The 142,640-nt window shown below is 45.5% G+C and overlaps 1 protein-coding gene and 1 pseudogene across 1 annotated transcript; both read left to right on the plus strand.

Moving 5' to 3' along the window:
- Window positions 1-41,832: 41,832 nt before the first annotated feature.
- Window positions 41,833-121,605, plus strand: LOC146802284 (uncharacterized). Its single transcript, XM_085623743.1, has 2 exons — window positions 41,833-41,889; window positions 119,548-121,605. The coding sequence occupies exon 2, from the start codon at window positions 119,962-119,964 to the stop codon at window positions 121,603-121,605; it is 1,644 nt and encodes a 547-aa protein (XP_085479869.1). The 5' UTR covers window positions 41,833-41,889; window positions 119,548-119,961.
- Window positions 121,606-137,577: 15,972 nt separating this feature from the next.
- LOC146802285 (proteasome subunit beta type-11-like) lies at window positions 137,578-138,387 on the plus strand (annotated as a pseudogene).
- Window positions 138,388-142,640: the final 4,253 nt, after the last annotated feature.

Below are 142,640 nucleotides of genomic sequence, written 5' to 3' on the forward strand. Positions count from 1 at the left end.
TGGCAGGAACAAACTGCGAGATCAGTAGAGACCAGGAACCAAACGAGGGGGAAGAGAAACTAATCATTAACCTCTCAGCCAGGGTCCTCACTCCGGTTGAGGAAAGGGTCATCCAAAAAGGTTTAGGCTTTGTACCCACACCCAAGGTTGATAAATTCCGTGATATTTGCGAGGTCCAAGGCTTCTTTCGGAAGATAAGATTACAAACTTTCTTCCAGGACCGCTCACTACCTCTCATGGAAGACTCCGGTCTACACAAACTATCTACTTTTACTCCCAATAGTAGCATGGTACCCAATGAAGTCCTCACAGTCGAGCAGGCAGTGCTCAGGGATCTGAACCAATCTAGCACCGACCCCCCCCTACCACAACCTGTCAGCCATTGAATCAACCGCTATTAGGGATCTGGCTAATGACAAAGATATCACGATTAAACAAGCCGATAAGGGTGGGGCCACGGTGATCATGTCCTCTTCGGACTACAATACTAAATGTCGCAGACAGCTGAGCGACAGGAGGTACTACACCCCTATCAGGGAGGATCCTACCCCTAGGTTGAGTAGGGTCATCTCTACAATGATCTTCTCTGCTGAAATAGAGGGTTGGATCACCAAAAAGGAATCAGATGTCTTACTTGCAAAAGAACCGAAGACACCGTATTTCTATTGCCTTCCTAAAATACACAAAGGTGTTACCCCAGTTCCAGGTCGCCCCATTGTTTCTGGTATTGGGTCCATCCTGGAACCACTGTCCACATTTGTGGACCACTTCATCCAACCTTTGGTAAAGGCCACTCAGTCTTTTGTCAAGGACACGACTGACATCCTCCGCCTGTTGGAGGGGGCCCCACATCCAGAAGAAGTTGACCTCCTGGTCACCCTGGATGCGGAGGCCCTCTACACTAAAATTCCACAGAGGGTCACCCTGGAGGTGATTGAGGATGCCCTGAGTAACCAAGAATGGTCCTCACCGACACCAGTGCCTTTCGGGATGGAATGTGCCAGTTTGACGTTAACCGAGAACTTTTTTGAATACAACACCCAACTTTACCACCAAACGCAGGGCACATCTACGGGCAGCACGTTCGCACAGAGTCTGGCATGTATGTACATGTCAGCCTTTGAAGAAAGAGAGATTAACAACCCACACAATCCATACCGAGCGAACGTGCTGCTCTGGAGACGCTTCATAGACGGCATTCTAATCCTCTGGAAAGGAGATCGCACTAAGTGTGAAGAATTCTGCAAGTGGATCAATACACTAAATCCATTCTTGCGATTCACCCACACGGTTTCAGCAACTAAAATTCCCTTCCGTGACCTTCTGATCAAACTGGATGGAGGTCAGATTACTACCTCCTTATATCGGAAACCCACTGACAAGAATAGCCTGTTGCTCTTCAGCAGTCACCATCCTAGGGCTTTGCGACAAAACTTGCCCTTCGGGCAATTCTTGAGCATCAGAAGAAATTGCAGCACCTTGCAAGACTACCAGCGGGGGTCGGGTACTCTAATGAGATAGCTGATCAGGCGCGAATCCCCTAAACTAACAGTTGCCTTGGCACGCTATTGAGCAAAGCATAACAATCGTGAGAGCCTGCTTGAGGACGTCACAAGAGAGCCAGATAATGCCATCACATGTGTGACCACCTTTACTTCTGATTCCAATCGGATCAGGAACATAATCCGCATACATTGGGATATCTTGAACACAGGTACTCTGTCCTTACCTACTCCCAGGTTTGCATTCAAGCGCACTAGCAACCTTAAAGATCTGCTCATACACACTAGACCTAAACAGCCTAATACCAACTCACAAAAAACCCTGTGGAGTCTGCCGCCTGTAAAAGGCCACTACCCCTGTGGCTCATGCTCTGTATGCCCCCAAACCAAGATCACCAAAGATCTGACATTCCCCAATGGGGTCACCTGGTTGATCATGACACACAAACTGTAATTCATCCAACTGCATTTACATGCTGACCTGTCCTTGTGGTCTCCTGTATATAGGTATGACGAAGAGACAGGTTAAGGTACGTATGATGGAACATAAAAGCAACTTTAGGTGCCACAGAAGCAACACTAAGATGACTGCACACTACCTCGAGAAACACCATGCCCACGATTCGTTTGAATGGGTTGTACTTGAATCACACCCAGGCATGTCAAAGAAGGCACTGTTCCGGCTAGAACAAAGATGGGTCCTACGCCTGTCTACTGACAAGGATGGTCTCAACGAATATATACCTTGGAGCCTCTTGACGTAAACAGTTACAACCTAGGCTCTTCACCAACAACCAATACCAATTTAGCATGAGCTCGCCATAACTAGGGCACTAGTACATTGCACTATTATTATGGCCTCATTGTGACTGTCCTTACAAAGCAGACTACCTGAGAGTGTCGCTGTATTTGCACCCTATCTGCGCCCCTTTCTATCATGATTCCCCCATGCAAGGGTTCATGACATTATCCCCATTAACAACACTCAACCCATTTACCATCTGTGCTATACATACCATCTCACATAAACAACACGTAATACTGGTCCTAAGTAACACAAACAAAGATAGGTCACCGCCATCACCTGGGACCTTATCAGCGTTCATTCTTGGAAGACTTTGCTCATTCCTATCCTGCATAACGCTGTAAACACACTACCAGCGGGCGACTGATATCCATACTAGCCCGTGTCTGTAATCGCCTCCATCAGTCCCCGAGACACCGAACCCTCCAGTCTCACCTCATATTATGGAGACACTTTCATCTTTATGATGCCCTTACCAGAACCATAGAGACAGCCTTCATAACTGAACAGGGTGTCCTTCGAATCTCTGCCATGCTCTACTTCGGTGGTTGTTCGTCCTCTACACAGAACTATCCAACATGGGATGCAATATTAGCACTTGTGCTACTCTCACTAATGACATGCTTCAGTTCGATTCTTGTCATCACTGAATAATGGTATTCTGCTGCCCAGGTGCGCCTGGCAAGGGTGTGGTGCGGGGTCTTACTCTTATACTTATACTGCACTCTTCCACTGGGTCTCTGCTGATAGCCGAACCTTACACCTTTTAAGAAGAAAATGCTTCTTTTCTGTTAAATATACATTAGGTGAGGGAGTCACAACTGTAGCTCTGTTTTCTAGACCATGTACCATAAACAAACAGCCACCTTTTTTCTTTGGCCAGAGAAGACATGAGAGTAATTTGAAGTTACAGGACTGATGTTTGGTTCTTCATTTCAAGTTGCCTGTGCAGCCAGACAATCTTTGCTATTTGTCATAGATGGAGCTCATTTTTATGGGTACGCCCATCCATATTCCTCACATTTCAAGCGTGTCCGACCCCCATACGAGCTCATAAACATTCTTCATACATGAGATACACGCCTTCTAATTACTGAGGGCTCGACTAACAGCTGGGGTCAAATTTACCTTCGCGGAATGCAGGCATTGTTTGTGGTCTGGGAGTGTAGTCACAGAAGCAAGCTGCCTCAGTTCGGCTTCTCTAATTCTAATCTAGACATTAATTTTTAAAGCTGCGCACTTGAAACACCATGTTCAAATAACCGTCAGACATTTTAGGTACGACATTACACGTACATGTAGTGCGCTCTCTGGCCATCATTTGGCTACGTGAGTCCTCTAGATCTAACATCGATAAATTTCCAGATAACGTTCCAACCATGACAGTCACTTTTTTACCCCTGATCAGGGATAAAGTCTCATGTGTCCTCCGCCACCTGTGTGTAGGTGTACGGTTACATTTTGGCAGGTTTCTCGAAATATGCAGTTCTTTCCCCACTCCCCTCCCACATCAACCCCCCAATTAGGTTGTGATTCCCTCCCTACAAAACCCCATAACTGCAAACAAAAGCTCCATAGTAGAAGCCCTAAGGGAATCATCCCATGGGGAACGTGAGTCTGCCGGCGTAACACCCCTGCACTCTTGGCAGGGTTGCCGAGTATAGTGCTAACTGCCCCGAACCAAGAGCTCTGATTTGTCCACATTCATAACCAAAGGTGCTCCGAGTAGGGCGGGTGTCTGCACTTAAAATATAACATATCATCTTTACCCAAGCATACATTTTGAGGGCCCCCCCGCCATTCCCCGCCCATTCAAGTGGTACCAGTTAAAGATTGACTTATCTGCATTGTCCGCGTCTCCTACCGCTGCTCTCAGTCATTGTCACTCAGGTTGTTGGCCTCCGTAGGGCCTGCCAGACTTGCATTCTGTTTCTGCTCCTTGGCCAGGCGCTTCGCGTATGCCAGGGCCGCCTTCGCATCCGTGAAGAATGTGGGCTTGCCCGTACCCTGAATCCTCATCTTGGCGGGATATATCAACGAGTATCTTGTACCAATCTGTTGGAAAATCTGCTTGGCTGGCAGGAACTCTCTGCGGGCTGCCTGGACTTATAATGTGAAGTCTGGGTATAGCGCGATATTGTTCCCGTCGTATTGTATGTCTCCTTTTTCTCGCGCCATTCTAAGTATCATGTCACGGTCTCTATAATTGAGGACCCTCACCAGAATGGGTTGTGGCGGTGCTCCCGGCCGCGGCCTAGGGCCCAGTGTTCAGTGTGCCCGTTCTATTAGGAACATGGCAGATAGAGCGGGGCCAAAGAGGTCTTTCATCATTGTCTCTATATATTTTTCCATGTGTTGTATGTTTGTGGTTTCCGATATTCCTGTAATGCGTATGTTATTTCTTCTTGATCTGGCTTCCAAATCCTCGTTTTTCAATTTGATTGCATGTATCACCCCGTCCATTTCGGGCAATTTCTTGTCTAGTTCCGTGTGTCCTTCTTCTGTCTCTGTGACCCTGGTTTCCAACGCACCTATGCAGCCATCCTGTTTGTCCACTCGCTGCGTTATCCTGTCCATTCTTTCCGCCAGTGAGTCCATCTTAGAGTCAAGGCCCTGGAGGCTTGATTTCAAATCTTTAAACATTGAGCGGATATCTTCTTCTGGTGGCATCGAAGAGGCCCCCTCCTCCACCTGACCCTGCTGGCCAGTAGCTCCTTCAGTCACCTTGTTGGACTTTTTCTCGAAGGTGAGTCTGGGCTGTCTCTTGTCTGGTTTGCCCATCCTGCCTGGCACGTGAGGAAGCGCGACGAGTTTGACCGGGGACTAGCTCTCTTTTTGTTCGACTGACCACCCTCAGACACAGGATGTCCCGCGACAGCCGCCCACACCCTACTGTACAAAATTAGGTGCCAGCTAAAGGCATCATATTTAAACTGTGCTTTTCCTCTTGGGTGAGCGACCAACTCCGCGTCGACCTGCTTCGATGGTTTATATCTGCAGTTGTATCCCCCGGAGCCGTCCCAGGATTGCAGCACTTATCTCGTTCCTTCTACGCTGGGCTGTGGACTATCTCCGTTTACCACCCTCTACTTGCGGCCAGGCCGGCAGCATCCTTAGCTGAGACGCCTCAGGTTTCTTCCATATTCCGAGTTTTTTAAATAATTGTTCTAGAGGGCGCCACGCATGCCAACCCGTCTTCCTCCGTCCTCCACCGACTCACATCACGGCAGCCAGTACGTGCCCAATGTCATGTGATCATCTGTGTCGCTGTGGCGGCAGTTGGCCTCTCAGCAGCTTTGCCCCATCTTCCCTGCCTGGACTACAGGGCTGCTGTACTCTGTAATCATCCGCAGGTCCCACTACCAGGGCACTCACACGACCGCTAGTTTCAAATATTGGCTTGTTGGCGTCCACCACCGCGCATATACGGCGTATTATCGCCGCTGTATACTTTCTGGGCTCCCCACTGACCCCCCCCCCGCCAGGCCGTAGCTCACATTTTCCAGTCTGGGGGCCAGGCCACCACCGCGCCGACGAGCTCTCCCCCGTACCTGTTAGGTTCTACACACAGCAAGGAGGGGTGACTGTGTCGATGTAGGCAATGCAGGTTATGGCGACTCCTCCCAGGATCCGCCTTCCCGCCTCATGTCATTGCGGCTATGTCGGTCCCCCACTGCCAGGCTCAAGTACCAGGGATCACGCGATGCCGGACCTGCACCCAGGCAGCGCTCGACCGGGGTCACTCCGTGTCTTCCGGCACTGCCTCAGCCCTCGGAGCTCCCAGCGCCCCTCGGAGGCCGCCTCAGGTCTCCCGACACCACCCAGCGCCCGGGTCTCACCATTCGGATCTGGTCCGGGTCGTCACACTTCTACCGGTGGTTAGGCGCTGGCTCTCTGCATCTTCCAGGGAGCGTTCTCCGTTTTCACGCGCTCCGGATTCACTCTTGTCACCAATCCTCGCTCAGCGTCTCCTGTTGCTTCCGGGGCGGCAAATTACTCGAGGTCCTGGCGTTGCGCCCGCAGACGCGTGAGGGCCTCTCTATTGTCTTCTCCAGCGCACGCTTCATTCGGCAAAATTTCGGATTACCGGTGCTTCCTCCGCTTCCACAGGAACACTATACTTAGGCAGGCTCTCGAAGTAAGCAGTATTGACGGATGATATGTCGGATTAATTGAACACGGCCGGCGGAGCCGCTCTAGTGTGCGGCCATTTCGCAGCCCTGCGAAGCCACGCCCCCGGCAATGTCAGTAACTTTGTCATGTAATGCAGTGCAGGCAGCTATATCCAAAGGGTAGTATGCTGGCTCATCTATGGTTAAACATGATGTCAACAGAAGACTCATGGGCATTTTGACAAAATCTTGGTGTAGGGCAGTACCACAGCCTTCTAGCTATGTTCAGATATGTTAATTCTTCTACTTTCTGCCAGCAATGGTGCACAAATAGCAGATGTCCACCAAAGCAGGTACCCTTGCACCATAGTGCAAGAGTACCTACGTTGGTGCTAGCCATCCAATTGTGCACCAGCACAGAGGAAAGCACAGGGATGCGTTGTATTGTTGTTACCACAGTGCATCCCAGAACTTTCCTAATGATACAACTTGACGCAGCTAAATGGTTTGTGGTGATGTGTTGCACCACATGTTCATGAAATATGCTCCTCGGTCTCACCTGGGCCATGCACATTAGCCTAGCCTGCATATCCATAGCATGGAATTGTTTCTCAGAGGAGAAACAACACACCTGAGGGGTGGTGGGTATATGGGCCATGGGAAATATCTACACATAGGGACATTTCAAGAGCCCTGTCCATAGTAGCCTAGATTAAACTACATTTCACGCAGCTGTCCTTCCCATGCAGGGTCACAACACACAGGTTTCAGCTGCCATGGTATGGACCACCTGAACTCCTCTCATCTCGTAAGTATGACTGGGTGTGTGGGTTAATGTAAGTGATGTACACCAGAGGATGATTGGGCATATATACGGTGAAATGGGGCAGTGCGTCAATGCAAGCAAATCTGCTGTACTGAGTTGTGTCATTCAAAAAATGCAGGGAAGATCTGGATTTACAGGAATGCGTGCCAGTCCTGTGCTCATCACTGCGCTGGTGCAATAAAAAAACAGCCACTTGCAAACGCAGGTACCCTTGCCCACACACATAGAAGGAGCAAATCACCTTTAATGATTATTTATGTGCAGGAAGGTGTCCCTCCTTGCACATGAACAATCATCCCTGCAACACAGACACCCTTGCACCATGGTGCAAGAGTGTCTGAGTTGCAGGGAATCATTCCAGATGAATGCTGCTGCAAGCATGGGATCCACATTTTCTGCCCCTGATGTATGTGTGCCTCCCTCGACTGCTGCAGCTACAACAAACCCATCACAGGCGACAATGCACATTGGTTTCACATGACCAGTTTCTCTTTTACCTTGTGCTTACGAACATGTCAAGGAAAATGAATTGTACTGTGTTGTTTGGTAGTCCTACGCACTGTAATGAAAAACCTCCCTCAGGACCTATATTTCTTATCTATTTAGATACTTGTATATACAAGATGGGCTTGACAAAGGTGCACTCAAATGAGCAATACTTGCAACATTAGTTTATGCATTATTATTTATTTTCTTATTAATACATTTTTTCTGTAAGTATCAAATATAAATTCATTGCTTTTCTCTTTTTTTAAAAACTTTTTTCGAAACATTTCAAGATCACAATAAGTACAAAGGATATACACACCCATGATTATTGAACAAATAACCCCCAGGAAGGATGAATCTTTACATATATCAAAACCGTTGTTATAATCAGGGAAGGGGGAGCTAGAAGAAACTGTAATCCATTCGGCTTCCTGTCAATAATTCATAATCAATGGGTAATGGATCACTTGTACCTGCAACCAGGGTCCAATGTGTTCTATCCGTCAGTACTCAATCTTGGTACTTGGAGAACCCTCATTCATGTAGGCAGGTCGTATGGCGGTTTATCTTGATCCTCAGCCTTTCTTTAAATACGTGACAACATCATCATTGGGTCTCTTTTTTATGCTTCCTCCACCTGGAGGGAACCACTGGTTTTCACAGTAGTGATCAGAGATCAATGGTGGGTGAAAAGTGCTCAAGTGAGGTGTGATGTTAAAAGAGTCTTTCTCATACTACCTAAGAAGTAACATTTTTATTCTTTCTGGTGTACGGGAAAACTATTAAAAAGATGACGTTCGTGCAGAGATGGACTGGTTATGAGTCCGTTGCACTGTTAATGTCCAGATCTAAGGTCAGTCCACTACTGATCCTGGATCCAGCACTAGGGTACCGCCTGTAAGGAGTTGAGAAAATGTGTTTAGGTTATAAAGGCAATTTTTAGCGAATATTTGTAAGTTTGCAAAATCGACACTTAAAAACTTTTTCAGCAAAAACCAGGCAATGTTATCCTATGTTCTCGTTACTTTTGTAATCCAGTGCTGGGCTCCTAGGCTCAGTACTAGGACATCTCTCTAAAACAGTTGGTGCGATTTTTAAAGAATGTTTGTAGTTTGCAAAAATCGACACTTAGAAGAAATTTAACAGAAAAAACAGTCAATGTTTTCCTATGGGAGAAAATTGAGTTAGCGGTAAGTATGGTTGTAATTACTTTTCAGGGTCAGTGCTGGGCACCAAACTCCAGCACTGGGATGTCTCCTGATAGCAGGTGAGTATTTTTGATTTCGTTACTCGGTTGATTTTAGGTGAATATTTTAAAGTTTAGAAACTCCACACTTATAAGAATTTTCAAGTGAAACCAGTCAATGTTACAATATGGAAGAAAAGTGAGTTATCTGCGTTTGGGTAAGTACTCCACTGGCAGAGTTAAGGTTCTGGTCATAGACTCAGGGGTCTCCCAGGATCAGGTAAGTACAGTTGTTACACCCTCAGCGGCACAGGGGCAGCCGGGTGCAGAGTGAGGTAGGCCCAATGTTATCCTATGGGACGCAGGGGGCCCGTGGTTGGTGGCTGCTGGCTAGCAGGCCACGCAGCTGTGGGAGTTGGGCTCCTGGTCACTTGCTCAGGGCAAATGGGGAAGTAGGTTAGAGTAGAAGTTGCACTACCAGGGCCACTCGGGCGGCTGGGTGCAGGGTGCTTTTGAGCCGTCGGGCGCTCAATGGAGTGCAATGGAGAAGCTCAAGAACGAACAAAGGCTGCAAGCTCGGGGACGAAGATTCTTCAGGTGTGACCACCACTTCGAGAGGTAAGTTGGGTAGTTGGAGGCTAGGTAGGTACCCAGGAGTACCCACCAAAAGTAGTAAGTAGTAGGAATACCAAAAGTAGTAAGTTTAGGATTTTGTCTTAAGTTAGTTCTGTGAATCGGCCCCTCGGTGTCTTCCTCTTGTTAGCAGTTGCATGGCAGGTCTTCTTGCTTCTTGATCTTCTTTGCTGTTTCGGAATCTGGATCTAAGGAAGGAAGGTTCAGGGTGCCCCTAAATACTATGGGCCCGATTCACAGAACTAACTTAAGACAAAATCCTAAACTTACTACTTTTGGTATTCACAGAAGTTAGGATTTTGTCTTAAGTTTGTCTTAAGTCTGTCTTAAGTCTGTCTTAAGTTTGTCTTAAGTCTGTCTTAAGTCTGTCTTAAGTCTGTCTTAAGTCTGTCTTAAGTCTGTCTTAAGTCTGTCTTAAGTCTGTCTTAAGTCTGTCTTAAGTCTGTCTTAAGTTTGTCTTAAGTTTGTCTTAAGTCTGTCTTAAGTCTGTCTTAAGTCTGTCTTAAGTTTGTCTTAAGACAAACTTAAGACAAAATCCTAACTTCTGTGAATACCAAAAGCAGTAAGTTTAGGATTTTGTCTTAAGTTAGTTCTGTGAATCAGCCCCACTATTTAGGGGTGTTACAGGTAAGTGAAGGGCAGGGACCACTGGGTCCCTGCCCTGGGGTGGGTGCACCCCCTGTCTTGTCACTCTCCTGTTGGAGGGGGGCAGTGGCCTAGTCCTGATTGGGCAGGGCTCCCCATCTTCAAGGAGATGTGCTTCACCTCGCCTCCCCCACCTGAGGGGTGGGGTTGGCAGAGGCTGGCACACCCCCTGTCCTTCCTTGGGGTTTCTGGCCAAGTCTTCCCGTCAGAGTGGGGGTTTAGAACTGGTAAGGGCCAGTTGCTGAGTACAGCAAGTGGCCTGGAGAAGCTCACAAAGGCGGCATGCCTTTAAAGCTTCCCCTGCCCATCCAGGGGGAGGAGACCTAGCACCTCGCCCAGGATGTGCATTGTTGCAGGCCCAGGAGAGCGGATGGCTCTCTACCCAGGGGTCCAGCAACATGTCTGCTGTGTGGCAGCCTAGGCAGCCCCTCAGACAAGACGTTGATTGTAGGTTAGGTTCAGGGGGCATCTTTAAGATGCCCTCTGTCATGCATTGTACATTAAATCCTGCACTGGCATCAGTGCAGGTTTAATGTGCTGAGAAGTTTGTTACCAAACTTCTCAGTCTTCAGTGGAGCCATCATGGTGCTGTGGAGTTCTTGTTGACGATCTCCCAGCACCATATACTCTTAAATGTCAGCACTGTACTTACAGTGCCCAGGAATGGACCTGAGTACTGTAGGGGCACAGGGCCTCTAAGGGTGGCACAATAAGTGCTGCAGCCCTTAGGGGCCTTCCCTGGTCACAAGGCCCTGGGTACCTAGTGTACCATTTACCAGGGGCTGACATGTGGCTAGGGTTTGCCAATTTGGGTTTTAGGTTTCAGCACAGTTTTTAGGGAAGTAACATAGGCCCTGGGCACCTGATTGCCAGGAGCCCAGGGCACACTCAGTCAAAGTACATTCAGCAATTCAGCAAAAAGTGGGGGCATACCATGCAAGAAAGATGGCACTTTCTCAAACAAAGTACATGTATTGTCTCACAAAGTAGTGTAAGTGAAATAGCAAGGACCCATATCAGGGCACATCGCTAACTATACTGAACACTTGTCAGGTATCACATGTAACACTAGACGCTGGTTAAACAACTCACATCACACAGAGGGATATGAACCTCTCCTATTAAACTATTGTAAGTCCACGGTGGACCATGCCACTGCTCATTACATGCTCCCAATATCATATCACGTGCAGGTGACATGCATTCCGAATTCTTCACATCCATGGACATGTTCAGATGTGTATCCACTACTACATATTTTCACATATCGTGTCACTGTGATCTTGGCTCCCCTTTCAAGCCTCTATCATGTGGTCCATCCCAGATTGGCAATGCATTGTCCTTGACATTAGCCAGAGGCTGATACACATGCAACAATTAACACCTACATTTTCCTGACCTATTAATCATTATACAAACGTTTAAATATGATAGGAATGAACATTGAATCTGGCAATTCACACAGCATCTCACATCACACTGAATTCTTGCACTACACGATTAGCATTGACGAAGCTACTCACTGGTGAAGCGGAGATCCTTTAAACCATCCACTTCACCAACTGTGTATGCTGGGGGTTCACCTACAAGACATAACAATGAAAGCACATAAGTTAACTTGGAACACATATATTATATGCTACAAAAGCACAATACATATGCATAGTTATTGGCTATGCAACCCTTCAGGTTGTAAGTAATCAAATGGCACAATCGACATGCCTGAAAGATACACAGGCTGAAGTGTACATGCATGTAATGAGCCAAAACATGCACCTGTTGGCCAGTTTGCGGAATCAGTTCATCAACTTCATCCTCACTATAGTTCACTATGGTAGCTGACTTTTATGAGTCTCTGTGACTACATAACTCACATATCATCCTCAGCAAGGTATAGCAATACCCATGCTCTCTGTACCTGTGAGTGCTGCAGAGTACCAGATATTATTCAGTCATTTTTTATTGGACAATTGAACAATACCATGTATGGGATATGTTGGGATGTGTCCGAATCAGGCTGGCATACCCATGGATACTGTACCATGCGAGTGACCTCCCCTCTCACATACATTGGGCCTCTCATACAAGAGGCATGTACAGTGGGAGTCTCATATATAAGGACAGCTCCAGTGGCTCTGGCCTCAAAGACATCTCCATGAGGCCATACTAAGCCAGCATGCAGGATTTGGTATGCAATCTGAGGTATGGAGTCAGTCAAGTCAGTGCAAAGCACAGCATAGCCATAGTGGACATCAAGGAGCCATACCTTTTACATGAGAAATTCTGTTCAAGACCAGTGCTATGTGTTTTGTCATATTCACAGGTTAGCTAAGCTGTGTAAGGCATTGCAAGGCTCATTAATGTGCGACTGCCAGGGGAGTTATGACAAGGCAAATCATCAGCACATAACTATGGGGCTTATTTACAAGGCCCTCGCGCTTCCACTGCATCACATTTGATAATGGAATAATTGACTTCCCGACGACGCAAGTGGCTTGTAAATAAGGCCCTTTATGTGTAGCGTATGCTATGTAATGGCCCATCACAACTGTACCTGACAAATGCTTGTGAAATAAGTACCTGTAGAGGTAATCTGCACTACCTGGTCTGTTATCATATGAGTTGTCTGGATAGGCTATGAGTGGGCATGTGTCACATACAGGGAGACTAACACTTGTGTGACCCACTCAGTGTCACAGATAGCAGTGGTGCACAGATCGTGCCAGCACTATTGCAATGCCATTTCCCTCATTTGCATGGGAGCATGGCTATTTTGAGCAAAAAGTCATGTGAGCCATACTTAATGTCACCACTATTCATCAATGGGTACATGAGACACATAGGAAAGTACACAATTCATGTATACTTACCAACTGGCCCACCAACTTCGATGCCAACTGAGTAGATCAGACCCCCGGCCAACCACATCCCCCAGCAATGTTTGAATTGATGGATGTTCCTGTCGACTCCAAACAGCCTCAGCATCTATTGTTGCACCCTTGCCCAACGTTGCTTTCGCACCTTCACTGGGTAGCCCTGGTGCACATGTCCCTCACTGGCTACCATGTTGGGCAGGTAATGGGTAATCGCCCACAGGAAGATGCCAGACTCCTGTTCCCTCATGGGGTGAGCCCTAACCTTCCCAGGAAAGATCCCACCTAAAGATACAATTATCCCTATGACAACAATACCCCAGAGGAAAAAGCCTAGACAGCACACAGGATAATACACAACAATAGAGAGCAAAACAGCACACACAGTACTTGAGGGACATGAGAGGGATTGCAGATATGACAAACCAGCTACCAACATAACAAAACACTCTCCAGCACAGCCAAAACACAACCGCAGAAACTCAGAAAGTAAAACTATGACTTAATGTGAAAGCGAAAGTAACTTCACACTTACTGGTTTGCAGCATGAAGGGTCCATGCAGGATCCATGACTTCACTTCCCTTTATCCATAACATCACTTCCTGGGCAGATGCGTCACATTTTCAGCCGATGAGTAGTTTTTCTTTTTTAAGCTCTTGGTAATGCATCGATTTCACACAAGGCCTCACAAGCACCATGCAGTCATTCAGATGTGGTGGCAAAATCCACGTCTTAAGCTCACACATCATTTTTTTTTACGCAATGGGGCATATGTGTGTTGTGTGCATTGGGATGTGCAATGTAGGTGATCATTTATAGGAATTGCTGTGTTGGGTATAAATAGTAAAGTTGTCCTGCTTGCTGTCATTGCATGTGTTTCATATGTGTGTTGACAGTGTACACATGTGAGGATTAATACTTTTTGGGTATCATACTATGCTTAAGGCCCAATCCCTCTGGTAGCGCAAGGGCACACCGTACAAGAGGTGCCCTATGTGTTAAATTGGTATTAGCACCCAATGGCTTTGCTTTACCTTCCCCAGAGATTCCACAAACTAGCACTGCCATGCGTTCAGTGCACTCACATTTATGACAGTGCAGCCAACTGCCCATCTGTGCCAGGAACAACAGTGCGGGCAGTAGGCTGTTGGGGTATTTGGGAGGGTTACCTTTTCCCTTGCAGGTGAGTGTTGCGATTGGCAGCAAGCATATGGAAGGGGAGGTATGGATGCCACCAGATGATTGGTTGAGTTTAGGCAATTCTATTCAAGAGTCTTACCCCAGAGGAAAGTAAGAGTCATAATTTGTGGGCCACATGATTCTCACTCATGCTGATGGTGCTATGCTAGTTAAGTATGCATACCTTGGCATGACCTACTACATAATGCTGACAATAAGGCTGCGTACATCACACCATAACTTCACTCTGCATCAAGGCGGTGTTGCTTGTGCACAGCAGTGGGTGTTTACATGCAACACTCATGTAGTTTGACACTGAGAAAGGTGATGAGAGTCACAAGGACCTGGTACAGTCCAAAACGTGACAGATATCACCAGTGGATGCAGAACAAGGATGTATCAAATGATGTAACCTTGGCTCATCTGTCTCCATGTGTCCTGCATGCTGTTGCTCACATTGGCCATGTAGAATAGCATGAAGGGTTTATGTGCAGGAAAGTGTTGAGAGAACCCATCATATAATGCTGTGGTACACAAGCATCGACTGCGTGGCCTTGTGTCTGGAACAATATGTGTGGGCTATGCATATAGCAATTGCGCATAGTCTTTACCACAAAGCGTAGCCTATGATTTGTGGATCAGGAGGCCAGCTTGTCTAGCCACAATGAGCAGGTGTGATGTTACTGTTTTGATGTTTACGTGACTATGAAATCAAAATGCATACACACTGGTTGTACTCATATATTTATTTATATATATAGGTACACAGTTTCATGTAGACATCATTTTGTGACATCCTGTAAGTCACCGAAATTGGGAATGATATTGTCCCTCCGTCATGTTGCTGCTACTGATGGGACTGCCTGATGTGGCTCCTCATCTTCCTCATCTTCAACGCCTGTCAATTCCTGTTCCTCACTGCTATCAGCCCACGGTACATTTGTCCACACAGAAATATTGTGCAATATGCAGCAGATTAGTGCAATTTTGCATACCATTGGTGGTAAGTGGATAAATCAGCCCCCAGACATATTCAGACTTCTAACTTGGGCTTTGAGTATGCCAAATCTCTGCTCTAGATTTTTTTAGAGTCATAATCCATGGCTGCAGAGCATATCCTTGGTCAGCTACAAAGACAGCAGGGGTAAAATTAGGAGTCATGACAAGGGATGGCCCAACATTCATGTACATTCTGTTATGGGTCCTGAATGACTCATGCACTTTTTCTACTGTAAGAAGTGCTATGACATTGTGTGGTATGCATATACACGCAAGTAGGAATTGGAAATGACTGACACTGAATTACACACATAGGTGTGCTGTCCTCTGTGATTGAATGTTTGTCACACTTGGGAATGGCAATGCCATGATGGTGATGTTTTTTCAGCAGTAAGGACAGTCAATTAGCCATTGAGTAGACATATTTCTGACACTCATCTATTGTATCTGTTATTGACTACTATTGTTAGTTCTAAACTGATACATGTCTGAAATTGCAAACTGTGGATGGAGCAAGTGATGTTACGTACTTCAGTCACACATATTTGGCAATGAATGTTGGAGTCAATGTTGTTCAATGTGTACTGCCAATGGGAGGGAATTGAGTAGATATCAATGTGTGACATGATAGTGTACACGTAGCAGTGCACTGTGTCCACTATGTTGACAGAACACAAGGGGTTTGAGTTATGTGAGAGTCTTGCACTGTAAGGTGCAACTGGAAGAGTACCCACACTACAGTGCCATGCTGCTTATGGACAGTGTAGGACATATATTCCACATGATTCAGTGTCCAGGGTTTAGTGCCTGTGCAGACAGGAAATGTGCAGAATTTCTCCAAGACAGGCACATTATTCCCAAGATGACTGTGATGTTGGCTGCCATGGGAGATGCAGTTTGTGTATGAGCCTGTACCTTGTTGCACAGTCTGGAGCCTTGGAGGAATGATAAAGTTGGATGTGTGTCCCAAAATGGTGTGCACATATGACGAGTAATGTAATGTAGCAAGGTAAAAATATGACTAGATTTGTCAGTCTCACAGGTTCTATACGTCTGGGATAATTCACATGTCTCATGACCATAGGATTTACCTGAATACACACAGACGTAGGGTAAATCAATGCTGCACTTTACTCTGGCTTGCCTTCCTGCATATCTTTGAGGGCTTGCAAGGGCATGCAGACAGACTTTGCCTTGCCTCAATGATATGAGTTGGAGACCTGATCCACCAGAACATCATGAGCAGTGACCAGTGATTCCACAACAGCACAGTTCGCTTGTACATGTGGCCCACAATGGTGTACGTGGCCTCAACATGTGTGACATGTAGGATTGTGTTGCGCATATGCCAATTAGTATGGCACAAGTATGTAGGCCCACAGCAACAATGTATGCACTGTATCATTCACCCAAGACTAGTAGGTCAACATGGTCCAACATATTTGACAGTCATGTGGTCTTTCATGTGCATGAGAAGTACTTACCAAACAGTAGTCCATTCCCATATGTCCCAATCTGAAAGCGCTTATTGATGATGGAATGCATGAAGATGAAGGAATCATGAGCGCTGCCCTGATACTTTGCGAGGACATTGATGAAGAGGCCCAGATTGTCCACAATTGCCTGCATGTTCATGGAAAGCATGTGTTTCCTATTGCGGTACAGGTATGATATAGCCACTGAAGACACAGGCTGCACATGGATGAAGCCCTTTGCCCCAACACACGTGTAAATCCTGCAACAGCATAAAAGCCTTGCTTGTTTCCCTGCTGATTCTACATTGTTTTGGGGAAGAAGAGGTACTGGGGTGTGAGGATTATGATGGCATCCAGGACAGAGGGGTGGGATTTAGAGAAGGATGCCTGGGATACTCCTGCCACTGTGCTGTGGTGGATTGGAAAGTTGCAGACGCCAACATGTGTAGGACAGCCAGTAGTTTGGCCTGCAGAGGGATATTGGTGGACAGCTGCGATGTTGGCTACATCCTTGGTGCAATCTGGTGCAGGAGGTGGACAATGGACTGAGTCTGTAATGAGCAATGACCTCCTCCTCCCTGGGGTCAATAAGGACAATGCTCGAGTGGTATGTCAGCTCCCTTCTCCTGCTCTTCCACCATGATGATGTGGGTGGTGATGGTGGTGGTGGTGGTCATCTTGATGCTCCCATCTGCAGTAGGAGTAGGTCCATGGTGCCATTGAGATTGCCATAGTGATTTGGGTATGTCCTTCTTTTATACCAGTGGACATGCATCATTTTACACCTACTTTTCTGTAGCAGTAAAAATCTGCTGCCATTGGGACTCTGCTCTTCTTTTGCCAAAGTAGTGCTGTTTTCCAAAATCATTGTAAATATGGCTGTGTCAGTTTTGCAAGGCTATTTCGGGAGAACACCTACCTATAATTTCATTAGCGTTAACTGCCGCAGCCGGATCTGGTGCTAAAATAAAATAGGTACAGGAGTTGAAAAAGACGGATTAGAAGTGGATGATGACATGGATATAGACATTTTAAAGCTTTTGGCGAAGGATCTAGCTGATCTAAATGTTAGGGAGGTTTGGGTTGATTCGTTTGTAACACTCCGAGCAATGGTAAAACCCGCTCTCCTTAAGCGTAATCACCTTTTCACTTTGTACAGAGTATATTGGTCTCCAGCAAAACTATCAAATTCACAGGAATGCAGTACGCATGCCCAAGATGTATGTATCCTCTGGCAGATGATATGCATATGTTCATGACATGCCCCAAGATTGCTTATTATTGGACAGAGCTATGTAAGTTCTTGACTGAGGTAACAGTTCTGCACCTCAAGGTAAGCCCCATGCTAATATTTATTAGACTTCGTCGACCTAACACTGTTATCTCCAGATTTGTTTTCTCTATGATCCTATTGGGGGGACAACAGATTTGCAAGTTTTGGAAATCTGGAGTACCCCATTGTTCTTCTGATTGTATTAAAAATATAATCTCTACAAGTCCTTCTGATATGGCCTGTGATCCTAGCAGTCAGGAGAAAGTGTGGATAATGCTGGTCAATTGGATTCAAAGCTCCAGGAGGTCCAATGATTAAGCCAAATAATTGCTGTTGGTCCTGTTCCCTTCTTTGCTACGAGCACATCGGTGAAGGGTTGGAAGAGGAAACAGATTCCTTCTTGGATGGAAGGGCTCTACCCCATGCTTTGGTATTTGGCAAGTGGGAATAGGGTGCTACCAACAAGAAAATTGGCAGGATGAGGACACCATTTTTTTTTTTTTAAAGGAGCTGAAAAAGAAACGCTAAAGCCTTCTAGCATCACTTTGTAAATATGGTGCCAAAAAAAAAAAGCTGTTGCAGCATCAATAAATTGATGCTGCAGTGGCGATAGCTCTTTGTAAATATGTCCCCTTGTATTTTTAGAATTAAATCGTTTTTTTATTGGCAGAGCGCATGACAAAAAAAATACAGTGCATCATTGCCTACAATCCTGTGGGCCGGCGATAAACAAGAAATAGAAAGCATGGTTAATGGTCCACAGAGCAACTAAACCGTAAAGTAACACAGCATGTCGCCTACAACCCATCTCGGGCCGGCTGCGTACCACTTCTTGAAATGAGTGATAAATGTAACATCATGAGAATAGAACCAATGCCATGTTGAAGACACCACACATGGCTATATGACAGTGCTACCAGGGTACACCGTAGCACATAGAGAGCAAGTACGGCTGCCTTTAAGTTATCAAAAAAGAAAAATTAGAACTAACCAAAATTCTAAACATATGAACCTGGTACGCTCCCCCGCCGTACCCATCCTCCCTCTTGGTGAGCCACCCGCGTACTTGGACGTACACATGCGTACCTACAATGATGCTATCAGTCCCCTTGGAGTAAAGGTGATTACTTTAGGGGCGATTGCTCTGATCCACTACCGGGCTCTCAGGGATCAACTTCAGGAGCCGCAAGTCGGTAGGACAAGTTAGTTCCCGGAATTCTGAGGATAAGATTGTAATAAAGGGCGCCCACACCTTAGAGTATTCAGATTTGTCTCCCAGGGTGGCCATGGACAACTGCTCCATACCTAGAAGGGACCAAAACTGGAGCAGCCAATGGGAGTGAACTGGGATCCTGTCAGTCTTCCAGCCCGCAAGATAACCCGGTGAGCAGTGTTCAAGGCTAGGGCAATCTGTTTGCCTTTGAGTGAGCGCAAAGTGAAGGTCAATGCATTGGGGAGTCCTAGGATAGTGTAGGCGGGAAATCTCGGAATAGCAGTATCAAAGGCCCTGTCAATCTCGTCAAGGATTGTGCCCCAGTATCGTGTTAATTTGGGGCAATTCCATAACAAATGCAGAAGGGTTCCTGGACTCCCACAGCCACGCCAGCAGAGTCCATCGTTCTGGGAGTTCCATTTAGCCAATCGGGCCGGGGTATAGTACGAGTAGGATGTAATTTTAAATGCGGTTTCTCTATGCCCCATGGAGTGTGCTAAATGATTTGATCTATAAAAGATGTTCTCCCACTCTTTGTCAGTCAGGGTGTAACATATCTCCACCTCCCACCGCTTCTGTCCGCCAGAGCGAGTCCCTTTCTTTCCAGGGGTTAGGAAGCGTATAATTCAGAGATAAGCCTGCAGTCGTCTTTTTTCAGGAAAAGCCACTTCTCGAATGGAAGCATCGGTCTGCTGACCAGTGGACGCACTAGAGGGCTAGAAGTCCAGTGCTGCATTTGTATGTGGAGAAAGAGGTCCTGGCTCGCTAGATTATAGTCCTCTCGGAGATCTTTAAAAGAAATATGGCCCTTTAGGTCAAACAACTGTCCCAGTCTTTTACACCCACCCTCCACCCAGCGGACGCCCGCACCCTTGTCCATCCCAGGAAGAAAATCAGGGTTCGAAAAGATGGGAGACATGGGGGAGGGATAGGTGGTAAGATTTGCTCGTTTAGACACCTTGTCCCACGCTATCATGGTGGGGCGGTTGACTGGTGATGAGTAGAGGCCCAATGCACGCGCTGGTCTGGGCAGCCAACATTCCCTCCAGATATGCCGACCAGTTACTGTCTGGTCCATGAATACCCAGTGTTTCTCAGTCATGGGACGGTTCCATTCCACAAGATAATGCAAAAGTGAGGCCTGGTAATAACGAGTGAGATTAGGTAAGGCCAACCCACCATCTTTCTTAGGGCGTTGTGAAATTAAATGAAAAGGCATTTATAAAGCGCATGGCTACCCGGGAGCGTCCCAGCGCTAGAGACCAAACATGGTGGAAGCAGAAAAAATAAGGCAACAGCAAAGTCTTCAATTGTTTATGGAAAACAAGGTGGTTGGAAATAGTGCGCAGATGAAGTGGCAGGGAATTCCAGAGTTTAGAGGCATTATAGGAGAAGAACCGGCCACCGCTTCTGGCCTTCTTGATCCTGGGGACCTTGGCCAGATGAAGTTCATCTGACCGCAGTTGTCTCTTAGCTTTGTAAGGACGGATCATAGCTGAATTGATAGGGGGCCCTAAAAGAGTTTTCTGCAGTCTGGGCGAAATCGGACCCCAAATGAAGCGTTCAATCTCTGTTTGGATTTGCGAGAGCACATTTGACGGGGGCAGTAGGGGAAGAGACTGGAATATATATAGAGCCCGGGGTAGGACATTCATTTTTATTGCAGCCAGTCTGCAGAGCCAGGACAGGGGTACACGCCTCCAATGGGCAAGGTCTTTCCTGATGCGAGAGAGTAAAGAGAAGTAGTTTGCTTCCGCTGTTTTACCCAAGCTATATGCAGAACCAATCCCAGATATGTAATGCTCCCTGTCACCCAGTCAAAATCAAAGTGTGCCTGTAGGGCTTCCACAGTAGTGGATTTCGCAGTAAGATTCAGCACCTGCAATTTTTGCAAATTTATTTTAAATCCAGAGACGTGGCTGAAGGTCTGCAGGTCTGCCACGATGGCTGGCATGGATGTTTTTAGGGTGGGATATCGAGAAAATGACATCGTCAGCGTAGAGGCTGATGAGGTGGCGATCGCCACCAAATGGGATCCCCTGCCCTTGCGGATTATCCCGAAGCCTTTGGGCAAAGGGCTCCATATACAAGGCAAAGAGCAGCGGGGAGAGAGGACAGCCTTGTCTAGTGCCTCTCTCCACCGTAAAGTTATCCGAAAGTACACCATTGACCCTGATGTGTGCAGTTGGAGTGTTATAGATACTTGCCACCCATCTGTGGAATTTTGGTCCTATGCCGAAGCGCTCCAACGTGGCAAACAGGTATGGCCAGTGCACACGATCGAAGGCTTTATCGGCGTCCACCGCCAGCAGTAGCGCCTCTTCCCCCGACCTGTGCACCGTATCAATTAAATGGCAAATCCTCTTCGTGTTGTCCCCGCACTGCCTCCCGGGGGATGAAACCCGAATGATCCGGGTCAATCAATCCGGGCATAAGAGGGTTTAGCCTGTGGGCCAGAATACTTTTTTTTTTAAAGCTTTATTTAGTTTTGAAAAGCATAACAATATAAAATTATCGGCTGTGTAGTCAGTTAATAGCCAGTACGGAGATACAACATGACCCTCTCCTCCCGCATACAAAAAAAACAGCACATTATCAAGGCATCGGACCATAGAAAGACCCCAACCAAGAGCCCTCCACCCCCATCCGCCTGAACCCGTAAATGAAAAGGACGTGGGCCAGAATACTTGAGAACAACTTCGCGTCGATATTAAGCAGGGAAATGGGGCGGTAGGAACTACAGAGCGCCGGGTCTTTCCCTGGTTTGGGAATGACAGAAATAGTGGCCTGGTGCATAGAGGTTGTGAGGGTGCCTGTGTCTAGGAAGGAGTTAAAAAGTCAGGTGAGCACAGGCGCCAGTTCTATGCAGAATATCTTATAAAAAAAGGGCGCTGAACCCATCTGGACCGGGAGCTTTCAGAGATTTCAGCCGAGCAACGGCAGAGATCACCTCTTCAATTCGAATGGGGGCCTCCTACCCTTCCGCCTCCAGTACTGGGAGGGGGGTTACTTCCGCGCTGCGTAATTACTCAAGAGGGTCTATAAGGCTTGAGGACTCAGAGGAATATAGTCCCGCATAGAAAGCCCGAAAGGCCGCCGCTATAGCAAGGTCGTCAGTCACCTCTGACCCCTGGGTTTCCCAGATCACCTTCACCACTTGGGCCTGCTGCTGGCAGCGGAGACAATGCGCCAACATGCGGCCGCCCCTATTAGAGCCTACGTAATACTTATGCTTTAGTTGGAGCACCACGTATTCAGCACTGTCCAGGTCCAGATGTTTCAATTGTAGTCATTCCTTCTCCAACTGGCGCCAGATACGGGGCGCACCCGTGCGATTGTGAATGGCCTCTAGTTCCCTCACTCGGCCCTCAACATTTTGGCGCTTCTCGCGCCTAATTTTATTATCGTAGGCCGCCCTAGAGATAAGAGCCCCTCGCGCGACTAGCTTAAGCTCCTTCCAAACGGGGCCAGAGGTGTGATGCCACCATCGTTGAGCACTAGGTAGTCAGTCAGGGTACTTTGGAGATCCTCCACCACTGTCGGGGAACACAGGAGTGAGTCTCGTAAGCGCCATCGGGGGGAGGATAGCTGCATGTGCGGGAAGCGCAGCGTTAGAGTGATATGAGCATGGTCTGAGAGGGAGCAGGCCTCTATAGAGGAGGCCTGAGTACAGGCCCATGCCACTGGGTTACAAGGAAATGGTCCAGCCGGGCGTATGTCTTGTGAGCCACGGAGTAAAAGGTGTAGTCCCTTTCGTCAGGGTGTAAGCAGCACCATACATCTCTAACCCCATAATCGTCAAACCATGCCCTCCCAATCCCTGAAATGGCACCCGCGCCACCTGTTCTCGGGCAAGAGCGATCTACCCCTGCGTCCATAACCAAATTCAGGTCCCCCCACCACCACTAGGGAATCAGGCGTACGCAGTACCTCGGCTAGAACATGCAGCAGGAACTCCTCTTGATGGTCATTAGGGGAGTAGAGGGAAGCTAGTGTGATAGTGGTAGACCCTATACGAAGTCGCAGTGCAAGTAGGCGCCCCGTAATCTCTGCTACCGGTCCCACGACCGAGCCTCTAAAGTGTGTGGAAAGTAAAATGGCAACCCCTTCAGTTTTCCGTTTCCCCAAGGACCAGAATTGCACAGGAAACACTCTTTGTTGCATGCGGTGGGTGTCGCTATGGAGGAGGTCTGTTTCTTGGAGTAGGCACACATCCCCCTGTGTGTTTTGTAGCAAAGATAGCACAGCCTTCCTTTTAGTGGGATTATTAAGGCCTTTGACATTATAACTTACAACCCAGACTGCCATTAGTAGAAGAGAGGACGCTATGTGCCATAGCTAAGGCCCAGGGGCCCAAGTAAAGAGTGAAGGACATTAGGGACTGAGGGCCATATGTATCACAATGTTCTTTTGGGATTCTCAAATAGCGATTTTTTGCGAATCGCTATTTGAGAATCGCAAAAAGCTATGTATGTAGGATTTGCAAATAATTTTGTGAATCCTACATATTCCTTAATTGTGAATTGCAAATTGCGATTCACAATTAAGGAATACCTCCCCATTCAATCCGAAAGGGAAGACATTCTCAATTTGCGATTCTCAATTAGAGAATCGCAAATTGAGAATGCAATTTCAAGGATGCAAGGGTGTCAAAAGGGCACTGTGTTGCACCCCTGAAATGTGCATGTGTGTACATGTGGCACACATACATGCCCTAAGGGCATGTATGTGTGCCACATGGCACTTTGAAAAATTAAAAAAAGTGACTTTTTCAGAGAAATCGCAAACTACCACCAACTTGAAGTTGGTGGTAATTTGCGATTCCTTATGGCCAAATTGCACTTTTTCTATGCTTCTTACATCGCATTTAAGGAATAGCAATTTGCGATAACTTAAATGCAATCGCAAAATAGGGAATCGCAAATTTTGCGATTCCTTATTTTGCAAGGCAGTTTTTCTTTAATACATACCACTGAGCCCAATTGCGATCGCAAACCCCGAAATTCTACGAATTTCGGCGTTTGCGATCGCAATTTGGAATGATGCATATGGCCCTGAGTGTGTACGTGCTGGAAGGTAAGACTTATCACAGAGATCATGACTAAAAAGTTCACCAGAGGAAGGACCCACCCAACAAACCCCAGAACTACAAAGCAACACATAGTCCAACGTGAAGGTTGGGCAGTACTCAAAGGGGACTGCCAGGAGAGTGAGGGTCATCTCCAGCGGGAAACAAGGCACCACCTGGCACATGCATCAACAATGCCATTTGCGATTCCTTATTAGCGAAAAATAAGGATTCGCTAATAAGGAATAGCAAAAGGCTATGCATGTAGAAATCGCTTACAAAATAGCGATTCCTAAACATTCCTTAATTGCTACTTGCAAATTGCGAGTTACAATTAAGGAATTACCTCCCCATTCATTCCTATAGGCCTAGAGGTCCATAGGACTGAATGGGAAGACTTTCTTAATTTGCCATTCTCAATTAGAGAATCGCAAATTGCTCATGCAATTTCAAGGGTGCCAGGGTATCAAAAGGACACCCTGTTGCACCACTGAAATCTGCATATGAGTACATCTTGCACACACACATGCCCCAAGGGCATGTGTGTGTGTAAAATGGAACTTTGAAAAAAGCACTTAAGTGCATTTTTCAATGTTTTTGCAAATTACCGTGAAGTTCAACTTCATGGTAATTTGCTCCCCCTATTAGCGAAATCGCTAATATTTTTACTTTCATGCATTGCATTTAAGGAATCTCAATTTGAGATTCCTTAAATGCAATTGCAATTTAAGGAATCGCAATTTAGAGATTCCTTATTTTGCTATTTTTGCATTTGGGATGATGCATCCCAAATGCAAAAATACCGGGAGCAAAGGGTCAGATTCTGAGAATCTGCCCGTTTGCGACCGGTTTTTGTTTTGATGCATGTGGGCCCACGTCCGACCCCCCCAGGCCCACAAAAAATGGTGCAAACCCAAAGGCACATTACCCTCAGTCATTAGTGTCCAATGAACCCCCTTCTGCACCTGCCAGGGTTCGGAGAACAGCAGATCGTTCCTTGAGAATGGTGGCCGAATCAGGGTGAAGGCGATCCAGGGCCCGGGCGTTTCGGCGGCTGCGACCCAGAGATCCCTGCGAACCAGGTTCCGCAGCACTTAGAGGTAAGGGCAGGTCGTCAAGGGACAGCTTCAGCACTCTGCAGGTGTTAGATAAGAAAGGGACCTGATGCAGCTTCCCGTTGAGACGAAACATGAGGTGAAAGGGGTGGCCTCAAACATAGGAAATGTTCTGTGACAGAGATGGTTTGTTATGGGGAGGAAGTCTCTTCTCTTCTGGAGCGTACTAGCCGCTAAGTCCTGGAAAAGCTGTGGGGTGTGGTCCCTGAAGTGGAGAGGTTGACTGGCATGAGCTGCCCTGAGAATCTCCTCCTTCACTGTGTAATTATGAACACATATCAGGATGTCCGCAGGAGGACGATTCGACTGGCGAGGGGGGCCAACTCGATGACAACTGTCTATCTTGACGGAGGATTCCGATGAGGAGCCCAAGATCAAGCGGAAGAGGTCCTGCACATAGCCCAGGAGGCCCTCTCCCTCGGCCCCCGGGGGAACCGCCCAGATGCAAATATTGTTCCTCCGAGACCTACTCTCCAAGTCCTCGGAGTATGCCTGGAGATCCAACTGTTGATGCCGCAGTCTCAGGCCTTCCCTTTGGAGCGCTACGATCTCTTCATCTCATGCCATCGTGGAGTCCTCCAGGGCAGCAACCCGCTCTCCCACTGCATCCGCATCTCTCCTGACCTCACGGAGATCTGCTTGCAGGTCTGTCTTGATGGCCAAGATATCTTCCCTTTGTGAGGCAAATAGGGACTTCAGGAATTCCCTGGTGACTGCTCTGTCTGGACTGTCTCCCACTGATGCTGCCCCAGAACCAGAGGCGTCCCCTACCGCTTTCAGCAGGAGATCTCGCACAGATCTGTCTTTTCTTTGGTGGTAGCCATCCCAAAGCCGGCGGGCAATGGGTGAGATAGGCAGGCACCCCTGACCCCAAGGCGAAAGTGCTAAGTAGTAGCCGTGGGTAGGCCGCTCCGTGCTCCAGCAACAGCAAGCTCCGGTCAACCGCTCACACTGCAAGCGGCTCCGCACAGCACCCAGGGACAGCTTGCACACAGTCCAGGTTTCGCTGTTCTGCTATACTGTGGGCATGTAGTACCCCTAAGGTGACCACAGCACCCACATACATGGACCGTACATCTCAGGCACTCACCGGATCAATCCACAATGAACAGGGAGGGGGTCAGTCAAGGACGGCAGTGACCAGTGGCTCCTCTGTACAGCAGGCCTCCTACCAAATCCCGCGTGGCTCCCCCACAAGCAGCACTTTGGTCCAGCACCTTCACTGTTTTAGGGTCCAGGGGCCCCCAAGTCGGCCCCGGAAGGTAGTAACCCCCACAGAATGCGGCAGCGCCCCCCGATGGGAACAATTCACCAGCAGCTCCTCTCCACGCCGTAGGCCTCAACTAGGCGGCAATCAGGCCACAAACAGGGGGTCGATAAGGCAACGCCCCAAGAGGGCTGTGGACAGGGTCAGATATTGTGGGGGCCTCCACGGGGCACTTGCCTGGCTCCTTGGGTTCCCAAATGAGTGCCCTATGCCGTCGTAAGCCCGAATCTGCACTTGCAGCATGCCACGGGCTCGCGTAGATTTCTGGCCGGCGCGGCCTCGCCCGGGTCGGGGGCTGGGTGCCTGCTGCCACCTGCACTGGAGACAGAGCGCGGGTGCGGGAGTAGTCCGTGGGCCCCCTGTCAGTTCTCACGTTGAGGCGGTTCCCGCAGCGCGGTCGCACCACAGCTACGATGTGCCCAGAGAGCTGCACAGCAGAGGCAGCCGCCCTGTCCTCTTACATCGGAGCCTGGGGCTGTGCAGGAGTCGCGCAGGGAGGGCCGCCATGGGCAGGCAGTGTAGCTCGCCGCTCTCCGTGATGTGTGCTGGGTAGTGACAGGGCTACCAACCGGGGGTTTGAAGCTTTGGTGTGCCGTAGTAGATGCTGTAGGCCGGCGGGAGCAGGGCTCAGGGAATGCACGTCTGCTCACTCCGCCATCGTGGCCATGCCCCCCTTGTATTTTTAAGGTAACTTTGGGGCATGTTTACAAGGGAATTGTGCCATCGGAGTGTCACTTTTATGATGCTCCGGTGGCACAACGCCCTGCTACATAGTTACAATGCACCATTAAGCCACTTTGCGTGGCTTGACATCGCTTTGTAAATGGCGTGGCTTGCCACGAAGCAAGATGGACACAGAATAGAGTACCTCCACTGTGCCATCCTCGTAAATCCCCCAGTCCATCCGTCACTGATCTGAAAAAACAAAAAACAAAAATGGCAAAAGAATGAAGCAACACGACCCGGAGATAGCGATGCCTTGCAGGGTCATGCCTGACCCATAATCCCTAAGCACCAGTCGCAAAGTAAGCATGCCTCGGAGCGACGTCCTGGTGTAGCCCGCATTGGAACATTGGGCTGAGGGGTGGGACTTGACGAATAGAACTATCGGAGGCATGGCAGAAGAGCCAGATGGCTGGACCGGGCCCCAAAACACAGGCGGGTATTCCTCGAGCGAAGCAGTGCCACTGAGCCAGCGGCTGATGGTGCCTGGGGCCGAGCACCTGAAGGAGCATGAGAGCGAGCATAGGGGCGGTACAGTCCGACTCCACAGAAACATGGAGAGGAGCGGACTGGGGAAGGTGTACTTTCACTTGGCTCTAAACAGCTCAATATATGACTGAGACCTCCCAAGCAAGCGGCAACCACAGATATTGGAGATACCTACATGAGAGATGAGGGGGAGTGGAAATCCCAATAAACTAGTATGTGGGTGCTGCTGGTGGTTCCGGGATACTGTTGTATGTCATTGGGAGGGTCTCCAATACAAGCTCATCACGGGCCACAACAACTGGGTGGTGAGCACAATCAAAGAGTGCATGAGGCGATAGCCCCCTTAGGCCATCAAACACATACCGGGGCAGACGAGCGGGAATGCCAATTGGTGTCCGCTTGGGCTTCCCTCCCCATCCTCTCATCCTTTTCTTTTGTGAGAGTGTCCCTGACCAGAGGTACGGAGGAAGAGAACCATGACAGACGGCAAGAGATCAAGGGGTGACCAACAGACAAAACTAGACAAGGTTACGCTCCCTAGGGAATCGGCGGTGAGGCACATAGTGGAGACTGAACCAGAATCGGAGCCACAACCCGCGTCGGTGCCTTCGGAGCCCACACTACAAGATCTTATGGTGGCCCTACAGGGAGTACGAACAAACCTTGCCAAGCGAATAGACACTGTATCATCTAAAGTCTCACTGCTGAGAGCCGACTTCAGATATCTGGGCAACCACATAAAGGAAGTCGAGGAAGTCACGAATACTCTGGTATCAAACATCAAAAATATTGCAAAAGAAAGTACAAGAGCTCACCACCACAACCAAAGTGCTAGAGGCCAAGTTGGAAGTTCCTGGAGGTTCGTTCACATTGTAATAATATGCACATTATTGGAGTTCCGGAAGGGTGGAGGTCCAAGCTGGGGACCTGTATGTGGAAGATCTAATATTAAAATCGCTTCAACCCAGAGGCCTGTCAAAATATTTCTCAGTAGAAATAGCCCACAGAGTCTCTGGCTTGCAGCCACAACCGGAGGCCCCACTGAGACCAATTACTGCCCGTATCTTCAACTTCCGTGACAGGGATGTAATCCATGGCTCAAAGTAGACAACAAAATAATCTCCCTTTTCCCTGACTTCACTCTGAAGGTGCAACAAGTGAGACAGACTTTCCTGGAAGTCAAAAAAGCCCTACTGGCTAAGGAAATTAAATACTCCATGCTCTTTCCATCGACACTTTGGGTGACTGCCGAGGGAAAGGTGTGGAAATTTGGTACCCTAGAGGAGGCCTGGGTCTGGTTGGACGTGTGGCGAACAGTGGGGATGGGCGCTGGGTCTGAAGCGGAGATGGACACAAATCGCAATCCGGCTCAGCATAGTGGCTCTCCAGTTAATAGAGAAAATGGAGGTGAGGCAATGGAACAGTGCAGGGCCGGTGTATGACACAGAGAAGACTCATGAATGAACATGGAGCTAAAGCTAGATCCCAACCGCCGGTGAGGGAAAGCCGGCAAAAAATAAACGCTCAGATGAGATTGTGGTCTAAAACTTTCCTATATCTTTCAATTACTGTTAACTTCCCGCAATATACAGAACACTCACATTGGTTAATAAATTGATAAGGTGGAACAGGTAGAAACAGGGAGGGGGGCCAGCAAGCTCATGTTTGGCTTAAGCCAACCTTGATGTTTGGTGTGCCAGTTTTGGGGTGACAGGCGCTCTATAATAAAACTTCTTCCTACCAAGGGGAGGGTAGTTAGGACTTACAGTCCTTTATCCGCTATCTATATACGATGACATCCCCCTTTAAATCTATGTGATTGCAACAATGCTAACTGTTGTATGTTTATGCGTTTTGCTACTGTTAGTGGCTCGTACACTGCATTATAGAGCGCTATAGTTAAAATAAACATTTTGAACTATAACAGTGACTCTGTCAATTGTTTTTGTGGACAGGTACGAGTGAGTAAGCGAAAGGGTAAGTCTTGCTACCATGATTTCTGAGGGAGTCTGTAGTATTGTGTTCCGGGTTGTCCAATCATTTGCAGCTTTGTGATTATAGAGGAGAGCGAATGAGACACCATAGCTAGTTGGTTTGGGGATTTGGGGTACTGAGTTGGTAGGAAGGCTCAGCCCCTATACATCGAGGTCCTGTTGTTTTGCACATAGTTCTGTGTATGTACACAATCCCTGCAACACTCTTGCCTCTTTTTGCACCTCTCTTGCCTCATTCTGCACCTCTGTTGCTTCTCTCTGCACTTCTCTTTCCTCTATCTGTACCACTCTTCCCTCTTTCTGCACCTCTTTTGCTTCTTTCTGAACTTCTATTGCTTCTTGATGCACCTCTCTTGCTTTTTTCTTTACCCCTCTTGCCTCTTTCTGCACCTGTCTTGCCTCTTTCTGCACCTGTCTTGCCTCATTCTGCAGTTCTCTTGCCTCTTTCTGCACGTCTATTGCTTCTTTCTGCACTTCTCTTGCCTCTTTCTGCATCCCTCTTGCCTCTTTCGGCACATGTGTTGCCTCTTTCTGCACTTTCTTGCCTCATTCTGCAGTTCTCTTGCCTCTTTCTGCACCTCTGTTGCTTCTTTATGCATTTCTCTTGCCTCTGTCTGCACCTGTCTTGCCTCTTTCTGTACCTCGTATGCCTCATCCTGAAGTTCTCTTGCCTCTTTCTGTACTTCTATTGCTTCTTTCTGCAGTTTTTCTGCCTCTTCCTGCACCCCTCTTGCCTCTTTCAGCACCTCTGTTGGTTCTCTCTGCACACACCTACCTCTTTCTGCACCCCTTTTCCCTATTTATGCACCTGTCCTGTCTCTTTATGCACCTCTCTTCCCTCTGTCTTGAGTTCTCTTCCCTCTTTCTGCACCTCTTTTGCTTCTTTGTGCACTTCTCCTGCCTCTTTCTGCACCCCTCTTGCTTTGTTGTGCATCCCTTTTGCCTCTTTCTGCATCCTCTACCCTCTTTCTGCACCTGTCCTGCCTCTTTCAGCACCTCTCTTGCCTCGTTCTGAAGTTTTTGTGTCTCTTTCTGCATCTCTGTTGCTTCTTTCTACACTGTTCCTGGCTCCTTCTGCACCTCTCTTCCCTCTCTCTGCACCTGTTTTACCTCTTTCTGCACCTCTATTGCCTTATTCTGCAGTTCTCCTGCATCTTTCTGCACCTCTGTTGCTTCTTTCTGTACTTCTCTTGCCTCTGTTAGTACCTCTCTTCCCTGTTTCTGTACCTCTGTTACTTCTTTCTGCATTTCTCTTGCTTCTTTCTGCACCTCTCTTGCTCCTTACTGTACCCCTCTTGCCTCTTTTTGCACCCCTCTTCCCCCTTCTTGCACCTGTCCTGCCTCTTTTTGCAACTCGCTTGCCTCTCACTGCACCTCTGTTGCTTCTTTCTGCACTTCTCTTGCCTCTTTCTATACCCATCTTCCCTCTTTCTGTACCTCTCTTACCTCTTTCAGCACCTCTCATGCCTCTTTCTGCACTTCTCCTGCCTCTTTCTGCACCTCACTCTCTTCTTTCTGTACCTCTCTTGCATCATCTGCACCTCACTTGCTTCTTTCTGCACCTCTCTTACCTCTTTCCGCTCCAATCTTGCTTCTTTCTGCACCCCTCTTGCCTCTTTCTATATCCCTCTTCCCTCTTTCTGTAGCTGTCTTGCCTCTTCTGCCACTCTCTTGCCTCATTCTGCAGTTCACTTGCCTCTTTCTGCACCTCTATTGCTTCTTTCTACACTTCTCTTGCCTCTTTCTGCACCCCTCATGACTCTTTATGCACCTCTGTTGGTTCTCTCTGTACTTCTCTTGCTTCTTTCTGCTTCTCTTTTGCTTCTCTCTGCACCCCTCTTGCCTCTTTCTGCACCCCTTCCCTCTTTCTGCACCTGTTCTGCCTATTTCTGCACATATCTTGCCTCTTTCTGCAGTTCTATTGCCTCTTTCTGCACCTTTGGTGCTTCTTTCTGCATTTCTCTTGCCTCTTTCTGTACCCCTCTTCCCTCTTTCTGCACTTCTGTTGTTTTCTTTTGCACCTCTCTTGCTTCTTTGTGCACTTCTCTTGCTTCTTTCTGCACCTTTCTTCTTCTTTCTGCACCTCTCTTGCCTGTTTCTGCACTTTTCTTGCTTCTTTCTGCTCCTTTCTTCCTCTTTGTGCACGTCTTACCTATGTATGTATAGTTAGAAATTAGCATTTAAAAAGCCTTAGAAAGTCACTGAAAAAAACACAGGTGTCTTGGACTTTATAGTTAGAAATTAGCATTTACACCACCTTGGAAATTCACTGAAAAATCAGAGGTTGCTGGGCCGTTAAAGTTAGGAATTTTAATTTTAAAAACCTTAGAAATTCACTGAAAAAACCACATGTTTCAGGGACGTTATAGTTAGGCTGACATATCACTCGTCCAAAACCAGAGAAATTCAGCCCCCGCAATGTGCTGCTGATGACGTCACATATTATATCACTCATGACATGGTCAGTGTCATCACTGATGACATCACTCATGACATCTCAAATTACATCAATCATTACATCACTGGTGACATCATCCACATAACCTCTGATGCACCTACTCACATCCCAATACAACCTATCATAAACCCACTCCAAATTTCAGACTACCATTCTTGAAACCATTGACACACCAATACCAGTATGTATATATCCACTCATTCACCCATACAGGCACTCATGCACCCAGTCACTCACTAACACAGGCACTGAGATATGCACCCATGCACCCATACAGCCATTCATATAATGTCAGTCACCCATAGAACTACTCACACACCCACTCCCTCACCCAAACACTCAATCACACAGTCACTTACTCACTCATACAGAAACACACATACACTCACTACTCATACAGATACAAATAAATACGTACTCTCCATACAGTCACTGACACAACCACACACTCACCCATAAATCACTCTCATAATCACTCAATCACACATATAGTCACTTATATACTCCAACACTCACATATACTGCCTTTAACGTATGTAGTTACTCATCCATATACCACTGAGACAGCCATTTACTCACGACACAAACATACGCACTCGCCTATACAGTCCCTAACAGATGCCCTCATGAACCCATACACCTAGGGATTCACCCACTCATACATCCATGCAGGGAGTCACACACCCCCTCACCCACCCACACAGACACTCAGACAACCATACAGGTACTCAGATAACTAATCAATAACCCATATAGACACTCATGTAGCTACTCACCAACCCATGAAGCCACTTACGCACCAACTGACAGACTGATACAGACATTTACACAGATTAGTCACTCACCCATACATTCACTAAGACACGTTTAATCACGCACTTATACAGCTGTTCACGCACCCACTAAATCATCCATTCAGACACTCATACACCCACTCATTCTTCAATACACTTTGGCGTATTTATATATATAACATATTCTCAAACCTTTTAGAAACACTCAGTCACTGGATGGTGTCATCAGTGATGTCATTTGAGATGTCATCAGTGATGTCATCAGTGATGTCTCTGAACTTGTCAAGAGTGATGTAATATGTGACGTCATCAGCAGTGCATTGCGGGGGCACGAGTTATAGTTAGCTTGGCTAACTATAACAGCTGAATTTCTCTGGATTTTTGTGAGTGAAATGTCAGCCTAACTATAACGTCTCTGAAACCTGTGTTTTTTTCGGGGAATATATATTCATCACAAGATTATTGAAAATTACTGAAAGTACAATGAATACTCCCATCTGCCATTTTGGTAGTGGGGTCCAGAGCTATCTGATTGTCTGGCTGCAACTATGAACACAATGTTGCTCCTGCCCAGGTCCCATGTTCTAAGCTACTTTGAGGGTGTTAATCGTCCTGCCGAGTCCCATCCAATCTCAGGAATAGAGGGTAGAGCCTCCGGCATGCTGTGGAACCCTGCCGACTCCTGAGTTCGACCCCTTTTGGAGTTGGGTGACGTAGATCCTGTTCCAACGCGGCACCTCACAAAAAGGCGACCGGTCGCCGGTGGCGCCCTTGGAGCTTTCAAAGCCGCTCCTCTGCCGCTGCTGAAGATCTGATCCCTGGCCGGTCAATCAGCACGGCGGAGTGCCATCGAGAGCCCCCCCAAAGAGGAGCAGCTATCCAAAGGGAGCGGACCCCGGAAGGGGGACACCTCAACAGCACGGATCGGGTGAGTGGAGGTGCAGGCGGAGATGACAACAGTCAGCCGACAACCCCATCACTGCTCTGAAAATGCGGCTGACCTCCCCGGTAATACTCCAGGTGACGGGAGGCCCCATATTGTGAAGCACGTCAGTGTCGGGGATGGTGACTGCCTGATCCCAACATGGCGGCGGCCGCACGTTGGGAGCCGCTATTTCACAGTGGGAGGACTCGAGTCAGCGCCATGAACCAACATGAAACCTAGCAACTGCCCACCTACTCCCCATGCCAGGGCTCCCGTTTGAGTTTCCCCAGTGCTGGTCCCGACCGGCCTACAGCAACGCAGTCTGGACTTAGTTCCAAGCGCCCCAACTCTCTTAAACTGTGGCATTAGTGGTCATGCGGAGGTAAAGCAGCACCAAGTCGCCAGGTCAAGCACAGAGCCTACGAGTGCAGTTCCCCGGGTAGAGTGGCCTGAGAGACTGGATGGATGGCTTGCAGAGGATACCTTTCCCACGAGTAGGGCAGATTACCTTGGCGCCACAAGTCCTGTAATCAGGGTTCCCAGTTAGGCCGCCGGGCCCTGGAATTGGGGTAGCCTAACTTTGTCGGCAAGGCATCGCCCAGTACCGAGTGGCCATCCAGCCACAGGGGGCCACCAGCTGGAAAGCTGCACCTTGTCAGCAAGCTAATAGCAGGCAGCCTGTACACCGAGTCAAATGTACAGACTGCGTAGACCCTCCTATTAAGAACGCTACCTGTTCACACTTCCAGGATGTGGCCCAGGCCACCCTGATACATCGCCAGCAATTCCGCCCGGTTACAGAAGCGCTGAGAGAATGACATGTCAGGTACAGATGGACCTATCTCTTCGGCATTGCCTCCTACATGGATAATAAGCAGGTTCACTACATAGAACTTGAAGAAGCGATGAAGCTCCTGGGTCTCAGTTCTCCCACCTCTCCAAATGAATCCAGGTCTCGTAACAACGAAGGATGCAGGAGGGAGGAGCGGAGTGGCACCGGTGCATGGAAGATAGCAGGTCGGGCAAATAAGAAGACCCCAAGTTAATGCCGGACTGATGCAGGTACGCTGGGTACAAAATTCCACCTAAGGGGGAGTGACACTGAACGATGGGAAGAAGTCCCTGGGGGACCACAGCTGCCAGAACACAGGGCATCCCCTGAACTTTGTCTGCTGCCTACAGATTGAACTAGGCATCTGGTTTAATATTATGGGAAATGCTGATGCTAACATCTGCGATGGAGTTGAAATTTGCACCCTGACTATAAAATAGCTGGTGTATCTGGAAGCGGAAATGGGCTCGCTCCCGGAGTTGACCGACTGGAGTCCCTCCTCTGTTTTAGTTATGTGTTGTTATATTTGTTGTGTATCATGATCATTTCTTATTTTGCATCGCTGGGTGGAGACGGGTGGGTTTGGGAGAAGGAGGCCGGATGAGAGGCCTTGGAGGTACTTACAGCAGGGTGGGACAGATGTACCCCGGAATATGGCAGCTAACTGTCTTTCCTGGAATGTAAGGGGGCTTAATTCCCCCAATAAAACACAATCCCTATGGAAATATCTAATGGACCATCAGATCCTCCTGGCAGCACTGCAAGAAACACACCTCAAGAAAAGTGAAGAGGGTAGGTTGAAACACAAGAGGTACCCCCGGATATTCCGCTCCTCTGCTGCCTCGAAGCAGAATGGAGTAGCCCTCCTCTTTCACTCAACGGTCCCCTTTCAGCACCACGCTACTAAATCCGATACGTCTGGGTGCTTTGAAATGGTGCGTGGGGAGCTTAGAGGCAGGGAGTGCACTGTAGCCACAATATATGCACATAAACACGGGGCAACTGGATTTCTTGACATCCTTCCTGGCCGCACTGGAGGGGTTTGCCACAGGAGATATTCTGCTTCTGGGGGACTTTAACCTCATCTGGGACCCCACATTGGATACGACCCATCCCCAGCGAGCTACGGGGGGGACATTTAGTACATCTCTTAAGGCGGCGATTCAGCAACTGGGCTTGGTAGACGCATGGAGGGATACCCACCCCACTGAAAGAGACTATTCTTTTTTTTCCCATTCCCATAGAACCCACTCTAGAATAGACCATGCCTTTCTCAGTCAGTCCCTCCTGGGAGGGGTATCAGATTCCCGCTATCACCCGATCTGCCTCTCCGATCATGCCCCACTAGAGACTACATTAGATTCGCTGGCACCACGGTCAAACATGGGAGATGGTTTTTCCCCAATGTTCTTAGTCGGGAAAGACTTTTTAGAGATGACTTGCGGGTGACTATCACAGAATTTTTTAACAATAATGACCCAGCCCTGACCTCCTTCACCAACAATTGGGACACGTTCAAGGCGGTGATTCGGGGCAAGTGTATAGAATTAGTCACGGCCCTCCAAAACCAACAAAAGGAGGAGAGGCTTCTACTGGAAAAAGACTTAGAGGCAGAGGAAAAGAACCATCAAGAGTACCCATCAAGCCATTTGCTCTGAAACGTCACATCCCTTAAATGGAAATTTAAAGCCATATACACTAACAGGGCTGAGCGTACACTGTTGAGGCTGCAGGTAAGAGAGTATGAAAGTGGCAACAAGATAGCCATGCTCTTAGCGCGTCAACTAAGGGCAAAACAAGAAAAAGCCTACATTAAACAGATAGTGGATGACACGGGTGTCTCCCATTCCACAGAAGAGGACAAAGCGAATGCCTTTGGCCGATTCTACAAAGCTTTATATTCCGTGGATCCAGTAGACAGCCAAGCCCAGGAGCAATACTTGCAAACCCTCTCCCCACCCCAGGTCTCGGCTCACACCAACGAGGAATTGAGTAGGCCCTTCACCAAGGAGTAGGTCAAAAAGGCAATAGATGCTCTGAAACTAGAGAAGGCACCGGGCCCGGACGGGCTGAATGCCCACTTCTATCGTACGTTTACCCCCGAATTGACCCCCCACCTAGTGACCCTATTTAATGAGATAGCAAAGGCATGCAGTGTCACGGACACCATGGGGGAGGCCCTGGTTACAGTCATCCATAAACCAGGTAAAAATCCAACAGTGTGTGCCCCTTATAGGTTGATCGCTCTTCTAAACCTGGATGCTAAACTGTACACTAAAATTATAGCTACGCGCCTAGAAAACTTCCTCCTGGCATTGATTGATGCCGACCAATCGGGGTTTGTCAAGGGACTCCAGACCCATAACAACCTCCGCAGAATGGCACATATTATTGAAAAGGTACAGAGAAACAGTATCCCCGCGGCCATCCTTTAGCTGAACGTGGAGAAGGCCTTTGATCGAGTAGATTGGGCCTTCCTAACTAGAACCATGAAACAATTCGGCTTTTGCGAGGCGTTCATAGGTATGGTGCAGGCCAATTATCACTCTCCCACTTCAAGAGTTCTTGTGAATGGAACGGTGTCTGACGCTTTCGCGCTCATGAGAGGGGTGCGACAGGTTTGTCCTCTGTCCCTACATGTTGTTTGCTCTCAGTATTGAGCCACTGGTGGAGAGGATAAAGGCCAACCAGGACATCAAGGGAGTGCCCTTCGGCCTGGATACTCACAAGATTTCCCTCTTTGCCGACAACGTGCTCCTACCCATTACCGATCCACAGACCTCGCTCCCGGCAATTCTAGCGGAGCTTGAGGGCTTCGAGAGAGTGGCGGGATTTTGGGTGAACAGCTCCAAATCGTTCCTCTTAAACCTGACCCTACCAGCGGATGATTTGGAGAGTATAAAGGAGACCATGCCTTTCTGTTGCACTAACAAAGACCTTACTTACCTAGGGATAAAACTTACTCCAAAACTCTCAGGCCTCTAAAAGGCCTTTCTCCGCCGCTACTGCAGCAATTTAAGGCTGACCTCAAAGGGTGGAGAGTGGCCTACACTTCCTGGATTGGTCGAATAAACGCGGTAAAAATGAATATCCTCCCTAGACTACTCTACCTATTTCAAGGCCTCCCGATTTCTGTAGACAGTGAATTTTTTGTTGACCTCAAAAAAGCAGTCACCAAATTTATCTGGCAAGATCAAAGAGTCCGACTCTCGCACCGGATTCTGGCTAAGCCCAGATCAGAAGGGGGCCTGTCCCTCCCGGATTTTAGAAGTTATTATCGAGCTGCCCAGCTCCAGGTCATCACTGAATGGTGGTTTAGGGAGTCTGAAAAGCATTGGCTGCATATGGATCGCCAGATAACGGGAAGGACCATTTGGGACCTTTTGTGGTTAAAAAACATATTACCAAATGCGTACATCAGTACAGCCACTACCCTGTGAGTTTGGGATCTGCTTACTAAAATGCTCTCCCTATCTACTTTTCCCTGGCCCTTCACCCCCATTCCTTTTAATCCCGAATTCCCTCCGGCTAAGCAGGAGGGGCCATTTACGCAGTGGAAACAGGGGGGCTGTCTAGAGATCTCCCACCTATATAAGAAGGGGAAACTAATGACTTTCATGGAATGCGCCAAAGAGTTCCAGTTAGAGGTAACTAAGGGCTTCCACTACACGCAACTCAAACACTGGGTGCAGCAACCACAGCAGCGGATGGCCGCCATCAGGAACCTACTCCCAATAGAGAAATTTGTACAGTCAGGACCCTCCACCAAGGGCAATATCTCTATTTTGTATGCCCTTATCCGGTCGTTGGAAGCTCATTACAAAATAATGTATGATTGGTACATGCACTCGCAGAAGCTACATAAAATATTCCCTAACACTTCTGATAGATGTTGGAGAGTCTGTGGTTTGTTGGGAGATTTTAGACACATTTGGTAGGACTGTCCTTCCATTAAGCCCTTTTGGAAGGAAATTCTGTGTCAAATAAAACCAGAGACCATTGAACACACTCTCCTGAGCATTAGAGATCCACTACTGAAGAGACAAACAAACAGTGACCGAGCCATCATGTGGCTATGTCTCAGAGCGTCTAAGATGGCGGCCACAGCGGCCTGAAATAAGACAGAGGCCCCATCCATCACACAGTGGCATGAGAGATTGTGGCGAGCGCTGGTGCTCGAAAGACTGATGGATATCATGGAGGACACTAGGAAAGGCTTTGACTACATCTTGTCCCCATTGGAGACATACCTATCGGAGGGTCTACCCTTATTTGCATGTAGCCCCAGACTAAAGGCTCTTCACCTTTTTCCCAACTAACCAAGTAGGGAGTCCCCCTAGGAGGAATTCTTCCCAATTTGAGATGCATCTGGACTCTGTCCACCGCCTGCCCCACTCGGCATATCACTCGACACCACTTACACCATGATACCCTGTTCACATAGTTTTTCTTCTTTTTTGTTCATGTTTTTTCAATGGAGAGTGTAGTATTGATAGTGTACATTCACATTCTCACTCGGTGCCCCTACAACTGGGTGGGTACCCAGAAGAACTGCTAATGAAAGCGAGGGGATTATGAAGGGGCGTAGAAGCATAGAATTGTTCTGGGTCGAGTCCTCGTCCACAAGCTGTGTTAACTTGGAAGATATCTATAGCACTTGACCTGATTACTGTATGTATGTACCTTCCATGTTTTGTATTACTGTGATGCTCTGAATAACTTCAATAAAAAGATTTTGAAACAAAGGTAAATCAAAGGGAAGGTCCTTCAGTTGTTAGGCAATATGCACCACCAATTCTGCAGCTTGGTGTAGTCCTTTGGAAACTTAGGTATCCAGTTCTAAAATGAGACAGGATTCCATAATATAGAGTGATCTCTCTCTGTTCACTACCCAGGTCATCCTCTCAATCGGAGAAGTGTCTTGTTACTGGATATGCTACATCACATTTTTTATGACACACAAATGCTCAAGAATTCTTTACCTCAATGAAAAAGCAGCACTATCCAACTATCTAAAACTCCCTAGGCATGCCAAATCATAGACACAAGAGTCAGAGGTACATGTTATAAACATAGAAATCGTTTTGATTTTACCTGTGGGCAATGGCTAAGTCATTTGATTTGTGCTAGTTCTGCAAGCTTAGTAATTGTCACACTTGCTGAAAATGTGAGATGTTTCTAGACATGTTCTAATTGCACAGATGTAAGATACTGGGGAGAAAAAGATTGTGGCAAGCTTATTGTGCTGTAAAGTGCACTTCTACCTGCCCCAATCTCTTCTGCCTGTACTCCTCGTATATATTGGGCTAACCTGGGAATTCATCACCAATGCTCTAAGACATATGCAGCTGTCTAACTCTAAGACACTGTACTCCACCAAAGCTCTTCCTCTGCAGATTGCATGCACCTGGACTACCTGCGGGGCCCTGATTGCTCCTCCCCATGCTGTGGCATGGCAACCACAGAACGTGTGCATTTCCAGCTCCCAGACAAGGTGGTGGCAGCACTTCCTCTGGATTGCATAGCAGCAGCAGGTCTTTTTCCCAGATCTGCTGCCCTCTGTTGAAGTTTTCCCCAGCCAAGAAACCACATTGGTAGAGGCTCCGGTGCGATTTAGTGTTGCAATCTTGTAATTAGCAATGTACTCTATGAGGAAGGTGCCTGCTTCACTTTCAGGAGTTGCTATACAGGTAATGGATGCCGTTGTGGGACAGGCGCTCCCTCAGTGCCTCACTCAACTCAGATCTGCTCTACGGATCCCAGAGAATTACCAGTGGCAGACATCCCACAAATAGCACAACTCTTGAACACACAATTTTAAAATGTTGCAGCATTGGATGGGGGGCTGCTTAAGACATTTGTTCTAACTCAGAGGTGTAGATAGAGAATATGATTTATGGAAATGCTGGGACATTACATACCTAAACAACATGGATAGTTATCAAACTGAAATGGCAGCAGCTAGTGACGGGATTTCAGGCATTCTGGCCCAGGCAGTCAATCCTCTTATTGGTAAATTAAGGATTAAAACACCTGAGGCCAAACCTCAATGCTTCAAGTGGTAGCCCCCATAGTGCAATGGAATGGGACCAAATGGGCCAAGTCGGACTAGCTGTGCAAGCTGAAGGAGCTCTGACTCTGGCACCAAGATCCCTGATCCCTGCGACACCTGGTAGCTACAATGAAGTGAAACCACAAGGGGAAGTAGGAAACATGTAAACTGTGGCAGATTCAAATCCCAAAAAAGAAAAAAGTGGATAATATCATGGAGAGATCATGCTACATCTAAGATATTGGGAGCTATGACTAGGGGCACTAGTGATACAAAGGAAGTAACCAACACATCTTCCTCATCTGGTGCAACGGGTCTGATAAAGGAAACATATTCCTGGTAATTCAGCCAAGGGCAAGGAGACTGTGGCTAAGATGACTGCATAGGGCATATTTGTCCCACTGAGTTCAAATCAGCTGATACAGGATATGAGGAGAATTAGTACCAGTCTGTCAAACACCAGAATAAGAGCCTCTGAACCATCTCTCGCACCTATTTTTGAGATGATTCCAATTCATCACTCTGTGGCTACTATACACTATTATTCGGTCGGAGAGGACAATTCTTGGAAGCAGCAGACCCTGAAGGAGATGGAAGGGAAATCGACCGCTTTTACTTCTCAGATGCAGGATCTTCAGCAAAGAGTTACTGAAGCAGAGAAGGCTACAGCATCTGTAGTATGCACAGTCACACAGCATGAGACTTTGATCTTGTCTACTCAATCAAAGCTCTTGCAAATCGCCAGCGCTGAAATAACTTGAGGATTTTAGGGCTACCGGAAGTCAAAGAGGGCAGCAATACTCAATTATATATTGTTGTTTTATTTCAAAAGGCCTTCCATCACCTGGCGTACTGGGACTGGGACTGGGATTGCCAGATGGTAAAAAGAGAGAATATCGAAGTAGAAATATCGAGTGTAATGGATATCGAGTGAGGAATATTGAGGAAGCAGAATATCAAGGTAAGTTATATCATTTTAAAAAATATCGAAATTTGTCTAAGAAATATCAAATTTGAAAATGTAGATGTAAAAAATACAGTTGTTAATAATATCAACTATTTAGTTAATTTTTTTGTATGATGTTTAAAATATTTTTTTTATGTTAATACTAGTTATTTTAGATATATAAATATTATATGTAGGGGCCGATTCCGATCCGGGTCGGAAGGGCACCGAACGCGATCCGGCCGGAAAAACTATGAACCGTACGCGTGTTTTTTCGGCCGACTCGTACAGCTGTACGAGTGAGCAAGTACAATGCGAGCTACATGAAATTCACCGACCGAGTTGTTTCCGAGTATGAACTGCTCCGTACGTCTCGGTCGTAAGCTAACCGTGGCGTGCAATGTATGCGATTCACGACCGAGCCAGTATGATGCACGCGTCGGAAGGCCTCTGCGAGCCGGAGTGTCCGGCTCGCAAATTGTCCGGGTGGTTGCCTTTGGGGGTCCACATCAGACCCCCTGTCACCCGCAGCCGTATGACTCGGACACAGGGGGAGACCAATGGGTCTCCCCAACACAGGCATTTACGGTGCGGATGGCACCGACGCGTACCCACTGTAGGGGGCGCACTTGTCCGCGACGTACCCATTCAGTCAATGGGAGCCCATGTACGCGTCGTACAACCGGCTCCCATTGACTTCTATGGGAGTCCGACCGAATTGAGTCCGGCAGCATACAGCCGCATCGTACTCGCTTGGTTGGACTGCAGGACTCCGGCTCGGTCGGAAAACACTCCGGATCCGGTTCGGTTGGAGTGCTTTCTGACCCGGATCGGGATCGGCCCCTCAATGTTAAAATATATTTTTTATTCATTTTTTCTTATATTTAGGAGTGGGTTGTTGGGTTTATAGGGGATAAGGGTGGGGAGTAATTTAAAATATATTTGTTTAAAGTAATATATATTTTTAAATGTACATTTATTTTATTGAGGAGCAGGGTGTTGGGTTTATAAGGTGTAAGGGTGGGGAGTTATTTAAAATATATTTGTTAAAAGTAATATATTTTTTTACATTTCCATTTATTTTTTTAAGAGCAGGATGTTGGGTTAATAGGGGATAAGGGTGGTGAGTAATTTAAAATATATTTCTTAGGAATAATATATTAAAAAGAAGGTTTAAATTGTTCATTTCAGTTCTTAATAAATTTTATAAAAAAAGTTTTAAAATAAATTTATTTGTATTGGGTTTTGTTTTGAGGTGTTACTTGAGGATACTTTTTTTTTTAAAAATCAGAATTTATCCCCAAAAAAATTTACATTTTTTTTTTTAGTTCATTGACATTTTTTTCATTTGTATGTATAAACTATGATTACTTGTATTTGTTTAAAAAAAGGTATTTTTTAAATTAAATATTAAAAAATAAAAACAATTAGAAAATATTATTTTCGGGTAAAACAAATAAAAAATTTAAAGTATTAAATACATTTTTGAAATTTAGAAACAATTTTACTTTTGAATAAAAATGTGTAATTTATTTTTGAAATTTTTAAAAACTCTCAAAAAAGAATTAAAATTTTAAAAAAATGCTATTAATGATATATAGAATTTTAGCAAAATTGTAAATATTATTTAGTTAGTTTGGTGTGGGAATAGTAATTTTTTATGGCTTATTATCCAGCACTTTCCCTGAGTTTAATTAGTTTGGAGTTGGAATAGTAATTTTTTACATTTTTATTATCATGCACTTTCCCTGCGTTCAGTTAGTTTGGAGTTGGAATCATAATTATTAATGGTTATTATCCAGAACTTTCCCTGAGTTTAGTTAGTTTGGAGTCGGAATAGTAATTTTTTCAGTTTCATTGGCTTGGTAAAATGGACTTTCGATCAGTAAATTGTAGTGGTTTGCTACTTGCTGGTACATAGGCCAGGGCTATTAGGTTTTTATTTGGTAAGCAAAGTTGCTGTTTGTTGCATATTCTATGCTTAGTGTCAATTTTTGGAGATGTTTCAAAATATTTTGGTTGAAATGATAAAAGCATCCTTGTATTGCTGAATGTGGATTTATTTTTAAAATTGCCTGGATCATTGCTTGCTCGAAATCTATTATTATTTGTTGTGGGAAGTTTTTCTCTGTTTGTTGTTTAATTATTGTTCATAGTTCTATGTAGGTTGTATTTTGTTTGTTGGGAAGTAGGGCTTAAATGAAAGGGATGTTAGTTTCTTGATATTCGCCATGGATAGTATAAAGTCGATAAAATGGTTTAGGACAGACTTTAATGTCCCATCCATCATCCATGTTTCAAATTGTTTTAATTTTTGGATGTTGGTGTTTGTAGCAAAGATGATAATACTTTTTTCATGGCTATTGTTGTCATAAAGAATACATTTTTCATCTTTGTGTGTTACTGTGTATTCTGGTAGAATTTATATTTCTGAGAAAGTTTTGGGGGATGGTGGTGTTTGAGCAGTTGATCTTTTGGTTCTGAGTAAGAGGCATTTTAGGGTAGAGATGGAAGGTAATTGCCCTGGTATATGTTCAGGAACATAACTTAGCACCGTTGTTAAGATTTCTGTGCTAGTTTGTTGTGAGCTGGAGCTTGCTTCTTTGATGTTTTCTAGAACATCTCTAACCTCTATTTCTGTGGCATTGGGGGGGTCGTTGTGTTCTCTAACATTAATTACAGTTGTTTCTATTGTTGTTGCTCTCCCATAGCAAGAATAGGAATAGTATTTAGAAAATTTCCAATGTGATTTATTTTCTGTTATTTTTTCTTGTGTGTACCTGTAGCTCATGTAGCATAGTCGCAGGCATGGGCGTAGTTCGTGTAGTTTTGCTATGCGGAACTCCACAAAGTTACAAAAAACTCTGTGAAGTTCCGCGAGTGGCGGAGTGCAGTGCGAACTGCAGTTTGTGCTGGTATTCCAGCCACTCGGGTAGAAATTCTACCCGAGCGGCAGCTCGTGCTCGCGAACTTACCATCTGCGATTGCAACCTTAACGTTTGCGATCGCAAGCGGGTAAAAAACTCTGCTGCACATCGCAAAGCGGAGTTTCTGCACTCTGCAAGCTCTGCAAACTCCACGAACAGAGTGAAGTTCACCGCCCAGGCCTACATAGCAGTAGTTTTCCTTTTTGTGAGGAAATGAACGTTTCCCCGTCTGTCATTTTCTTTGTGTATCTGTGAATGTGTATATATATATATATATTCACTGAAAAAACCATAGGTTTCACACACGTTATAGTTAGGAATTAGCATTTAAAAAACCTTGCAAATTCACTGAAAAAACCATAGGTTTCACACATGTTATAGTTAGCGGAAATTTTACTGATAAAAAACCAGTGAAATTGCCCCGTTATAGTTAGTGCTGGCAACTATAACTCACGCGACCGCAATCCTCTGCTGATGCTAATACTGTATTTAGACACTTATTTGCCCATGTCTTCTTCCATACATTTTTAGCTATACATATATTACAAATATTTTTTTTTCATAAAGACACATATGTCATCAGCAGAAGATTGCGGTCGCGTGAGTTATAGTTGCCAGCACTAACTATAACGGGGCAATTTCACTGGTTTTTTATCAGTAAAATTTCCGCTAACTATAACATGTGTGAAACCTATGGTTTTTTCAGTGAATTTGCAAGGTTTTTTAAATGCTAATTCCTAACTATAACGTGTGTGAAACCTATGGTTTTTTCAGTGAATTTGTACGGTTTTTTAAATGCTAAGTTACTTTACGCCATTCGAGGCGTGCGCGCCCACTTAACGCAGTTCGTTCCGTGCACGGTTTTTATCAACTTTAATAAGCCCTGTACATTTGGTGGTCTTCGGCCACCAAAAGCACAGGGGGTGGGGTCAATGTGGATAGTGTTTTTTTTATTTCGATTTTATTATTTCATGTTGCCAAAATTTAGTTTTTTTTACCTACGGTACGGTAAGCGTACGGTAAGCGTACCGTAAGCGGGCTCAGATATATATATTGATTTAAAGGCTATTTTCTCAGAATCTACTGAACAGATTTACACCAAACCTACAAAAGGCACTTCCTTGACCTAGGGACTACCTCTCTGCCAAATTTCTAGTAATTCTGTTCAGCCGTTCGGGCTGTAGCTCGTTCTAAAGGTCCTATGGAAAAATGCATGGGAAAAACGCGTTTTGGGACCCCCCTTTTATCTCAGCCCCCGCTTGACGAATCCCCCCGAGACTTTCAGGGTAGGAGCGGAGCGTAGCGCCCCACCTATTTTGAGAAATTCGCGAGGATTCATCGACCGGCGCCAAAGTTATTCAAAATAGAATGTTGAGGTTTTCCTATGGAAAAGGGGTCCTAACTATAACTACCTACTGGCGACCGCCAGTAGGTAATATATATATATATATATATATATATATATATATATATACACACACACATCTACATTTTACCTACTGGCGGTCGTCAGTAGGCATTATAGTTAGGACCGAGTTTCCATAGAAAACACGTTTTTTGTTTTCCCAATAACTTTGGCGCCGGATGACGAATCTTCGCGAAACTTTCAAAACTCGTGGGGTGCTCCGGTCAGCTACTATCCTGAAAGTTTGAGGGTGATTCAGTAAGCGGGGGCTGAGAAAAAAGGGGGGTCCAAAAACGTGTATTCTCCATGTTATTTTCCATAGGAAACTTTAGACATGGCTACAGCCCGAACTGCTGAATGGAATTACGCCAAATTTGGCAAAAAAGGTAGCCCTTGTTTCAGAAAGAACTCTTTTTGTTAAATGGTGTAAATCCGTTCAGTAGTTCCTGAGAAATTAAAAAAAAAAGAGGTCGAAAAATGAATTTCCCATAGGAACTTTAGACACGGCTACAGCTTGAAATGCTGAACGGAATTACACCGTGTTAGACTTGGCACCTTGGCGCGGGTTTCCCTTCCACTTTTTTGTCGTTGTGCCTCATATGTTTTATTGGTGTTGGCCGCTCAGAGCACTGTGCCACTGCCAACCAGTGCCACAGTGCAAGTGCTCCCTATGTCAATTGTATATGTTGGTTGGATCCCATGATTGGCTTATTTGGTTTACTGTCAGCCCCTAGTACAGTGCACCAGGAGTGCCCAGGGCTTGTAAATTCAAATGCTGCTGGTGGGCTTGCAGCATTGGTTGTGCCACCCACAGACGCAGCCTGGTAAAACGTGTCTAAGGTCTGCCACTGCAGAACCTGCGTGCAGTCTGGTACTGTTATGCTGACTGTGCAATTGCACCCACTTGCCAGTCCCTAAACCTTCCCTTAACTTCATGTTAGTCACCCCTATGGTAGGCCCAAGGGCAGGGTGCATTGTAAGCATAAGGTAGGACATGCCCTGATGTGTGTGGCATGTCCTAATAGTGAATTACAGCCATTTTCGTTTTTCACTATTGTAAGGCTACCTGTCCCCATAGGCCAGAATGGGCTGTTAGAGTTATTACATCCTTTGATCCTAACAGGCCCAGGGAACATGGTAGAAAATCGAGTTTAGTATGCCTGAACTCAGGATAATAAAATACATCTTTTAGTAAAGTTTATTTTAATATTCTGCGTTTGCAAATACCACTTTTAGAAAGATGGTCTTTGCTTGTCTAACCATTTCAGCCCGCCTCTGCTAGAATGTGTATCTGCTGTCTGGTTTCTGTGAGTGACAGGGCTGGGGAATTCCAGGAGACAGGCTGGGGCAGCCCGGTGGTGAATAGGAAGATTTACAGTAGATGGGTGGGAGGAGTACATCTGGACTCTGAATAGGGCTGTGCTCTGCCACCACAATGCTGGCTCCACCTCCTGTGGAGCGTCTGATGTCTCTGCCCTTCACTCTGAAAGAAGAAGCCTGCATCACGTAAAAAAAGTGCTCAGAAACCGGACTGGACTAGGCAAGGGCCCCCCTGGCCTGAAAGAACAAAAGAATTGTGGTGTAAATGTAGGAGCCCTGCTCCCAAGAAATTAGATCCTGTCCTGCCAAGAAGAAACCTCTGTCCGACGAGAAGCAACTGTGAAAGCTGCATGGAGGAGTACTGTCCCTGACCTGGGGGATTGGCCTGCAATGGTTGCCTTGCTACTGAAGAAGAGGAACAAAGACTAAAGAGACTTTTTATTTTGCTTGTGCCTGAAGATCTCCCATGGCTTGTGAGTGAGCTTGCCCCCTGAACGAAGTCCCAGGACCAGTGGACTTCACCGCCATGAGATCGCACCGGAAAACGGACCGTTTTCCCCGCATCTTGGACTCGAACTGCTGTGTACGTCTCGCTGATTGCAGCGTCCCCCCTACAAGCTTGTATCCCGCTGTCCGGCCCGAACAAAGCGTCTGAGGCCCCTCTACGAGCCGTGGCTCGCATCGCAAAGGATGGTACCACCCGGCCTGAGCAACGCGACTTACAGGCCCCTACGAGCCGTAGCTCGCACCATAACGGAAGGACATCGACTCGAACCCGCTTGCATCTCCTACGGACCGTACTGCCAGCGTACGCACCTATCCCCTGTTTTGGGAAAGGCTGCAGTGCGTATGGTGGTCACGTACGTCTCCTCTGTGCGGAGCGTACTGTTTGCCTGTTACCAGCAAGCCAAGTCAAGATCAGCGATCCCGGTACGACGCGTACGCCGCGTCTGACAGTGAGAGCCGTAGCTTCTCACCGTCCCCTGAAGCCGCACACACCCAAGGTCTCACGTACCGTAGTACACGCAGCCCCAGGAGGACATCGCACCGTACAGCGCGCTTGTTGCCAGTGAAGTGTCCGTGACGAACTAAAGAATCAAGGTACTGTGCCCGTTCGCACCGTAGGGTGTAAGCTTCCTCCGAAGCACCCGCAGTGCGTGTACGACTTGTTCCCCAGCCTGGTTCCACCGCGTACGACGCGTATGAAGAGGAACAATGCGCACAGACTGTGAAATTACGCTTAATTCAAGAACTCTTTGCAAATAAGTATTGTGGACTATTTTAAATGTTATTTTGGTCTTGTGCTAAGCCTAATAAATATATAAAGAATTATTTTTTATATATACCCAGTGTGGAGTCCATTTGTGGAGGGTCACTGGATTATTGTGTGTGTGTTCACAAATGCTTAACCTAAACGCTCTGGGATAGGCCTTGTCTGCTTACGCCAAGCTACCTAGAGGGTGAGCAGGGGTTATTGTTAGAGTGTACCTCCTTGTCCTGACTGGAAGAAGGGATTCCCTGCTTGTCCCAGGTACCTACCTGTGCCAACCAGAGAACCCGGATTCTAACATTGGTGGTCAGCGGTGAGGATTACGAATTTGCATTTGTGATACATACACAGTGATTGGTGAACGCCACGTAGTGAAGGCAGACCAATAGCGCAACCACTTACTTTTAATTTTCGTTTTGCTGGAAATCGCCATTTTTTAAAGAAAACATGCCTGGTTCAGTCGTTGTGGAGAGGGCAGCATCTATCATCTCTGAAATTGAAGACGTTGAATGGGAAGAGGAGAGATTAGAGAGCTACACCAAGGCCCAGCTGAAGGGCTTCTGCAAAAAGTTCAAAGTTCCCATTGTTGGATGTAAGCTCAAAGTAGATCTTTACAAGGCGCTGAGGGCCTGGATTGAGTCAAGAAAACACTCTGATGATGTGGAAGAAATTGAGCAGGCAGAGAGCATCGCAAGCTTGGGCAGAGGCCAGAGGAGTTGGCAGACAGGAAAGAAACCAAGAAGCATGACATGGAGATGGCAAAACTCAAATTGAATGGGCAACTAGAGCTGGAAAGCAAAAAGCTGGCTCTAGAAGAAAGAAGAATACAAATGGAGCATGATTTAAAATTGAGGGAGCTGGAGTTGAAAGCCCAGGGCTTGGGAAGCACTCCCTCTGGTAACAGCACACCCCCAGTGCAGGTAGAGTCCAGAGTGTACATACCCAAAGATGTAGTGAAGGAATTTTTAAAAAATGATGACATAGGGCAGTGGTTCAAAGCCTACGAGGTAGCCATGTCCTCCCACCGGGTCCCTGAGAAGGATTGGGGAGCGGGGTTGTGGGGATGGTTCCTGAGTGAGGGGCGGGACACACTGCTAAACCTGCCTGCAGATGTTTATAACTCTTACCCCCATATGAAGGATGATTTAGTGGCCAGGTATGGGTTAACTCCTGAGATGTATAGGCAGAGGTTCAGGGGTTGCACTAAGATTCCCAATAGTACATATGTGGAGTATGTGACTTTTTTTGCAGAGCACTGGATAGTTGGGTAAAGGGTAGCAAGGTTGATGATTTTCAAGGGCTTCTTGATTTAATGGCATGGGAGCACTTGTCCAGTAATTGTTTTCCTGAGCTGCGCCAGCACCTGATTGATAGTAGGCTGACTAATCCTAGAAAGCTTGCTGAGGAGGCGGATCACTGGGTCAGTACCAGGGTCCACAAGGGTCACGTGGGAGACTCCGCCAAGGGTGGGCAGGGTCCCCAGCAGAAGAGTGGGGGGGACAAGGGTAAACAGAGGGAGTTCCAGAAGAAGCCCCAAAGTAATCCCCAAGGGAACCAAGGGAAAGGTTCTCAGCCTCCCCCACCCCAGAAACCGACCGGGGCCCCGACAGGTACCCCTGTTCAAAGAGGGCCCCCAAACTGTTACAGATGTGGTGAGCTGGGTCATTTAGCCAATGATCCCAAGTGTCGCTACTTTGGTAAGCCAGCACCCACTGGTGCACCCCCCCGGCAGACGGCTAGTGTAGCCCTGGGTGGAGAGATGGGTGTCCAAGGTGGGTGGGGTCTATAGAAATGTCCCTGGTCTCATTAGGAGACCGTGAAGTGGTCCCCAAAACCCAGCTGCCTGATAACACTAAGAAATACAGGCAGTGGGTGACCATAAATGGCCATAGGGTTGAAGCTCTGAGAGATACAGGAGCCAGTGTGACAGCTGTCAAGTGTCACCTGGTGTCTCAAGAGCAGGTTGTCCCAGGAGCATTCTATCCGGTTGTTGCCGCTGACAACACGGAGAGTCACTGCAAGGTGGCTCAGGTTCCCTTTGAGTGGGTGGGGGGGTCTCTGGTACTCTTCAGGTAGCTGTGAGGTCCGCCATGCCTGTAGACTGTCTGTTAGGGAACGATCTGGAGAGCTCACCTTGGGCTAAGGTGGAGCGGAGTGCTCACCTGGAGATGTTGGGTATGCCTGATTGGGCGTGTGTCACCACACGGTCCATGGCAGCCAGTAGAGGTGCTCAAGAGGACCTGGAGTCTGAGAGGGAGGCCCAGGAACCGGCCTTAGGGAGAAGAGGCAGGGGGCACGGGAAACCAGCCCCCGAAGTTCCCACGGTCCAGGAGGAAGCAGACCTTGAGGGGGATGCCCTGGAACCTACAGGGGAACCGATAGCTGAACTGGGGGACCTGCCTGAGCTGACCCATTGGCAGCAAGAAGGAGGACCCTCCAGGGAAGAATTCTGCAGGGAGCAGAAAGAATGCCCTTCTCTCGTAGGTATGTGGCAGCAGGCTGCAGACCAGGCCAACGGTGATCAGTCTGGAACACATTTCATTTACTGGAGAACGACCTCCTGTATTCTGAACCTAAGGTTGCTGAGCCTGGGTCAGCCCGTGTGCTGGTGGTACCCCAGCGCTTCAGAGCCTTCCTACTGGGGCTGGCTCACGATGTGCCATTGGCAGGACATTTGGGGCAGGACAAGACCTTTGAGAGGCTTGTCACCCACTTCTTTTAGCCCCAAATGTGCAGGAGTTCAGACACTCACTGCAGGACCTGCCAGACTTGCCAGGCACGTGGAAAGAGTGGGAGGAAGCAGAAGTCTCCTCTCCAACCATTCCCTGTGGTCAGTACCCCCTTTGTGCGAGTGGGGATTGACATTGTGAGGCCACTGGACCCCAGGACAGCCATGGGCAACAGGATTATCCTGGTCCTGGTGGACCATGCCACCCGCTACCCGGAAGCCATCCCTCTGAGGACAGTGACGGCCCCCGTGATGGGACGGGCACTGATGGGAATTTTCCCCCGAGTGGGATTCCCTCTAGAGGTGGTGTCTGACCGGGGTACCAATTTCATATCCACATATATGAAATCCCTTTGGCAAGAGTGTGGTGTAACCTACAAATTCACCACACCTTACCACCCCGAAGGAAACGGGTTGGTTGAGAGATTCAACCGAACCCTGAAGGGTATGATAATGGGTCATGAGGAACCCATGAGGCGTAAGTGGGACGTCCTCTTACCATGCCTTCTCTTTGCTTACAGAGAGGTGCCACAGAAGTCTCTAGGGCTCAGCCCCTCTAAGCTACTGTATTGCCACCCAGTGAGAGGACCTCTTAATCTGGTCAAAGAAGGCTGGGAGCAATCTCCCAGGAAACCTCCCCAGGATGTATTTAGATACATGCTGGCCTTTAGGAACCAGACTAGGCGTTTCAGGGAACTTGCTGAGGCAAACCTGGAAGCCAGCCAGGAGGAGATGAAGCGGTGGTACAACCAGAATGCCACTCTGGTAGAGCTTCAGCTTGGACAGAAGGTATGGGTCTTGGCCCCAGTGGAGCCCTGTGCGCTCCAAGATAAGTTGCCGGGTCCCTTTGAGGTTGTGGAGCGCAAGAGTTCAGTCACCTACTTGGTGGACGTGCAGTCTCCCAGGAACCCCTTAAGGGTCCTGCACGTCAACCAGCTGAAGCCCCAGATGGAGAGGTCCCAAGAGGGTATGCTCTTGGCAACAGATGCTGGGATGGAGGAGGAGACTGAGCCTCTTCCTGACCTCCTGTCAGCCAAGGAGCAAGAAGGGTCAGTGGATGGTGTCATCCTCTCTTCCACCCTGACCCCTGAACAACAGAATGATTGTCGCCAGTTACTGGGACAATTTTCTGAACTGTTTTCCCTGATTCCCGGTGTCACTGATTGGTGTGTCTATGATGTGGACACTGGGGATAGTACACCCGTGCGGCACAAGGCCTACAGGGTGACTGACAGGGTAAGAGTATGCATCAAGGAGTAGGTCTCCAAGATGTTTGCCCTTGGGGTAATTGAATCCTCAAGCAGTCCTTGGGCCAGCCCAGTGGTCTTGGTCCCAAAGGCTGCAGCGCCGGGAGCCACCCCCGAACTCTGGTTCTGTGTGGACTACAGAGGACTCAATTTGGTCACCAGGACTGACGCACACCCCATCCCCAGAGCTGATGAGCTCATAGATCGGCTAGGGGCTGCCAACTTCCTCAGCACGTTTGATTTAACGTCTGGGTATTGGCAGATCGCCTTGACCGATGGGGCCAAAGAGAGGTCAGCATTTTCCACCCCAGATGGGCACTACCAGTTCCGGGTTATGCCCTTTGGGATGAAGAATGCCCCTGTCACCTTCCAGAGGTTGGTCAACCAGGTGTTGGTGGGACTGGACTCGATCAGTGCTGCCTACCTGGATGACATCGCAGTGTTCAGCTCCACGTGGGAGGAACACCTCCGCCACCTCTGGGAAGTGTTGATGGTACTGCGGAGAGCAGGCCTCACGATCAAGGCGAGCAAATGCCAGATCGGGCAGGGTTCAGTGGTGTACTTGGGGCACCAAGTTGGGAGTGGCCAGGTGGCACCCCTTCAACCCAAGATAGAAACCATCCTGAATTGGGAGTCGCCCAAAACCCAAACAGAGGTGAGAGCCTTCCTAGGTCTCACCGGGTACTACAGGAGGTTTGTCAAGGGGTATGGCAACATTGTTGCCCCCTTGACAGCGCTGACTTCCAGGAAGCAGCCCAGGAATGTGATTTGGACTGACACCTGTCAGAAAGCTTTTGAGGCCCTGAAAGCTGCTATGTGCACGGCGTCCGTGCTTTTGGCTCCCAACTTCTCCAAAGAGTTTATCGTTCAGACAGATGCTTCAGAGCATGGTGTGGGGGCTGTTCTTTCACAGATTAATGAAGAGGGCCTAGATCAACCTGTAGCCTTTCATAGCAGGAAGTTACTACCAAGGGAACAAAGATGGAGTGCTATTGAGCGTGAGGCATTTGCTGTGGTCTGGGCACTGAAGAAGCTAAGACCCTACCTGTTGGGGTCTCACTTCCGGGTTCAGACAGACCACAGGCCCCTCAGATGGTTGATGCATATGAGGGGTGAGAATCCTAAGCTGTTGAGGTGGTCCATTTCCCTACAGGGTATGGATTTCACAGTGGAACATCGCCCTGGTACAGATCACGCCAATGCTGACGGTTTGTCCAGATTTTTCCGCCTTAGTGATGAGGAACTCCCTGGGGTAGGGTAGTTCTCCCCACATTTCAGCTGGAGGGGACACGTGTTAGACCTGGCACCTTGGCGTGGGTCTCCCTTCCACTTTTTTGTCGTTGTGCCTCATGTGTTTTATTGGTGTTGGCCGCTCAGAGCACTGTGCCACTGCCAACCAGTGCCACAGTGCAAGTGCTCCCTATGTAAATTGTATATGTTGGTTGGATCCCATGATTGGCTTATTTGGTTTACTGTCAGCCCCTAGTACAGTGCACCAGGAGTGCCCAGGGCTTGTAAATTTAAATGCTGCTGGTGGGCTTGCAGCACTGGTTGTGCCACCCACAGACGCAGCCTGGTAAAACGTTTCTAAGGTCTGCCACTGCAGAACCTGCATGCAGTCTGGTACTGTCATGCTGACTGTGCAAGTGCACTCACTTGCCAGTCCCTAAACCTTCCCTTAACTTCATGTTCGTCACCCCTATGGTAGGCCCAAGGGCAGGGTGCATTGTAAGCATAAGGTAGGACATGCCCTGATGTGTGTGGCATGTCCTAATAGTGAATTACAGCCATTTTCGTTTTTCACTATTGTAAGGCTACCTGTCCCCATAGGCCAGAATGGGCTGTTAGATTTATTACATCCTATGATCCTAACAGGCCCAGGGAACATGGTAGAAAATCGAGTTTAGTATGCCTGAACTCAGGATAATAAAATACATCTTTTAGTAAAGTTTATTTTAATATTCTGCGTTTGCAAATACCACTTTTAGAAAGATGGTCTTTGCTTGTCTAACCATTTCAGCCCGCCTCCGCTAGAATGTGTATCTGCTGTCTGGTTTCTGTGAGTGACAGGGCTGGGGAATTCCAGGAGACAGGCTGGGGCAGCCCGGTGGTGAATAGGAAGGATTACAGTAGATGGGTGGGAGGAGTACACCTGGACTCTGAATAGGGCTGTGCTCTGCCACCACAATGCTGGCTCCACCTCCTGTGGAGCGTCTGATGTCTCTGCCCTGCACTCTGAAAGAAGAAGCCTGCATCACATAAACAAAGTGCTCAGAAACCGGACTGGACTAGGCAAGGGCCCCCCTGGCCTGAAAGAACAAAATAATTCTGGTATAAATGTAGGAGCCCTGCTCCCAAGAAATTAGATCCTGTCCTGCCAAGAAGAAACCTCTGTCTGACGAGAAGGAACTGGGAAAGCTGCATGGAGAAGTACTGTCCCCGACCTTGGGTATTGGCCTGCAATGGTTTCCTTGCTACTGAAGAAGAGGAACAAAGACTAAAGAGACTTTTTATTTTGCTTGTGCCTGAAGATCTCCAAGGGCTTGTGAGTGAGCTTGCCCCCTGAACGAAGTCCCAGGACCAGTGGACTTCACCGCCGTGAGATCGCACCGGAAAACGGACCGTTTTCCCCGCATCTTGGACTCGAACTGCTGTGTACGTCTCGCGGATCGCAGCGTACCCCCTACAAGCTTGTATCCCGCTGTCTGGCACGAACAAAGCATCTGAGGCCCCTCTACGAGCCGTAGCTCGCATCGCAAAGGAAGGTACCACCCGGCCTGAGCAACGCAACGTACAGGCCCCTACGAGCCGCAGCTCGCACCGTAACGGAAGAACATCGATTCGTACCCGCTTGCATCCCCTACGGACCGTACTGCCAGCGTACGCACCTATCCCCTGCTTTGGGAAAGGCTGCGGAGCGTACGGTGGTCGCGTACGTCTCCTCTGTGCGGAGCGTACTGTTTGCCTGGTACCAGCAATCCAAGTCAAGATCAGCGATCCCGGTACAACGCGTACGCCGCATCTGACAGTGAGAGCCGTACCTTTGCACCGTCCCCTGAAGCTGCGCACGCCCAAGGTCTCACGTACCGTAGTACACGCCGCCCTAGGAGGACATCGCACCGTATAGCGCGCTTGTTGCCAGTGAAGTGTCCATGACGAACTAAAGAATCAAGGTACTGTGCCCGTTCGCACCGTAGGGTGTACGCTTTCTCCGAAGCACCCGCAGTGCGTGTTCGACCCGTTCCCCAGCCTGGTTCCACCGCATACGACGCGTACGAAGAGGAACGACGCGCACAGACTGTGAAATTACGCTTAATTCAAGAACTCTTTGCAAATAAGTATTGTGGGCCATTTTAAACGTTATTTTGGTCTTGTGCTAAGCCTGATAAATATATAAAGAATTATTTTTGATATATACCCAGTGTGGAGTCCATTTGTGGAGGGTCACTGGATTACTGTGTGTGTGTTCACAAATGCTCAACCTAAACGCTCTGGGATAGGCCTTGTCTGCTCGCGCCAAGCTACCTAGAGGGTGAGCAGGAGTTATTGCTAGAGTGTACCCCCTTGTCCTGACTGGAAGAAGGGATTCCCTGCTTGTCCCAGGTACCTACCTGTGCCAACCAGAGAACCTGGATTCTAACACACGAAATTTGGCAAAAAGGTAGTGCTTGGTTCAGAAAGTGCCCTTTTTTAAAATGGTGTAAATCCGTTCAGTAGTTGCTGAGAAAATAAAAATATAAAAGTTTCGATATATAGAGGCGCGGTGGATCAGCTTTATTCTAATTGGCTGTCAACACTCCAAACCAGGAAGTGTTGGCAGCCACCTTGTGCCTCGGTAACCGAGGCACAAGAAAACAGGGAAACAAATGTGAAAAACAAGAAAAGGGGGCAGGGTAGAAACACCCTGACCCCCTAGGCCTGCTCAGGGGGTCCCACAAGGACCCCCAGGGCCAAAAAGCATTTTTTTTTTTTAAATCGGCGAGATTCGCACACCCAGTGTGAATTTAAGCCGAAAAAAAAATATATATATTATTTAGCCCCCGGGTGGGCCAAGCCCTGGGGGCATGTGATAATGTAATTGTGGGGGCCCAGGGAGGACCCCGCAGCCCCGGGGCTTTCCATAAATATTTGCGGGGGCACATGGCCCCACCGCAGCCCCTGGGACTGCCACCCCCCAGGGCTTCTTATTTTTAATGTGTGGGGGGCCCCCCAAGCCCTGAGGGTCACCACCCCTGGGGCTTTTAATAATTATTTTGCGGGGGCACACGGCTCCCCCGCTGCACCGGGGACCGCCACCCCCGGGGCTTTTATTTTTTTTTTAAATACACCTGTGTGGGGAGGCTCGAGTCCCCACACGCTCCGGATCCTCTCTGGGGCTGTGCAATAGGTGGGAGGGGGGCCATGCAGCCCACCTCCTGAAGCACTTCATGGCCCCGGGGACCACCACCCCCAGGGCGGGCTCCTGCAGTGTCCCGGGGTCCCCCACCCCGGGACACTGCTGTTTACAATGACAGGGCGGGAGTAGCGCGGCTCCCGCCCTGTCATTGCAAACTGCTTTGCTTCATTGAAGCGAGAGCAGGTAAACCATCCCCAAAAACAAAAAATAAAAAGTTAAAAAAAATAAAGGCTGGCCCCGGGGAATAGGGTCCATGGGGCCAGAATTGGCCACGGGAGGGGGGCCCACGCGGCCCTCTTCCCTTTCATATATATATATCTTTTTTAAATGGGTGTCAGGCTCTGGGGGATGGGGTCCCCAGGGCCCAAAAAAAGTAAAAAAAGGGGGGCCACACAGCCCCCTTCCCCAAAAAATTAATTAAAAAACACGCGATCGTGCTGGAGGCCCCGTCCCCTTACAGCAACACTCTGCAAATGCGCCCTGTGGCGCGATTTAAGTTGGAGAATTAATTCCCCTTAAATACTAGCCCACCAGGTACCTCCAGTAAGCGCCACAGGGCTGCGTTGCAGAGAGGTGGTCCAGACCACGCCCCTTTTTACACCTCTCTGCAACAAAGCTCTGTGGCGCTTACTGGAGGTATCTGGTGGGCTAGTTGGACCCCAGGGACCTTCAGGATTCAAGGGGACTTTATTCCCCAACTTAAAACGCACCACGGAGCGAGTTTGCACAGTGGTGAAGGAAGGGAGCGGGGCCTGAGGTGATATGTGTGCAAACACGCTCTGTGGCGCATTTTAAGTTGGGGAATTAATTCCCTTTCAATCCTGAGGGCCCCTGGGGGCCAACTAGCCCACTAGGTACCTCCAGTAAGTGCCACAGGCCTGCATTGCAGAGAGGTGGTCCAGGCCATGCCCCTTTTCACACCTCTCTAAAACACAGCTCTGTGGCGCTTACTGGAGGTACCTCGTGGGCTAGTTAGACCCCAGGGATCCTCAAGATTCAATTGGACTTTCTCCCCCAACTTAAAACACGCCACGGGGCGCGTTTGCACAGTGGCGAAGGGAGGGGGCGGGACCTGACGTGACATGTGTGCAAACACGCCCTGTGGCGTATTTTAAGTTGGGGAATTAACTCCCCTTCAATCCTGAGGGTCCCTGGGGGCCAACTAGCCCAGTACATATCTGAAAGGCAGTATATATGTGTGTTGGAGTATATAAATGGCTATAAGTGAGAGTGTGTGATTGTGAGAGTGGCTGTATGGATGAACGTGTGCTTGTATCAGTGATTGAGCGTAATAATGTGCTAGTATTTGTATGAGTAAGTGAACTGGTGTGTGTATAACTGTATAGGTGAGTAAATGGCAGTGTGATTAATTATTTGCATGACTGACTAGGTGTGTGAGTATCACTATGGATGAGTGGCGATGTGTGAGTGTCTATATAGGTGTACGAGTGCATATGATAGTCCTATACTGAGTGACCATAAGTATGAGTGACTGTACGAATGAGTGAGTAGATGTGTATGTAAACCTAAGAATCAGTGAGTGGGTATGTAGTTATTGATTTTGGAGTGTCTATGGTTTTGAGAATGGCAGTCTGCAATTTAGAGTGGGTGTATCAAAGGTTATAATAGGGTGTGAGAAGATGCATCAAATTATCACATGGATGATGTCATCAGTTATGTCATCAGTGATGTCATTTGAGATGTCATCAGTGATGTCATCAGTGATGTCACTGACCAGGCCATGAATGATGTAATATGTGACGTCATGAGCAGTGCATTGCGGGGGCGCGAGTTATAGTTAGCTGAACTAACTATAACGGTGGAATTTTCATGGTTTTGTACGAGTGAAATGTCCAGCTAACTATAACACCCCTGAAACCTATGGTTTTTATCAGTGAATTTCTAAGGTTTTTTAAATGCAAATTTCTAACTATAACTTCTGTAAAACCTATGGTTTTTTCAGTGAATTTCAAAGGTTTTTTAAATGCTAATTTCTAACTACAATGTCCCTATAACCTATAATGTTTTTTTTAAGTAAATTTTAAAAAGACGTGTATACTTTTTATAGTGAAAACTAACTTAACAGTAGTCTTTTATAACTTATAATTATGGCTCATGGTTTTATGGTATTTATCTTTTGGGTAATTCTGTCTGTATTCATCCATATTTTTTTTAAATAATTGTATCCGTATTTACCCATATATATTTTGGGCTTTGTGTAAAAATGAATCTGAAATGAGTATATTTCCACATTTATTTGTCTGATAAATATGCACTCATGCCTGAAGGACTAACCGTTTTCAGTCATATAAACACTCTCAGATGATAAAATGTACACACCTTGATATTAAAATGTGCATGTTTTCTTTTACGAGCATATATATTGCTGTTTATGGCTCTGTACTAAAATCCTTTTATTGTTTTAACCCTTTTACTTTTAGAATGACAGACCTATTGGCCTGGTAGTAATGATTGACAGCATTTAGAATTGCTAAAAAAATAACCCACTTTCCGTTTTTATCCACATTTTAAAATAAATACAGAGAGGAAAATAAATAGTTTTCTGTCTGTATTTATCTATAAAAAGCAGTAAAAACGGAAAACAGGAAGCCCTACTTATAATTTAACAATGTTTACAACTTAATTAGCAGTAATTAACATATAAGTGTAGTAAAAGTGTGACGCAGGACCTATAATACCTGACTTCGAACAACAGAGTTCGATTCCCGGCTCGAGCAGCATGTTAGCCCACCACAATCTCACTGTGGGCAACACCTTGCTTAATCTTCCCAATGCCCCGAGCGCCGGCACACCTTTCCGGGGGTAGCTGTATGCTTTACAAATGCTGGCATTTTTTTAATTTAACAGCTATGGGGCCGATTCCGATCCGGGTCAGAAGGGCACCGAATGCGATCCGGCCGGAAAAACTCCGAGCCGTACTTGTGTTTTCCGCCCGACTCGTACAGCTGTACGAGCGAGCAAGTACGATGCGAGCTATGTGAAATTCACCGACCGAGTCGTTTCCAGGTCCGAACCGCTCCGTACGTCTCGGTCGGAAGCTAACCGTGGCGTGCAATGGATGCGATTTATGACCGAGCCAGTACGATGCACGCCTCGGACAGCCTGTGCGAGCCGGAGTGTCCGGCTCGCAAAACGTCCAGGTGGTTAAGTTTGGGGATCCGCGTCAGACCCCCTGTCACCCACAGACCTACGACTCAGAGACAGAGGGAGAACCAAGGGTCCCCCAACACAGGCATGTATGGTGCGGATGGCACCGACACGTACCCACTGTAGGGGGCGCCCTTGCGCGAGACGTACCCATTCAGTCAATGGGAGCCCATGTACGTGTCGTGCGACCGGCTCCCATTGACTTCTATGGGAGTCTGACCGAACCGAGTCTGGCAGCATACGGCCGCATCGTACTCGCTCAGTCGGACTGCAGGACTCCGGCTCAGTCGGAAAACACTCCGGATCCGGCTCGGTCAGAGTGCTTTCCGACCCGGAATCGGCACCATGGTGATAACAAATTTTAGCATGTATTTTTTTTTCTTCTATTGTGAACGATATTTTTTTTATGTCTTCCATTTAGATGTTTTTAATCATAAGAATGCAAATGACACGGTTTGCCGGTTAACAGTTTTTAAACTCTCCAACGTATGTAAATATTAAGGACCTTATACGTGTTACGATCGAAATCGAAACCTTTCCAGCTTCACATTTTGTAACTTTTCCCAACACGTGCACAAGTTAAACAGTTAAAACGTGAGCACGTGTAAACTATAAAACGTGACATCTAAATAGGCGGAGCTGCATCTTCCTTCTATAGACTACTCACTAACCAAAAAGTATATAAACCACACCCGTTGTTCGATTAGTTTCGTTTTCGCGAGTTATTTATCTGTGTCCAATCTGTGATGCAGGTTCCCTTTTCTAGCGTCGGATTCTTGTTTTGCGGCAGCAAAAAATATTCCGGAGTTGTAAGTTGTTTGATTATGGCATAGTAAATATTTATAATACATAGCTATTTGTCAATATTTAAACATTTATATCTAGAAAAAAGTGTTATTGCATGTTTTTGCCTTTTTTTCTGTAATGTCAGCAGCTTGTTTTCAGAAACAGACAGATTACAGCAAACATTGCTCCTTTTCTAGCTCCTTTCAGCTTATATATTGTGACTTTCTACATTATAATATTGACACTGTACTTCACTTCAGAGGTGTTGTTGATCCGTCGGCGCAAACCCTAAAGATTTATAATTAACATCACCAGCTTCCAGTTGTTAGTCTGTTTTCCCCTGGGGATTATATGCTGTCAATATGTATATTATAATATGAACAGTAATGGTGATCTCAGAGGAGTTCATGACCCATCGTCGCAAAGAGTAAAGATATATAAGCAACGTCACCAGCTTCCGGTTTTTAGTCTGTTCCCCCCTTTTGATCATATACTGTGAATATGTATATTATAAATTTCACAGTCATATTGATCTCAGAGGAGTTTATGACCCGTCGCCATGAACATCAAACATTTCGAAGTCCCGGAGAAAAGAATCTCCGAAAAAATTCACAGCTCGAAAGTATTTCATTATTGATCTTCTGTTGTATTCATAACTTTATTTTCCTTTTCTTTTTACTGTAACAATGCTGTCACTTGTTATATTGCAATAGACTGTCCTATTGTTACAGAAGGGGAATTGGAGATTTGTCGGCGCCATCTGAAATACAGTTTGCTAAGCTTTATAACATACTTGATCAGATATTTTTTCAGTTTGCATATTTTACGAAATTGCAGTCTAAAATATTTTACCTTTTATACATACTTTCTTACTTTAAACGTTTGATAAACCCTACATTTCTGAATGTTGTTTTCTAATTTCTATTTTTCTCAGTTGCGGTTCCTATCCACCTTCTCCCTATAGAATGTATAAGACCAGTACTGTATATTGTAATAGTACTATCCTATATATCAATCAATCAATCAAAAGCTTTATTTCGATAAAAATTGTATTATAAAAGCATACAAACAAACATAAAAGCTACAATGGTGTTGTGGGGGAAATCAATGAGGTTGACAGAATAATACATATAACATTGAATGGAGTGCTGGATAAAAATACATTGCTACATCCATTTTTCCACTCCCCCCACAACCTAACACATAGCATCTAAAACCATTCGGAATAAATAAAAAAAAAACAACAAAAAAAAAACAAGATTAAAAAGGTATTAACAAAAGAAGAGGCATTGTTGTCATATTATAAAAAGACAAGGAAGGTGTGTTACGGCAAAGGACCCAGAAACTTTAGTCTAATTAGCCAGGACCAGGCAAGGAATTTGGCCACCCCACATACCAGCAATGCACTAGTGTCCGATTGTAAGATTCTAAGCGCTACACGATAGTTCACAGTGCCCAATTGTCTGCAGACGGGACTCAGCCATTTTGCCCTAGGAATTTTATAGGCGGGGCACTCGAACAAAAGGTGCGCTACAGTTTCCACCTCCACTTTGCAACATGGAAAACTTGCGATCGTTTGATGGGGGGGTTTCCATTTACTTGTACACTCCCGAATGGGCAACGTACCAAATCTGAACTGAATATACAGTCTCCTGTCTCTAGGCTTCTGGATAAGGTCAAAGTAATACTCCAGCCTTGTCACTGATTTGTGTAAATAAAAAGCCTCGGTCAATCTACCAACATTCACAGCAGTGTTCTCTTGGATGTCAATCCAATGCCAATAAGCCTTCTTTAGATCGGCCTTGCTTAAGTGCATTCCGGACTCCCAGACTTCTCTTAAGCCCATTGCAAAAAGGGACTTTTTAATATTACACAACCAAGTAATCCTATGAGCACCCGACGAGCTCATCACTTCTCTAAGACCGTCAACATATTTGGAGAGCTCAGGGGTACGCCATAGGCGGGTCCAAAAGAGCAAGGGACGTAGTCTGGCATGATCCCTAAATGAGCGCCTGCCCATATCACTCATAAGAGGCTTTAGTGGGGTGCCCGTCGGGAGCGAGACCAAATCCCTAAGGAATTTGTTTTCCGACATTGAAATTTCATTGACATTATCGAAGCCCCAGAGTTCGGCCCCATAAAGTGCCGAGCTTACAGCTTTTGCAGCAAAATCACCAGTGCGGGAGCAACGGGTCTGCTCTGTGATGAGCGATGTTCCTTCCCAATTGCCCCCGCAGCTCACTTGTGGTTCAGGAGCATTTTGTCAATGTGGGGTCTCCAACTAAGTTTATCTGAAATCCTAATTCCAAGGTAGTCAAAAAAATTTACAAGCTTCAGGGGGGCTCCCTCTAGTGTAAGATTTGTTTTAGAGGATCTTGAGGGGTTAAACGAGAGAAACTTAGTTTTTGAGGTGTTTATAGATAAGCCTCTCAAATTACAAAAAAGATTAAACCTATCAAGGAGCTTTTGCAACCCTGCCGGTGTTTTAGACATTAGCAAGGTGTCATCGGCAAGGAGTAGGGCTGGAATTTTATCGCCCGCCAGGGCCGGGGCGTCAGCAGGAATCTCCCGTAAAAAGCTAACCACTCCATTCACGAATAAAGAGAATAGGGTGGGAGCCATAACGCAGCCCTGACGGACTCTCCTAATGACCTGGATTTTGGCCGTTTTTTGCTCCTGACAACCCCATCTCACCTGGGCAAAATTGCCCTCGTGGAGACGAATCAAAAGATCTAAAATAGGTAACGGGATTCCCAATTCCTTCAACACTGACCAGAGGCGGTCGCGAGGAACTAAATCAAAGGCAGTCTTCAGATCTATCAATGCCAAATGAAGACTGCCCTTGCCAATTGAGACCACCTTCCAGTACAGGAAAAGGAGCCGAAATACCTGATCAATTGTGCCCACATTTGCCCTGAAGCCTGCCTGGTAGTCTGACAGGATGTCGTTTTCATAGGCCCACAACAAGATTCTCTCTAACAAGACCCTGCCGACCACCTTCTGACCAGCATCAATGAGACTAATTGGGCAGTAATTGGCAGGGTCTTCCCTGGAGCCCTTTGTAAAAATTGGGATCACCTCTGCCCCTTTCCATGATTCAGTGACAGGGGATCCTCTAAGAAGGGCATTGAGCAAAAGAGTAAAATACCTAGCCCAATTTTGGGGGTCTGCTCGATACAGATCACCTGGCAAACCATCCGGTCCAGGTGCCTTACCTGGGACTATTTTGTTGATAGGAAGCAAAACTTCAGATTCCTCAAAAGGGGAATATGGTTCTAAGGCAGAAAATGTTAATAAAGAACCAGCGTGGTCGCCAATACTGTGAGAGACTGCCCCAGAGTAAAGTTTATTAAAATGTTCGAACCCCACATGGTCCGTAATATGATTAAGAATTATATCAGGATCCTGGTCTTTAGATTTCCTAAGTAGCTTCCAAAGGCATTCCCATCTTTAGCCAAGCTAGCGGCCTTTAGGTCTAACCAAAAGGCTTCTTCCCAATCACGTTTGGCTCCTAGGACTACGTTTTTATACTCCTTCCTAGCATTTTTCACCTTAAGGCAGCTATCAGAGTGCTCTTTTTACTCCTACACTCAGAGTTGTACCACGTCCCTGGCGCCTTAGGGGGCTTATGTTTGGGGGGACGAGATGATAACAAGAAAAAAGAACCCATCGTCTCTACTGTTTCTACATAAATGCTGTCAATAATGGGAAACCCTTCCGTGACACTACATGCTGCCTGTAATTCTGATATTTTAGCCAGCAAGGACACTTTAATGGCATTCAGTTTTTGGTCATTGCAGACAATTTTCGGCCATTTCAAGTACCTCTTGCACTTGGAGGGAACAACTTCCTTGGAGAACATGATTCGGCCAATACCATGATTAAAGGGAATAGGAGACCAGGGATTCATCATAGACAGACACAGGGAATTGTGATCCCTTTTGATGGTTGGGACTATAACCAAATCGACAGTATATTTCCATAATCTACGGTCGACTAAAATATAATCAATACGAGTGGGGCAAGTTGCTCAGTTAAAAGTATTCTCGCCAAAAGAGTCAGACGGCAATCTACCGTTTGCGGCTCTTAGACCAAATTCAAATGACAGAGCATTCAGTTGGATAGCCAACTGGGTCCACTTCTTGACTGGCAACATGGACAATGACGGTATGCCCCACCTAGCGTCCTCAGCCTCTGTATCAAACAAGTCCTCTTTAGCTAAAGGTTCAAATGTGCAGTTCATATCTCCTGCCACCAGAATTAAGGATTCAGGAGGACAGGAGGTGATTTCCTCACTCAAGGCTGTGACAATTGTCGACTTTGCACCACCCTTCGTACCTCTTACATAAACATTAAAAAACTCAACAGTAGGCCCGCCTTTGACCCCTTTAAATGTTAGACGCATTAGATCTAATGATGTACACATATGATGTTTTACCCTACAGTTAAACAAAGGGGGGTCCCTAATGCTTGGATGGGTAGACAGGGGAGATAGGGAACAAGGAAATCTTCGAAGAAAGAACAGAACCCACTGTCTACACTAAGTCTGATGTCGTTAGGCCCAGGATTGGGTCACATTAATAAAAGAAAAAGACCAAGGGCAGAAATTGACTCAGAATAATAAGGAAATCAGAAAAATAAAATAAAAATAGAACAATTTTATTTCAATAACAATATTCACAAATGATAATTTTTTTGTAAAGGTTAAGCCATATGGCATACAAAATGTGTTGTCTGTACATAAAGGTCCCACACGTAAAGACAAACAAACATACACTCATTCAAACAACATATTCATATATAGATCAAATGCAATACAATACAAATACACACAATATACATTTAAATTTGCCAATAAAGTTTAAAAATCGCCTCAGCGATACAGGACTTGAACAAAAAAAGGGGGTTACGCTTCAGGTAGGCTCGTGCATTACCAATTGGTAGGGATAAATGAATTGCTCAGAGGGCACGAGGGAGCAGAGGCCAACGCACGTTTCGGTGTGAACTACACCTTCATCAGGGCAACGAAGATGTAAGGCGTGTGGGACAACACAGAAGGAGCCTATTGCCAGATCATAGGAAAAACAAAAGACAACAAATCAACAAATAAGTATTAATGCCTTTTAGACAAAAACATTTAGGTCAATATACAGTTGCATGAAGGTATCTACTTCATAGTTTGCTAAACAGTATTAGCATATTGGGTGGATAAACAAAGAGGTAAAGGGGTAATTATTTCAATGAAGAGTCAAAAAACATTCCCAAGGTCAAAACGATATATAAGAGGATAACATATGAGGCCAGGACTGGTGGAGAGCTTAGAGATGGATGAAGTCGAAGTGCACCCAAGAGAATGAAATCAAGACTTAGATAATCAAGATTTAAGTGAAAAGGTAAATACACACCCGTGAGGTAGAGGATATAAAGTCCAAAGGAGTACAGCTGTGGTTCGCCAATCACCAACAAATAAAATAGAAGTAAATAATTAAAATAGGAAGGATGAATATGAAGAAAGACGAGGATAAAGAGTAGAGGCGATGGAGGAAGCATCGTACCTTTATATCAAGGATGCCACTAACATCTGGGGTCTTCTGAGGGATATACAGGAGTGGAAGGATGTAAATCAGAGCACAAATCAGATCTATGGATGAAGAAACAAAGGGAATACCCAGGAATAAGCTAATCTTAAAATCCATAAGAACTAATAAATAACCTAGGTATAGAGATGAAATAAGGGTATGCGGAGTGGGCGTAGCTTACCCGGAATAGAGTCCAATCAAAAGAGGTTTGGAGTACATAAACTGGTACTGGACAGAGGTTAAGGGGGTCGTCACGAGTGAAAACCCCCCAGGTATTACAGATATGGATATCCCAAGCTATCAAAAAAAGAGACACAAAAGATTTTACAGTGAAAAGATAGTCAGGGGTACACGGACGTGTCCACTAAGATATGTATCAGGTAATGTAAAGCTTAGGACACTGACTGGATAACAGCGAACTTACGCAGCTGATGGCAGGCCTTCAGACGAGGCCGGAAGTGGAGAGAAAAACTCCGCTAGACAGTTTCTTACAGATACGACCATAGAGACACGGATAAGGATAGTCACTAGTCCGCCCGTTAGATGAGGGGTCTAAGGGAAAAAAGGAAACATAAAGGTCTGATACAAGAGGTGTTGATTACTAATAAGCGCGGGGGTCAGAAAAGCAATATCTCAGGCCGCATCGAAGCGCTAGATGGGAACCCAGATGATATGGAGTGAGGGTACAAAGATCCTGGGGGTAGCGATACAATACGGACATATGCTTAGCATAAGAGGTGGAACAGACGGGGGCTAAATACTACAGGATAGTGCAACGCGAGACAGCAGGTCCCATCCGCGAGCAATAGGTAAAAGGGCAAGTAGATTCCTACCGTTGATCAGCTTGTCAATCCAGCGTGGAAGTGGCAGCAAAGGTCGAATCAGATAACGGAGGGAATCAAAGTTCGGGTTTACGGAATATAAATACGGCCCGACTGGTTCAAAAAAACTAAAGTGGGGAGTTCTCGCGTGAATGGGAAGGCTATGAACACAAAGAAGGGACCAATTTTAGAGAGGCCGATCAATTTAGTTGGCCATGTTGGAACGGGATAAATGGGGAAGGGTAAGAAATAACCAGGACGACCAGGACCGGGGCTAAAATGCTAGGGTAACTGTAGGCGAATAAACAAAGAAAATGAATAGGGCAACGAAGATGAATACAAAAACATGCTAGGGCGTGATACAGCACCAAAAATAGAAAGTGGCTGAAAATGAGTCATCAGTCTAATGCTCAAAAAATAGAGTAGAAGAAGACTATATGAAGTAACAGTATTAAGGAATAATCTAGCTAGATCCTTCCATTGATATTAACCTTTCCCATTCTAGTGTCCTATTCTTTATCTTCCTCCCTACAGGAACTCTTAGAAAGTATTCCTTAATACTGTTACTTCATATAGTCTTCTTCTACTCTATTTTTTGAGCATTAGACTGATGACTCATTTTCAGCCACTTTCTATTTTTGGTGCTGTATCACGCCCTAGCATGTTTTTGTATTCATCTTCGTTGCCCTATTCATTTTCTTTGTTTATTCGCCTACAGTTACCCTAGCATTTTAGCCCCGGTCCTGGTCGTCCTGGTTATTTCTTACCCTTCCCCATTTATCCCGTTCCAACATGGCCGCCTAAATTGATCGGCCTCTCTAAAATTGGTCCCTTCTTTGTGTTCATAGCCTTCCCATTCACGCGAGAACTCCCCACTTTAGTTTTTTTGAACCAGTCGGGCCGTATTTATATTCCGTAAGCCCGAACTTTGATTCCCTCCGTTATCTGATTCGACCTTTGCTGCCACTTCCACGCTGGATTGACAAGCTGATCAACGGTAGGAATCTACTTGCCCTTTTACCTATTGCTCGCGGATGGGACCTGCTGTCTCGCGTTGCACTATCCTGTAGTATTTAGCCCCCGTCTGTTCCACCTCTTATGCTAAGCATATGTCCGTATTGTATCGCTACCCCCAGGATCTTTGTACCCTCACTCCATATCATCTGGGTTCCCATCTAGCGCTTCGATGCGGCCTGAGATATTGCTTTTCTGACCCCCGCGCTTATTAGTAATCAACACCTCTTGTATCAGACCTTTATGTTTCCGTTTTTCCCTTAGACCCCTCATCTAACGGGCGGACTAGTGACTATCCTTATCCGTGTCTCTATGGTCGTATCTGTAAGAAACTGTCTAGCGGAGTTTTTCTCTCCACTTCCGGCCTCGTCTGAAGGCCTGCCATCAGCTGGGTAAGTTCGCTGTTATCCAGTCAGTGTCCTAAGCTTTACATTACCTGATACATATCTTAGTGGACACGTCCGTGTACCCCTGACTATCTTTTCACTGTAAAATCTTTTGTGTCTCTTTTTTTGATAGCTTGGGATATCCATATCTGTAATACCTGGGGGGTTTTCACTCGTGACGACCCCCTTAACCTCTGTCCAGTACCAGTTTATGTACTCCAAACCTCTTTTGATTGGACTCTATTCCGGGTAAGCTACGCCCACTCCGCATACCCTTATTTCATCTCTATACCTAGGTTATTTATTAGTTCTTATGGATTTTAAGATTAGCTTTTTCCTGGGTATTCCCTTTGTTTCTTCATCCATAGATCTGATTTGTGCTCTGATTTACATCCTTCCACTCCTGTATATCCCTCAGAAGACCCCAGATGTTAGTGGCATCCTTGATATAAAGGTACGATGCTTCCTCCATCGCCTCTACTCTTTATCCTCGTCTTTCTTCATATTCATCCTTCCTATTTTAATTATTTACTTCTATTTTATTTGTTGGTGATTGGCGAACCACAGCTGTACTCCTTTGGACTTTATATCCTCTACCTCACGGGTGTGTATTTACCTTTTCACTTAAATCTTGATTATCTAAGTCTTGATTTCATTCTCTTGGGTGCACTTCGACTTCATCCATCTCTAAGCTCTCCACCAGTCCTGGCCTCATATGTTATCCTCTTATATATCGTTTTGACCTTGGGAATGTTTTTTGACTCTTCATTGAAATAATTACCCCTTTACCTCTTTGTTTATCCACCCAATATGCTAATACTGTTTAGCAAACTATGAAGTAGATACCTTCATGCAACTGTATATTGACCTAAATGTTTTTGTCTAAAAGGCATTAATACTTATTTGTTGATTTGTTGTCTTTTGTTTTTCCTATGATCTGGCAATAGGCTCCTTCTGTGTTGTCCCACACGCCTTACATCTTCGTTGCCCTGATGAAGGTGTAGTTCACACCGAAACGTGCGTTGGCCTCTGCTCCCTCGTGCCCTCTGAGCAATTCATTTATCCCTACCAATTGGTAATGCACGAGCCTACCTGAAGCGTAACCCCCTTTTTTTGTTCAAGTCCTGTATCGCTGAGGCGATTTTTAAACTTTATTGGCAAATTTAAATGTATATTGTGTGTATTTGTATTGTATTGCATTTGATCTATATATGAATATGTCGTTTGAATGAGTGTATGTTTGTTTGTCTTTACGTGTGGGACCTTTATGTACAGACAAAACATTTTGTATGCCATATGGCTTAACCTTTACAAAAAAATTATCATTTGTGAATATTGTTATTGAAATAAAATTGTTCTATTTTTATTTTATTTTTCTGATTTCCTTATTATTCTGAGTCAATTTCTGCCCTTGGTCTTTTTCTTTTATTAATGTGACCCAATCCTGGGCCTAACGACATCAGACTTAGTGTAGACAGTGGGTTCTGTTCTTTCTTCGAAGGTTACCCTACAGTTAAGACTAATACTTATCCAGATTATAAGGCCCCCTGATGGTCGCCCACGGCCATTGGAAGTTGCTGGTAGAAAAAAACAGGTAAAACCTGATTTGTGCAATGGTTCTAAGCTCCAGGTTTCCTGGAAAATGCATATGTCTTGATTATCAATAAAGATATTCCAGTCTGGTAACGATAACTTATTGCGTAGACCCGCAATATTCCACGAAATTATCTTAAGACTGGAAATGGAAAGCGAAGAAGTAACATCAGCGTGAGTAGACATTTCACATGATATAGAATCACTTAATTCACCAAGATTATTACCAATGGAGCTGTGGGGAAATGTAATTTTTTTTTTTATTGAACGGATAAGTCAACAATGTTAGGATCGTTCTTATTAACAAGAAGTGGTTGAGGTTCGATAAGGATAGACGACCCGGAAGTTTGTCAATCATTAGAATCAAGATTAGATTGGCCCTCTCTCAGCATGTCTGATGTATAACCTCTCAATGCTAGGGGTTCTGCACAGGGGTAGCGCCTAAATTGTATAGAAGAGGTTCCTGGAGAAGAAGTTCTAAACTCTAATGCCAAGAGACCCTCAGCCACAAAGTGGCTGGCCAGGGTGAGTTCAATAAAATCAGTTAGATTATCTTCAGATCTATGCCTTTGTGCCCTAACAATATCGTTCCTAATTAGGGATCGGCACCCCCTAACATGGCGGACCCAATGTGTAACCTTGTTTATCAAAGAGCCCTCATCTTCTCTCCCCACTAGGACAGGAACACAAACCATAAAAACAGTGGGCTGCCTGTCAACACTAGGGGGGGGATACTTTTCAGAAGGATGAAAGGGAGTATCGGTCAGAAGTTTTGGGCGGCCTAGAAGTATTCACTAAACTGGGGATTGAACATGGTTTCTCAATTGTAGTAAGAGAACGAGGTCAGCATTGGCAATCTGCCTTGTGTCTTTCTTATCATAGATAGATGCAACATTCTTAAATGAGTGCTTGATTTGTTAGCGTAACAGTGTTCGACCTCTAAGCACTACGACAGAACGTTCCCGAATTCTACAAAATACAAACTTTAAAAATGATAATGCATACATTTTTATGTAATATGAAGTCAATTGTGATAAACAGTTTTCTACTTATTCTTCTGACCTCAGATGATGTAGTGCGGGAGTGTTTGTTGTAACACTTCTTTTCTTCTTTATCTAAAAGTAACTGATGCCCTCTTATATTATCAAGAATATTGGGCAACACTTTTACAAACTAGGAAGGTGTGGCCATGCTCAAGTGATATTTTATGAAATTCCATTTTTGTCACCCCTTTAAAATATACAGTGTCAGTACCCGAAGAAAGTTCATTTGTAATTGCTAAATAAAAACAGTTTGAAACCTAAACTGAAATTTTTGCTGCGCAACCACACCTCCCCCTCAGAAAAGTAAACACCACATTATAAGTAAATAGTGCTCCTGGGAAGTATCCCACCCGCAAACTTAATAAAAAGAAGACCGCAACACACTCTGTTATTTTTCCGCCATGATTTGCACACCCCACGGCAATTATATAAATCGTCCTTAAAATATATAAAAAACTATTTTTACCTTCAATATCCCTCTCCACCACCTTGTGACCACTATACAGAATTAATAGTGTTCCTCCCCTCCCCTCTACTACTTTGTTTTCCCGTTCGCCTTTGGAAGTGCGTCATAAAATGGCTGACAAAGTGAACCGTTCCCACCAAATAAGGAGCAAACTTGTACTCGAAACACTTTAGCCAATAAAATGTCCATGTTGTTCCGCAGAGGAGGAGGGAATGGCTGCAAACACTTCTACTTTTAATGTTTCACAGCCAATGAACATTAAGCTTGGGAAGGTCTCGCTTGGAACACGTTACCCAATGAGAGGTCCCTAATACTCGGCGGAGGTGGAAGGAATCGCTAACAACACTTCTACTTTCAATGGTTTACAGCCAATCAACATTAAGCTTGGGAAAGTCCTCCTTGGAACACGTCAGCCAATCAGATATCCCTCCTACTCCGCGGAGGGAAAGTGAATGGCTGCCAACACTTCTACTTTCAATAGTTCGCAACCAATCAACATGAAGCTCTGGAAGCTCCTCCTTAGAATACATCAGCCAATCAGATGTCCCTCCTACTCCGCGGAGGAGAAGGGAATACCTAGCAGCACTTCTACTTTCCATAGTTAGCGTTCGCAACCAATCAACATGAAGCTCTGGAAGCTCCTCCTTAGAATACATCAGCCAATCAGATGTCCCTCCTACTCCGCGGAGGAGAAGGGAATACCTAGCAGCACTTCTACTTTCCATAGTTAGCAACCAATCAACATTAAGCTCTGGAAGGTCCTCATTACAACATGTGAGGCAATTAGATGTCCTTGCTACTCTGCGGAGGGGAAGTGAATGGCAGGAAACACTTCTACTTCCGATGGTTCGCAGCCAATGAACATTAAGCTTGTCGTTAGAACACCACAGCCAATTAAATGTTAATTTTGTTCCGTGCACAGATACAGAACACGCCCTCCACATATTAATACATTTCCTGTAACAAAGTGACTCTATCCGTGATAAAAGTGAACACTGCATAATAAGTAAATATATTCCGCATTATATTAAAGAAAGGCCACAATACGGCGCATTGTTGTTTTCCCGATATAATTTCCACAGCCTACTGCACCCCCAACATAAATGAAGCCCCGGGGCTGCGGGGGCCCCAGTGGGCCACCGCTACTATTTTTTAAGAAATGCCCCCGGGATAGAAAACACTCCCTACCACATATTAATAAACTTCCTGTAAAAAAGTGACTCTATCAGTGATAACAGTGAACACTGCATAATAAGTAAACATTATTCCGCATTATATTAAAGGAAGGCCACATTACGGCGCATTGTTGTTTTCCCGATATAATTTCCACAGCCTACTGAACCCCACTCCCAACATAAGTGAAGCCCCGTGACTGCGGGGGCCCCATCGAGCCTCCGCTTTTATTTTTTTAAGAAATACCCCCGGGACCAAGCCCACCCAGGGGCCTCATTAAAATAAAACTCGAGAACACGCAACCCCAGCACGAATTGTGCCGATTTATGTTTTTTTTTTTTTTAAATTGGGCCCTGGGGGTCCTTCTGGGACTCCCTGAGCAGGCCTAGGGGGTCAGGGTGTTTCTACCCTGCCCCCATCTTTTGTGTTTTACATTTGTTTCTCTGTTTTCTAGCGACTCGTTTCTACCGAGCCACAAGATGGCTGCCAACACTTCCTGGTTTGGAGTGTTGGCAGCCAATCACAGTGAAGCTCGTGCATGGGACTTAGGCTCCGCCCAGATATTGAAACTTTTATTTTTCTAATTTCTCAACAACTACTGAACGGATTTACACCATTAAAAAAAAAGGTTGCTTTCTGAACCAAGCTCTACCTTTCTGCCAAATTTGGGGTAATTCCGTTCCTATGGAAATGAACAAGGGGAAAACGCATTTCGGGACCCCCCTTTTTCTCAGCCCCCCCCCCTTGATGAATCACCCCCAAAACTTTCAGGATAGGATTTGACCTGGATAGACTTTTTTGGGGGAGAATTTCGCAAAGATTCGTCAAACGACACCAAAGTTATTAGCAAATCTAAAATGCTTTTTCTATGGAAACTAGCTTGTGAATATAACTACCTACTGGCGACTGCCAGTAGGTAATATATACATTTTTTCACTGAAAACAATGTTATAGTTAGATATTATCATTTTTAAAACCTTAGAAATTCACTGAAAAAACAAAGGTTTCCTGGACGTTATAGCTAGTTGGGCATTTCACTCATACAAAACCAGAGAAATTTGGCCGTTATAGGTAGTTGAGCTAACTATAACTCACGCCCCCGCAATGCACTACTGATGACGTCACATATTACATCACTCATGACATGGTCAGTGACATCACTGATGACATCGGTGATGACATCTTCCAGAGACTGGGTGATTTTTAAAAGTTTAAGAATGTTATATATAGATTCACGAAGGTGTATTAAAGAATGAGTGGGTGTATGAGTGTCTGAATGGATGATTTAGGGGAAGCGTGACTGACTGTATAAGTGAGTGATTAAACGTGTCTTAGTGAATACATGGGTGAATGACTAATCTGTGTGAATGTCTATATCAGTCTGTCAGTTTGTGCGTAAGTGGCTGCATGGGTTGTTGAGTAGCTACATGAGTATCCAAATGGGTTAATGATTGGTAGTCTGAATACCTGTGTTGGGGACTGAGTATCTGTGTTTGTAACTTCCTGCATGGATGTGTGACTGGGTGATTTAATTGGGTATGGATTCATGAGTGCATCTGCGAAAGGCTGTATGGGTGAGTGAGTGTGCGTATGACTGTGTTGGTAAGTGAATGGATCTCAGTTATATATGTGTGAGTAATGACATGTGTGAAAGGCAGTATATGTGAGTGTTGGAGTATATAACTGACTATATGTGAGAGTGAGTGATTGTGAGAGTGGCTGTATGGATGAGTGTGTGCTTGTGTCAGTGATTGGATAAGAGATTAAGTATGTGTTAGTATCTGCATGAATAAGTGAGGTGGTGTGTGTATAACTGTACTGGTGAGTTAATGGCACTGTGATTGAGTCTTTGGGTGACTGACTATGTGTGTGAGTATCTCTGTGGATTAGTGGCAGTATGGAAAGACTACTCCATTATTAATAAAATGATCTATAGGGAGGACATTAAAAAGTATAAGGAAGAAATTAAGCATGCTCAGGCTCTTTATTATGAAAACCAAATATTGTCATCCCCCAATTCTTCTCGCGAAATATTTCGCATAGTGAAATCTCTTATTAAACCCCCTCCCCTACCTACTTCGTGCGATTATATGTTATCTCGCTGTAATCAGCTAGCCACTTTTTTCTCTAATAAAATTCAAAATATTTATACTTCTTTTCACCAAACAGTTTTAATCAATGGTCCCTTGATTAACAATAAAGGATGCATTGATAACTGTATTTTAGCTGATTTCCCCCTCCTGGATCAATCCACCTTGCAAGGTATACCTGGCCAGTTGAAATCAGGCTCCCCTAAAGATACAGTCTCCCCCCTAATTTTATATCGAATTTTTGATACAGATGTCACTGTTATCTTAGGTATGATCATTGCTTCATTTCAGAAAGGCATAGTTCCCCTTCCCTGGAAGCAAGCAATGGTTAAAGCGTTGCTGAAAAAACCAAACTTAGATTCTGAGGTATTGGGAAATCATCGTCCTATTTCTCTGCTACCAGGGATCAGCAAAATTGCTGAAAAACATGTGAATAGTGTTTTGTCCAGGTTCCTGGAAAGCAATAATTGCCCTTTTGACTGTGGTCGAGGCTACCATCCTTTTAGATCTTAGCGCAGCCTTCGATACAGTCAATCATCAGTTGCTTATCCAGAGGCTTAAAGATGAAGGAGTGACTAATTTGGCCCTTAAATGGATCCAGTCATTCCTGGAGGACAGGTCATTTCAAGTGTTTCATGAAGACTGCATCTCTGACCCTCAGCCACTTCGATGTGGGGTTCCTCAGGGATCTTCCCTGTCCCCTACGCTCTTTAATGTGTATATTAGCCCCCTGGCAGGTGTTGTGGAACCTTTCGGCATTCAAATTGTTACTTATGCTGATGATACACAGCTGATTGTCTCTTTCAATCCGCTGAACAACTCTCGGAGTTGGTCTTGTGTTTGGGAGAGATTTCAGCTTGGATGGAATGCTCTTTCCTGAAGTTGAATGGATCTAAAACCGAGTTGATGTTTTTGGGTAACTCCTCCGTACCTAACTTAATATCATCTTGGCCAAATTGTTTTGGCCTTCCTCCATTCCCCAAAGATTATATTAAAAGTTTGGGGGTGTGGCTGGATCGTAACCTTGAATTTGGGGAACAAGCAAGGACGGTTGCTGGCAGCTGTTATGGGTTGATGAGGATGACACGGAAAATTATTCCTCTCCTCCCTTTTACTGCAAGGAAAGTGGTGGTCCAGTCCCTCATTCTTTCCAGGCTTGACTACGCCAATGCTCTCTACCTAGGAGCACCTTGCTCCACGGTCAAGACATTGCAAATAGTACAGATGTGTGCGGCACGTCAACTCCTGAACATCCCCAACTGACAGTCAGCACGGACAGCTTTGGCCACCCTTCATTGGCTGCCTATTCAGCAGAGAGTGCAGTTTAAGGCTCTCTGCATTTCACACAAGATATTGTCAGGTTCTGCCCCACCTATCATTTGCTCCCTCGCCTCTTTTTATCATCCTGTTAGAACCCTGCGATCAGGCAATAAATGGTTGGCAGCTGTTCCCAGAATTAGGAAAGTACGTGCAGAAGGTCGCCTTTTCTCATATAATGTAGCTAGGCTATGGAACACCCTCCCCCTAGATATTCGGTGCAAAACTAACCATCTGGTCTTCCGGAAACGTTTAAAAACCTTTTTGTTTCCATAAACTGATACTTATTTCATTGATTTGAGCCTCTAGCGCTGGGATGCCTTTGGTAACCATGCGCTTTACAAATATTTTACAAATACAATTACAATTATATAAGTGTCCATATGGGTGTATGAGTGCATATATCAGAAGCTGTTTTGATGAGTGACTGCATGTATGAGTAACTGTATCGATGAGTGAGTGGATGTGTGTACTGTAGACCTATGAATAAGTGAGTGAGTATGTACTAACTGGTATTGGTGTCTATGGTTTCAAGAATGGTTGTCTGTATTTTAGAGTGGGTATATGAAAGCTTATATTAGGGTGTGAGGAGGTGCATCAGATATTAAGTGGATGATGTCATCAGTGATGTCATCAGTGATGTCATTTGAGATGTCATGAGTGATGTCATAAGTGATGTCACTGACCATGTCATGAGTGATGTATTATGTGACGTCCTCAGCAGTGCATTGCAGGGGGCGCTAGGTATAGTTAGCTTAACAAACTATAATGGACGAATTTCTCTGGTTTTGTATGAGTGGACTGTCAAACTAACTATAACGTCCCTAACACCTGCAGTTTTTTCAGTGAATTTCTAAGGTTTTTTAAATGCTAATATCTAACTATAACATCCCTGAAACCCCAGAGGAACAGTTGTTCCCAGCATGAAATATGAGCAGCCAGCTGGCAGCAGAGTCTTCAGAGAGCAAAACAGCAGGACCAGAAGAAAACTGCAGTGCCTCTTCAGAGACCAGCAGGTGCAGCAGCGAGAACCCATGCCTGGTGAGCACCCTTCAAGAGCAGTCACCTTAAATCAGCAGAGACTTCTCATGAGACCATATGCAGCCTGGGGAGGTTGCGGTCCCCGGGGTGCATGGGGGAAGGAGCCCCACACGCATTTCAGTGACCAAGCCCCGGGGAGGTGGCGGTCCCCAGGGCCGCAAATTAATTGGTGATTTTCCCCAGAACCTAGCCCACCCGGGGGCTTATAGAAAACGAAGCACGGAAGCCAGCACTTTTTAAAATAATAATAATTTTGTCCAGATTCGCGCACCCAACGCACATTAGGCTGAAATTATTCAAAAAATCTTTTTTTGGGCCTGGGAGTCCTTGTGGGACGACCTGAGCAGGCCTAGGGGGCAGGGTGTTTCTACCCTTGTTCCTTTTCTTGTTGTTCACCTTTTTTGTACTGTTTTCTTGTGTCTCGGTTGCCGACTCACAAGATGGCTACCAACACTTTCTGGTTTGGAGTGCTGGCAGCCAATTAGAATGAAGCTCGTGCTCAGGAGGAGTCGCAACTCCTCCTCGGTGCTCAGATATCGATATTTTCCTTTTTTTAATTTCTCAGGAGCTACTGAACGGATTTACATCATTTAAAAAAAAAAAAAGTCGCTTTCTGGACCAAGACCTACATTTTTTCCAAATTTGGTGTAATTCCGTTCAGCAGTTCAGGCTGTAGCTTTGTTTAAAGTTCCTATGGAAATTACCATGGAGAAAATATGTTTTGGGACCCCCCTTTTTTCTCAACCCCTGCTTGACGAATCACTCTGAAACTTTCAAGACAGGGGCTGACAGGAGCGCCCCGTTAGTTTTGAAAATTTCACAAAGATTCGTCAAACGACACCAAAGATATTGGCAAACCAAAAAATGCTTTTCCTATGGAAACTAGGCCCTAATTATAACTACATACTGGCAACTGCCAGTAGGTAATAAGTATATATATATATATATATATATATATATATATATATATACATCCCAATATTTCCACAACATTGAATTATAGAATGGCACTGCAAGAACGTATCGCTCCTGACGTGCCAACAAGGAGTGCCATTCTGTTATTCAATATTGCTGAAATCTTGAGATTTTAAATATATATATTCCTTTATGCTTTCACTGGCTGCCGCTCCACATGAAGCTGGTGCTACTCCACGTGTAGGTGAAGACACACAGCAATCCCATATCAGTGGTCCCGTCACGGACCACAAAAAACTGAAGTGTACACCCGGAGCTTGTAATTATTTCCTTTTTATTTTTATTTCCTACTTTTCTGGTTGTGACGGGACCACTGATATGGAATATATATATATATTATCTACTGGCGGTCGCCAGTAGATAGTTATAGTTAGGACCGAGTTCCCATAGGAAATCTGAAAATTCTGTTTTGAATAACTTTGGTGCCGGTTGACTTATCTTTGTGAAATTTTCAAAACTAATAGGGCGCTCCGCTCAGCTTCTACCCTGAAAGTCTCGGGGTGATTCGTCAAGCGGGGGCTGAGAAAAAAGGGGGGTCCCAAAACGCGTTTTCCCCATGCATTTTCCCATAGGACCTTTAGTCGAAGGTACAGCCCGAACGGCTGAACAGAATTACTTGAAATTTGGCAAAGAGGTAGTCCTCAGGTCAGGCATGTGCCTTTTGCATATATGGTGTCAATCTGTTCAGTAGTTCCTGAGAAAATTGCAGTTAAAAGTACATAAATATCTATAAGCGCGCACCGTGCGTGCACGGTGCTCGCACTAAATGTCCGCGAGCGTAATTCTGATTGGTGGTTAGATGTCAGTCAATATTCCAACCGGTCGAAATCAGGAAGTGTCGGACGCCATTTTGTGTGTAACAGTGAAAAAGAAAGGTGGAGAACGTGAAAAGGGGGCAGGGTAGAGAGTTTCTGACCCCCTAGCCTTTGTCAGGGGGTCCATGAAGGATCCCGAAAGGCGAAAAAACCATTTTATTTTTTTTCAAAAATCGCGGGGTGCGCGCACCGTGAAAAAGCCTAAAAAAAAAAAAACATTTTAAACTGTTTATAAGTTTATAGAAGATATTAACTATGCTGTTCAACTTTATCCAAATCTGTGCGCGCACCGTGCGCGCATCGTGCGCGCACCGTGAAAAAGCCTACAAAGAAAAACCATTTTAAACTGTTTATAAGTTTATAGAAGATATTAACTATGCTGTTCAACTTTATCCAAATTCAAAAAAAAAAAAAAAAAGGAGCCATTCCATATTACAGGATACAGTCAATCTATAACTATATACATAGGTAGTTTATTGTAAAATAAAGATAAAGAAAATATAATAATACATACATAAATTAGCAATTAAAAAACCTTGCAAATTCACTCAAAAAACCATAGGTTTCACACATGTTACAGTTAGAAATTAGCATTTTAAAAACCTTGCAAATTCAATAAAAAAAAACATAGGTTTCACACACGTTATAGTTTGGAATTAGCATTTTAAAAACCTTGCAAATTTACTGAAAACACTATAGGTTTCACACACGTTATAGTTAGGAATTAGCATTTAAAAAACCTTGCAAATTCACTGAAAAAACCATAGGTTTCACACACGTTATAGTTAGGAATTAGCATTTAAAAAACCTTGCAAATTCACTGAAAAAACCATAGGTTTCACACATGTTATAGTTAGCTGGACATTTCACTCATACAAAACCATTGAAATTCCCCCATTATAGTTAGTTCAGATAACTATAACTCGCGCGCCCGCAATCCACTGCTGATGACGTCACATATTACATCACTCATGACATGGTCAGTGACATCACTCATGACATCTCAAATGACATCACTGATGACATCATCCATGTGTAAGAGTGGCAGACCTCCTCTTATCCTAATATAAACTTTGAGACACACATTGAAAAATACAAACTAAAGTTTGGAAAAGTATACCGATACCAATACCAGTTAGAACAACCTATTCAGTAATTCCAAAATCTACATACGCATCCACTCATTCATCAAAACTTATATATAGTCACTCATACATGTACTCAGTCATCATATGTACTCATACACCTATACATCCTGTTACACACCTACACTCATACATAGAGTTACTCACACACATACTCACACATGCAAATAAACATCCATTTACTTGCATATACAGCTATTCACACACCACCACACTTACTTGTACAGAAACGTACACATACTTACTCTCTTAAACAATCACTTATAGAAACACATACTTATTTATACAGGAACTCTTCCAATCTCTCACTCTCATATATCCTCACTTATATACATCAATACTCACATATACTAGTTTAAAACATATGCACTTACTCATAAAGACACTATTGAGACAGTCATTCACTCTCTTACTCACCCATACACACACTCATCCACCCATACTGTCCTGCTCACATACTGTCTTCAAAACACATACAAACAGTGAGTCACTCATTCATGCATCTATACGCTAAGTAACATCCCCCATTGAACCATACAGACACTCATACTGATACTCTAAAAACGAACTATTAACCCATATACACACTCATGTAGCTACTCACCAACCCATGCAGCCACTTATACACAAAGTGAGACACTGATACAGATATTTAAATATTTAAACATTACTCACTAATACTTGTATTCACTAAGATACTGTTAATAAGTCAGTTATACAATTAATTTTACAAAAAAACCATCCATTTAGACACTTATTTACCCATTATTCTTCCATTAACCTTTAGATATACATATATAAAAAATATTTATTTTTCAGAAAGACACATATTCACTGGATGATGTCATCAGTGATGTCATCAGTGATGTCATTTGAGATGTCATCAGTGATGTCATGAGTGATGTCACTGACCATGTCATGAGTGATGTAATATGTGATGTCATCAGCAGTTGATTGCGGGCGTGCGAGTTATAGTTACCTGAACTAACTATAACGGGGGAATTTCAATGGTTTTGTACGAGTGAAATGTCCAGCTAACTGTAACATGTGTGAAACCTATGGTTTTTTCAGTTATTACCTACTGGCGGTCGCCAGTAGGTAGTTATAGTTAGGACCGTGTTTCCATAGGAAATCTCAAAATTCTATTTTGAATAACTTTGGCGCCGGTTGACGAATCCTCGCGAAATTTTCAAAACTAATGGGGTGCTCTGCTCAGCTCCTACCCTGAAAGTTTCGGGGGGATTCGTCAAGCGGGGGCCGAGAAAAAGGGGGGGTCCCAAAACGCGTTTTCCCCATGCATTTTTCCATAGGGACTTTAGTCGCAGCTACAGCCCGAACGGCTGAACAGAATTATGTGAAATTTGGCAGAGAGGTAGCCATAAGGTCCATGAAGTGTCTTTTGCAGGTTTGGTGTAAATCTGTTCAGTATTTCCTGAGAAATTAGCATTTAAATCAATATATATATCTGTAAGCGCACAGCGTGCGCGCACTGAGCAAGTACTGTGCGCGCAACTTGCCGTGCGCGAGCGCACTTCTGATTGGTTGTTAGATGTCAGTAAACATTCGAATCGGTGGAAATCAGGAAGCGGCGGCCGCCATTTTGTCTCTCGCAGTCTGAGGCAGTAAAAAACAAAGGGGGAGAACGTGTAAAGGGGACAGAGTGGGGAGATATTGACCCACTAGGCATTGTCAGGGGGTCACAGTAGGACCTTGTAGGGCAAAAAAAAAGAAATATATTTTTTTTAAAAATATCGCCGAGTGCGCGCACCCAGCGCGCACCCGAAAAAAAACTTTTTTTTAAAAAATAATAAAAAATCGCATTTAAGTGTTTAGATATAAGGTGGCTCTAAAAAGAGCCCTTGTGTTTATTGTTTGTTTTTTGGTACCTACAAGTAAGTACCGATGCAGAGTCTAAAGTTCAAGAGGAAGACTCTGTTCCCTTCATCAGTGAAGTGTACACCATCTCCTCTATAAATGTCTTGCATGTTGTAACGCAAGTTGTTGTGGTATATAGATCCCATGCCATAGTCTCTGAGGAAAGCAGAAATAGATTTGTTGACTTGCTTCCTTGCTTTGTCAATCTGCGGACAAAATTGGTTGGACCAGTTCCACTTTTGCCTTTGGCATATGTTAGAATATACAAAGGCAGTTTGTGGAAAAAGCGCCATCAATTGCACAAAGGTGTCCTTCATAAGCATTTCCAGACCTACCCCAGTTAAAGTGCCTAGGTCATTACCACCACAGTGCACAATAATAAGGTTAGGCTGTGGGAGATGTACAAAGGTTTTCACCAAAGGCATTAATTGGTGCCACTTTAACCCTCTCTGACCAATCCATTTAATATCTACATTTGGCAAAGCAAGGTCTCTCACCATACCTCTTTTTTTTGCAAATTTTTCACTCCAGAAGACATAGCTGTGACCTACAATCCACACTGTGAACATCTTCAAAGGAGATCTGGATGCACTCAGGAGGTGTCTTTCAGTAGAATGGCAATATGAAATGAAAGACAGTTGAAAAATGGGGGCACACATACTTTTTTTTATAAAAAGAACTCATTGGCTGTTTCAAACCATTCTACACTAAAAACTAGGCTGTCTGTTGAAATTTTAAAAAGCATGTTTTGTATTGGTTCAGAAAAATGTGTGAGCAAAGAACGTTAGTTTGGATTTGCTGTTAGGTTTGAAAAGTCAAGCACTCTTGCTCTTTGGAAATGAAACATTGTCTGCTGAACTTCTGACCTCTCTGCTCACACCTGTGTTCCATGACCTGTTGCTATGGTAGCAGGCAGAAGTCAAGTTGGGGGAAGGGTACATTTGGAAAGGGGTTGAAGTTTTCAACCAATAGAAATGTGTGATTTCATTTGAAAAAATGTGGGAAGCACTGAGATTTGAAATTAACATGTATATGTGGGAAAAAAGAGAGGGAAACTGTGCCATTAACTGGTTCTGCTGAGAGGAGAGAGGTGTTCAGCTCAGAGATTCTGGTCTGATAAACTGCTGTGTGACTGCCACATTTCTTTCACAACTAACTAATTTTAAAGGTGAGTTATGAGTTTGAGAGGGGGTGTTTGTGGTTAATTTAGATATAAAAAAAAGAATTGTGAATATTTGTTTAAAGTTGTGATTTACATTTTGTGTTTTGGGATATATTTAACTGTTTTGAATATGTAAAATATTATGGAGTATGTTTTCACCCTAAGTTAATGTGTACTGGTAACAATGAGGAATACTGTTTTGTGCCTACCATCAAACCATGAGTCTGTGTGCAGAGAAGAATTGTTGACAGAGATTTAATTTGTGTTGCTGTTGAAAAGTAAGACTTGCAGTTGAAAGAAAAGGACAGCTTCTTTTTAATTGTGATGGTTAGCATTTAGCAGAAATCACTTTGAAAGAAAAGAGAGGAAAATGGCAGCACATTTGAAAAAAGCATTAGTTCTGTAAGAATTGATAACCCAGGAAAGGGGCAGCCTGTGTTTTGTGCCTACCAACACAGCATGAGTCTGTGTGTATATAGGAATTGTTGTCTGAGATTTAATTTGTGAAGTTGTTGTTCAGTAAGAAATGCAGTCCTAGGAAAGGGGCAGCCTGTGTTATGTGCTTAAAATGATGGCATGAGTCTGTGTGCACACTGGAATTGTGGGCAGAGATGTAATTTGTGAAGATGTTGTTCAGTAAGAAATGCAGTCCCAGGAAAGGGGCAGCCTGTGTTATGTGCCTAAAATGATGGCATGACTCTGTGTGCACACAGGAAATGTGGGCAGAGATTTAATTTATGAAGTTGTTGTTCAGTAAGAAATGCAGTTGCAGGAAAGGGGCAGCCTGTGTTATGTGCGTAAAATGATGGCATGAGTCTGTGTGCGCACAGGAATTGTGGTCAGAGATTTAATTTGTGAAGATGTTGTTCAGTAAGAAATGCAGTCCCGGAAAGGGGCAGCCTGTTGTGTTTACACAAATTATCCCTTAGCACACATGCACTGTTACATACATCCCTGCAGTCTTCATGCAGTTCTGGAAGTCTCTTTGCTCATCTGTCTTGCACCAGACAATACACAGTCTTCAGAAACACAGTCTTGGCACACAAGCAGCAGCTTCTCCAACACTCTCATGTGTAGTACTCAGCTCTGTGTGCTGTTTCAGATAGCAATGTGTAATGCAAACACATTGAACGTCACCAAGGCCTCATTTAAATTGATCTAGTCTAATCACTCACCCTGTAACACATGGTCATGGTGTTAAGGAGCTGTTAGGACATGTGCTGTTTTCTGCTTCTGTAAATGATGTGGGAAATGTGTCCGGCAGTAACAGTAATTTGGTACTATTCAGGGACACTGTTTTGTTCCAAAAAACATAGTATGAGTCTGTGTGCGCACAGGAATTGTGGGCAGAGATTTAATTTGTGAAGATGTTGTTCAGTAAGAAATGCAGTCCCAGGAAAGGGGCAGCCTGTTGTGTTTACACAAATTATCCCTTAGCACAAATGCACTGTTACATACATCCCTGCAGTGTTCATGCAGTTCTGGAAGTCTCTTTGCTCATCTGTCTTGCACCAGACAATACACAGTCTTCAGAAACACAGTCTTGGCACACACGCAGCAGCTTCTCCAACACTCTCATGTGTAGTACTCAGCTCTGTGTGCTGTTTCAGATAGCAATGTGTAATGCAAACACATTGAACGTCACCAAGGCCTCATTTAAATTGATCTAGTCTAATCACTCACCCTGTAACACATGGTCATGGTGTTAAGGAGCTGTTAGAACATGTGCTGTTTTCTGCTTCTGTAAATGATATGGGAAATGTGTCAGGCTGTAACAGTAATTTGGTACTATTCAGGGACACTGTTTTGTTCCAAAAAACATAGTATGACTCTGTGTGCGCACAGGAATTGTGGGCAGAGATTTAATTTGTGAAGATGTTGTTCAGTAAGAAATGCAGTCCCAGGAAAGGGGCAGCCTGTTGTGTTTACACAAATTATCCCTTAGCACACATGCACTGTTACATACATCCCTGCAGTGTTCATGCAGTTCTGGAAGTCTCTTTGCTCATCTGTCTTGCATCAGACAATACACAGTCTTCAGAAACACAGTCTTGGCACACAAGCAGCAGCTTCTCCAACACTCTCATGTGTAGTACTCAGCTCTGTGTGCTGTTTCAGATAGCAATGTGTAATGCAAACACATTGAACGTCACCAAGGCCTCATTTAAATTGATCTAGTCTAATCACTCACCCTGTAACACATGGTCATGGTGTTAAGGAGCTGTTAGGACATGTGCTGTTTTCTGCTTCTGTAAATGATATGGGAAATGTGTCAGGCAGTAACAGTAATTTGGTACTATTCAGGGACACTGTTTTGTTCCAAAAAACATAGCATGAGTCTGTGTGCGCACAGGAATTGTGGGCAGAGATTTAATTTGTGAAGATGTTGTTCAGTAAGAAATGCAGTCCCAGGAAAGGGGCAGCCTGTGTTATGTGCGTAAAATGATGGCATGAGTCTGTGTGCACACAGGAATTGTGGGCAGAGATTTAATTTGTGAAGATGTTGTTCAGTAAGAAATGCAGTCCCAGGAAAGGGGCAGCCTGTTGTGTTTACACAAATTATCCCTTAGCAAACATGCACTGTTACATACATCCCTGCAGTCTTCATGCAGTTCTGTAAGTCTCTTTGCTCATCTGTCTTGCACCAGACAATACACAGTCTTCAGAAACACACTCTTGGCACACACGCAGCAGCTTCTCCAACACTCTCATGTGTAGTACTCAGCTCTGTGTGCTGTTTCAGATAGCAATGTGTAATGCAAACACATTGAACGTCACCAAGGCCTCATTTAAATTGATCTAGTCTAATCACTCACTCTGTAACACATGGTCATGGTCTTAAGGAGCTGTTAGGACATGTGCTCTTTTTTGCTTCTGTAAATGATAAGGGAAATGTGTCAGGCTGTAACAGTAATTTGGTACTATTCAGGGACACTGTTTTGTTCCAAAAAACATAGCATGAGTCTGTGTGCGCACAGGAATTGTAGGCAGAGATTTAGTTTGTGAAGTTGTTGTTCAGTAAGAATTGCAGTCCCAGGAAAGGGGCAGCCTGTTGTGTTTACACAAATTATCCCTTAGCACACATGCACTGTTACGTACATCCCTGCAGTCTTCATGCAGTTCTGGAAGTCTCTTTGCTCATCTGTCTTGCACCAGACAATACACAGTCTTCAGAAACACACTCTTGGCACACACGCAGCAGCTTCTCCAACACTCTCATGTGTAGTACTCAGCTCTGTGTGCTGTTTCAGATAGCAATGTGTAATGCAAACACATTCAACGTCACCAAGGCCTCATTTAAATTGATCTAGTCTAATCACTCACCCTGTAACACATGGTCATGGTCTTAAGGAGCTGTTAGGACATGTGCTCTTTTTTGCTTCTGTAAATGATAAGGGAAATGTGTCAGGCTTTAACAGTAATTTGGTACTATTCAGGGACACTGTTTTGTTCCAAAAAACATAGCATGAGTCTGTGTGCGCACAGGAATTGTGGGCAGAGATTTAGTTTGTGAAGTTGTTGTTCAGTAAGAATTGCAGTCCCAGGAAAGGGGCAGCCTGTTGTGTTTACACAAATTATCCCTTAGCACACATGCACTGTTACGTACATCCCTGCAGTCTTCATGCAGTTCTGGAAATCTCCTTGCTCATGTCTCTTGCAGCTGACAATACATACTCAGGGAAACACACTCTTGGGACACACGCAGCAGCTTCTCCAACACTCCCATGCGTACTACTCAGGACTGTGTGTAATGCAAACACATTCAACGTTACCAAGGCCTCATTTTCTTTGCTCTGCTCTAAACACTCACCCAGGTTGCAGATACTTATGGTATGAAGTAGCTGTTAGGAAATGTGCACTTTTCTGCCTCTGTGATCTACAAGGAAAATGTGTAAGGCTGTAACAGCAATTATCACTTGATCTACCAGAGTAGTAAATGTGCTTTGAATTTGGAAATCTAATTCTGTTTTCTGCTTACAAGCACACCATGAGGCTGTGTGCGCACAGGAATTGTGGCCACAGATATAATTTGTGTTGCAGTTCTTCTGTTAAAAAATGCACTTGCAGGAAAGGGGCAGCTTGTTTTTTTTCAACTGTGGTGGTTAGCACTGTGCACAAATTAGTAAATCACAAATGAGAGACAAATGGAAAAACATTTGAAATAAATGAAAAGTAAAAAAAAATATTTTAATGAATTATAATTACAAAAAGGATTTTTTTTTAGTTCCTTGCAGGTATTGCTGAGCAATAGTGAAAAAAAAATGCCTTTAAGGACAAGAAAGAGGAAAGAAAAGCAACAACAAGTATATCTGGACAAAACTGGGAAAAAAAAAATAGCAGGAGAAGCTGGTGATGGCAAAAAGAAAAAGTCTACTGGTAAGCAGAGCAGAGATTTCTTAAAAAAGATTTTCAAAAAACAAAAAAATGGCAAAAATAACTGTAAAACAAAGAGAGTTTTATGTACAAAGCAACAACACAGTCAACAGCAAAAAAAAAAGCTAATGTACAATCAGAAGTATGTCAAACTGATTTAACACGAAAATTAGATTTTAAAAATATTCGTCGAAAAATGTTTCATAGAAGAGTGATGTTAAATTTGCTGAAGGATGTGAAAAAATATAAGAAGAAAACTAAATTTATTAAGAATTTTTTTTTATAGAAAATATTGTAAGTAAGGCTTTGGAAATAAAAAGAAAACTTTTTATTCTAATTTTGAATAGGATGCGTAGATTAGATAAATTAGTCAATGCAATGAAGTCACAAAGCAAAAGAAAAAGAGAAGTGAAAAAAAGTAACTTTTGTAAAGTGTTCTTGGGAGAATGGAAACACAGTTCAAGTACTGAACCATTTTTTAATGAAGAGAGTTATCTTCAAAGTAATAGTTTGTTGCATGCAGTTGACACCAATGGTAGAGCATATGAAGTTAAGGATGGTTGTGTGATGGAAAAAGAGAAAATGGTCCCAAGAAATGAGGAAGAAGTGATGGCTGCTGAGGCTATGGGGAGACGTCCAAAAGCCCCAGTGTACACTTGGAACTGTAGTAGTATTTGTACTGTGCGTCAGGAATCTATTGATAAATTACGTGACTTTCTAAGAGAATATAGTAAAAAGAGTGTAAAACAGAAGATGAAGGTGCTTCAAACACTAGATCCATGCAGAGTGAGAGAAAATACTGGTTTGCAGGGACATTCTCTGGCTTGTCTATCTAGAAAAGTGTGTAAAAGTGTTTTTCATCATTTTAGGATGCTGGCTGTTCATCATACTGAAATGAGAAAGTTTGTGAGAACATTGTATTTTGCTAAAAGTCCAGCAGTAAAGTTGAATGAGTTGAATAATGCTCTGTTCCGTGGATCTGTATCAGATGTAGTGAAGGTTACTGATGAGATTCAGTTTTGTTACTTTGGTCCAGAACAAGAAAGTGCAGAAAAGGACACAGTAAATGAGGCAAATGAGGAACAGAATGTAGAACTCATTATTACTAAAAATGTTGAGAATGAAATGACAAAATTTACTATGACCTCTAATGAAAGACCAAATATTACTTGTATTTGTTGCCGCAGAAGTCATTATAAAATTCAAACAAGGAATGTTGATCTGTATAAAAAAAGTGAAAATGAAGATAATTATAAGTGGAAGGATTTTGCTACATATATATTTCTTGAAAATTGTTTTGAATTGGGTGAAGATCAGCGTATTTGTAAATACTGTTATAATAAGTTAGAAGAAAATAGAATGCCGACCAGAGCTGTACATAATAATTTAGAATTGGATGCTATTCCTGCCGAACTTTCTGAATTAAATACATATGAGTCTATACTCATTCAATGTGTTCATCCGTTCCAGACCATAGTACGTATGGAACCCAAAACTGGTAAATTACCTCCTTCTGATTTACTGAGAGGTTTAAAAGGAAGAGTGGTGTATTTGCCCTTGGATTTGAAAAAAAATATGGAAACTATTGATGCAGATACTTTGGAAACTGAACCATTAGTAATTCTGGTTAATGGTGTACCTACAAAGAATAAGAAGATTTGGCAGGAGCTGGTGGATGTACGAAAAGTACAAAGAGCAAATTTGTATTTGAAAAAAAATAATAAATGGTATGAATCAATTTATATAGAAGAAGAAGAAGAAGATTTACAAGAAGACACAGAAACACCAACTGGTCAAATTGAAAAAGTGGACAAGTCAAAGGAAGAAGAAATTTATGAAAATTTTAGCATACATCCTCTTCATTCAAAAGAAGTTATGGGAGACACTATTGATCTTTTTCAGATGAAGAAAGCAAAAGGAACTCCCGTGAGTGTATGGGAGGAGAGCTTGGAAGCTCGATGTTTTCCCCAGCTGTTTCCTACAGGAAAAGGAGGACGATACGATGAACGTCCAGAACAGATTCCAGCTTCTGAGTATCGGACTACAAGACTATATGCAGAAGATCCAAGATTTCGTCAAAGTATTCCTTATTTGTTCCATCTTTTATTTGAAAGCGACTTGTCTGCATTATCTTATGCAGTAAATCACATTTTAAAAAGTGGAGTACATTTACAAAATGTGTCTGCTAAGGATTTTATGGAGAAAGTGCAGCACCGAGATGATCATTTGGAAACACAACTGATCAATCTGATGGCTTGTCAGCGTGGGACAAATGAATATTGGTACCGACGCCATGGTGAATTAAAATGCATGTTACGCAATTTAGGAACTCCTACATGGTTTCTAACCCTAAGCTGTGCCGAGTACGCTTGGGATGATTTACTGGATTTTCTAAGAGAGGCAAATTCAAACATTAAAAACATTGAATACAAGACAGCTGGAGAACTGTGCTCATTGGATCCAGTTAATGTTTGCAGATATTTCAATCATAGATTTGAGGCTATGATGTCCTTCATCTGTAATAAAAAAAATCCACCTCTTGGAGAAGTAGTGGATTTCTTTTGGAGAAAAGAGTACCAGGCAAGAGGTGCTCCTCATATTCATATGCTGTTGTGGATCAAGGATGCCCCAAAGTTTGGAACAGATACTGATGAAGCAGTGTTATCTTTCATTGAAGAATATGCAACATGTGCTATACCTAAAAGCACAGAAGAGAAAAAGTTAAAAGAGCAAGTTTTACGTTTCCAAAGTCATCGGTGTGGAAAATACTGTCGACGGAAGTACAAGACGAAAGATAAATTCTACACAAAGTGTCGATTTGGATTTCCTAGACCTGTTCTTTCAAAAGGAAGAGTCAACAGTTTTATGTCAGCTGTGCGACATACTATAACCAGAAAATCTCCCAAAAATACCTACAACCTAAAAAGAAATGAAGAGTCAAAATTTATAAATGACTTCAACCCAGTCATTTTATCCATGTGGAATGCTAACACTGATATTCAGTATGTGGCAGACAATTCGATTGCTGTTGCTCGGTATGTGACATCTTACATCACTAAATCTGAGAAAACAGAATTGAAGGAAATGTGGGAAGAGATTTCTCACGAGAAGACTGTCAGTAAGAAGCTGTACAGTTTCAGTTTAAAGATGTTATCGCATCGAGAAATTGGATCCTACGAATGCTCAGATAGGTTATCATCTGCAAGTCTTTACTCGAAATCCAGAAGAATAATTTGGGTAAGCTTAGGCCTTGCAGGAATGAGAAATCGGGTACTGAAATCTGTTGGAGAAATTGAATATTTGGCCGAGAATGACCCAGAAAGTACAGATATTTTGAAATCAAACATGTTGGACACATATTACCCAAAGAGAAGTCATCATCTTGAGAACATGTGTCTCTATGAAGTGCTGCAGAACTACATTTATTCATGGAAAGCCACAGAAGACATCAACAATGGAAAATATAAAGTCATTGGTGAGGAAGGATGTTTGGTGAAGCAAACAAAAGGAAGTTTGATAAATCACAGGAAGCTCAGTTGCGAAACTACTGACAAAAAGGAATTTTACTACTTGGCTCTTTTACAGCTGTTTAAACCATGGCGTTCAGAGGACGAACTACTGGGAGAATTTCAAAGCTATGAAGATTCTTTTAATGCTAGCAAAGACAGCATAGAATGCAGTACTTTCACAACTTATGTCCAAATGTTAAATGAAGAAAATGAACAGGAAGCAAAAATTGCAGCTGAAGTAGCTAGAGACAGTTCTCAAGACAGCCAAAGTTCAGGAACACTTAGTCAAGATCCCCTAGGACAACCAATCATAGAAAATGAAGCTGCAGTAGCCATGACTGAAGTAGAAACGGCTATGAATCAAGCACAGGAAGATTCAATCGACTTACTAAATCTGGAACAACAACTGAATGAAGAACAAAAAGAAATTTATGAAGAAGTCATCAAAAAAATTGATCATGGATTACTACATGAAAAGAAAGAGTGCTCATGCACATCATTTGAACCAATCAGGATGTATGTGAGTGGACAAGCTGGAACTGGTAAAAGTTTCTTAATAAAAGTCATCAGAAGCTATCTACAGCAAAAAACAGCTTCAAATTTGTCTTGTGTGGTAACTGCTCCAACTGGGTTAGCAGCCTATAACATAAAAGGAATTACCTTACATCGCTTGCTAATGTTACCAGTGGAGCATGAGAACAAAATAGAATACCACAAGCTAACTGGAGAAGCATGCCTCGAAGTTTCAAGAGTGTTGAAGAAGATGCAAGTTCTCATTATTGATGAGGTGAGCATGGTTTCAAATTTAATGCTTGCCTTTGTGCATTTAAGAATGCAACAAATTCTTAAGAGAGACTATGACGTGTTATTTGGAGGAAAACACGTCATAGTTTTTGGGGATCTTCTGCAGCTCACTCCAGTTAAAGGACAACCAGTGTTTAATACTGTGACACATGAAGACACGAAGAAGTCATTAGGAAGCATTGGTAATGCGAATATTTGGTCGTTCTTTGAGTACAAAGAACTCACTACCAATATGAGACAAGCAAGATTATGCAAGTTTTCTGAAAGATATCAGAATTGGACTACTCACAGAAGTTGGCAAAAAAGCATTACAGAGTCGGTTGCTACATAATTTATTTCCAAATGAAGAAATAGTTGCAGAGAAAATATACCAGAACATTGCAGAAAAAAATACTGTAATCTGCTTAATGCCAACACTACGTGAGTGCTCAATATTCAATGAGGAACTTTTGAAATTGGAAAAGGAAGAGATTAAGAAAATGGAAGCAGAGGACAAAATTCAGCATGAAAGAATTACTTTTACATTAACAGGCAAACTGAAAAATAAATTGGATTCACTAGAGAAGAACATTTCCAAAACAGCTGGATTAGAAAAAAATCTATATGTTTGCATGAATTGTCGAGTGATTTTAAGGAGAAATTTGGATGTAGAAAAAGGTTTAGTGAATGGAGCTATGGGAAGAGTTGTAGGTTTTATTAATTATCAGAAAAAAGAAGGAATTTAATGTTTAAAAATAAAATTTGATCAGATAGAAGAAGTTAAAGACATTTGTCGTTGTTCAGTTCGTTTCATGCTTGTGAAAGACATATATGTACGTAGGAAGCAGTTTCCGTTTTCTCTAGCATATGCTGTAACTATTCACAAGTCTCAAGGATTGACTGTAGATAGTGCTTTTGTAAACATTGGTTCTACTGTGTTCAAAGAAGGTATGGCATATGTTGCTTTGTCACGAGTGAAAACATTATCTGGTTTATTTATGATAGACTTTGATGACTCAAAAGTTAGTGCTGATACAAACTGTGTAAAGGAGTATAATAGATTAAGAAGAACCTATGCTCCTCATTTAGGTCAGTATCCTGTGATTGAAAAACATGTTGCTTCTCGGAAAAGGAGATTTGAAAATATCTGTAATGTGGATGAACAGAACAAAAAAAAAAGGACAGTGATGTGATAGCAAGGAAAAAGAAAAAGGACAGTGTTGAAGAGGTTGTTGGTTGCCATTTTGAAAATAGCTCTGGTGTCAACTGCTATGCAAATGTAGTGCTGAATGTTGTATTTTATCTTGAAAAGTTGCTAGAACAGATAATAGTAAATCATGGAAAAAGATTGTGTTCTCTGCTGAGTCTCCTTTTTGAGAAGCTGAGTACTGATAAAACTGAAATTGAAAGTGCTACTGATGTTAGAAATCTTTTAGATGTATGTTGTGGTTCTACACAGTTTAAAGAAAATGTCCAGCAAGATGCACAGGAATTCTTAATATATATTTTGAGTGTACTTGAAGATGAAGGGGTAGAAGTAGAAAACTTATTTGGTGTCTCTTACAAATGGGAACATTGCTGTGAAAACTGTATGAACACATGTAGTAGTCATGTTGAATCAGAAAGGTTCATATTTTTACCATTACCAGAGAGTAAATCAGTGACTTTTAGTAAATTAGTTAAAGATGCCAATCACAACATGGAATGTTCTGAATGCAAATCTGACATGTTTTCCACGTTATTTTTACAGAAATATGGTCAGTATGTAATTTTAATGATGCAACGTTGTAGAGCTGATGGTTCAAAATTGGATACTTTAATAAAGAAGTTTACAGGACAACAATTATCAATTTCTGAAAAAACTTTTGTTACAGTTGCAATAATTTTTCATGAAGGACCTACTGTAACTTCTGGACATTACACAGTTTATCTTAAATGTGAAAAAGGCTGGACACTGTGTAATGACTCCCAATTGATTTTCAAGCAACGTTTGCCTTATGATTTACCCAATTCTTATTTAATTTTTCTGAAACCTAAATTTTGAAAACTAAAAACTGCATCTGAACAAAGCATTTTTTGTAATTTTAAAGGATTATAATTGAAGATATCACTTAAAAAGGATTTTGAGATTACTATTCGGCCTAAAGGAAAAGTAATAAAAACAATTGTGGACTCCTTTGACAGAAATTATTTTGGCATGTGTGCTTTTGCGACAAGGTTTAAAGACGGTTTGTCTAGAAAAATTTTATTCATCTAGAAAAGTACTTGTAATATATATGTAATATTTCTAACAAGGTATATTTTAGTGAGGAAAGTTTTAGGGCTTTTTTTAAACAATCTTTCAGATTGTTTTTTTTTAAATGATGAATACAATTGTTTTCACTATTTTAAGTGAAAAATAAAAAATTCTGAAAACAGCAAAAAAAGGGCAAAAAATTGCTTTGTAAAATATGTAAAAACATGTAATGCTTTTTGTAATGTATGATTGAATATTAATACTTTTTTTCTTTTTTTGCAGAACTGGAAAGAAAAAAAAAAAAAATCTGTTCCCTTGCAAAATACTAGTATTACTCAATCCTCCCTTTTCATGCTTCCATTTCTTCACCTCTTTTTGTACATTAAATTTAAAAAAAATAAAATAATTTTTTTTAAAAACCTTGGGTGCGTGCACGGTGCGCGCACCTAAAAAAAAATTTAAAAAAAATCTCTCAAAAAAAAATTTGGGGGGTTTAGTTTATAAGTGGCTCTTAAAAGAGCCCTTGAGTTAATGGAGGGAAACAGGAAGAGAAAAACGAAAAAAAAGAAAAAACATCTATGGCCTACTTGCACTCATGGGCATCAAATTTTCTCTGAATGAGATCAAGACTGGTCTCACCCACAGAAATAAGTTTACCGCAATCAGTGCAGCGTGTGGACAACCTAGCAAAACAAGGTGGTCCAAAACGAGGTGAAGAAGAAGGCAAAGGCACCACTGCAGCTGAAGTGCTCGCCTGAGCTGCCGAAGATGTGCTCGGCTGAGCTGCTGCAGATGTCGTCGGTAGAGCAGGTGGAGGGTTTGCTCCAGAAGCTCGACGAAAAGTCACTGGATGCATTTTGTCAACATGCCTCAACATAGTGTGAATGCTAAAAGAATATTTCTTGTTAGGGGGAATTTCATTGGTTTTGTATGAGAGAAATGTCCAGCTAACTATAACATGTGTGAAACCTATGGTTTTTTCAGTGTTGGAGAATGCAGCCTGACAGCTGACGGAGTCAGAGCATTATCGCATGCAGGGTACGCAGTCATTGAACCATGTCCCCGGATTCAGACTGTACTTTCCACGCTAGCAGGATAATTTGGCTAACATCCTGCTGCACACAGGGATTTTGATGTGTCGTGAGTCAAAGGGGACAAAACACAACAGGCGGAGTGAGTACTATCCTGAACCCGCAGTCCTCTCTCTATGACCACGAGTATCCTCCAATGGGAGTTGATGTGTGAACCTTTCAAATTCCCTGTTCGCGTGTCTCTGTCACACACAGCGGCATTGAGGAAGGCAACAAAGCCGAAACGCGTCTGCCAGGTGTTACAGCAGTGGCGAACCTTTAAACACAGCAAGATGTGCCAAGATGATGAAAATAAAGCTTCTCTGGATCGTACCTGAGCATGTGTCAGCCCGTTTTTCGTGTGAAGCGGGATTGGTGGAGTATGAGTCAAGTGGTCGGCGCTTGTATACTGGCACGCCTCTTGGTCTGGTGCTCCGCGACTTGCCGACAAAACTTTGGTTCGAGCGTATGATGGTACGCATCGCGGCGCCCCCCCAGCAGCGGCACTTGTGTTGGTACACTGGGGAAAGAGCAGCAGATTGTCTGCTGAAAGGACGATTGGAGAAGCCAAATCACCGTCTGCTTGCAGCAGTTGGAGAATGCAGCCTGACAGCTGACGGAGTCAGAGCATTATCGCATGCAGGGTACGCAGTCACTGAACTATGTCCCCGGATTCAGACTGTACTTTCCACGCTAGCAGCATAATTTGGCTAACATCCTGCTGCACACAGGGATTTTGATGTGTCGTGAGTCAAAGGGGACAAAACACAACAGGCGGAGTGAGTACTATCCTGAACCCGCAGTCCTCTCTCTATGACCACGAGTATCCTCCAATGGGAGTTGATGTGTGAACCTTTCAAATTCCCTGTTCGCGTGTCTCTGTCACACACAGCGGCATTGAGGAAGGCAACAAAGCCGAAACGCGTCTGCCAGGTGTTACAGCAGTGGCGAACCTTTAAACACAGCAAGATGTGCCAAGATGATGAAAATAAAGCTTCTCTGGATCGTACCTGAGCATGTGTCAGCCCGTTTTTCGTGTGAAGCGGGATTGGTGGAGTATGAGTCAAGCGGTCGGCGCTTGTATACTGGCACGCCTCTTGGTCTGGTGCTCCGCGACTTGCCGACAAAACTTTGGTTCGAGCGTATGATGGTACGCATCGCGGCGCCCCCCCAGCAGCGGCACTTGTGTTGGTACACTGGGGAAAGAGCAGCAGATTGTCTGCTGAAAGGACGATTGGAGAAGCCAAATCACCGTCTGCTTGCAGCAGTTGGAGAATGCAGCCTGACAGCTGACGGAGTCAGAGCATTATCGCATGCAGGGTACGCAGTCACTGAACTATGTCCCCGGATTCAGACTGTACTTTCCACGCTAGCAGCAAAATTTGGCTAACATCCTGCTGCACACAGGGATTTTGATGTGTCGTGAGTCAAAGGGGACAAAACACAACAGGCGGAGTGAGTACTATCCTGAACCCGCAGTCCTCTCTCTATGACCACGAGTATCCTCCAAAGGGAGTTGATGTGTGAACCTTTCAAATTCCATGTTCGCGTGTCTCTGTCACACACAGCGGCATTGAGGAAGGCAACAAACCGAAACGCGTCTGCCAGGTGTTACAGCAGTGGCGAACCTTTAAACACAGCAAGATGTGCCAAGATGATGAAAATAAAGCTTCTCTGGATCGTACCTGAGCATGTGTCAGCCCGTTTTTCGTGTGAAGCGGGATTGGTGGAGTATGAGTCAAGTGGTCGGCGCTTGTATACTGGCACGCCTCTTGGTCTGGTGCTCCGCGACTTGCCGACAAAACTTTGGTTCGAGCGTATGATGGTACGCATCGCGGCGCCCCCCCAGCAGCGGCACTTGTGTTGGTACACTGGGGAAAGAGCAGCAGATTGTCTGCTGAAAGGACGATTGGAGAAGCCAAATCACCGTCTGCTTGCAGCAGTTGGAGAATGCAGCCTGACAGCTGACGGAGTCAGAGCATTATCGCATGCAGGGTACGCAGTCACTGAACTATGTCCCCGGATTCAGACTGTACTTTCCACGCTAGCAGCATAATTTGGCTAACATCCTGCTGCACACAGGGATTTTGATGTGTCGTGAGTCAAAGGGGACAAAACACAACAGGCGGAGTGAGTACTATCCTGAACCCGCAGTCCTCTCTCTATGACCACGAGTATCCTCCAATGGGAGTTGATGTGTGAACCTTTCAAATTCCCTGTTCGCGTGTCTCTGTCACACACAGCGGCATTGAGGAAGGCAACAAAGCCGAAACGCGTCTGCCAGGTGTTACAGCAGTGGCGAACCTTTAAACACAGCAAGATGTGCCAAGATGATGAAAATAAAGCTTCTCTGGATCGTACCTGAGCATGTGTCAGCCCGTTTTTCGTGTGAAGCGGGATTGGTGGAGTATGAGTCAAGCGGTCGGCGCTTGTATACTGGCACGCCTCTTGGTCTGGTGCTCCGCGACTTGCCGACAAAACTTTGGTTCGAGCGTATGATGGTACGCATCGCGGCGCCCCCCCAGCAGCGGCACTTGTGTTGGTACACTGGGGAAAGAGCAGCAGATTGTCTGCTGAAAGGACGATTGGAGAAGCCAAATCACCGTCTGCTTGCAGCAGTTGGAGAATGCAGCCTGACAGCTGACGGAGTCAGAGCATTATCGCATGCAGGGTACGCAGTCACTGAACTATGTCCCCGGATTCAGACTGTACTTTCCACGCTAGCAGCAAAATTTGGCTAACATCCTGCTGCACACAGGGATTTTGATGTGTCGTGAGTCAAAGGGGACAAAACACAACAGGCGGAGTGAGTACTATCCTGAACCCGCAGTCCTCTCTCTATGACCACGAGTATCCTCCAAAGGGAGTTGATGTGTGAACCTTTCAAATTCCATGTTCGCGTGTCTCTGTCACACACAGCGGCATTGAGGAAGGCAACAAACCGAAACGCGTCTGCCAGGTGTTACAGCAGTGGCGAACCTTTAAACACAGCAAGATGTGCCAAGATGATGAAAATAAAGCTTCTCTGGATCGTACCTGAGCATGTGTCAGCCCGTTTTTCGTGTGAAGTGGGATTGGTGGAGTATGAGTCAAGCGGTCGGCGCTTGTATACTGGCACGCCTCTTGGTCTGGTGCTCCGCGACTTGCCGACAAAACTTTGGTTCGAGCGTATGATGGTACGCATCGCGGCGCCCCCCCAGCAGCGGCACTTGTGTTGGTACACTGGGGAAAGAGCAGCAGATTGTCTGCTGAAAGGACGATTGGAGAAGCCAAATCACCGTCTGCTTGCAGCAGTTGGAGAATGCAGCCTGACAGCTGACGGAGTCAGAGCATTATCGCATGCAGGGTACGCAGTCACTGAACTATGTCCCCGGATTCAGACTGTACTTTCCACGCTAGCAGCATAATTTGGCTAACATCCTGCTGCACACAGGGATTTTGATGTGTCGTGAGTCAAAGGGGACAAAACACAACAGGCGGAGTGAGTACTATCCTGAACCCGCAGTCCTCTCTCTATGACCACGAGTATCCTCCAATGGGAGTTGATGTGTGAACCTTTCAAATTCCCTGTTCGCGTGTCTCTGTCACACACAGCGGCATTGAGGAAGGCAACAAAACCGAAACGCGTCTGCCAGGTGTTACAGCAGTGGCGAACCTTTAAACACAGCAAGATGTGCCAAGATGATGAAAATAAAGCTTCTCTGGATCGTACCTGAGCATGTGTCAGCCTGTTTTTCGTGTGAAGCGGGATTGGTGGAGTATGAGTCAAGCGGTCGGCGCTTGTATACTGGCACGCCTCTTGGTCTGGTGCTCCGCGACTTGCCGACAAAACTTTGGTTCGAGCGTATGATGGTAAGCATCGCGGCGCCCCCCCAGCAGCGGCACTTGTGTTGGTACACTGGGGAAAGAGCAGCAGATTGTCTGCTGAAAGGACGATTGGAGAAGCCAAATCACCTTCTGCTTGCAGCAGTTGGAGAATGCAGCCTGACATCTGACGGAGTCAGAGCATTATCGCATGCAGGGTACGCAGTCACTGAACTATGTCCCCGGATTCAGACTGTACTTTCCACGCTAGCAGCATAATTTGGCTAACATCCTGCTGCACACAGGGATTTTGATGTGTCGTGAGTCAAAGGGGACAAAACACAACAGGCGGAGTGAGTACTATCCTGAACCCGCAGTCCTCTCTCTATGACCACGAGTATCCTCCAATGGGAGTTGATGTGTGAACCTTTCAAATTCCCTGTTCGCGTGTCTCTGTCACACACAGCGGCATTGAGGAAGGCAACAAAGCCGAAACGCGTCTGCCAGGTGTTACAGCAGTGGCGAACCTTTAAACACAGCAAGATGTGCCAAGATGATGAAAATAAAGCTTCTCTGGATCGTACCTGAGCATGTGTCAGCCCGTTTTTCGTGTGAAGCGGGATTGGTGGAGTATGAGTCAAGCGGTCGGAGCTTGTATACTGGCACGCCTCTTGGTCTGGTGCTCCGCGACTTGCCGACAAAACTTTGGTTCGAGCGTATGATGGTACGCATCGCGGCGCCCCCCCAGCAGCGGCACTTGTGTTGGTACACTGGGGAAAGAGCAGCAGATTGTCTGCTGAAAGGACGATTGGAGAAGCCAAATCACCGTCTGCTTGCAGCAGTTGGAGAATGCAGCCTGACAGCTGACGGAGTCAGAGCATTATCGCATGCAGGGTACGCAGTCACTGAACTATGTCCCCGGATTCAGACTGTACTTTCCACGCTAGCAGCATAATTTGGCTAACATCCTGCTGCACACAGGGATTTTGATGTGTCATGAGTCAAAGGAGACAAAACACAACAGGCGGAGTGAGTACTATCCTGAACCCGCAGTCCTTTCTCTATGACCACGAGTATCCTCCAATGGGAGTTGATGTGTGAACCTTTCAAATTCCCTGTTCGCGTGTCTCTGTCACACACAGCGGCATTGAGGAAGGCAACAAAGCCGAAACGCGTCTGCCAGGTGTTACAGCAGTGGCGAACCTTTAAACACAGCAAGATGTGCCAAGATGATGAAAATAAAGCTTCTCTGGATCGTACCTGAGCATGTGTCAGCCCGTTTTTCGTGTGAAGCGGGATTGGTGGAGTATGAGTCAAGCGGTCGGCGCTTGTATACTGGCACACCTCTTGGTCTGGTGCTCCGCGACTTGCCGACAAAACTTTGGTTCGAGCGTATGATGGTACGCATCGCGGCGCCCCCCCAGCAGCGGCACTTGTGTTGGTACACTGGGAAAGAGCAGCAGATTGTCTGCTGAAAGGACGATTGGAGAAGCCAAATCACCGTCTGCTTGCAGCAGTTGGAGAATGCATCCTGACAGCTGACGGAGTCAGAGCATTATCGCATGCAGGGTACGCAGTCACTGAACTATGTCCCCGGATTCAGACTGTACTTTCCACGCTAGCAGCAAAATTTGGCTAACATCCTGCTGCACACAGGGATTTTGATGTGTCGTGAGTCAAAGGGGACAAAACACAACAGGCGGAGTGAGTACTATCCTGAACCCGCAGTCCTCTCTCTATGACCACGAGTATCCCCCAAAGGGAGTTGATGTGTGAACCTTTCAAATTCCATGTTCGTGTGTCTCTGTCACACACAGCGGCATTGAGGAAGGCAACAAACCGAAACGCGTCTGCCAGGTGTTACAGCAGTGGCGAACCTTTAAACACAGCAAGATGTGCCAAGATGATGAAAATAAAGCTTCTCTGGATCGTACCTGAGCATGTGTCAGCCCGTTTTTCGTGTGAAGCGGGATTGGTGGAGTATGAGTCAAGCGGTCAGCGCTTGTATACTGGCACGCCTCTTGGTCTGGTGCTCCGCGACTTGCCGACAAAACTTTGGTTCGAGCGTATGATGGTACGCATCGTGGCGCCCCCCAGCAGCGGCACTTGTGTTGGTACACTGGGGAAAGAGCAGCAGATTGTCTGCTGAAAGGACGATTGGAGAAGCCAAATCACCGTCTGCTTGCAGCAGTTGGAGAATGCAGCCTGACAGCTGACGGAGTCAGAGCATTATCGCATGCAGGGTACGCAGTCACTGAACTATGTCCCCGGATTCAGACTGTACTTTCCACGCTAGCAGCATAATTTGGCTAACATCCTGCTGCACACAGGGATTTTGATGTGTCATGAGTCAAAGGGGACAAAACACAACAGGCGGAGTGAGTACTATCCTGAACCCGCAGTCCTCTCTCTATGACCACGAGTATCCTCCAATGGGAGTTGATGTGTGAACCTTTCAAATTCCCTGTTCGCGTGTCTCTGTCACACACAGCGGCATTGAGGAAGGCAACAAAGCCGAAACGCGTCTGCCAGGTGTTACAGCAGTGGCGAACCTTTAAACACAGCAAGATGTGCCAAGATGATGAAAATAAAGCTTCTCTGGATCGTACCTGAGCATGTGTCAGCCCGTTTTTCGTGTGAAGCGGGATTGGTGGAGTATGAGTCAAGCGGTCGGCGCTTGTATACTGGCACGCCTCTTGGTCTGGTGCTCCGCGACTTGCCGACAAAACTTTGGTTCGAGCGTATGATGGTACGCATCGCGGCGCCCCCCCAGCAGCGGCACTTGTGTTGGTACACTGGGGAAAGAGCAGCAGATTGTCTGCTGAAAGGACGATTGGAGAAGCCAAATCACCGTCTGCTTGCAGCAGTTGGAGAATGAAGCCTGACAGCTGACGGAGTCAGAGCATTATCGCATGCAGGGTACGCAGTCACTGAACTATGTCCCCGGATTCAGACTGTACTTTCCACGCTAGCAGCATAATTTGGCTAACATCCTGCTGCACACAGGGATTTTTATGTGTCGTGAGTCAAAGGGGACAAAACACAACAGGCGGAGTGAGTACTATCCTGAACCCGCAGTCCTCTCTCTATGACCACGAGTATCCTCCAATGGGAGTTGATGTGTGAACCTTTCAAATTCCCTGTTCGCGTGTCTCTGTCACACACAGCGGCATTGAGGAAGGCAACAAAACCGAAACGCGTCTGCCAGGTGTTACAGCAGTGGCGAACCTTTAAACACAGCAAGATGTGCCAAGATGATGAAAATAAAGCTTCTCTGGATCATACCTGAGCATGTGTCAGCCTGTTTTTCGTGTGAAGCGGGATTGGTGGAGTATGAGTCAAGCGGTCGGCGCTTGTATACTGGCACGCCTCTTGGTCTGGTGCTCCGCGACTTGCCGACAAAACTTTGGTTCGAGCGTATGATGGTAAGCATCGCGGCGCCCCCCCAGCAGCGGCACTTGTGTTGGTACACTGGGGAAAGAGCAGCAGATTGTCTGCTGAAAGGACGATTGGAGAAGCCAAATCACCGTCTGCTTGCAGCAGTTGGAGAATGCAGCCTGACAGCTGACGGAGTCAGAGCATTATCGCATGCAGGGTACGCAGTCACTGAACTATGTCCCCGGATTCAGACTGTACTTTCCACGCTAGCAGCATAATTTGGCTAACATCCTGCTGCACACAGGGATTTTGATGTGTCGTGAGTCAAAGGGGACAAAACACAACAGGCGGAGTGAGTACTATCCTGAACCCGCAGTCCTCTCTCTATGACCACGAGTATCCTCCAATGGGAGTTGATGTGTGAACCTTTCAAATTCCCTGTTCGCGTGTCTCTGTCACACACAGCGGCATTGAGGAAGGCAACAAAGCCGAAACGCGTCTGCCAGGTGTTACAGCAGTGGCGAACCTTTAAACACAGCAAGATGTGCCAAGATGATGAAAATAAAGCTTCTCTGGATCGTACCTGAGCATGTGTCAGCCCGTGTTTCGTGTGAAGCGGGATTGGTGGAGTATGAGTCAAGCGGTCGGAGCTTGTATACTGGCACGCCTCTTGGTCTGGTGCTCCGCGACTTGCCGACAAAACTTTGGTTCGAGCGTATGATGGTACGCATCGCGGCGCCCCCCCAGCAGCGGCACTTGTGTTGGTACACTGGGGAAAGAGCAGCAGATTGTCTGCTGAAAGGACGATTGGAGAAGCCAAATCACCGTCTGCTTGCAGCAGTTGGAGAATGCTGCCTGACAGCTGACGGAGTCAGAGCATTATCGCATGCAGGGTACGCAGTCACTGAACTATGTCCCCGGATTCAGACTGTACTTTCCACGCTAGCAGCATAATTTGGCTAACATCCTGCTGCACACAGGGATTTTGATGTGTCATGAGTCAAAGGGGACAAAACACAACAGGCGGAGTGAGTACTATCCTGAACCCGCAGTCCTCTCTCTATGACCACGAGTATCCTCCAATGGGAGTTGATGTGTGAACCTTTCAAATTCCCTGTTCGCGTGTCTCTGTCACACACAGCGGCATTGAGGAAGGCAACAAAGCCGAAACGCGTCTGCCAGGTGTTACAGCAGTGGCGAACCTTTAAACACAGCAAGATGTGCCAAGATGATGAAAATAAAGCTTCTCTGGATCGTACCTGAGCATGTGTCAGCCCGTTTTTCGTGTGAAGCGGGATTGGTGGAATATATATATATATATATATATATATATATATATATATATATATATATATATATATATATATATATATATATATATATATTTATATATATATATATATACAAAACTAGCGCAACTAGAAAGTCAACTCTCGAGCCAGTTCGTTTCAATACGAGATACAGCAGTCAGGCGGCACAGCTACGAAAAATTCTGAAACACAGGTGGGGGATTTTGAGACAGTACCCCATATTGAGGAACAAAATAGGACCAAATTCCTCTATATCATACAGATGGAGCACCTCATTGAAGGACATGTTGGTACACAGCCACCTCCCTGGAAAAGAATCCAACTGGCTAAAACAAGCCAAGGGTTTTGCCAAATGTGGATACTGCAAGGCATGTAAACACAGCAACAACATGACAGAGATCATACTGGGAAAGGTCAAAGCCCCGTGGGAAATCCCCAAGCTAATAACGTGTCACACTGAATTTGTAGTGTATGTCATAGTTTGTCCCTGTAACCTGTGGTACATTGGTTCCACAACATTTCCAGTGAAGAAGAGAATTCTCAAACACTGGAGAGCAATAACAAACAAAGACCATAATTACAGCACAGCAAGACACTTCACAGCAGAACACAATGGGGTTTGGACCAAGGCCACATTCTTTGGACTTGAGAGTGTAAACCAGAATCCCAGTGGTGGCAATAGGGTAGGAGCTCTCTGGAGACTGGAGTCACACTTAATTTTGCAAGCAGGTACCAAGTTCCCAGGAGGGTTGAATTTAGATGAGGAAATGCATTCACATCTCTGATAAAGTAGCAGGAATAAGGACCAGTCAAAATTAGCCTCACACACCCACCCCCTTCCTCCCCCCTCTGTCCCCACTTACCCAGTTCACTCTTACCTACTAGTCTTACACAGGTATATAGTCGTATGAATTTAAGGTTGCAACAATGGGGGATGTGTAAATTAATGAGATTTAACTCCTTGGATTGCTTGCCTAAGAGTGTGCCAAATGCAAATAGAGCAAAGTGTTGTATTTTCAGAGTATGGTGTCTATGAAAGATATAAACGTATGATCTTGTACTCTTATTTACAGGGAGACCACGTTGATGGTGCTCGAGGGACTCACTTACCTGTGATAAAAGTATGCGCACCTTGAGTGCAAGGTCGACCAACCTGCTTCTCAATCTATGACAGTCCAACCCATAGCTCACGTACATCCAGTAGTCTGGGGCTTTACTGTGCGGCGGTCCATTGCCGGAATCCGGAATTCCATATTTACAGCCAAAACACTCTCTTCTACTGCAGAAAAAAGAAGCTATGGATACTCCAAGATGCTTAATCTGTTTATTTCATAACAGATGGTCTCCTACCGACACGTTTCGCCTTTACGGCTTGTTAACGCTATGGCAAGTTGTGTTTTATTTTCATATACATAGACATAGTGCATAGACATAGAAAGTGGTCTTGTGTGTTACTGGTTAAAGTTGAGGAGCGCCATATTGTAATGAGCAATCTTAATGGTTGCAAGGATCGTACCAATATTGATGATAGAATGATAAAGTGCAAGTGCATATTCAATCAAACTAATACATCTGTTAATAAATAACCAATATTTGTGGGGAATCAGGTCCTAGTGGGCATTCCTGATTATCCCCAAACTTTGTACTATGCTTGTTACACAGTTAACGATGGAAAGATAAAGTGCAAGTGCATATGGACTCAACCAATCATATTACAGGTCATTACCATCAATGTCATACTATTGATAGATGAACCATCAATTAAAATAGTCCGCATACAAAACTTCCTGCCCAAGTAGGCACACAAATACTTCAGTATAAAGTTTAAACATCGTACATGGGTATCCATATGTTAATACATACCCCTTGATTATTGGGAAGTTCAGGCCCAAGTGGGCATTCGTAATACAACACTTGATAATGATCCCCAAAATTTGTTATGATAACGATTTATGACATTAAAACTTTTGTTATTAATCAAATTTCTCTCTTCTTAGTATGATTACGAGCCTTGCATCTAGTTAACCATTATTCCCAGATGGTGCGAGTTCCTGTTTAAACAAACGACAAAAAAAATAACTTGTGATTGTGAATACTATATAAAATGTAGAAAAACTTCAATATCATTCTTGTTGAAGTAAATGAAATCTCATTAATCCATTTAAGACAGTCTGTTCTTAAATCTCCTTAATATATTGCTTCTTGATACAAATTATCTCAATATTTTGTTCCAGAGCCTCTACTCATGATTGCTGTTGCATCTAGCCCAAATTGATAGCCAACTCTTCACTCAAATTCAAGCCAAACGGAATTAATGTCTCAAAATCAATTATATATTTGGACTCAAAAATCCTTGATTGTCCTTCTCTATCTCCCCCTCGTTCCTGGGGTCTTACTGCATCTAAGATCACAAAGGACAAGACTCTATCATTTTGTCCATGGAGAGCCTTAAAGTGACGAGCTACCGGATATTGTTCATTATTCTGGCGTATTGCTCTTTTATGTTCCAGAATATGTTTTCTTGCTCTGTGTATATTACTGCCTATGTAGTATTTTTTGCATGGGCAGATCAGACAATACACACAAAATTCTGTGTTACAATTAAAGTTAAACCAAAGGAAATGATGGACGGAGTGTTGAACATTGCAAGCACTCACCCCCAGTCAACTGATCTGGGTTTAATCCATCACCGTTCTTTAGCCCACTCTGCCACCCCAGTTCAGACATGGCCATATGCAAATCAGTCTGACCCTGTGCCTCATGGGAACAGTCCAGCCCGAACTGCCAAGCCATGTCTTCCCTGGACCGGAAACAAGCTTCCTAGGACCAGTTTCTGGCATTTCAGCCGTCTTCAGCCAGGCTTGCTTGAATCCAGTGGCAAAGTGAGCAAGGGACTCACGTCTGAGCATACCCTGCCAACTTATGGCGAACAAAGCAAAAACCAAAGGAAATGATGGACGGAGTGTTGAACATTGCAAGCACTCACCCCCAGTCAACTGATCTGGGTTTAATCCATCACCGTTCTTTAGCCCACTCTGCCACCCCAGTTCAGACATGGCCATATGCAAATCAGTCTGACCCTGTGCCTCATGGGAACAGTCCAGCCCGAACTGCCAAGCCATGTCTTCCCTGGACCGGAAACAAGCTTCCTAGGACCGGTTTCTGGCATTTCAGCCGTCTTTAGCCAGGCTTGCTTGAATCCAGTGGCAAAGTGAGCAAGGGACTCACGTCTGAGCATACCCTGCCAACTTATGGCGAACAAAGCAAAAACCAAAGGAAATGATGGACGGAGTGTTGAACATTGCAAGCACTCACCCCCAGTCAACTGATCTGGGTTTAATCCATCACCGTTCTTTAGCCCACTCTGCCACCCCAGTTCAGACATGGCCATATGCAAATCAGTCTGACCCTGTGCCTCATGGGAACAGTCCAGCCCGAACTGCCAAGCCATGTCTTCCCTGGACCGGAAACAAGCTTCCTAGGACCGGTTTCTGGCATTTCAGCCGTCTTCAGCCAGGCTTGCTTGAATCCAGTGGCAAAGTGAGCAAGGGACTCACGTCTGAGCATACCCTGCCAACTTATGGCGAACAAAGCAAAAACCAAAGGAAATGATGGACGGAGTGTTGAACATTGCAAGCACTCACCCCCAGTCAACTGATCTGGGTTTAATCCATCACCGTTCTTTAGCCCACTCTGCCACCCCAGTTCAGACATGGCCATATGCAAATCAGTCTGACCCTGTGCCTCATGGGAACAGTCCAGCCCGAACTGCCAAGCCATGTCTTCCCTGGACCGGAAACAAGCTTCCTAGGACCGGTTTCTGGCATTTCAGCCGTCTTCAGCCAGGCTTGCTTGAATCCAGTGGCAAAGTGAGCAAGGGACTCACGTCTGAGCATACCCTGCCAACTTATGGCGAACAAAGCAAAAACCAAAGGAAATGATGGACGGAGTGTTGAACATTGCAAGCACTCACCCCCAGTCAACTGATCTGGGTTTAATCCATCACCGTTCTTTAGCCCACTCTGCCACCCCAGTTCAGACATGGCCATATGCAAATCAGTCTGACCCTGTGCCTCATGGGAACAGTCCAGCCCGAACTGCCAAGCCATGTCTTCCCTGGACCGGAAACAAGCTTCCTAGGACCGGTTTCTGGCATTTCAGCCGTCTTCAGCCAGGCTTGCTTGAATCCAGTGGCAAAGTGAGCAAGAGACTCACGTCTGAGCATACCCTGCCAACTTATGGCGAACAAAGCAAAAACCAAAGGAAATGATGGACGGAGTGTTGAACATTGCAAGCACTCACCCCCAGTCAACTGATCTGGGTTTAATCCATCACCGTTATTTAGCCCACTCTGCCACCCCAGTTCAGACATGGCCATATGCAAATCAGTCTGACCCTGTGCCTCATGGGAATAGTCCAGCCCGAACTGCCAAGCCATGTCTTCCCTGGACCGGAAACAAGCTTCCTAGGACCGGTTTCTGGCATTTCAGCCGTCTTCAGCCAGGCTTGCTTGAATCCAGTGGCAAAGTGAGCAAGGGACTCACGTCTGAGCATACCCTGCCAACTTATGGCGAACAAAGCAAAAACCAAAGGAAATGATGGACGGAGTGTTGAACATTGCAAGCACTCACCCCCAGTCAACTGATCTGGGTTTAATCCATCATCATTCTTTAGCTCACTCCGCCACCCCAGTTCAGACAGGGCCATATGCAAATCAGTCTGACCCTGTGCCTCATGGGAACAGTCCAGCCCGAACTGCCAAGCCATGTCTTCCCTGGACCGGAAATAAGCCTCCTAGGACCGGTTTCTGGCATTTCAGCCGTCTTCAGCCAGGCTTGCTTGAATCCAGTGGCAAAGTGAGCAAGGGACTCACGTCTGAGCATACCCTGCAAGTTGGCAGGGTATGCTCAGACGTGAGTCCCTTGCTCACTTTGCCACTGGATTCAAGCAAGCCTGGCTGAAGACGGCTGAAATGCCAGAAACCGGTCCTAGGAAGCTTGTTTCCGGTCCAGGAAAGACATGGCTTGGCAGTTCGGGCTGGACTGTTCCCATGAGGCACAGGGTCAGACTGATTTGCATATGGCCATGTCTGAACTGGGGTGGCAGAGTGGGCTAAAGAACGGTGATGGATTAAACCCAGATCAGTTGACTGGGGGTGAGTGCTTGCAATGTTCAACACTCCGTCCATCATTTCCTTTGGTTTTTGCTTTGTTCGCCATAAGTTGGCACGGTATGCTCAGACGTGAGTCCCTTGCTCACTTTGCCACTGGATTCAAGCAAGCCTGGCTGAAGACGGCTGAAATGCCAGAAACCGGTCCTAGGAAGCTTGTTTCCGGTCCAGGGAAGACATGGCTTGGCAGTTCGGGCTGGACTGTTCCCATGAGGCACAGGGTCAGACTGATTTGCATATGGCCATGTCTGAACTGGGGTGGCAGAGTGGGCTAAAGAACGGTGATGGATTAAACCCAGATCAGTTGACTGGGGGTGAGTGCTTGCAATGTTCAACACTCCGTCCATCATTTCCTTTGGTTTTTGCTTTGTTCGCCATAAGTTGGCAGGGTATGCTCAGACGTGAGTCCCTTGCTCACTTTGCCACTGGATTCAAGCAAGCCTGGCTAAAGACGGCTGAAATGCCAGAAACCGGTCCTAGGAAGCTTGTTTCCGGTCCAGGGAAGACATGGCTTGGCAGTTCGGGCTGGACTGTTCCCATGAGGCACAGGGTCAGACTGATTTGCATATGGCCATGTCTGAACTGGGGTGGCAGAGTGGGCTAAAGAACGGTGATGGATTAAACCCAGATCAGTTGACTGGGGGTGAGTGCTTGCAATGTTCAACACTCCGTCCATCATTTCCTTTGGTTTTTGCTTTGTTCGCCATAAGTTGGCAGGGTATGCTCAGACGTGAGTCCCTTGCTCACTTTGCCACTGGATTCAAGCAAGCCTGGCTGAAGACGGCTGAAATGCCAGAAACCGGTCCTAGGAAGCTTGTTTCCGGTCCAGGGAAGACATGGCTTGGCAGTTCGGGCTGGACTGTTCCCATGAGGCACAGGGTCAGACTGATTTGCATATGGCCATGTCTGAACTGGGGTGGCAGAGTGGGCTAAAGAACGGTGATGGATTAAACCCAGATCAGTTGACTGGGGGTGAGTGCTTGCAATGTTCAACACTCCGTCCATCATTTCCTTTGGTTTGTGCTTTGTTCGCCATAAGTTGGCAGGGTATGCTCAGACGTGAGTCCCTTGCTCACTTTGCCACTGGATTCAAGCAAGCCTGGCTGAAGACGGCTGAAATGCCAGAAACCGGTCCTAGGAAGCTTGTTTCCGGTCCAGGGAAGACATGGCTTGGCAGTTCGGGCTGGACTGTTCCCATGAGGCACAGGGTCAGACTGATTTGCATATGGCCATGTCTGAACTGGGGTGGCAGAGTGGGCTAAAGAACGGTGATGGATTAAACCCAGATCAGTTGACTGGGGGTGAGTGCTTGCAATGTTCAACACTCCGTCCATCATTTCCTTTGGTTTTTGCTTTGTTCGCCATAAGTTGGCAGGGTATGCTCAGACGTGAGTCCCTTGCTCACTTTGCCACTGGATTCAAGCAAGCCTGGCTGAAGACGGCTGAAATGCCAGAAACCGGTCCTAGGAAGCTTGTTTCCGGTCCAGGGAAGACATGGCTTGGCAGTTCGGGCTGGACTGTTCCCATGAGGCACAGGGTCAGACTGATTTGCATATGGCCATGTCTGAACTGGGGTGGCAGAGTGGGCTAAAGAACGGTGATGGATTAAACCCAGATCAGTTGACTGGGGGTGAGTGCTTGCAATGTTCAACACTCCGTCCATTATTTCCTTTGGTTTTTGCTTTGTTCGCCATAAGTTGGCAGTGTATGCTCAGACGTGAGTCCCTTGCTCACTTTGCCACTGGATTCAAGCAAGCCTGGCTGAAGACGGCTGAAATGCCAGAAACCGGTCCTAGGAAGCTTGTTTCCGGTCCAGGGAAGACATGGCTTGGCAGTTCGGGCTGGACTGTTCCCATGAGGCACAGGGTCAGACTGATTTGCATATGGCCATGTCTGAACTGGGGTGGCAGAGTGGGCTAAAGAACGGTGATGGATTAAACCCAGATCAGTTGACTGGGGGTGAGTGCTTGCAATGTTCAACACTCCGTCCATCATTTCCTTTGGTTTTTGCTTTGTTCGCCATAAGTTGGCAGGGTATGCTCAGACGTGAGTCCCTTGCTCACTTTGCCACTGGATTCAAGCAAGCCGGGCTAAAGACGGCTGAAATGCCAGAAACTGGTCCTAGGAAGCTTGTTTCCGGTCCAGGGAAGACATGGCTTGGCAGTTCGGGCTGGACTGTTCCCATGAGGCACAGGGTCAGACTGATTTGCATATGGCCATGTATGAACTGGGGTGGCAGAGTGGGCTAAAGAACGGTGATGGATTAAACCCAGATCAGTTGACTGGGGGTGAGTGCTTGCAATGTTCAACACTCCGTCCATCATTTCCTTTGGTTTTTGCTTTGTTCGCCATAAGTTGGCAGGGTATGCTCAGACGTGAGTCCCTTGCTCACTTTGCCACTGGATTCAAGCAAGCCTGGCTGAAGACGGCTGAAATGCCAGAAACCGGTCCTAGGAAGCTTGTTTCCGGTCCAGGGAAGACATGGCTTGGCAGTTCGGGCTGGACTGTTCCCATGAGGCACAGGGTCAGACTGATTTGCATATGGCCATGTCTGAACTGGGGTGGCAGAGTGGGCTAAAGAACGGTGATGGATTAAACCCAGATCAGTTGACTGGGGGTGAGTGCTTGCAATGTTCAACACTCCGTCCATCATTTCCTTTGGTTTTTGCTTTGTTCGCCATAAGTTGGCAGGGTATGCTCAGACGTGAGTCCGTTGCTCACTTTGCCACTGGATTCAAGCAAGCCTGGCTGAAGACGGCTGAAATGCCAGAAACCGGTCCTAGGAAGCTTGTTTCCGGTCCACGGAAGACATGGCTTGGCAGTTCGGGCTGGACTGTTCCCATGAGGCACAGGGTCAGACTGATTTGCATATGGCCATGTCTGAACTGGGGTGGCAGAGTGGGCTAAAGAACGGTGATGGATTAAACCCAGATCAGTTGACTGGGGGTGAGTGCTTGCAATGTTCAACACTCCGTCCATCATTTCCTTTGGTTTTTGCTTTGTTCGCCATAAGTTGGCAGGGTATGCTCAGACGTGAGTCCCTTGCTCACTTTGCCACTGGATTCAAGCCAGCCTGGCTGAAGACGGCTGAAATGCCAGAAACCGGTCCTAGGAAGCTTGTTTCCGGTCCAGGGAAGACATGGCTTGGCAGTTCGGGCTGGACTGTTCCCATGAGGCACAGGGTCAGACTGATTTGCATATGGCCATGTCTGAACTGGGGTGGCAGAGTGGGCTAAAGAACGGTGATGGATTAAACCCAGATCAGTTGACTGGGGGTGAGTGCTTGCAATGTTCAACACTCCGTCCATCATTTCCTTTGGTTTTTGCTTTGTTCGCCATAAGTTGGCAGGGTATGCTCAGACGTGAGTCCCTTGCTCACTTTGCCACTGGATTCAAGCAAGCCTGGCTGAAGACGGCTGAAATGCCAGAAACCGGTCCTAGGAAGCTTGTTTCCGGTCCAGGGAAGACATGGCTTGGCAGTTCGGGCTGGACTGTTCCCATGAGGCACAGGGTCAGACTGATTTGCATATGGCCATGTCTGAACTGGGGTGGCAGAGTGGGCTAAAGAACGGTGATGGATTAAACCCAGATCAGTTGACTGGGGGTGAGTGCTTGCAATGTTCAACACTCTGTCCATCATTTCCTTTGGTTTTTGCTTTGTTCGCCATAAGTTGGCAGGGTATGCTCAGACGTGAGTCCCTTGCTCACTTTGCCACTGGATTCAAGCAAGCCTGGCTGAAGACGGCTGAAATGCCAGAAACCGGTCCTAGGAAGCTTGTTTCCGGTCCAGGGAAGACATGGCTTGGCAGTTCAGGCTGTACTGTTCCCATGAGGCACAGGGTCAGACTGATTTGCATATGGCCATGTCTGAACTGGGGTGGCAGAGTGGGCTAAAGAACGGTGATGGATTAAACCCAGATCAGTTGACTGGGGGTGAGTGCTTGCAATGTTCAACACTCCGTCCATCATTTCCTTTGGTTTTTGCTTTACAATTAAAGTTACCTTTGATTGTAAAATCTCTATTACTATTCAGTATTCTTATCTTAGTGCAGTTATTACTACTTATACAAGCCTTGCATTGCATGCAACATGCAAATCCTTTACCACATTGATTCAAATTAGGTCTAGTATGTGTTGATATCAGGTTGTGGCTGAGTTCGTCCTTAAGAGATCTCCCCTTTCTAAAAGTTATTTGTGGTGACTCATAAAGGTAACGGTCTAACAGCGCATCAGATTTCAAAATATGCCAGTTATAATTTAATATCTTCCGCACCTTATAAGATTGACTAGAGTAGGTAGTTATAAACGTAATCAGATTTGCATTCTGTGATTCCTCATTCAATTTGGTAATAAGCAGAGCAGTTATCTGTAATTTGTTAACCTTCTCATACTGCAGCTTGAATAACCTTATTATTATAGCTTTGAGCTTTGAACCTTTGGCACATTCTAGATTTTTCAGCTAGGAATTCTTTTTCAGTGCTACAATTTCTTTTAGCTCTGATTAATTCCCCGTAGGGGATGCTTTGAATAAGGCTGTACGGGTGGGCACTCGAGTCCACAGTACAATCTGATCTCCAAACATTTGGACACCTGCTCCTCCCACCAGCCCATGAATAAATTAGCATAGCTGGGGGCGAAGCAGGTGCCCATTGCCGTATCTTGTATATGTCTGCACAGTTTGTCATCAAAATAGAAAAAATTGTTGGTCAAACAGTACTTGATCATATCGATCAACATTTCAGTGCACAGTAAAAGTGAGATTGGTCTTTTCTCAAGAAATGATGTATTGCCTCAATACCTGAATCATGCCTAATAAATGTATACAAGCTTTTCACATCTAGTGTGACCAGAAGAAAATCACTTTCGCATAACAAGCCATCAATCGTTTTCAAGAAATGTATGGTATCACGTAAGTATGCAGGTAGGCTGATAACAAATGGTCTTAAAAAGAAGTCTATGTAGTTTGAAGTCATCTCCAAATGTGAACCTTTAGAGGAAACAATGGGTCTTCCTGGAGGAGTACTTGGATTTTTATGCAGTTTTGGTAAAATATAAAGTACGGGTGTTTTTGCATGCATGCATCCCAAACTGCAATATTCCTCCCATTCAAGCAATCCTTGTTCCCTCCATTCGTTTAGCATTTCATTGTACTTTTTATGGGAGGATAGCACTTCACTCTTCGATGACTCTTGATAACACTCTAAGTCATTCAGTTGATGTTGGCCCTCCCTCAGATAATCCTCTTTGGCGCACACCACAACGTTTCCCCCTTTACCAGATTGCCTTATAACGATCGTAGAATCACTTCTTAGGCTTTCTAATGCGTTGATCTGGGTCATTGTGAGATTGCATTTCGATTGATTTTTACCTGCATTTCTTATCTGCTTTAGTTCCTTCACAACGCTCTTTTCAAAAACTTCTAGTGCATTGCAATGCACTATAGGTGTGAGGGTCCACTTCGGTTTAAAACCACTGGGGCAAGCATTATTGACAGTCAAATTCAATTTATTTAACCCCTTCAGCGCGGCGCGGATTTCCGCGCCGTGCTGAAGGTTCGTTGCGCGGGCGGGGCCGTGACGGAGCGGTTCCATCATGCGCACAGCGCGACCGACGCACATGACGGAACCGCTCCGTCACAAGCATCGAAAGGGTTAAATTCATATTGGGATCGTCATGATGCTCAATGTTGTCAATGTTGGTGTCTAATTGAGCAAGTACATGTAGTTTCTCCACATCTGACATCTGCGTTTCCCCCTTTACCAGATTGCCTTATAACGATCGTAGAATCACTTCTTAGGCTTTCTAATGCGTTGATCTGGGTCATTGTGAGATTGCATTTCGATTGATTTTTACCTGAATTTCTTATCTGCTTTAGTTCCTTCACAACGCTCTTTTCAAAAACTTATAGTGCATTGCAATGCACTATAGGTGATAAGGCCTCTCTTGATGCAAAGGGTTATTTTATTTATAATTGGGTTTACACTCCTTGGAATAGGATGGATGTTATGGCACTTAAAACTGCATTGCCTGATCCGCGGAAAAATCCAGCCGCTTTTTATGAGGAAGTTGAGGGTGCTATTAGCTCTTGCACTATGACTTTGCCTGATATTGATTTATTTTTCTGATTGATATTACCACCTGATATGTGGAGAACTGTTCGTAAAATTGATGATCGTGCAGCTTTTGGGGCATTATGGAGAGACTTAGAACGAATGGATGCCGAAAGGGAACCCGCACAGAAGCCATGTCAGTTAATTTTAGATCTTCCCGGAGCTATATTAGTTAAGTTAAAAACGATTATTCCTCCTAAAAAGATAGATTGGACTGTTTTAGCATCTTGTAAGCAAAAGGCAGATGAATCGGTCTCTGATTTCTTTACACGCTTTGAAGAAGCATTCCACGATTTTAGCGGTCAGTCTTTGACAGATGACACAGGCAGACATCTGTTTGTCGATAAATATGTCGCAAACCTGTTGCCAGGAATAGCTAGTCGCCTAAAGGCCAGTGAGAGTTCATGGACTACGTCTTCCCCGGTCTCCCTTTTGACTATGGCTCAGTATTATGAGCGCCAGGAACTAGAGGCTAAGGGTAATGAGGATAAAAAGACTAAAGAATTGAAAACGAAGATTATGTTGGCTCAGGCTTATGGTCCGTCTTTCAGAGGTAGCGATAGAGGTGGACGTGGGTCCTATGGTTCATCTTTCGCTTCTTATACTCGTTCAAATTTGTCTGCTGACCAGTGTGCATACTGTAAGAAATTTGGCCACTGGGCTTCGGATTGCCCAGCACTACGTGCTCCACAGTATACACGTGGTCGGGGACAAATGAGAACTCGACCAGGATATTCAGGGCCTAGAGGAAACACAGGTGATCGTGCTAGGTTTGATACTAATATACGTGGGCAGGATGGGTTTAACACTTTTGATAGAAGGAACCAGTATCAAATGTCTGATTATGTGCCATCTGATTTTCAAGATTCTGCTCATGCATAGGATTGCCTAAGATGGGGTAAGGAATCAGTTGAAGTTCCAGTAGATCAGAGGGGTCCCTATGTTACAGCAAATGTCTTGGGCTCCACTGATCAGTTTCTGGTTGATACAGGAGCTACTCGTAGTGCCTTGTCTAAACAATTGGTCCCAAGGGCTCCCCTGTCTGGCTTAACCATTACATCGATAGGCTTCGATGGAACCCCTTCCCTTAGCCCATTGTCGCAACCACTTGCATTCCATGTGGATAAATTTACTGCTCCATGTCCATTTTTGCTTTCCCCGAATACACCAGACAATATTGTGGGTCTTGATATGCTCAAGTATTTCAGGGCTACGATACGATGTTCTCCAGAAGGTGTCCGTGTTATCTTGAATGACAACCATCCTGTGGCGGAGAGAGCTTGTCTTGTTAAAGAGGATATTGCATTAGCCTCACTTCCTAGTACTTTGTGGGCTACTTCAGATACTGATGTAGGGCAAATGGTTATTCCACCAGTACATATTAGTGTCAAGGAGGGCGCTGTGTTGCCACGTTTGCCTCAATACAAAATTTCACAGGAAGGTGAAGAAGCACTCACATGTATTGTCCGTGATCTTATTGCAGTGGGGGTTGTTGAGGAAGTTCCCTACAATATTTGTAACAGTCCGATTCTTCCTATTCTGAAAAAAGATACTGACACTAAGGTCTACAGATTCATTATTGATTTGCGAGAAGTTAACAAGATTGTAGTACCACAATACCCCGTGGTTTCTGACATAACAACACTTCTTACTTTGGTCCCCCCAACTGCAACTACATTTTCTGTGATAGATTTGAAGAATGCTTTCTTTTCGATCCCTATTCATCCTGATAGCCGATATTTGTTCGGTTTCACTTTGAATAATCGATCGTATAGATTCTCTAGAGTTCCTCAAGGCTATACTGAGAGTCCTAGTATTTACAGTCAAGCATTAAAAAGACAACTTGATTCTTTCGTTTTGCCTGAAGGAGTGGCTCTCGTACAATATGTCGATGACATCTTGTTGGCAGCCGACACCCTGAACAGTGTGAAATATGTACTTTGTCCTTGCTGTCATTTCTTGCTTCCCATCATCACAAAGTATCACGAAAGAAATTGCAATATTGTAGACCGAAGGTAACCTACTTAGGTCACCTTCTGTCTAAGGAGGGACGTGCACTTACACCAGATCGCATTCAAGCCATTTTAGACACACCAGTACCCCGTACTCAGAAAGATGTCCGTGCATTCATTGGCCTTACTTCTTTTTGTAGGCAATGGATATTAGGATTTTCACATATTGTTAAACCCTTGCTGGCACTTTTAACCAAAGACACCCCAATGCCCCTTCCATGGACAGATGAGTGTGAGGCTGCTTTCCGACAGTTACAACAAGCTCTTTGTTCAGCACCAGTGTTAGGAACTCCAGATTATACGAAGTCTTTTTCATTATATGTACACGAGAAAGATGGATGCGCATTGTCAGTTTTAGAGCAGACACATGGCGACAAACAGCGTCCCTGTGCATATTTTTCAGCAGTTCTTGATCCTGTTGCTCGTGCGTTACCTGGATGCTTCCGTTCAGTTGCAGCAACAGCTGTGTCAATACGTCAGAGTGAAGGGATAGTTTTGTCACATAAGCTGTTGGTGCTAGTACCCCATGCGGTTGATGCCCTTTTAAATCAGACGAAGACGCAACATTTAACTAGCGCTCGTCTGACAGGATATGAATTGACATTGTTGGCCCCTCACATTACACTAAAGAGATGTGCGACATTAAACCCAGCCACTTTGTTGCCATACCCGGTGACTCAGTCTCAGTCACAGGAGTCTCATGATTGTATATTCCTTACTGAGGAACAGACAAAGGGTCGTGTTGATTTGCAAGACACGCCCCTTTTAAGTGTTGATGGGGAGCTATGGGTTGATGGGTCCTGTTTGAAGTTACCAGATGGTACAGCGTCAGCTGCATATGCAATTACAACACTTCAGACGGTAGTTGAGACAGCTCGTATCCCACAGAAGTCAGCTCAGGCAGCTGAGCTAATAGCATTGCGACAAGCGTGTGAACTCAGTACTGACTTATCTGTGAACGTTTATACAGACAGTCGCTATGCCTTCGGAGTGGCTCATGATTTTGGGCTACTCTGGAAGGAGCGGGGTTTTCTTACATCCCATGGGGTGCAAATAATGCATGGAGAATTAGTGCATAATCTCTTGACTGCTTTAACATACCCGAAGAGAATAGCGATTGTTAAATGTAGCGCACATAAGAAAATAGTTGATAAGATAGGACGAGGCAATGCTTTTGCAGACCAAACAGCCCGTGAAACCGCCATGCAGCGAAGCACCACGTCCATGTATGTAGTAAAGTCACAGGCTGAACGCTGGCATGATACCAGACAGGAAGTGCTAGATATGCAGAGATCTGCTTCTGCAGAAGTAATTGAGCAATGGTCCAAGGAAGGAACATTGGATGATGAGGGCTGTTGGAGGAATAAAGAGATGAGCAAGTGGAGATTGGCGACAGCTTATTTACAACCTATGATTCATATGGCACATGGGCCGGCACATGTTGGAGCCTCCTCGATAACAAAATTGCTTACGCAAGTTTGGGAGCATCCAGAAATTGCCGGCACAGCTAAAAAGATGGTACAGTCCTGTCTGATTTGTCTTCAGCATAACCCTGGAAAAGGGACACAAACTCCAACAGGAGGGTTTGCTACGCCAACTGCACCTTTTGAAGTTTTGCAAATGGATTACATCCAGCTTGAGCGCTGTAATAACTTAAAGTATGTCCTAGTAGTGGTATGCGCCTTCAGTAAGTGGATCGAGGCATATCCTACGAAGGACAATACAGCTCTCACCACTGCAAAGGTGCTTTTGAAGGAATTTTTTCCTAGATTTGGTGTTTGTAAATTTTTATGGAGTGATAACGGTCCCCATTTCATTGGGCAAGTTGTCGAATATGTCTTGAAGGGGTTAGGAATAAAACAGAATTTCCACGCCGCCTTTCATCCACAATCAGCAGGGTTAGTGGAGAGGTATAACGCCACACTTAAATTAAAATTGGCGAAAATACTAGCCTCCACATCCCTGAAATGGCCAGACGCGTTACCTTTGGCACTGTTGTCCATTAGATCAGTGCCACATTCGCGGTCTGGCCTTACTCCCTATGAGGTGGTGTTTGGCAGGCCTATGAACATTTGGGGAATTCCTAAGCCACGTCCCCTACACGACGTACCGTGTGTATTGATGAGTGACTATTTAGCACAATTGACTGACAGTTTGGTCTCTATTCATCAACAGGTTCGAGAAGCTCTTCCGGACAGGTCTGCAGGTGAAGGCCATGGACTTCGGCCTGGAGATCAGGTGATGATCCGATCGTTCCAGAGGTCGAGCAGCTTGGAACCGAGGTGGCGCAGCCCGGAGCAGGTGCTCCTATCGACGAGAACTGCGGTTCGAGTAACGAATAGGAGGAATTGGGTGCACTCCACCCACTGCAAGAAAGTGCCGTCTACCTTGGTGGATCCTGTTGCTTTGATCGACCATCGGGACATCTTGGATACAGAGAAAGGCCAGGCCATATCACCTGACGAACCTGAGGAAGTCTTCCCGGACCACACGATTCCTGGAGTATCCCGATACCAACTGAGACCACGGAAAGAGCCTGCATCGTCAAAAGAGACTGGTTGAGCAACCTCCCTGGGTTAGTGAAACGGAATGCCGATGTGGCAAGGGGGGGGATCAGTTCTGTGTAGTGTAGCGACACCCGTCTTGACCCTCGGTGAAGAAATCAACGGCTGCCCAGGGATAAGAGCTCCAACGGTTGCTTTGACAAATAAGCTGATCATGTCCACAATGAGATCCACTGTTTCTAAGAAGAAGATCATTTGTACTATAGGGTTTGTTATTGCTATGGTGGCTGTAGCAGTAACAACTTGGTTCATTGAGAAGGTGGCTCCTGCTCGAGAACTTTTGATTGCCACTACTCCGGTACCAGTTGAACACCACTACTTCACGCTTCCCTATCATGAGCGGAAGCATCGACAATCCTACTTAAATAATACCTTCATTCAGATGTTGCATCATACTCACAATGCCACGAATACTACCAACTGTTGGGTGTGTGGGATGATACCTGCACATCAGAAGAAAGGAGGAACACCTTTTATTCCTCTTCCCTTTTCTCATAATGGTTCTTGCCAAGCTTGGTATGCGCTTTTGTTTGCATCTGGGAAACGTACAGTAGGCGGGCTTCTTTTTCGCCTCAATAAAGTATGCTACCAAGACAAGGATGGATATCCTCAAGCCAACGGGACTAAATGGGAATGGGAAGAGTATCAACCGGACAATATTTCAACGCCATATATCTTCACAAATATGAGAACTTTTCCTAGTAATAAACAATTTGTGATTTCTGTTACTAGAGCTAAAGCAGATTTATGTGTAAGCAGTGTTGGAAGAATTCCAGTGGGGAAAAGTGAATGTACTGTGATTCTGCCTATTGAGGGTACAAATAATAGCACTTTCATAGCCTCACCCAATACTTACTTTATCTGTGGTAGCCACGGATATTATCACCTACCTGTTGGATGGTCAGGCGTATGCTATGTATCTTTTCTATTGCCCCCTGTGTTTCTGGCACCTGCATCCTACCACCGAGACTTTAAGTTATTTACCGATATCTCTAAGAACAGATATAAAAGGACAATAAGTGTTGACGAAGTAGACCAAACAGATACCACTCTACAGCAGTATGTTGATTTTAATCTGGGTTTGTTCTTCTTTGTGGGAGCTGCATTAAATAGTAGGAAAATTAGACGATTGACTAGAGTTGTGGAAGCTGTTACCAATCAGACAGCCCTGGCACTTGGGAATATTACAGAGGAGCTGCAAATTGCAAGGATTGTAGCTCTCCAGAATCGAATGGTTCTAGATGTTGTTCTGGCTGATCGAGGTGGTGCATGTCGCATCATCGGTAGCAGTTGTTGTGTATTCATACCGGATCACTCGCCTTCAGTATATGACGCAATATCAAAACTGCATAAGATTGCTGCAGAAATTCATCCAGAGACTGGTACTTGGACTCTAGCTGGATGGTTCTGGACTCTCGTTTCTGCTTGGGTCGGGAAGCTACTAGCTATCTTGTGTATAATTATTACTGTTTTATTCACATGCTGCGTATGTATTCAATGTGGTCCAATGCTCTGCTCCATTTGCATTTCTGCTTGTATACCTGTTAAAAGGAATATTGTAGAGACCAAGGCCCAACAAATGTTGAATAAAGAAGTGGCCGAAATAATGTTAATAGATGTAAGGGATACATACTTAGATTACCCTAGAGGAACAGATGTCTTCAGCTAATGCTAAAAGGGTCATCTGTTGTAAATTGGCAGCGATTGGATTAGCATTAGCAGAATCCATCTGGTATTTAGAGGCTATCTTGTCCATGTTGTAGAATCCATTTTGTATTTCTGGCAGCCATCTTGTTTGCCAAGTGCTCACCATGTGCTTTGTCCTCCCTTAGTGTTGACTGCTCTTGTAATCTGCCTAGCAACAAACTATATTTAGTATCCTCTACTTCCGCACATGCCCAGTTGAGTTTGCAGCTGCTAGTAGTATGTAACTGTCAGGATATGTTTACCAGTGTTAGCAAACTGTTAACTCCTCCCACTTGTCGACTGTGCAGTTTCTGTATGACCATATGTGTGCATAACTCCTCTCAAGTATACTTGTACCGTCTTCTTTTAGCCCCTGTATGGGTATAAAAGGACCATGGCCCTGCTGTTCAGTGTGCTACTTCACTCAATACCGAAGGGTGCTGTTTGAATGTAGTTCCACCTCATGAGGTTTATTAAACTCTGTATTCTCTATTTCAGTTTCTGTGCCAACTTCTTTCCAATAGTCTGAGGACTCTGTGCAGAGAAGGGCGAACCCCTTGCACTGGTAGGCCTAGCTGAGGCCTATTTTCTACAAGACAATTTCTTTCTCTTTTTTCAACAGTTCTCTTAACATGACAGTTTTAGCAGAGACATTTTGAATGAATTTGGAAAAAAACTCACAAAGTCCTAAAAATGAAGCAACATTCTCATTTACTTTTTTGGAGTGGGAGCTCTGGCAATGGCATCTACTAATCCAGGTCTATGTTCAACCCCTTTATCGGAAATTACATGGCCCAGATACTCAATAGTGGCAAACTCACATTTCCCACAATTGGCAACAATTCCAAACTTTTCTAACCTCTCTAAAACTGAACGCATGCATTTGTTGTGAATGAACAAATTTTCGCCCACGATTGGGATTTCATCTTGGAAAGTTACAACACCTTCAACTCCTTTTAAAACATTTTCTAAACCACATTGAAAAACAGCCGCTGACGACGCAAGGTCGAAAGGCATCCTTTCAAACTGAAAGGTACCCATGAGCAACACAAAGGCTGTAAGATGGCGTGATGACTCATCAAGTACTACTTGATGATAAGCAGATGCTAAATCAATTTTTGAAAAAAACGTAGGGGTCGATTATGTTGGCGATGGCGGATCGCCACCGCCCGCATGGCGGTGGCGATCTGCCCGCCAATTTCGACCACCCGCCTCCTATTTCCCCCCTCCACATTACGATGGCGGGGGGGGGGACCCCGGCGGATGGAAAGACCGTCCACCGATTTTCCGCCGGTCGACTCGTCAACCGGGTGGAAAAAGTGTTTAATATGGTGTCTGCAAGACACCGCCATCCATATTAAGATGACTGCAGAGATCAGCCTTTCCATGGCTGCAATGCCGCCATGGAAAGGCATGCGGATCTGCATTCAGGGGCTCGTTGCGGGCTCCCAGGGTGATGGGGGTGCACATAGGGGTACCTATGGTACCCCCCAGCATTTGCATGCACAACATGCATTTTTTACCTTGCGGAGGGTGCTGCTTGCAATACCACGTGCCGCAATGTAAAAAATGTGGAATCATCCCAATGCCAACGGCGGGACCGCTGCACCTATGGCGGGCGGTCCGTTTAACCGTTGCGGGTAATAGACCTCTTAGCACCTGAAAATGTATTGATTATGTCATCTATTCTAGGTAGGGGATGAGAGTCAATCCAAATGACCTTGTTAAGGCACCTGAGGTCAACACAGACTCTTAATTGCCCCTTCTTCTTCCTGGCAATAACTAAAGGAGACAACCATAAAGAAGACTCAATTGGTTCTATCACACCTTCATTACACATCTTCTTCAGAATCTTTGCTAAGTCCTCACGCACTGTGAGAAGTTGGCCTGGCATATGCTGGTCACTAGTTATAGTGGCCACCTTGCACCAGTGAAATCTGACTCTTATGGTAGATAGATTTAAGATAACCTTTTAAAGAAAGCTATCCAAGTGGTAGCTGTGGAGAGCAGCCTTCATGCTAAGTCTCTGAGGAATGTAAAGCAGCTTGTTTTACCTTATAATCTCTTGAATTGCCAAATGAAAGGACACCACACAGGTATATATATCAAATATATATGTATTTATTTCTAGACACACTCTACTAATCTCTTTATGAGATTAGAAGTCAGGAACACATTCAAATATCAACGTTTCACAATAAGTTAAGCACAAATATGGCTGGGGCCCTAGGGGCGTACCAGACCATATACCAAACAACCATTTACAATGCAATGGTCTCGGCATTGTTAAAGTTAGAGCTGTTGGCATTGCTCATGACATTCTTGTATTTTTTTGTTTTTAAAACATTTAAAGAAACGGCATTGTTATTTACAATGTCAATAGCTTAATCACTCTCCAATGCGAGACCTATTGCATTTGCACCCACACACAGAGCCACCCACACAGAGCCACCCACACATACAGAGCCACCTACACATACAGAGCAACTCACATAGAGCAACCTACATAGAGTTACCCCCACCACTCACATAGAGCATTCTACACACAGAGTTACCCCCACACAGAGCCTCCCACACACACAGAGCCTCTCACATACACACACAGAGCCTCCCACACACACACACAGAGCCTCCCAAACTCACACACACACAGAGCCTCCCACACACACACACACAGAGCCTCCCACACACACACACACAGAGCCTCCCACACACACACACACACACACAGAGCCTCCCACACACACACAGAGCCTCCCACACACATATACGCTACAGCCAGGGCTTAATGAGGGCGACCTCGTTTCACCTTGGAATCAAAGGCCGCCCTGCAGGCAGGGCCTGGCGGCTGCGCGCCGTATCCCCTTTCCCTCAAGGTGACCTCATCCCCTGAGCGCGGGAAGTGCGTTTGATGTCACTTTCTTACTTTTTTTCTCTCTGTCAGGAGAGCGCGCCAGCCCATCTTCAGAGCGTCAGACATCTACGGCTGACCCGAGCCTCGCATGTCAGACCCGTGGACCCAGAAACAATCCGGGCAGGCACAGAACAGAGGTGTGGGTTGTGAGGTAGGGCCCTAGGCAGGCACAGGGGTTGGAGGCTCTGAGGTAGGCCCCGCCTGCTTTCCCTGCTACTGGCTTCTGTTATGTCTTCTGCACGGGGTGAGATCAGGAGGGGGCAAACCGCTTCCATCTTCAAAGACTCCTTCCTACGCATCCCATCTCGTCAAGTCCTGTGATGAATGGCGCGTGGGCCTAATTAGTTTACATATATTTCAATCAGCAAGGCGGGTGGGAGTCTGGATGCGGGGAGGCGCTGTTCATACCGACCTGTAGCTCCCAGCTCTAGAAAAGCAGTGAGGGAGGGGCGGCATGCTAGTTTCACTGCTGTAATAATATATTTTTGTATTGCACTTCATAGCAGTTATTGTCTTTAGGAGGGCTTTAAATATCTGCCAATATATACCCAAACTTTGCTTAAATTCTCGATCTGAGAAAGATGAACGGCTGAGCATGCCCTGTCACAGTTGGAACTCGCGATCTTTTGGTGAGAGCGGATGTTTCTTTATCTTTGTTTCAACCATTTGATTGCATGCGAAGAGGGAAGGACCACAGATGAAGGAGGACAGGAGATTTTTTAGGGGTGGGGGGTATTAATTCAGAAAGCAGTGCCATGCTTTTGGGCACATGAGGGTTGCTAGATCGCTCCCTGAAGCATTTTTTATCATGCATCATTAATATTGAGTTTTTGCGCTTGCTTGTAACTTCAGTGAAAGTAAATTATGACTACCACTCCGAGCATACACTCATTTTTTAAATAAAAGACAGTGACTGGAAACTTGGTGCCCTGCTATCTTGGAGCAACCTGACAACTCTTTGGAGTAATGTGGCAACCATTGGACAACCTGTAGTATTTTGGATGCGTCTTCGATTTTTTAGCCCAAAAGAGTGAGGTTTTCATTTGTTTTGTATTGCATTATATTTGTAGCAAAATAGGAAAGATGCACTTATTGTGGTTACAGTAGAACCAGGTGGATTTATTTCTCTAAAATAGAAGTTAGTGGAGTTATGCTCCAGTGACTGTAATGCTCTGCTGCCTTTCCACTTGGTTTGTGCTTCACTCGTACACATTCCTACAACAAATATCAATGTACACATCTTCCACGTGGCTCTATATCATATGTAACATCATTAGTAGGCCTAGCTTTACACACCCAAGGGATTTCATGCTTCATCACTGGGCAAGCTCCTTGTCGGGCCGGCGCTGCAGTGCCCGACGGGCACCCACGAGGAGGCTCTTTGCCGGAGGTCTTTTTGTATATTCCGTATGATGAAGTGGTGGTGAATTTTGTAGTGTGTGAAAGTTTTAACAGAAGTGATTTAAAATAGGTATAGATGGAACTCCCTATCCTAGTTAAAAATGTGGAGGTTATACAGGATACAATGGTCCTAATAAGACTAAATGGTGTGTAATCTTGAATATGGTCAACATGTTTCGCCTCTGTAAATCCAGTGAGAACTAGTGACGATTCTTCAGGACCCGGAGCATCTATCTGTACTACAAATTGACTCGGTTCCTTATCCTGTTCGTGATGTCATAGTAATCGGTCAAAAATCTGATCAGAATAAATTATGAATTGTACCTTAACCTGGATAGTAACCCCAGAACGGGTACCTAACGGCTCCTTCATGCTCAGAGCAGATTAGAACGCATGTTAGCGTTTTGCGCGCGGATTGGCGCCTTCCTTTGGAGCTAGCCCAAATCTGCTCGCCTCAGGATATCTGAGCTGATATTTGACCGATTACTATGACCTAACGTCCCACCTTCGACTGAATTGTGTCTCAGTAATCATGGATGAAGGAAGGACAGCAATCACCTGTTACCTGTAGCGCTGCGAAGTCTCTGCTGGTCACATGCCAGCACTATTAAAAACACTGAATCAAACGTATACACATAAGAAGTGCACAAACATTCCTAGTGGCCACGCCATGTTCTGTAATGTTTGTGGGTTTTTTTGAACGAATATACTATTTTTCAATAGAGGCCACAACGGTTTTACCAGTGCTCCTTTCTGTGCCCACTAGCCCTCTAGTAATAACTTCCTTGGCCGCTGCTGCCTGCCCTCGTCGCAGAGGGCACCGGCCTGGGGGTGTGTACATCAAAACCCCCAGTGAGTCACGGGCACGCGCTGTGTTTACTCTCTCGGCTTATGTCATGTGCAGTCGCTAAGAACTACTTTTAATCTCCTATGATTTCCTGAAGCCGGGCGATTGAGTCACCGCGCTTCACAGGCCCCTGTGCCCGCGCCAGCCCCGGGAGCGATCTTTGAAAAGATGAAAAAGGCCCAATTGCTTCCTTTATCGCATCTGAGAATGTGTGTCTTTCAAGGCAGGGGATGGGGGAGCGGAGGCCCTTGTATAAATGAGCTGTCCCGGCTGAGCTCAGCGTTAGTCAGTGCCCGGAAGCGAGCCTGGAACAGAGCCCCCTCATTTCTCATAGTTCCCGTTTCTGGATCTGCATGTGTCAGGGCACTGCTAGAGTCTGAAGCGCCGCGCTTCAAAGCGCCCTGAAACCTGTGCACCTGCCCACGAAGAAGAGAGCGTCCTTTGAGAGGACATTCCAGACAGATTTCATGCAGACGCCGGTTGTGCAATCCACGTCTCCATGGCTCATCCGTGCCTCTTCCGCCCCCCTCCTGCCCGGAATGAAAACACGTGCTTTCTAAGTCTAGGGTGTTGTCGTGAAGCAGCCGTCCCCGGCCTCCACGGACCGCGATGCACCCCAAAGTAGTTGTGGCGGAAATGAAATGACACACACTTTGACCCTCTATAATTGACCCCCTGTCCGGCCGTAAACTCCACCTATCAGACTTTTGTTTTCCTAACGTGGGTGAGACAGGATGTTTTTTTTGGGGAGGGGGGGGGGCATTGACGTCAATGATGATGACATTTTTAGTTTGGAGGGCCAGGGAGGTGTTTTTCGTAAGAATGAGAAACATTTTGCTTGTTTAGACGGCAGGGCAAGGAGAGCGACACTCTCCAAAGGAGGGTGAGTGAAGCTTCAACAGCCTCTAGTTTGTTGCTAAGGGGTAAAGGAAAAGGTGAAGAAAAAACCACAGAAAGAAAACAAGGCTTAGACCCGGCCATATATCATTGTTTCAGGAGGGGCGCAGTTCAATTGGATCAGCCGAAGTGAATTTAAGACTACAATTCCCAGAATGCTTATTTTAGGTTGTTTAACTGAATCCCAGGACTGGAACACAGCTTTCTCTGTGAAATAGAACCTTCTGGTAACCTTACTTGTATACCGAGTTTGACAGTAGTTGACTGAACGCTACTGTTAAGTGCAATGAACAAGCACACCACTGCCTTTCTCCGAGGCGAAGCAAAAATGCCTCGGAGAAAGGCAGCGGTGCTTTCGGATTCGGGGGCGTGTTCTCCTCTTGCCATTGGCTGGAGGAGATAATGAGAAAAGTAGCAAAAAACACGCCCCCGAATCCGAAAAGGACGGGGCCTGTTCGGAGAGACAAACCTCTTCTCCAATGGCTGGCCAGCATTCAAGAGGCCAGCCAATGGAGAAGAGGGGAGAAGAGGGGCGGGTTCAAGCCCCTCTTCTCCAAGTCATTAAATCTCGGACCGACACTGCGCAAGCGCAGCCTTCGAGCCGAGACCTAAAAAGAGGTTTAGGAAAGTCGACTTGCAAGGGGACAAGGCCTAGGGCCTGTAGAATCGCTGGGGCTTCACGAATGCAGCAAAAGCAGGTAAGTAAAAGACCCACGGGAGACGCGTGCAGTGTGAGAACACAGCCGCGGGTTCCCTATTGATTTCAATGGAGCAAGTCGCGGTTGGATTTTTAAAGTTTTAGGTTACTTCGAGGAAGTCTAAAAGCAAGCCACTTACAAGGTAAGTAATTCGAGGGCCAACACACACTAGGGCACCAGAGTGCACGAGTTACCTCACCCAGGGAAGCCGGCTGCATAGGTGTCTTTTGGTGTCGGGTCACGTCGATGTTTTCTATGGAGGTCAAAGAAGATTTGCTGCTTGCGAAGACTGAAGAAGTGTCCCGTGGAATCCAAGGGTGGATTCAGGATGAAGATGACCTGAAAGCAGAAGGGACAGTGTTCACAGTCACTTGCCAGAGACCAGGGGCCTGGAAGATGGATGCCCATGGAAGTCGGGTGATTTCTGGTGATCATGGGTGTTTTGACTCTTCGCTCACGAGGACCAGGAGGCATCGATGATGACCAGCAGCTGGATTCGGAATGTACCACAATGTCTGCAGCTTACTGAGGTGTCGGCAACCGGATTGGAGCCAACAAGCCTTGGCAACAGCAAGTCTTGTGGAAAGTGAATAAAGTCAGCGGTGCAGACCAGCAAGGTCTGAGGGACTCACCCAGCAAGGGTGAGTGAGGGCAGGTCTGGAGCAACCAGGGGAGCCCTTTGGTTTGATCAGAAAGTCTTCGGGGGACCCACAAGCTAATGGGCAAGGGATCGCAAAGACGCCTCATGAGGAAATGCTTCACAGGAGCCCACGGTCACTCGGGATGGGGTATGCCTCTGATTTTCGCTGCAAAACCTACTGGAGGCTTGGGCCACAAATGGTCTAATGCACAAGTTCGTAGAACATTGTGAAGGGGTTGCACTCGACAATAGTGCATGGTGCCCGGGTATTGCTGTTCCTCGTCACTCGTGGGGTCCACTCACCTCAGCTCTGCTGGGGACTCACAATGGCCATTGAGAAGTAAGGAAATCCACTTCTGAGGCTGCAGGGACTTCGTACTCCGGCGGGAGCGGGAAGGTTTGAGACCGTTGATTAGAGTTTTGGTGCCTGCCAAGCAGGGGAGTCACTCCTTGACTCCAAGGGAGATTCTTCCATCTTCCAAAGGTAGTGGAACGTTGAAGGGCCAGGATTCTTCTTGTAAAGCATCGTCCAGGGATATCTAGTTTGCAATGGCAAGGGTTCCCTATCTTATACTAAAGGAAAGGGAGGGACTAGCTTTATGACCACTCCTCTGGGACGGTCAGGGTAGGGGGTGGTTACACCCACTTCCCTTTGTCCAGTTTCATGCCAGAGCAGGGACAGGTAGCCCCTGAACCGGTTTGAGCTGGCATATGCACAGAGGAGCCTACTGCTCCCCCAGTGCAGGACTTCAAAGCACTCTAGAATTGCACCCACCCAGCCCCAATACACTAAATCCTGTCTGGAAGGTGGTGACACCTCCCTGTGACAGGATGCCTATTGTTGGGCCTCCTCCACTGCGAGTTTCAGTCAGCAGCAGGAGGGCACCCCAGTGTCTGTGCTGGTGGCATCCATTTTGTGATGCCAGGGCTCTTTCAGATTTCTACCGTGTTACCACAGTAGGTACAGGTCATCATGGACTGATGTGTGGGCATGATTCCAAGTTGTTTGACACCAAACACGACATGTTTTGATGCAGTCATTCCAAAGTTAGCATTTATAATGCACTTAAGAGTATATGGTTTAACCCCATCCACAAACAGCCACAGAGAATAGACTCTGCCAGCTGCAGAGGGGTCCTGCTCATGCAGAGGCACCCCCTCACATTGTAAACCAAGCACCCTGCCCTCAGAATTGATAGGGCCTGCCATAGGGGTGGGTGATAGGTTTGTATGTGTGTGTATGGTGAGATATAGGAACCTATACCTCAGTGAGGAGTGCTAACACTACCTCACCCAGGCTTCAGTAGCAGGCCTCTGGTGTCAGATTGAGTCTGCTTCCCAGGGGTGGCATAATACATGTTTCAGCCCCTGGTAGGCCTGTGAAGTGCCTATGCCCTAGGTACCATATACTAGGGGCTCATAAGGTACCACAGTATCCAATCACTAGTGCATCTAATATGCACACCAAGTCGTTTAGAGAAAACAGAGAGATTGGGGCCCTGATTAGCAGGGACCCAGCCAGACTATAGCCAGAAACCAGTGTTAACATCAGAAAAAAAAGTGGGGGCAACATAAGTGCAGATCCTACTCTCCTACACGCACACTAAAAGGTACATTTCTCAACTTGTGTTTTACGGGTGTGACATCGTTTTGTACTTTGATTTTATGTTTAAAACCTTTAATTCTAGCCAGTTTGTCATCAAAAACTGTGGGAAATGATTTAATCCACTTAGAACTGTTATCAACGTTGTCATGAGAACTTTTGTTTTCTTCACAATCAGTAACTAATGAAACCTGAACATCTTTACCAGGTCTGAGGGTCATGCCAAAAAGGCGTTGATGGTACCACCCAAGAATGTTAAGACCTTTTTTTGCAACATATACTTTTCCGAAAATAGTTCGAGTTTTAAACTTGAGATAACACTCAAAATACCCAGACAATTCAATCTTTCTCCCATCATACGTTACAGGATTTCTGTCGGGTGGAAATAACTCTCGTTTCCCCCAGTTCTCAGCAAACAGTTCTTCAGTCACCATTGTCATTCTGGCACCAGAATCAATGAGAAGTCTTAAAATGTTACCATCCACATCAATGGTTTCATAAGGGTCTACACAATTAGACTCATCATCCTGTACAACGACAACCATGTCCCTCACACCTCTCAAACAGTTTTGTTCTTCATCCGAACTGTCACACAAATCTCCATCTGGAACTGTGTTGACTTTGTCTCTGGGCGACTGGCACACTTTTGCAAAATGCCCAATTTTGCTACGTAACTTGTATTTTACATTCTCTGCAGGACATGGCCGACCATTAGGACCATGGTTAGGATAGCCACACTTAAAACAAATGTTTTTCTGTGAGAAAAATCCACCTTTGAACTCTTTCTTTTCAATGTTTTTTTAAATTATTGTTTTGTTTTAAAACTGTATTCTCATTCACTACAGACACACTACTATTGTCTTTACGAGTAAGCTCCTTTAAAGCCTTCCGTGAAACCTCAATACCTTAGACTATATCAATGGTTTCCAATAAGTTAAGATTTCTCATGCTGAGGAGTCTCTCTTGGACTTTTTTGTCCCAACAGCGTACAACTATCAGATCATGAATAAGTTGATCAGTAAAATTTTCAAATTCACATTCCGCAGCCAACATACGTAACACAGCAACATATGCGTCAATAGATTCATCTTGCAATTGCTCCCTAGTAAAAAACGTATGCCTGTTAACAATCAAACTTGGTTGCACCTCAAATTGTTTTACCAATTTTTTAGCCGCCAATTCATATTCATCTAATTCTTCTTGGTCCTGTTGGATGGGACACGGTAGGAGATGTTCCTAGATAGATTGCCCTTCAAAACCCAAATTATGTTCTAATAAAAACCTTTTGCGTTCTGGACGATACCTATTACCTCCAATGGCTCCCAAATACTTTGTAAAAGCCATGTACCAATTTCTCCAAGATACAGGAGGATCACCCGAAGTTTGAAGAAAGGGTGGTGGAGCATTCACATTCTGCATGGTAGCCATGCCAATTAACTTTACAACAACAAAAAATATATCAAACTAAATCTAATGTTAATAATGAACAGCTAGACTTTAAAAATGTGACAATAGATAATACATTTGATAACATGTGTGTATCATGGGTGCTGAAGCGTGATGTACAAACATATGACAGGCATGGTAACCAGTAAACATATAATCAACTACACATTAATGCGTGATCGTATCACAGAAGTGTCAGCTCGCTAATATTTTTACTTAAATAATATATTGTAGATGCTATTAGATGAACTAATAATTTTGACTATGTGTGCACATCACAGACGTGCCAGTTTTTCTTTGATAAACTATGTCCTTGGACTCCATGTGCACATCACGGACGTGCAAATTTCACTTTAATAAACTGCAACCTTGGACTGCGTGTGCACATCACGGACGTGCAAGCTTGTGTAACTTAACTTAATTTCTTCTTGTAATTATATGGAATGGTGTATGATCCTTGGCTGTGCACTTTGTATGAAAGATCTGTCCTTTAAAACTGTGAAAAGATGCACTGCTAGACAATCTTTAACTTTGTACTTTGTGTCAATGAACTGTAATTTTTCCTTGCACTGCTCCAAAATCCATTGGATGGACGTACTGGTTGTTAAAAACCACTTCCTGGAACCTTTCTTTACAAAGTTGGTTGGCATTCTAGTTGTAGAGCAGAACTGAGACTTCCTTTGTAAACGCACGTACTACATATCAAAACTGAAGTTCAGCTTGAACGAAAAGACGCTTTAATCAGGAAGGTGTTTATAAGGTAAGAAGGATTCAAGATCTTCGTTATCTTTATTTTTAAAAACGCGCTTGACTGTACTTGAGAACGCGCTCAAATGTAAATTGTCTAGTGTGCTCGAGAAATATCACGCTCTGACTAAACGGAGGCACGCGCAGTGCGCTCGCGTCAGGAGTAGATTTCTCAGTGTGCTCGTATTTCGTAATTCCTCATGAGCAGAACCACGCACAGTGCCCTCGAGGATTTGCTTTTCGTTACGCGCAATATTTGAATAACAACATTCCAAATGTTATTTTCTTTACTGTGTTTTCCTCAATAGAAAATATTTCCTTCAATAATGCGAAATGAACTTTAGCAGTTTCAGACACAATCAGTCTAGCGTGCAACTTTTAAATGTTGCTTCTGACAGGCACAGCTTCCTTTTTCTTCAACTTAAATGCTGTAACTTTTTTTCCTTCTCCAGTGTCAATAACGTGAGGAGTAGGAAACTACTGATAACGCAGCGCTTGGATGATAGTCTTGAAAAAGATATATACTGGCCTGATTGTCTACCAAGCACGATGTATACACCTTCTCTCTCTTGTGGCAGAGCTTCTTTGTAGCGTAGGTCCTTGGCTGTGGCTAAATCGTTGCCAAATTGTAGTGAGGTATATTGTAATTAGAGTCAATAGACAGAAATACTTCTTGATCTGTATTTATTAGCCACAGCCTCAGCAGTCCAACAGGTAACTGACCAATATAGAATCTGCTACTTCCAAAGCACATTTTGACATTCTACATTCCAGTGAGGTAATGCTGGAATGAAGTGTACATGAGATCACAACACATTGTTACTGCACTTGTAACTTGGGTGAATCAAAAGTTGTCAGAGCTCCACCTGAGACGTGTAAATGAACTTTACACCATCATGATGGGGGGCTCATTATGATGTTGTGACGTTCGCCGCCAGCGAAGCCGCATGGAAAAATCACCTCATATGGTGGCAGTGCTTAGCAGGCACCGCCATCGATATTAGGATGGTGTGTTGTGAAGGCCTTTCCATGGCGGCTTTGCCGCCATGGAAAGGCTGGCGGGGATGTCTGTTGGGGGCCCTATGCGGGCCCCCGGGGGTGGGGGATGCACTTGGGGGGTACCCATGGTACCCCCCTCCATTTGCATGCACAAGGTGGAAGGCACTGCGCGGTGCCTGCCACGTCGTACATGCAAATGCACAACATGCCATTTTGGTTTTTCGGCGGGTGCTGCTGTAAGCAGCACGCGCCGCAATGTCAAATATGCAGGATGCGACCACCAGGGTGGCGGTCGCATCCTAATTAACAGTGAGGGACCGCCGCACGTCTGGGGGCCAGTCCCAACACTGCGAGGATGGCGGGCCGACTCAGGTCCATCCGCCATCCTAATGGGCCCCCAAATGTCGAACAAGACACAGCTTATGTCACTTCTTGGAAAAGGATGGAGTCAAAGTTGGGGACGCTAAACGGCAGATACAACGCTAGAGTCTCTAGAGTGAAATTATACTGTGATTTAAGGAGCAAAATATAAAGTGGTCAAGAGGATAAAAAGCCGGTTACCAAGCAAAATAAACAGCATCAGATGCAGCATGTTTTGAAACACATAATGTTTTTAAGCATTTTTTAAATATGTAACTGTGAGGATGATGCTGGGCACTTCAGGCGCCTTGAAACAGTAATGTTTATAAGTATATTTACTGTGCTACATGAGCAACCTTCTGCTTTACCCTTGGATTAATTTGCCTCCTGCCCAAGGACCAATCCCTCCCTCCCCCCTCCAGATCTAGGTGTCATCATGGAGGACCTCTAGGAGAAAAGGGCAGATCAGTCCGCAGGCATCTAATTTAGTCCCTCCACAGCCTCGTAGCAAGTGGAGGATACAGATAGCTCTTGATCATTATTGAATCACTTACAGTAGGTGCCGGAATCACAGTTCAAACAGATCTTAGACATGCGTAAGCCCAATGCAATCCAAGGGGTTCATGTCCAAAGAAGGCAGCAAAACACGTCACAAAGCTCTGCAAATTCTTTTCTGGCATCTGGTCTGGTGCCTGCTGGGTCCATGATGCTGTTAAGCCACTGCTAAAATTACCCTTACAGGACCACAAGCATCCTTGGAAAATCAACCAATTTCTAAGTAATAAATTCCTCTAAACCTAACATAGAAGCAGTTATTACACGGCTTTGGTATCTCACAGAGAGTAACAATATGGCAGATGGCCTCTTTGCTGCTGAGGGTATAGGTGCAGGGAGGGGAAACGACACACAGTAAAAAGGTCGCCTAGACGCTTGAATCAGGTTTGCTCTCTGTTCCTGCTACTACCTTTATGAACCCTCAGACCACTGATAACAGGATCAGTGTCAGGGGTACTGAACTCAGCGGCTCCCCCTAGATGGTGTCCAGGGAACAGGGTAAAAAACACTTATTTGTATATCACCCAGCTATAGATAAATCAATTTATAATCCTGGTTTTTGACCTTCCCCTTCATGAGGGTCAACGGGCAAGTAGGTAAAGTTGCTTGTTGGCTGGTAGAATTCCAAAGTCCTCCACGTGCCCCAAAGCCCTAGCCTAAAGAATAGTGTGGTGGACAAGGTCTGGACTGACCACCTGTCAGACTGACTATCAGACTGCTAAACTGACAGACTATCAGAACATGCTCAATGTGTCAACCCTCCCATTCCTGAGTGATCGCCGCCTAGTGTACCTAGGATCGTAGTGGGATGGTACAGTTCCGCACCTGTGACAGCAGGAGATTTGACCACCATAAGACTGTTCTCAAATACTTTAAATGTAAGAGGTGAAAAGATTGTTTGAGAAAACATTGATACTTCAATAAATCATTAGGTCTTAAATAACATGCTATGCTAACTTTTAATTTACTGTATTCAACCTGAATAAAAACATTATAGAAACTCTAAAACCTTAATAAAAAAAAAAAAGATTTAGAAGTTATACTACATATCAATCACAAAAAAATAAACTAGCTTTGGCCCGAAGGGCACCAGCTCAAAGAAAGTGCGTTCTCCCACAATGACACAGATCCAGAACCTCATAAAGTAAACGAACTTCTCATTTGCAAGGATATAACAGATCTGTGAACATAGTTTTTTCCAAGGTTTGTTTTGATACTAATATTGACTGGTAATGATGCAATTTCTGGGGAGTGAGGAGGGCATTCGTTCGAATTTGTGGGCGGTGCCCAGGTTTCAGTCGGAAGCTAATAACAGAAAGCCAGGCTCTTCAAAGCTGGGGGATCAGTGACATGATTCCTCCGAGTGCATACTTACAGTGTACCCCATTGTATCAGTAGGCCAGGAATGCAGGTCCACTATTTAGGTGAAATTTCCAATTGTCCCTTTTTCAAGGCATTGTAGAACTAAACATGCCCCATGCACAGAACGGTATCTTGTTTGAAGGGAAGGTTTCTGTAAGCCCGGAAAGGATGCAGTGATGGTTAATCATATGGACACCAGGGACGGTGGAGAGAATTGTATTTCCATTCTACATCTGTATTTAGATCAGACACCTGAGCCATGTTATACTTGGTGCCCAATGAGTTCAACAGGTTGACAGTAGTATCAGGTAGAGTTTAGTCAAGGGGCACAGGCCCTTTGTACCTGTGCCGCTGTGGAGAAAGGCCTACAAGCTCTCCCCACTGAAGAGCTGAGAAGTGCCCAAAAGGACCCATTGCGTTTGTACTGTCTGGGACTTCGATGTAGGATATACAACACTGCATCATAAGTCACCTACCTGTGATGTGGTGCACATAGTGCAAATGCTATGTTCTGCTGGAGCAATGGACAATTGCCCCCCCCCCCCCTTTAGATCTTTTAGCACATCCACAGAGATCTTCCTAGATCAAAGTCATGTTGCAAATTTACACAGGTAAGCAATTGTGAAACTAGACAACGAATAAACTTTCAACCAATTGCACCCAACAAAAGAGCACATTGCAAAGCACTGCTTCCTCCAGTTTGATTGGTGAGAGAGAGAGAGAGAGAGAGAGAGAGAGAGAGAGAGAGAGAATGTGTGTGTGTGTGTTTTTTTTTACTTTGAGACGGGGAGGAACTGGACTATGCTAGCCATGAGGAGTGGTTTCTTATCTGAGAACACCTGCACACGGCACAGCTGTCTGGAAACCCCTGCTTGAGGGCACCTTAAGGGTCTGGGCCTGGGCTGGAGCCAAGAGGCCACCACGGCGTGTAACTTAAAATGTAAGCAATTGTGCCCCTCTTTTAGTTCCCTCTAAATGAAGTGATTCTCTTTTTACTAATGTAAGTCACCGACAGGGCATTGTTGCTATCAAGTGTTATTTAATGTTCCATGCTGCATCTGAATTCCTATACCTATCTTACTCCCGGGATAAGCACTGACAGTCGTGAAGTGTTAGGTAAGAGGGAGTGGGGGAGATGCAGGGATAATGATATCACAGCTATCTAAATAGTGAAGATTCATTCTAACGTAGCGTTTGGCTGCGTGGAATGGTACCTCTAAGCGTGATGCCTGGAACTCACTGAGCGTGACGCCTGGAATTGTATCCCTACGCGTGACCCTGACTTGGAAGCGTCCAAGGTGTTGGTGATGTTCAATCCAAAGCCATTACCTGCCATGTTGATGGATGCGTGGGGCACGGGGGCCTCTAGAAGCCGTGTCGGTGGGTGTTTTTCAGTGAGGGGTGGACCCACATTACAAGACCAGGGCAGTGTGAGGCATAAACCACAAGGGCCACGGCGATCTCGTCACACTGGCGCTGGAGCACCATGGCCCTACAGGCAGTGTGTGGACTCAGTGAACCCCGGGGTCCAGCAGCTATCAGCCCTAGTGGTGCATGGCTGCCTACGGCCTGCAGGGGCCTCGATGTCCCCCCAGGCTGCCGCCTTGAGTCCACACACGGCACCAGCACGCTGGCCTTCACCTTCCAGCACGGGGTGATCGTGGCTGCGGATACCCGCGCCTCCTGTGGCCCCCTGGTGGCCTGTCCGTACGCAGAGAAGGTCCATCCCGTACACAGTCACCTGCTAGCCACTACTTCCGGCAGCTCTGCGGACTGCGCCACCTGGGTGCGGGTGCTGGCGCGAGAGTGCCGCCTCTACGGACTGCGCCACGGGCACCGGCTAACAGTGGCTGGCGCAGCCAAGCTCTTGTCGACCATGCTGTACCGTTACCGGGGCATGGACGAGTGCGTGGCCTCCACGCTGTGCGGCTGGGACCGCACTGGCCCCGCGCTCTACTATGTGTACAGTGATGGCAGCCGTCTGAAAGGGCATCTGTTTTCAGTGGGCTCGGGGTCACCCTATGCCTACGGCGTGTTGGATTCCGGCTACCACTGCGAGATGTCTATCCCAGAAGCCTACGACCTGGCACAGAGAGCCGTCAGTCAGTCCACGCACCGCGATGCCTACTCCGGTGGCAATGTGGACCTCTACCACGTGCAGGAAAGGGGCTGGATGAAAGTTGGCCGTCGGGACGTCTTCCTTTCCTATTACGGACTGTATGCATGAGAGGACGGCAAACAGGTCCCTGGTGAGGAACGCCAACGGGACTCCAATGGTAAAGAAGATGAAGGCTAGACGGGTGCGGAAGGATGGCCAGCAGGGCTGGAGCAAGGGAGACTGAGGTCTCTTGGGTTTAAGTGAGAAGTGTGGGGGGGGGGGCTCTCGGAGGGGCCCTTCTATGAACATTCTGTGGCCTTTTCGTCAAGGACTTGTCAGTCGAAGAACGGGAGAGAGGGAGCGAGTCTTTTCTACCACGCACACACCTCATTCTTCCGGGGGCCCACCATTTTGGATGATGTCACAGGAGAGGGCATTTTCGATGACAAACCCAACGAACAACCTTAGGTGGCGGAAGCCAGACTGCTACCTCATGGTCACCGTGCCAATATATGTTTTTTTTCTCCAAAAAAGCCTCACTTTTCTCTTCTGTCAACCGCACACAAACCTGACGGCAGCATTCAGTTAAATTCTGCCAGGTCTTACAGTTCTATTTTTTCTAATAACGGGTTGAACTCTGTTAATTGGTATTAATTGGTAGCAGCTTCCACGAGCAGGCGCCGCATTTTAATTCTGTTTTATATCATCATGCAGGCGATTAAGATTAACACATCCAAGCAGGAGTGCAATCTCTAACACCGCAGAGGCTTTTTAGTATAATGCTTCATGATTATAAATGTAAAAATGTTTATGCATTAATAATTATTTTTTTATATAGTGCCTGATGCCATTCTATCTGTTTAGCACTGTTTTGAATAAGATATTTTTCTTAGGGCTAAATCAGTTGTGCTTGTTTTTATTCAAGGATGAAAAGCCCAGTTGGTTTTGCTGATCCGTGGCAGGAACAGTAAACCACTGAACTATGGTATGCCAATGTAAGGAATGGCAAGCACCGCTGTAGGAGTTGTATCATTACCCCATACTATGCTCGATAATCACAGCCACAAGCCCAGGGCCATGTAAAGCCAGTGCCCGTGGGGAGGAGAAATGGGTACGTTGGGACAGGCAGGGCCAGTAGCATCAGGACTCACGTCTCCAGATGGAAGGCAGCAGGGTTAGGGTTCGATTGGGATAAAAAAATCAGCCCGGGCACGCAAAAAAAAGTGCCCATATTCGCGGCTTGTGCCTTTCCGATAAACACTGCTTCAGTGATTTAAGTTTTATGAAAAGAAGGAGGGGGTGTTACTCTAATAGAGGCATGCTTTCTTGACTTCACTGCCATAAAAAAAATGCAAATGCTGCCTGCACTCTGTGCACAGATTAGTTCACACTAGTGAACCACACCTGAATATAAGTGAGGCCTCTTCTCAGGCACCCTGGCAAATCTGCATTCATTAATGGGCTGGCCCAGTAACAGACTGAGAGTGTCACCTCCCTGGTAAGAGGGAGGTAATAGAAGCCCATATGCCTCCAGAAAGGCCGTTCAAGCCCCCACTGAGCCACTGGCGGTATCTGAACAGCACAGACAGCCCAAAGCGGCCAACCCGCTGCCCAAAAAAGCAGCCCACAGCTGCAACTCTGATACTGGCCCATTGCCTGAGTGCCCGTCTTACAAATCCGACCCTGAGCACTCTCATTCCATGGGCAGAGGGACGCAGCTTCCTCAGACACGACTAGGTTGGGACACAGCAGCAAGGCGCATCCAAAGACCTCAGAACAGGTCATCAAGGTTCTGCTATGTATGCAGGAATTCATGCATATACCTTCCTTCTAATGTTCCTGTATTCTGCATCTCCACAGACCCGGCAGCCATCAGCCAGTCTTTGCTCTTGCACCGCAAGTACAAAACATGGCTGTGCAGACTGTGGTGGGGTCAGTTACAGCCCGGCTTTGCCATCAAGCCTCCACATCTCATTGATCAGCGAGGCTCCTCCTTGGCTTTGATATCAGTATCAAAGCAGATTGGGATTGCATTTATATAGCGCTTACTACCCCTGAAGGGGCGTTGAAGTGTTCTACTCTGGGCAGCGCACTTTTCCTGAACACAAGGTTAATGATGAATCCAGTGGTTATTTGTTGGTGTTCACTACTGGGATTTGTCTTGTGCTCTGCGGGTGACCATTCCATGCATCCACTACTGTCTATTTGTGGTGTATTAAATTAGTAGGAGTTAGATGTGATCATTAACGGGGGTTGGGAGTACATGGGTTTATGCAGACGGTTGATGGGATTAGCAGATCAGCTAGAAGAGATTAGGTATTGCTAGGTTGCAGGGTATGACTTTCAAAGAATAACAGGTTATGATCTTTAAAATGAAGTACAATACAATAAAAGGGCTTCAGATGAACATACACATGACGTAGGGTAGGCTGTACTCAAAGAGAGGAGCCTGCACAGGATGGACTGTAAGGAGAAAGGCATTCAAAGAAAACCGGTGAGGCCGCAATCAGGAGTTTTGAGACAAGGTCAGCATTTGCCATGAAGGGTTTTAGTAACATAGAGTATACTTTGGATGTAGCATGCACTCAGAGGATGCCGAACTACAAAAAGAGACATCATTATTTGCAGGTGAGGACGTGCTATATTAGTTACTTTTTGAGAGGCCCTAGAATCAGGCGAACAATCTGTCCACTACTAGGCTACTGCTAGACCACTTCAGCAAGGACAGAAGATCAGGTCAAGCGGTTTAAGTGGAAAGTAATGGTAGATATATATATATATATATAGGGTAATATTGGGAGCTTTAGGCTGTGCTTGAATGAAGCGATGACGTCATGATCAAAGCATTGTGGGAGAATATAAAAAGTTAGAAATACAAACATCGAATGCATCAAAAATTGAGATTCTTTTGATGTGTACCCTTAAAGATTTCATTGCGGTATTAATTACAAAACAGAGTGGGACCCTCCTGTTTTAGCATGGTTCATGATGAGGGCAAGGATCTCTCCCTGTACCCCAGAGCCAGTGGGAATGCATTGTCTGCATTTCTGCAGCTGGAGGGAGGGACCCAGATACTGAAGTGAGGAGGAAAACGCGTGGGGGCACCTTTAGAAAGGCCATGAACCTTTTTGTTTAACAAGGAGATGCCAATAGGTCTTCCTGAGTATTGTCATTTGGTGGATGCAGGGTTAAAGGGAGATTACTTTTTCTGTTTTTCAAGTAAAGGAATTTTCTAGACCATGCCTGATCTATGTCTGATCCCGATTGCTGCTTCAGGGAGATCTCATACTTCATTGTGCCCAAGTTTAGGTGATCCAGCTTGGAGTCAGCCCCAGCACTTCCTGCTGCCAGAACATGACTTTACACAAAAGCTGTCTCTCCAGAGCAGCCTGAAAAGCATACCACTCCAATGTGCGCTTTACTGGAAGCACAATACTTTTCTGCATAGTTGAACATTATTGTTCAAAACACATTTATTATCTGTGTGCTTCATTAGAAGGCACTTTAAGATTCAAAATCCTAGACTTTAAAAACAGTTGCAAAATATTTGGAATTCTGCTAAATATTTATTACACTGTAAACAACCGCACCTTTGAGAACATGGCGAAATAAACATAGCGTTGCATGAATAGTGAAAGGTTTTATGACAAATAATGAATCATTATTTTAACCTTGCTTGAATTGTATTTTAATGTTTAGATTTTTCATTTGACACTGTAGCTAAAGACCCTTAGCCAGGCCATTACATTAACATTATTTCTGCAGACATTTCTCCTCTTTAATGCTTGAAAACAGCGATCAGTGGGCGAAAAGCGTCCATTAATCTTTGGCAGCCTGTTGTGAACTGCATTTCAGTCGGAGTTCATTGCTTAATATGTTCTGATTCCTTTCAGTTAGAAACATTTCTTTCCTTTAACCTGCATATTATTCAGCAGGTGGTGAATTATGTGGTAACTGTGGCAATCGACAATTGAGTGGTAAAAGCGACGACCTCTGAATCATGGACTTAATGAGTCCCTGATTATAAGTAAATACATGTCTGGTGGTTTGTAGGGCTGGGCGTATTTGGCGTAGTGCCACTACGCAGAATTTTGGAAAAAATGTGTGGAAAACGAGCGCACATCCTGAGGGTCCGTGTGCCCGGGACAGGGGTCCCTTGTGCCTGGGCAGGCTCCCCGATTTCCCCGCCAGGCTGGGTTGAGAAGCAGGGACCGGCCCCGGGGCCTGGGTTTCGGTCAGGGCCTGGGGTTTGGGAGCCCCTGTCCTGCAGCCTGCCAAGTGTCCATCCGCCCGGGACAAGGGTCCCTGGTGCAGAGCCCCGGAGACCTGCAAGGCTCCATGGGGTCCCGGGCAGTCCTTCTCCGGGCAGCTGGGCCCCAGGAGCGCCTGCGGGTCTCCCATTGCCTGAGGCCCAGCATGGGGTCTCCGATCCCCCCTGAGCCCTGCAGCCC

This window comes from Triturus cristatus, chromosome 8 (assembly GCF_964204655.1).
Source record: "Triturus cristatus chromosome 8, aTriCri1.1, whole genome shotgun sequence".
NCBI classification, from domain to species: domain Eukaryota; kingdom Metazoa; phylum Chordata; class Amphibia; order Caudata; family Salamandridae; genus Triturus; species Triturus cristatus.

What these genes read in the sequence shown, in the direction of transcription:
- LOC146802284 (XM_085623743.1), top strand. Translation starts at nt 119,962, where the DNA reads ATGCCGATGTGGCAAGGGGGGGGATCAGTTCTGTGTAGTGTAGCGACA.